Source organism: Stegodyphus dumicola, chromosome 7 (assembly GCF_044657685.1).
Source record: "Stegodyphus dumicola isolate Sdum_Otavi_A_Nest chromosome 7, ASM4465768v1".
In the NCBI taxonomy this organism is placed as follows: Eukaryota; Metazoa; Arthropoda; class Arachnida; order Araneae; family Eresidae; genus Stegodyphus; species Stegodyphus dumicola.
Window position 1 is genome coordinate 131,135,235 of NC_140774.1, and position 144,179 is coordinate 131,279,413.

General features: G+C 32.8%; 1 protein-coding gene across 5 annotated transcripts; it reads left to right on the forward strand.

Annotated features, from left to right (window-relative positions):
* Nucleotides 1-33,451: 33,451 nt before the first annotated feature.
* LOC118182709 (uncharacterized) lies at nt 33,452-117,984 on the forward strand. 5 transcript variants are annotated; one of them, XM_085820809.1, is made up of 9 exons: nt 33,452-33,641; nt 43,628-43,832; nt 61,017-61,138; nt 67,058-67,136; nt 79,178-79,295; nt 96,417-96,566; nt 100,660-100,793; nt 113,684-113,826; nt 117,238-117,984. In XM_085820809.1, exons 1-9 carry the CDS (start codon nt 33,529-33,531, stop codon nt 117,413-117,415), a joined length of 1,242 nt encoding a protein of 413 aa, XP_085676935.1. In that variant the 5' UTR covers nt 33,452-33,528; the 3' UTR covers nt 117,416-117,984. The 5 variants fall into 5 exon arrangements, with proteins under 5 accessions (XP_085676935.1, XP_035207989.2, XP_085676937.1 ...); XM_035352098.2 differs by having other exon boundaries at nt 33,453-33,641; nt 96,417-96,573; nt 100,652-100,793; XM_085820811.1 differs by having other exon boundaries at nt 33,505-33,641; nt 43,633-43,832; nt 96,417-96,573; nt 100,652-100,793.
* Nucleotides 117,985-144,179: the final 26,195 nt, after the last annotated feature.

Below are 144,179 nucleotides of genomic sequence, written 5' to 3' on the forward strand. Positions count from 1 at the left end.
TAGAGATTATTTTTTTTATAATGTCGCAACTGAATTGTAATGCAGTTTATTATAAACTACCCTAAGCTGGCTGGCAGGTTTTCATTGACACTGAGAAGTGCATCAGTTAACCTTTAAATGTAAATATAATAATAGTAATTACAATTCAGTCGCAAACCTCTACAATTAGTGTTTTTAAAGTTAAAATGAAAGAAATTATTCATACCATCACAATAATTCTCTACAGCCGGCTATTCGTTTTCTATGTTTTCGCACAGTTCGAAGAAAAAAGGAATATCAGGATGCCCAGAAAAAAAAAAAGAAAAGAAAAAAAAAAAAAGAACGAGTTTTCGTTTCACCAAATCATGTCTTTTTAGTGACAGAAATGCATACCAAGCTTTAGGCTATAATATTCAAAATGCTAACTTCAATTTTGCTTTAGCTTATAATAGACAGCATTTACGCGCGTTGTGTTCACAGAAAAAGTATAAATGGGCATTTTTGGTTACAATAAAATTGAAACTTAATCAAATCAGTGCAAAAACGCAAATTACATACTGTCATTTGTGAAACTTTTACATCCAATAAAGGTTTTGAATAATATGGTCTAAGTTTTAGAGTCATTAGTGTAGAAAACATGAAGAAACCATGATGCCATTGCCAAGATCCGAACTTCGGACCTTCCGGAGTGTTTCCTAGCCGGACGTGCCTTCAGTTCCTTCACGAAGCTTGCACGTAAGGATTAAATCCTTTATAAAATAGCCATCGTTTTGATGTTATAGAGTCACAGTGTAATGTGCTGTCCTTTCAATATATATAATGGCTTCTTACATTTTCGAAGACAGGCAAACGTCAGCAACCACAAAAACATCTCTGAGATACGGCGACGTGGTATTTAATTATTTACACAAAAGATGATGCGTAAAAGTATAGCGAGTGAAATTATGATTTGTATAGTAAAAGGATCACTTTTACTGCATTCCAAAGCGTTCATTCTTAACCACAGGCGGTAAGTAAAACTAGTAACTCTAAAAATGATTTTAGTAGAATGCGGCCGAAAGAATGCGTTAAGCGACCCCACAAGACATAAGGGAGACAGTATGAAAGGCGCCGTTCTTCATACCAGAATTTGTTAATGTTAAAAAGGATTGATATTTATTATATCTGTTAATTCATCTTGAGCATGTATTAAAATTTAATTGTTTCAAAATGATGAGACTTCGAATTCAAATCGAAAGGTGAGTTTCTTTGATAATCTTTCGTGTGTTAATTTAGTCCGCAAGTAGTTCTTAAAAAAATATTAATTGCATTTGATTTTTAATATCCATGACTAATACGTAATGAAAACGTCTCGGTGACAGCTGTGACTATATAAGACTTTTTGACATAAAACTGATAAAATTAACGACTCATTACTTGAAATTTATTGTGATAATTGCTGCCCATTTTACAAATAGTGCTATATTTTGCTTAAACTTAATTTTAAAAATGTTTTCATGAAATTTTCCTGGCGTGGAAGAAATTTGAGGTATAATTTCTGCAAGAATGCCCTATTTTTTTTTTTTTTTTTTTTTTTTTTTTTTTGAAATCTCTAAAAATAACAACTGTTTTGAATCTGTTCTTAAAATGACTGCCACAAATTTTCTACCGCTAAAAAGGGGTAACTTCTTGTAAGAAAGTTTACTGATTGATTTTTGGGATAAATTATAAAGTGCATAATAACAACAATTTATAGTAACATATATATATATATATATATATGTAATAAATAATTATTTTTGAAATTACGGATCATCATATTTTCTTCTATAGGAAAATCGCCAAGCTATGCCAAAGTGGTTGGACTAATATTTAAGTACTTAAAAAAATGAATGTAAAATAACCGTTATCGTACATAACACGAGCAAACAGAAAGCAAACAAATAACTTCTACAAAAAATTAGTCGCATTTATTTAAAAAGACAAGGAAATTTAAAGTAAGTTTTGTTATGTAGATATTTTGACATCAAGGGTATTCTTACTTAACGGAAACTAGTGACATGATATGAGCGATGGGCACTGGTAAAACTGATTGCGATTAGAATAAAGGATCCTTTTCGTCCTTGCGTCTGTTATAGAAAAGAGAGAATACTTTTTTCGTCTCTTAATGAGAAGAAGAGAGGTTTCAAACCTTGGAGACCGACAAACGGACGGATATTTTATTTAAGTCTTTTCTTACTGGTGTGTGTTGAAAGCCTGGAAGGAGGAAGTTAAAATTGATTTACGTTGCGGAAGGTTAAGCAGTGGCAACTTTATAAAACGAAAAAAAAAAGATTCGAGTGAAGACTGACGACATTTATTGTTCCTTGAACTATCATGCAAAGAGAGTATGCTGTGCATTGTTTCGTGGGTAAAGAGTAAACCCTCTGAGAAGGCATCCGTCCTAAGGACAAACCAAGCGGAGTAATGCCAGCTCAGAATAAAATTCGAGAGCACCTGGCCGACCAGATGTTTGTACCTTAGACTGAGGTGTAACTGTTTCTCTCAAGTACCGTAGGAGTCTTGCATGGTGATGCTGCATACAATTTGCTGATGTATGTTGCTTACAATAAAAATGCGTTGCTTACAATAAGATGTTTCGTGGGAGGGGCCGTTGTGTCAGATGTATTGTATCTCGGGAAATTTCCCGCAGCGAATGAAAGAGGAAATACTTATATCGTCTTTCTTGGGGTGTAGAAAAAAAAATGTGCGGCGCCTGAATTTAATTATTTCACTGATATGATTGGTTCCCAAAAGGTTTGAAGACTGGTGATTGACCAAATAGGTTCAAGTGAGGCGGGATTTCGAGAGGAAAGTGGTTATTTATTAATTAGGTTCAAATTTAAAAAGAGAAGATTTTGATGAAAACGGGTGAAGAGAGGTTTCAAGAAGATTTGAGGTTTGTTACAGTTTCGTGCCTAGGCTGGATCGAGATATGCAACAGGAAAAAATGTAGATAATGGATCGAGAGATCACTGGCTGAAAGATGTGCTCGGGGTGTGATTGAGGAAGAACGTATTTTAGGGAAGTTGTCTTGAAAAAAAAACGAAGCGGTAAGGATTCCTGCTGGGCTTAGATATAAAAGCTCTGTTTGCGATTGTGATGATTGTGTCAAGTGAAGACCAAGAGAAAAGGCTTCATGTTCTGCAGAGAAGAATTGGCTACAGACACCGAAAACGGCTCCTCTTATGAACTATGTCGAAATTTTGGAAGTCAGTATTTATATGAACTATATCTAACAGTTGAAAAACTGTGCTCCTATGAACTGTATGGAACCGTGTGAAAGTCTGGGTGCATAAAAGCAAAATCGGAATATAGGAATTTGTTTTGAAGCCGAAAACGTCGTAAGTCGTCGTCATCACCTCTTTCATAAATGCATGAATAATTAGTATGTAGATTATGTGTAAATCGGAAATGGAAAGTCAGGAGTTTATTTTTAATTTAGGAATAAGTATTTATGTGTAGGTTGATTGCAATTCATTATGTTAGTGGAATACTTAATGACTAGCATGAAACAAGGAAACTATGTAGCTAAGAATATGCGAATTTTAATATGTTTCTGTCCGCTGCAATAAAGTGAAGAAATTTAAAATTATCATTATGTAAATCGAACCTGTATATGTGTAATTGCGGGTATATTCGTTCATTAATATCAAATGTTCATCAAGAAAAGGATTAAAAATTTGCTATTTTATTATCAAAATGTGTGGCGTAATTATTAAAGAATTTCAAGGTTTCTTATTTTGTATTTTGCATATATATTTTACCCTACACAACAGTTAGCATCACTGTAAAAATTATGTATACTGAAATAAAATTGAATAAAATTAATATGAAATCAGATCCAAAGTGCCTTTAAATATTATTAGCCTTTCGCAAAACATTGCCCACTAGCGATGAAGTAGATGAAACTGTTGTTGAACATTGGAAAATCGATCAAGTTTCAAATCCTGGCGACTGGGTTGACTGCTTGGAAATTTTCATGATTTTTCTTATATAACTTGAATCTTGACCAGCATCCTTAAGATAAATCTCCACGTAGTCATTTCTACCCTTAGACAGATAGACAGTGATATAACTTAATAAGTTCAATCTTATCCGGATCTAAACTGTGAGTAGAGAAACTCGATACGAAAAATATAATATCTGATTTTGTAATTCTGTAATAAAAGTATAAATTGGATTATAATTTCAAATATATTTCTCATAATTACTCAGATATATCCTATATTATATTCTAAGTGTAACTTAATCCTGGCGATTTTGTAATATTTCTAATATAATATTTCTTCATCATCTAAAAATGAAAACAAATCTATGGAAAAAAACTTATTTAATATGCATTTCCATTGACTTTATTGATTTTCTAATTGAAAACTTACTTTGTGGATAAGTGTTTCCACGTTTTTGAGTGGTTATACACATTTAGTGACGTAACTTTACGTGACGTTAAATTATAGTCCATTCACCTTTAGAAATCCCACTGAAGTATTTGTTTTTCAGCCAACTTACCTCGTGCATAAACAGTTCTCAGAGTTAGTTGTCCGAAGAGAAATAAGAATTAAAATAACATTTCGCATTTAACGAATACATAATTGCTTAACAAAGTAACCATTTAAAAGCAATAAACACATTTCTTAAATATTTAAACTTTATTTTTTCATTTCTTGTTGTTATGAATTAAAATTTATTGAAATACATTACAATTATTAATAAAAGATGTTCTAACACCCATGTTTTATGTACTTGACAGAGAATCACTAGACGTTTTTCTACTATTAACGTAATTAAATTTGAGGCAACTTCTTTGAAAACCTTCGGGTGTTGACAAATACATTCAAATGAAATTGCAGAAATCTTTTGTTTCTTTAAAACCAATTATTTCAAATGCTATCTTGAAAATCAAATACAATCGTCAAATCTACGTGATTCATGCTTACGAATTCAATCAAGATGGCTTACGTTTACTTCTTTGAAGAATGTCCAAATGTTTGTTTCAATTACCATTTCAAGGAATAAATCTATTGTTATAATAGGCCCACTGACATTTAAAGGCAAAAATAATAAATGATGGAATACAATTTTGAATTTCCTCATAGAAATATAATTCTCCGATTTGTCGTTTGCACTGCACATTCACTGCGTTCCAGTAAATGTACATTCACTTGAGCAGAAAAATGGCTTTTATTTCATCTCTTAAACACAGACGAAAAATAACAAGAACTAGTATTCCAATTTCAAATATTTGTACATATAAATCAAAGGAAAAGCTTCTTCTTTTGTAACCACACATCTACTATCCATTTGAGAACTTGAGCGACCAATAGAGCATAACGTTCAAAGAGAATAAACTGAGCCGAGACAACATCTCGTTCAGCGTGGCGACTTCTATTTCATTTCACTTCATTTCGGAGATGAAACCACTTTACCAGAAACGAAACCGAAGGTAACGGAGTGATCCGTATATTTTCCTTTCCGCTACTTTTTGTTCTTTTACTCTATCTTTTTTTTTATTATTCATTCTTTTTATTTTTATAGTTTCTTCCGAATTTCATTCATCCTCCATTTCACTCTAATGATTTTGTTTTGAAGTTATTTTTCCGTATCATATCCTATTGTCGACGATCCATCATGCCGCTTGGGGGTTGAAGAAGAAAGCTCTGGATCAAACTGTCCATCATTATTTTGTCAAAGTTTTTCCCTTTTTTTATCCTTTGTTCTTGTAAGATTGATACTGTCCTTTTTTATTCTTTGTACATAAGTTGTGTTTTTCTTCTTTCAACTTTTTCTATCATTTTCTTACATCTTTTCAAAAAAAAAAAAAAAAAAGAAAGAAAGAAAGAACGAAAGAAAGAAGAAAGAAATACTTGAAAAGTTTCAGGTATTACCTGATGAAGATTATTTTGGATGGCATTCTTAATTTTTATTAATTATTTCTTCAATACATAATTTTGAAAATATAATGCTGATTTTTGTTGTTTGACTTCTGAATTAATTATTTCTTGTTTAATAGAATAATTCAGTGTAAAGAATAATACAAAATAATTTAACATACTGTGTGGATAAATTCTTTTCATCATATCCATAAACATCCTTATGTGGCCTTTATTTTCGCAGTCTGTAAACACATACTTCCAATTATAAAATTGTTTAAAATGATGCAGATATTCATGTTTTGACATTTTTCTATTTTTAAAAAATCAGTTTTTCAAAAACCCCTATCTCATATTTAGGAAAATTTTATACTCATCATAAAAATAAAACAGAAAATTTTGATCCCTTGTGCAAAAAAAAATTGATAGAAACCTTTAATTTTAAAGTTTGGACTTTTAACATCCCTTTCAGCTTTCCCTGAGGGATCGGTTAAAAAATAATTCGAGCCTAGATTTTTCCTTAGAATGCCGTTCAGTAATATTCTTTTGTAATTTATCAGTATGTGACATTCTTTAACTTCTTGTTTTGTTATTTATGATAAGCCCAAAGAATTTTCATGCAAATAAATTCTCCTAAAAATATGTTATTTATGTTCTCATGAAATATTATTGCTTTAGAACCATAACCTAATAATCAGAAAACAATTCCTTAAATTAGAAGTATTTTTCATTTTTAACTTATGCAAATAATGTTACGAGTTTTCTATATGCCAATATTGTGAAGACTGCCACTGCTTTCTGAAACACGAATTCTATAAATTTCTGTGAATAAGATTTTTGAAAACATTTATGTTGATCAAACTTTTCTCGACAATGTGCAATGCTCGTCAGCGGCAAGGCCACATATATACGGCCTAGAATACTTTTTGTGATATTTGTAAGAACGTACATATACGTTCATATTAAAATATGCAAAAGAAATTGAAGCAATTTATCAAAAGTACACAAATCCAGGTATAAAATACCAAGAGAGTTTTTACATTAAAATCAAAATCATAATTTGTTCTCGTTGTAATTTTGTTAAATTTGAGCTTTCTTAGCGAAAACCCTAGCCGCTCAAGATCAGAAACCTTGTTCTAAACTACTATTTAATTTTTTAGGTACGTACTAGTGCAAAATGTTCTTGCTTCAGTTTGTGTACGACCCCTTAAACATAATCTCAAATTTTAAAATTATGTGTGGCCAATTTTTACAATATGGCATTCTATATTATGTGTTTTAATTGTTTTTTTTTTTTTTTTTTTTTTTTTTTTGTTTTATTTGTTATCTAAAATGTGTCTTAAAAGAGTATAAACTTTTACGGAACAAAACTATACAGACCGGAGTAACGTATAAAGAGCTAAATTTTGTAAGTTTTTAGAAAACGATTTTTAAATTTAAAGAATTAAAATATAGATATTAGAGTCATTTAAAATATTTTTCTAATAGAAAGTATATGTCTGCGACCAACAGTTGCGTGAATAAATGTTGCATAAAAACTTTTGTGTATATGGCATATGTGTCAATCTTAGTACTACTAAATGAAGTTTTAATGCATGAACCCTTATTATTATTATTATTAAAGTTTTAATGCATTACCTTCTTATTAAACATTATAGAGTTTATAGAATACCTTATAAAATAGCACTGTTACAACATTAAACATTTTTAAGAATATTAAAGAATGTAAAATGTTTGCTCTTTGTGTCAAGGAATGAAATGATATCACAGAAAATCGTATTATAAGGTATTTTTCCCGCCTTCTTAGTATGCCTTCGTGTATTGGACTGTACGCTCAGCGCGCGTATTCCAGAGGTCCGCGGTTCGATTCCCGGCAAAGGCGTTGCTAATTTTTTATCTGTCTGGCTTCGAAAAAAATTTAATGTCTCTACAATATCACCATTCATATGTTAAATGATGAAATTGAAATTTATAACGATTTGCGTCAAAACATATTTCTAATGGAATTCAAGAAATTTTTGCAGTCTCTTTTTGCACATTTCGAAGATTTTCTAAATTAAGAAGACTCATTTCTTTGTTATTCCAGAATGTACACTTATATTGTAATTTTTTGTATCGTAAATTATAAAACTTGCTATCTTTAGGACGTCAATTCCCAGAAGTTGGTTTTCTAATCAGTATTAAAAATTTTCTAATGCATTAGTTAATCTGTGAATTGTTACCATTCTGAGTTTAAATGTCAATTTAAAAAACATGTTTGATTTTATTAGATAGCAGCACATTTTTCATTTGTGCCACAAAGAAAATATTTGGAAGTACTCGAATATCTTCTTTCCTAATTATGAGCTACTTTTTTTTCGTGATTCTGTGTTGATCTTGAATAAAAGTATTATTCACTATATATATTAGTCATCACATATACCAAAATATTATTCACTACAATAAAAAATATTATTCACCTGTTTGTGGTTTTGCTAAAGTCTAAAACTATGTTCGCATTTTCTATCTCGCTTGGTAAAGCACATTCACGCACAAATGCGCACTCTAAAAAGAGAATCAATTTTTTTAGCTTTATTTTCTAATTTTATTTACTTTTTGTTACCTCCTAGAACAGTTAAATTAATAATTCTCAGTGAGTAATAAAATAGCATTTTCAATGAGTAATAAAATAGATTATTTCTTATCTCCTTGGCACCTATCAATAAATCAAATGCAAAGTCATGCAATTTTACAATGTGAGTATCAGCTTTTTTGTCAGGAAAAGACGTGAAGGATCGTAAATTTTGAAGCAGCTTCAATAAAAGACTAACTGGTAGACGTGATAAAAAAAAAACATAAAAAAAGTCGCTAGCACTTACTTTTGTTTTTCATCGAAGAGCTAAAACTTTTCGATGCACAAATGAGCAACAATTAGTGAGTAAACGTCTGTAGCATCAATCACTAAAGTTAACCCTCGTTTTGCGTGAGAGCGAACTTTATGCATAAAAAGATTAAAACAAAGCAGTAAAACGAAACTAAGTAAGGTATGGGTTTTAAAAAAAAGAAACAATAAAAAATTCTATCGCAAAATGGCGTTTTCTTTCACTTAGGTTATACTGGTAATTACTGTCGACATATTATTCGTTTCAAGATACTGCGTCGTTCTTCTTTCAGAAGCTTTAAAGATGGACGGCCTAGCGCTAATGGCATCTCAAAGTGCCGAATATTAAAAGAGTAATTTATTGTTTAATGGAATCGTCTGTAATCTGTTTTCAATGGCAAAAAAATAAAATGGGTTTTTTTACTTTTTTCTCTCTACTAACTAGTCTTTGCTTTTATTTTCGCTCACTAAGATTTCTGTTACTGAAAGAATTTCAAAATATTAACTTTCGATTATCGTCTGAAATTGCATTTTAGCTCTTAATCAGGTAACGTGAGTTGAAATAAAATATATAAAATCATTTTTTTTTCTTTTGATATTCTATTTTGGATAAAAACGTTATTCTGTTTTATATTAAAATGTTAATATTTGCATTCAAATAAGTAAAATTTTTCTTAATCTCAAAATTTATGTTCATTGGTCCCGTAAATACGAAATTATGAAAGAGAATTAAGCTGAAATTTAAAGCTGAATTTTTAAAAATAATACTGAATTGTTTCCCTCATGATATGATGACGTAAGTAACGAAATTTGAATATCTAGTTATACCTGGCTGCATTTAGAAAATAAACTGTGTTTTTCACTCTCTTTGTAAGTGTTTAAAAGCACTGGTTCAGTTTTAACCTTGTCGCCCTTTAAAAAGGGGAGTATATAAGGTATTTCTCCCACTTTCCTAGCGTGCCTTCGTGGTGTAGTGGTTCTGCACGCTGGGCCGGTATTCCAGAGGTCCGTAGTTCGATTTCCAGCGAAGGCGTTTGCTATTTTTCATCTAGTCAGCTTCCAAAAATATACCTAATGTCTCTACAATGCAATAAACTAAAAAATCTTCATAAATCGGCTGATTAGCGGTTTCTTCAGCTACAGATTTTGAGTTGGATGGTTAGAGTTTACATCAGCTACTAGTTTTGAGTTGGATGCGGAGTTATCAAAAATGAAGAAGGGAAAAAACGAAATTTTTTTTTAAAGTGGAGGACTCCGTGTGTTTCATGGAGCTAATTGTTTTTGAGTTGGATGCTCAGAGTTTTTCTTCAGCTTCTTGAGTTGGATGCGGTGATACCGAAAATGAAGAAGTTTAAAAAGATGGATTTCTTTCAAAAAGAGAGGTTTTTCTTCAGGCATTTTTTCGGGTTTGGCTGGATTTGATTTATCATGGCATTGGTTTGAAATTAATAGATAATTAAGCAAAAAATTATAGAAAAAGCAGCCTTATCCTAAGACGAAGAAAGAACGTATTTTAGTAAAGATGTCTTGAAAAGACGAACTAGTAAAGATTTTTCTTGCTTTAATGTAAAGGTTCCTGTTTACGGTTGTGATGATTAGGTGATGCTGGTACAGACCTTCAAGTAAATACCAGAGGAAAAGGGTTCCTTTCCTACAGAGAAGTTGCTATAGACACCGAAAACCGTTCCTTTTATGAAGCATATCGAGCTGTGGAGAAGTCAGTGTTCGTATAACTATATCTAGCAGTGTAGAATACAGTGCTGGTGTGAACTGTATCAAACCATGCGAAAGTCAGGGTGTATACAAACAAAATCGGGCTATAGAAAATTACCTTGCAGAAAAGTCGTAATACTCTTCACCTCTTTCATGCATGCATGAATGATTATGAAAATTATGTGTAAATTGGAAATAGATAGTCAGGAGTTTATTTTAAACTTACGTCTTTACGGAAGTCTTTATGTGTATGATGATGATTGTAATTTTATGTGTTAATGGAATCCTTAATGACTAGTAAGAAACAAGGAAACTATGTAGTTAAGAATAGACGAATTTTAATAAAATGTTTCTGTCCATTGCAGTAAAGTAAGGAAATTTATATTTATTATTATCTTAATCGAACCTGGGTATGCGTAACGGCGGGTGCCTTTGTACCTTAGTATGTAATGTTCATTAACGAAACGATTAAAAACCGTTTATTTTATTATCACAATGTGTGGCATAATTATTAAGGAATGTTAAGCTTCTTATTTTGTAATATTGCATATATATTTATCTACTACACAACAGCGCCATCAATATACAGAAGTGGAACTTGCATAATTTAGAAACGCAAATTATAAAAGGACCCCCTCTAACTGTCATATGTTAAACTTTGTTGTTATACCAAGCAGGATTAACCATTAAGTAAAATAAGCATGTGCTTAGGGCATCAAGAAAAGTGGGAATTAGAAAAGATGCATAGGGACATAAAAACAAGGAAAATTTGTCATGGGCAATTTTGCATGGAATGCATGGTGCGGCCAATCTAAGACCGACAGAGAAAGAACAGAGATACTGTAAACGTATGTTGGAGACAACAAAATTCTTTTAATTTCTTAAGGCTTTTAATTTACCTCTAAAAGTCTTAATCCGGCTCTGTTCTTGTGAGTAAAGTAATTGTTAGTCATAATGATTGCATAATGTGATGTTCATTACAGCTGCTCCATCTAACCCTGATACAACCATTTATGAATATTTTAAGCAGTGATGAATCACGAAACAATCAATTAGTAATTCAGTAGTTATTGCAACATTAGAAGCTGAGAAGGATATTATAAGATAATTAACTAGCTTAAATGAACCCCAATGAGAGATGGTTATAGTGAATTCCTATAACCATCTCTTATGGATCTCTCATCTCTCACTTTCGGTGGTCTTTTTGTAAGGCATTTTTTGATGTTAGGCTTTTCATGTATTGGGCTCTCTGTTCTTCTAAATGAATAGCCAAATGTATTCTTTCAAATTCTTCTAAATGTAAAAATTTCTTCTAAATGTATTCTTTCAAAATATGGACTTTTATTGTCAACTATAAGTATTTTGTAGTAAACTGGGAAAACACCTTCCGTTATATAATTTTTCTGGTGCGTACTTACCTTAGAGTTTGATTGACAGTTCATCTTCCTACTTACTGCTTATGAAAAGTTAAATGTTATTCTTTCTGAATAAGAAACTAAAACATCAAGTGAAGGTTTAATGACGAGCTTGTTGGTTTGACTTTTTTTTTTTTTTTTTTTTTTTTTTTTTTTTTTTTTTTTGAATATGTATCTTCAAGTTAAAAAAACTAGTCGCTTAATGGCAGAGTCATTGAACTTCGCATCCGTTGTGTGAGAAGGTGGTTTACTGTAATCTGGAAGATAAGGCAGTATGACATAACTATTGTAAATTTTTTATTGCCTTTGCATCCCAACTGATTATTTAAAATTTGATCCTGAAATACAGCCTCTCAGAAATGACTATAAGCAACGACGATAGTTCAGCATTTAAAAGGGCTGTTAAAGACGATGATGAAAATGGTGCGGTTCTTATGCAAAAGTATTTTATAATGAAGAATAAATATCATAAACAGTATTATAAGTTATAAAGCAATATACAGTCAAAAGTCGTTAATCCGGACTCGTCGGGACTTCGGCGATTCCGGATTATCGATTTTTCCGGATTATAGATCATCAGTTTAAATCTCGTAAGATGGCATGCAGAAATTCTAAAATTAAAAATATGAAACCGTAATTTATGAAATAAAGAACAATTATGATCTAAAAGGTATCAAAATTTACAAAAAAAAAAAAAAAAAAAAAAGCGTAATATTTATTTGTTTACTTTATTAAACATTTCTTTCAATGTAAGTTGTTTAAATTGCTTCATTTTATGTGATAATACTTTCTCTTTAATTCTATAAATAAACAGACATAATTTCTTGTTCAGTTACAAAGTCCCGCTGTTCAAGTCCCGTTAATTGCTGTGCCGAGAATACCGACTAACTTGTCAATCGAAATTTTTTCGTTTTTCACTAACCTCTCTGCCACATTCTTCATGTCTTTATCCATTTTTTGCAGCAATTCCACTTTTTGTTTGTTGGACATCGAAACGTACTTTCGTTTTGTAGATCCTTTGGAAGTTCCAGCATCGGAAATTCTATTTGACATAATCGAAAGTTCAAGTTTACTTTTATAAAATTGCTCTTACAGTCTGCAAAAAATAATGAGCGGGATCCAGTTCGAAGATTAAGGAACAACGCAATCATTAACATTAACTAAAATAAATAATTAGATAATTTTAACTTACACCGTCCGTTATACATTAAACGCGCAGGCGAAAACGTATTCTGCACTTGCGCACACGCATATGCGCAGTAGTCAAAGTCTTACGCGCACTCCTAAAACGCCTGTGCGCATGTGCCAACGCCGCGCATGGGCAGAAAGTTTTTAGCTTTGAGGTCCGGATTATAGATCATTCCGGATTATGGATGTCCGAATTAACGACTTTTGACTGTAGTAGATATTTTATTCCCACTGCAAGAGTGAAAACGTAATCTCAGATACATCAACATATAAGGAACTCTGATTAAGGTAATTTAACTGATTTTGCCTTTTCATAATGAATTATTGTTGCAAGTAAACACAATGTGACAATTGCATGTGACAAGTATAATTAATTGAAATAAGGTTTTATACGTGAAATTGTTTAAAAATTAATACAGTACTTCTGCACTACACTGGCGTATACAGATTTCCGGTAAGTGATAATAATACGTTATGAAATGTCCTAAAAGGGGGTAACAGTTTGAATATTTTATTCTTCTTAAGTGCATGAATGCGAAAAAAATCGATTTTGGTTTCTTCCTCTGAAGATAAAAATAAAACAGTTTAATTTTTTAATTAACGATCTTATTTAAGAAACTGAACATTTTCTATTTTTAATTCGTTTTTTAAATATGCTCACAAACATGAAATTTATCTGAGCAAATCCCAAAAACTGAATTTAAATCGTTCAAATGCAATGATTGAAACTTCATGTTATTTCACGTAACATCAAATATAGTTAATATCATCATACAAACTTCATTTATGAGTCACATGAATATATCCCATTTATTTAAAAACATTTTCCTGTATGACATAGTACTGAAATTTAGTAGACTATTTATTTATGATAAAAGGACAGTAACGCATTCAAATATTTGAAAAAAAACTTTTAGATTTAAAAATAATAAGTAGTGAACAAACCCTTAATACAACATATTCCTACTTATAAACTCAACAAGGGAAAATAAATGCATTTTTGAACTAATGTTTTACAAACGTGAAGCTTGTCTATTTCCTTTTAAAAATTTATATACTTGCGGAAAAACAAGTAATTAAAGGCTGTACTAGGTTACTTAATTAGTAATTACTGTATAAGGGTTTAGAAACCTAATTAACGCTAAATATTTATTAATAATAATGGGGAAAATATTCACAAAATTAATTTGTTGTAGGTGTTATAAACTACATTAACTAAATATATTTTAAATAACAAGCAGTTAAATATACTATTAAAAATACCATCTTTCCTTGCGTATTTTTTCTGAAAATTTTAAAAGCATTGACGTAATTATCCCCTTCTTTAAAGTGACCACAGAACGAACTCCGGTAAATTTTAAAATGCATTCCTTCCCATAGGGATTGTTTCCGTGTTACGAAAAACGATAAATCTTCGCAAATAAACTGCGAAATGCCGAACCTTTTTCTTCTAACTAGCAAATTTTGTGCCAGTCTGTTGCAATAACCAACCGATCGCAGCGAAGTAAACCCGAACTGACATTCAGTCTATGATTCTGCCGAGTCAGCTACACATTTATCTTCTCTAATTATTTATTAGTCATTTGAGGCCTAAGGAGTAGCAGAACACTAAGAACGGGCGAAGACACTAAGAACGGGCGAAGACACTAAGAACGGGCGAATTTCAAGATAAAAGAAAGTAAGAAATGAAAATATCTTATTTGATATTTTAAATTTAATATTACTATGTATTCTTATTATAATATAAGTTTTTTTAAAGAAATAGCATACTTGTATTTTATCTATGACTAATTGTTACGCTCTTACTGTTAAATGCACCTATTGGAAATTAAATTCTTCGCATAAATTTCCCCTCTCGATTTTTGGATGATAAATTAATAAGCTAAAGGAGGAAAATACGCGAAGAAATCTGGTAAATTGTAAAATAATCATTGGTAATGGAGAATACTTTCTTTGTTTATAGATAGCTAAATTTTTAATTAACTGTATCATATTTTTAAAGGTAAATTAGAAATTTTATGCCACATTCAATAAAAAATTGTCTCAGGGTCTGTCCTCCTAAGAAATTGTCTGACCTCCTAGAAAAAACTAAGAAATCTAATAACTCGAGCAATAAAAATACGGAGGGGATTCATTAACTTAACTGCCCATCAAAATCAGAAGCAATAGTTGCTTCTTTCAAAAAAAAATCATGTTACTTAATATGTGGTTCTTAAATAAATTAAATACCTTTCATAATTAGCAAGTTCTTATTAAAAGAAGATAAAACGATGCACTTTCAAATTGTCAACATTTATTTCAATACAGAAGCAGAGGAAACGTCGCTGAATTATTTTTCTCAAACTCTGAGCCTCACATGAAAGAAGGTTTAGTTGCATAAAAGCGCTTTTTCCTTCGTGAATAACAAGATATGGCTGAGGATAGCTCGCCTGCTATCTTTTCGAAGCAGCTCCTGGAGAAACAGAGAGCGTCAAAAAAATAATAAATAAATAAAGTAGATCGTTGAATAGCATTAAAGGAAATAGAAACTACTTGGAACAACAGCACTTGTAAAGCCAGAGATAAAAGACTGGCTTTAGAAATGGAGCCATTCAAAGTATTTCTGCAGGTTTCTGCCACCAGATGTCGCGGATGACACAATAGTCATTCAGCTTCAGGTGGCAGCTTCATTTTGACTATCAACGCAATGGAATAATGCATGAGACCATTCACAAGTAAATCTGTTAGACACTGTTGCTGAAAAGAGCACTTAACGGCTTTCTGCTAAAGGTAACTTTCCCTGCTTCAATTCGTTCTTTACGCAGAAGAACTACTGAAATTTACTGGAATATTTACTCGAATTAAGAAAACTAAACTGCATTCTGACATTTGACAAATTTATACTTTTACATCTGACAATAAACCGAAAACTAAGTTTCGTTATACAATATAGAAATTTGTATTACAATAATACAGAATGTGCAGTTGTACTCACTGATCTCTGATGCCAAAATGAAATGAAGAAAGATTTCAGAAATAGTGCTATTTTGCCAAAATATACTTGAAGAAAATAACTTTTCTCTGTCGAAGTTGAAAGCAATTCATTATGTAACGCAAACTGCAAACAACTAAACAGTAATAAATTTCGTTTCGCAAAATAATCTCGGTAATTTTGACCACTCTGAAGAATTAACTTAAATAATATATCCGGTATTGGCATGTTCTGATAAAATTCTTTTCCCATATAAATTTCATCATAACATTGTTATAATGAAATTTCGCTACAGATTTAGAATAACGATTGTGATTTATTTCATTTTACCTCTTTTATTATCTCTCATGCACCTCCATCTTGACCGACCTTTTCAAAAGATTATAGTAAATAACACGCTTTTTTAAAAAAAATTTAAAGAAACAAAAAAAAATTAACTTTATATATTTATTATTATTATTAACAAGTCATTTTATCTTTAAAATTTTCGTTGTCCTAATACTAATTTTTGTGTTCCAATCTAAATGATGAATCAAGTTCTCCCTCGTGTCTTATAAATTCATAAATTATCTGCTAATACAGTTCTATAAGCTGTTGAAAAGATACTCATTTGATAAAACAACTCAGAAGAATTTGATGGATAATTCCTAACTTCCGAATAAATTTATAAAGTCATCAAATTTAAAGAACCAGGAAACATGAAAAATGTGCAATGCCATTGCCGGGATTCGAACTTCGGACCTCCCTATTGCCAGCCGGACGGGCATCCTCCAACTCGAAGCCGCACGGTAAGAAGGGAAAAATACCGTATATTCTCACCCACTTATAGAGCTACTGGGGAGGCGGGAACCCAGTCTCCATATACTTGTGTGGACGAGTTATCGTTCACCATATATTTTAGTTCGAGGTTAACTAGTAGAGTCATTAGTTTTTTCAGAGCAGGAAACATAATAAATTTCCGATGTCCTTGCATAGATTCAAACTCTGAAGTTGCCGAATACAGACGTTCTTCCAATTCCACTGCAAAGGCACGTGGTAAGGAGGGAGAAAATATTTAAAAAATTTCTTTTTAAGTCTTTCCAGCTTTTTTCTGGCTCTGAGAAATTGTACGCTGCCATAATAAGGAACACATCCCTATTCAAGTATTTTTTACATCAATAACTTGAATAACTTGAAATTTGAATTTTAAAAATATAACGCTGATTTTTGTTGTTTGACTTCTGAATTAGTATTTGTTCGGCGTGTTATTGTGTCTTAATCAATAACTTATTTTGTCAGTTGCTTTAACACATTGACTTCCAACTACGAGATACCTCGTAGGTTGTTGTTTACTTCCCCAAGGCGCCATCTGCGAGTTATCTCGTCGCTGTATTACTTGCCATATTTTTACGGCTACAAGAAAAATCTTAGTATAATAATGTAAATATGAACAGATAGATGGCCTCAGGAAAGAGAAGTTTATTCAAAATGAAAAAGTTTATACAAGTTTATTCAAGCAGAATACTATTTTTATGGTGTGCGATATTTTTTAAACAATCTTCCAAGCAAAGTGAACTGCCGTGCTGATTTCTCTTGGCAGATTGGACAGAAGTAATGTGCTTCGAGGCGTTTGTTAACTTCGGCTTAAACTCAGCATGGCTTTGTTGGATGCAGTTTTTTTCGATAGGTGGAGTACTCTGTAAATAATGAAACTCTTACGAACTAATTTTTTTTTAACTGGTTCAACCACTTCTCCAAGCAACGCGTCAATGAATGCTTCGCTAAACTTTATAAGTTTTATTTTAGAAGAAGTTACTTTTTGGAAAATTTTCGCGATTTTCTGTCCAAAAATTATTATTTCTATTTGGAATGGTTTCTTGGGAAGCATCGTGATTAACTTCAGGTCCGAGAGAATCATCTCATCTTCAGCTTCAGAGTCGACTTCATCATTACTGTCTTCAACTGAATTCTCAGAAAGTACGTAATCGCTACTGTTCTTACCATCCTCGCTGACAATTTTGTCAAATTCTGCATCACTTAGATTATTAACGTAGTACTTTTCCGTAAATGTTCTTTCCTATCCATATTGGGACATTTGTAATTTTATTATAAAGTAGCACACACAAGAAAGAAGCAAAATGTGATGCACTTGGCACTATATCTCTATTAGTACAATTTTTATATTTCACGGAAGGATTTCAAAAAATTTTTTGCAAACAATATCACAATCATAAAAATTTTGTACACCCATTAATTATTACGAATAATCATAAATCTTAAAATTTTACACCCTATGAATGTAGCGATGCGATGCGGATTAATAACAAACAGTAAATGGACTGTATTAAAATGCGATTTTATTTTCAATCCAAAAAAAAGTTGTGTTGCGAATTCAACTAACACAAACAGAACATCTACTCTCGACTCCAAAGCACGAGTTGTCATGTGATCGACTTAATTAATTTGAGTTTGCAATAGCAGCGTCATCTACTAAGTTAAATTTAATAATAACATACCGCGCTCCTTGAAGCACTCCAAGAGCTTCAAAGGAAAATACAAGATAACCTGAAAACTTGTAAGAAAATATTAGTGACAAAGTATAAAAAAATGCTGTAAATAATCAAATTTAACAGTGCAAAAAAGGCTAATGTACTAAAGAGTTCAAAGTTCATAGTATTTGGCAGGCAAAGGACAGAGCTTAACAACAGGTCTTTTAATTTCTCCATTGGCTATTCGAATATCCACAACTCGAACTTTGTTATCCGATCGTGGATATACACGAATTATTCTACCTAGTTTCCACTGAACTAATGGTATTAGTCAGTATTAAGTCGTTCACAGACATATTTTCGTGAGACACAGTCTGTGACATTTCGTTCACAGACATATTTCGTATTCCACTTATTTCGATGTTGTAACTGAGACAGATATTCTCGACTCCATTTTCTCCAGAAGTTTTGCAAAATTAGTTGTCTCAATTTCCATCGATCAACAATATTTTTCGATTCTTCTAAATTTTCTTCGGGCAATGATGTACTAATGAGGAAGTATCCAGGTGTAACAACACTAATGTCATTTGGATCATCAGATTGCGGAGACAAAGGCCTAGAATTCATACAGGCCTCAACATGTGTTACCAAAGTTATAAATTCGGGGTAAATCAAGATCGCTGCCCCATTGATCTTCAAAGATGATACTTCACAAATTTTCCACTCTTTAAACTTGATACTTCGTCAGGAAATTCAGAATGTTGTAATATTCTTATTATCGTACAACTCGCATTATTAAGTTCTTAACTGACAAGAAATCATGTTTTCTTGGAAGTCCGCATCAAACAATTGTTGACAAATCGTAAACAATAAGCAACGATACGGCATAGTTTTATCCGAGAGGAAAATTTGCAATCATCAATTTTAACTAAATTAGAAATAATGCATTTCCTTTCTTTCTTGGCTACTTCTTGACTGTCCAATTCCGTTTGTTCATCCAATACAGATTTCGGATTAAAATTATGTAACCAGGAAGGTCCATTGAACCATTGGTCGCATTCAATCAATTCATTAGGTTGTAATCCTCTAGTACCATAATCAACAGGATTATTTTTCCTTGAACGTGATTCTATTTTACCTCAGGAATGGCAGTTTGAATTTTTGACACTTGATTGCTACACAAAGAAGCCATCTCCGTGATTCATATGGAATCCAAAATAAAGTGATAGTAGAATCTGAATTACCAGCCGGAACATTCAAGCATTTCATCATTATCTTGAGTAGATTTGCCAGCAATACTGCAGAACTTAGTTCTAGTTGTGGCAAAGATTGCGCTTTAAGTGCTGCAACTCTTGTTTTTGCACATATCAATGATACCTTACTTTCTTCTTCAGAAAACGATTTAGCATAAATAACTGCACAATACGCCTTCTCAGATGAATCACAAAGGCATATAATTCTATCTTGCAATGATTATTAATTAAAATCATTCTAGGAATTTTAAATTGCGAAGCGAATTTAGCTCTCCCTGAAAACGAGTCCAAATGGTCGATCGTTGTGGATTAAGAATTTCATCCCAATCTAACTTATCAGTCCACAAGTCTTGAATAAATAATTTTGCAAAAATAATAACTGGCGCTAACCAGCCTAAAGGTCAAAGAGTCTGGCAACTTCTGACAGCACACTTCTTTTAGAGACAACTGAAATTACAGAAGGTAGAATGTTAAAATTAAATGTGTCACTTTGGGGATGCCAGTTTATTCCTAACACCCTTCTTGATTGTTGTTTGAAAATGTCCAACTAAAATGCATTTTCTCTGAGTTCTTGTGGTATTCCTTCTAACACATCAGGCATGTTAGATGACCATTTCCGAAGCATGAAGCCTCCTCTACGCATAAGATTACCTATATCATATATTAAATTTTTGCAGCAGTTCTTGACGCAGCACCTGTTAAAAGATCATCCACATAAAAAGTCAGATTTGATAACTTCCGAAGCCCTTGGAAAATCTCTTCTAAAGCTAACTGGTTCATCTAAAGCTAACTGGAGGAGCGTATGGGTTGATAAAAAGGGTGCAGGGGAAGTTCCATATGTCACCGTTAGGAGTCGATATTTTGAATTGGTTCATTCACATGATTTCTCCAAAGAATGTGCTGAAAATTCGTATCTTCTTGATGCACACGAATTTGTCTATACATTTTTTCTATATCCGCACAGATAGCAACAGCATATATTCTAAGTCGGATGAGAATGTCAAACAACTCTGGTTGAATTCTAGGACCTACGTGCAGCAGGTCATTAGGTGAATATCCACTAGATGTTTTTGCTGATGCGTCAAATACAACCCTTAATTTAGTGCTAGTGCTTGATGGTTTAAATACTGGGTTGGAAGGTATAGATAACAGACTATTGGAGGGACAGGTTCAAAATCAGGTATGACTTCTATATGTTGCAAATGCAAATATTCATCAAGAAACCCCTTATATAAGTTATACAGTTCGGGTTTTCTCACTAATCTATTTTCCAAAAGTAAAAACCTTCTCAAAGCTAAATACCTTGAATCTCCTAATTCTGATGGCAATTGCTTGAATGGTAATATTATTGTTGGAGATGACTGCTGCAGACAGACGATTACGTAACGGCTGGGCGAAGTCGACAGAAGGAGCGCCGCATTTGTTTGGACTATTTTTTATTATTCTTATTTTTTTCTTTAACTGCGAACTAAGCGGGGAAATTCCCTTTTCACTCAGTTATATGTATGCAGTTGTTAGAGTAATGTAATGTTTTTTCGATTGTGTGAGATATCCATATTAAAATCTTTATATTAATAATCCCTGCTGTGATTATTAAATTTGTAACCTGCACGTTTTAGCCCTGAGAGTTGCAACATAGTAAACCTGCCATCCGCTACTTTATATTTTTGATGAAATATGGATATAAAAGTTTTGAAGGTAAAGCGAAAGTTGCTGAGCACAGCATTTACGGTATGCTGCAACGATATAGCTCAGAAGATCGAAAACAAAAGTTTAAAAAATGACGAAGTCAGTACGTTGTTTAAACAGATTCAGGACAAATTCACACGTTTGGAAACAACTCAAGAAGTTTCGAATTTGTTGCTAAGTGATGATACCCTTCAAGACGAATATTCCGAAGATTTTCTGAAAGCAGAAGAATATCAAGACAAGTTCTGCTTGATTTGTTCGCTGTTAGGAAATGCAAAGAAGGGAACTTCGGTTTCGGTTACGGAAGGAACAACAACCGAGCAAAAAGGAAATTCAAGCTTCCTAAACTTGAATTGAGGAAATTTAGTAGAGAACCGATAGACTTTCTTGCTTTTTAGTTCCAGTTTGAAAAAATTCACAGAGATGATTCTATTGTGGATGACGACAAATTTCAATATCTGTTACAATGCGTGGTAGCAGATTCTAAAGCATCAAGACTGGTAACAAGTTTTCCGTCAACTAAAAAAAACTATTTAAAGGTGATTGCACAACTTAAAGAACGCTTCGGGAAAGATTAACTTTTGGTTCAGATTTATGTACGGGATCTATTTTCCATAGTAATGAAAAATGCTGCTGGTCGGATTAAAGGAGATTTAGCTGAACTTTATGATTTACTTGAGAGCAAGCTTATGACACTCGAAAGCCTCGGTTTAACTAAGGAAAAATTTGCAGAATTTTTGGAGCCACTCTTGAGTCCTGTTAACCCGAGACTGTTCTTCGTGCGTGGGAAAGAAGCCACTCGATGAAAGATACTGCATCACAGCAAGATAGTGCGCGTTCTTTGGATAAACTTTTGTGCTTTCTTCGAAACGAAGTGCAAAGTGATGAAATGATTAAACTCACTCGTACCGGGTTGGGAGCTTCCCGTTCTGCACATTCGCGTCCAAATGCTGATGATCCGGGGTGCTCTGCAGCTGCTGCCTTGGTAAATGTTCAAGACAATACAGGTAGGCGAAATTTACGTTGTATTTTTTGTGAGAAATCCCACAATTCTGCCGAATGTTTTTCTGCTCGCAAAATGTCTTTAGAAAATAAACGAAAACTTTTTGTGCTAAAGCGAGCCTGTTTTCGCTGCCTACGAGTTGGACATAGCTCACGGGCATGCAAAAATAAAGTAAAATGTTTAACTTGTGATAAATTTCACTATACCATTATGTGCTCAAATGGCGAACCTGTAAAGCCAAATGAAACTGACAGTACTGTTATTTCAAGTAATGTATTGTTTAATTATTCAACTGTTAATGAAAATGTGTATTTGCAAACACGTGTTTTAAAAATAGTATTCGAAGATAGACAAATTACAGTTCGTACGATTTTAGACAGTGTTTCTCAGAAATCTTATCTCTCAGAAAGGGTCATCGTGTTTTTACAACTGCGTCCTAAATCAAAACAAACCATTATACACGGTTTGTTTTGGGGGAGAGAGACAAGTCATCATTCCCATTTAGTGTTTGATGTTAATTTAAGAAATTTTGAGGGCACGTATGACCATAACTTTGAAGTACTTTCTCAAAACAAAATATGTGGATGTGTTCCAAAAGTAGTTGATCATAATACCCTGAAAGAATTAAAAGAAAGAAATATTATCTTGTCTGATTTGCAAGCTAAAGAATATGACAATGAGTTGCTTTTAGGAGCAGATGCCATTGGGGACATTAATACTGGCAGCTCTCTGAAACTAACTGTAGTTGAGACTAAATTCGGATACACTGTGAATGGTAACGTAAACAGCTTATCTAAAGAACCTACTGCAGCTACTATTCCAGCATTATTACGAAATAATTTGTGCAATATTGTAGTTTCGTTGCACTGTGCCAATCTTAGCGTAACCGAACTCTGGAATTTAGATGCCATTGGCATAACAGACCCAACTGAAGATGTTAAACGTAAACTTGCTCACTCTGACACCGTTAAACAATTTAAAGAGAATTTAAATGTTCTTCCTAATGGCCGATATGAATTGCCACTACCTTTAAATCTGAAATTCTGTTACCTAACAATAAGTCTATGACTTTTAAAAGGCATCAAAGAATGTGTCAACGAATAAATGAAAAAAATCAGTTAGATGACTATAAGGTAGTTTTTAATCAATGGGAAGACCTAAAAGTAATACAAAACGTTCCTGAAACTGAAATTGATAATTTGAGTTATTATTTGCCCCATAGACCTGTTATAAAGCCTACTAGCCAGACAATGAAGATAAGGCCAGTGTTCGACGCTTCAGCCCGAGAGAGAAATCAATCTTTCCTAAATGATTGTTTAAATAGAGGGCCGAACTTAATTGAACTCATACCTGGTATAATTGACAGGTTTAGATTGTATTCCGTTGGTTTATCATCAGACACTAAGAAGGCGTTTCTTCAGCTGAGTATTATCGCAGAACATAGAGATTATTTGAGGTTTTATCTTCCAACTCTTGAAGAACCTATGATTTACAGATACTGCAGAGTGGTGTTCGGCGTTTGTTCGTCTCCGTTCCAACTCTTAGCATCGATAGAGCATCTCTTGGATAATTTCCCTGACGAATTTGACGGTGTGACCCAAAAATTAAAGCATTCGTTTTATGTTGACAATTGTGTCACTGGGATTCACGATTGATATCGTGTAAATTAAATTAAATTTGTAACCTGCACGTTGCAGCCTTGACAGTTGCAACAATTATTACATATCTACCTGAGTTGTCTCTGTCATGAGTAGTTTTAAAATGTTCTTCACACCTTACTTCGGATTTCGAGAGAACAGTTTCTTCCGAAACTGTTTCGAGAGTCCGAATTTTCTTAATTGATTCATCAGTAGTTAACTCCAAATTATTTAATGATATGCAAGAGTTCACATAAGAATTAAGTAACGCTGTTCCTGAAATGATCCAATCTAATTTTGAACGAACAGCTGTTGGAAGTTCTTGGTTTCGTTTAATTGGTTCACCCAAAACAAGTGACATGAAAACACTGATCCTTAGAAGAATATACATTGGTGCAGATTCGTAAAATGTAGGATCTGCCAAAGTCAGATCATTGAAAGAATCCATAATATTTGATGGTAATGATATGTGTGGTAAATTTCTACAAATCTTGTCTATAACAAACGCAGAAGTTGTAAAGGAAGGTTCTGAACCAAAGTGAGGGGAGAAAGTAATCTCCAGTTCTCCGTTTGAGATGCGGTTGATCCTAGGCACGATATCTGTATCCTTGTCTTTTTTCTAACCAGACGAAATTTTGAAAGACAACTCTCAGTAACGAAGTTTGCCTGTGAGCCAGAATCCAACAAGGCTCGACATTGTACGAAATTACCTAGTGCGTCACGAACTTTAATTGCAACAGTGCGCAACAAAACTTTCTTATTTATAGTTCCACTATTCACAAAATTAGACTGTATCTGATTAAAATTGTTAGAAACATTATCTAGGATAGTATTTTCAGTCATATGTTGAGGAGTAAACACCCTTGCATGAACGGACAATGTATTTCCATTATTATCAGTAGCAGATAAAAATGTACTCGTATTTCGAGATTTCATGAAATTCAATAATGAATAATGATTATAATGACATGTTTTACATCTACTCAAGCTTTTACAAGCCTTAACATTATGCACATTAGATAACAATTAAACAAAGTTTATTAACCCTTAGCCTGTCGAGTGATTTTCTACGAATACCTTTACAAATGTCACTAATTTTGGACCGAGCTTCCCTTAAAAGGTCGGGAAAATAACCCTAAACCTCTGAAAAATGCCAGCTATTGCTATTGTTAGTTCTTTCCCCTCCCAGAACACTTGATCAAGAGTTCCGACTGTAAGTGAGATGGATTACTACCATAAATATTAGTACCCGTAGATGTGAGCTGTCAAGAAAGTTGCAAAAGACTCGTTTCTCCGTGATGACCGTCTGAATGCTGCAGGGTACACGTGCGAATACTATCTTAAGAGTTTTCTTTCCTCTTATTTTGAAACAACTTGGCTTTAAAATTTACCCGCTCTTTTCTAATTATTATTAATGTTTAATCTAAATTACCTAAAGCTCTGGGTCATTGATTATCATATGAATTTCAATGCAGATTGGTTAAACTGCTATAAATAAAACCCATATTAAAAATATCTGGTGCAATATTCATTCTTTCTGTGAGATTCCTGAAACATTTGGAAAGCAATATTCATAGTTCAATTGCATTTGATACTATTTCTGATTTTCTATGTTTTTGTCATAAATTAAAAATCTTTAAATATTTCAACATTTTTCTATGTTCTTCAGTTATATGCAGATAATATTTTTTAATAATTTCTTTTATTTATAGATAGATATTTTATACATATTTAGCATAATATTGCATTCGATAGCGGTCAAAATGGATATTTTCGTTGAAATATGCTGCCTGAAACTTTCCGCGATTCCAATACATCCTTTTTACTTAGTACAAGGAAGTAAAAAAGGAACAGCATGTTTCACTTAACGAAAGCCAAATTTGACGCATAAACTTTTAAACACAAAATATTTTAAGCATGTTATGGTTGGGGTCTCATAGATTTGAAAACCTGATAAATCGTATTTAATAAACATTATACTAATAAACGAACCAGCTTTATAAAACAAAAATAAAATGCTTATATCGGACATAACTAAATATCGATATAACGCATAATTACACTGATAAAGGGGAGTGTTATAATACTGAATTTATATACTAAACGGAATATGCATTAATTCTACACAGTCAAAAGTCGTTAATTCGGAAACCCATAATCCGGAATGATCTATAATCCGGACCTCAAAGCTAAAACCTTTCTGCGCATGCGCCGCGTTGACAAATGCGCATAGGCGTTTACGCGTGCGCTTAAAACCTTTACGACTGCGCATATGCTTGTGCGCAAGCACAGAATACGTTTTTGCGTGCGCGTTTTATGTATAACGGACGGTATAAGCTAAAATTATCTAATTATCTATTTCAGTTAATGTTGATGATTGCGTTGTTCCTTAATCTTCGAATTGGATCCGGCTTATTATTTTTTGCAGACTATAAGAGCAATTTTATAAAAGTAAACTTGAACTTTCGATTATGTTAAATAGAATTTCCGATGCTGGAGATCCCAAAGGATCTACAAAACGAAAGTATGTGTCGATATCCATCAAACAAAAAGTGGAATTGCTGCAAAAAATGGATAAAGACATGAAGAAGGTGACAGAGAAGTTAGTGAAAACTAAAAAATTTCGATTGACAAGTTAGTCGTTATTCTCGGCACAGCAATTACGGGACTTGAACAGCGGAACTTTGTAACTGAACAAGAAATTATGTCTGTTTATAAAATTAAAGAGAAAGTATTATCACATAAAACGAAGCAACTTAAACAACTTACATTGAAAGAAATGTTTAATAAAGTAAACAAATAAATATTAAGCTTTTTTTTGTAAATTTTGATACCCTTTAGATCATAATTGTTCTTTATTTCATAAATTACGGTTTCATATTTTTAATTTTAGAATTTCTGCATGCCATTTTACGAGATTTAAACTGGTGATCTATAATCCGGAAAAAACGATAATCCGGAATCGCCGAAGTCCCGACGAGTCCGGATTAACGACTTTTGACTGCATATAGAAAAATTTTAGCAAATTTCGCTGGGAATGTCAGGCAGCAAAATCCTTATTATATATATCCTTATTTTAAATTCATCGCATACCTCGTGTTTCGACTCTTACCTCAAAACACATATAATAATCCACAAATAACTTTATTTTTTATTTAAATTTAATAACTTTATTTCCCTATAGAAATTTCTCTGGATCTTATCAGTTATAGAATAACACAAGCAAAACAAGTTTCTCCTCACAAATATATGCGCTAGTAAGAAAATGCACTTTCGATAGCAGCTCATGTTTATGATGGTAATATTTTTGGTAATTTTAATATTTTATAAGAAATTTGTTGCTTAAATTCATTTTTTTCATTAAACAAAAAACCAAATAGAATGACACATTATTAAAAATGTTTTATTGTCATTCTGGAAACGAGAACATTGCTATAAAAGCATAGAAAAAAATATCTGATGTGTACACCACATGACTTCCTTGTACGGAAAATTAAATTATACGCATTTTCTTCTTGCATTTCGTTTAAACTTATTGGGTTGAATTAAATCTACTTCCCCGACAGCGCATAAACCACAATAGAATAAATGCATTCTTTAAAATTCACTCTATTTGTTTAATGCAGCGAAACTCTGGCGCTAGGTTCACTTAACAGTATTATATTTCGTTCATATTATAACTAAGAATGCGCAAAATTTATATCATTTAAGGAATTATCTAATCGTTGCCACATGTTCTATTCAAATACTATAATAAAGCTAGAACGATGTATAAAGGAAATTAGCAAACAAAACAAAAAAGAAACAGTTTTTCACAGACGATTTAGTATTTCTCATTCAATTAATTCAGTTCTCACTTCGCGATAAGGCAAAAGTAAATAAAAATTCAAAATATCTGTATTAAAAATTACTAATTCTTAAAAACTAAGTTATTAAAAATTAAGTAAATCTTTAACACACATTTCCTTGAAAAAGTTCTAGAAAGGATTAAGCATGATTTTATTCGCAATAATAAATGAAGGCGTTATCTTTGTTGTTGCGAAGCTACGTTTCTCTAAATTGGCAACAAATCTACTACTCTGCTGTTTCAAATGTAAACAAACAAGCAATGACCGCCATCAAAAAAATTATTAGACTCAGTGGCACTTAAACAACTTTAAAATTGTTGATAATTCTAAAAATATTACATACAGATTTACTAAAGGCATAAAAACCTTAACCGGAAGACAAGAACAACATAATTCAATTATTTTTAAAGCCAAAAAAAATGTACTATTTACTATCATATAAGAGTAAAGAAACTGAAATCACTGAGCCGGGTAACAGAGTGGATATATATATAAATATATTTATATACGTTTGGCGCGGCCGATTGCAACCAAAATATGAGGTTACTACATGTTATAGCACAACTACATGTTATAGTAGTCCTATATACAAAATTTCAACATTCTGAGTCTACTCGTTTTTTAGTAATGTACGTACGTACATACATTCGTACAGACGCCACGAAAAATTCTCTTCAGAATTCATTTTAAAGTAGTTTTATAATTTTTTGGGAGGAAAAAGAGTCTTTTATTCTGTCCTTACGTACAGATATTAAGCAAAAACATCGTTAAATTGCATTTGAAAGAGGTTAAAATGGATATTTTCTTTGAAATATGCTGCCTGCAACTTTTCGCGATTACAATACTTCCTTTTTACTTCGTACAAGGAAGTGAAAAGGAACAGCATATTTCATTTAACGGGAACCAAATTTGACGCATAAACTTTTAAGCACAAAATATTTTAAGCATTTTATGTAGTAATTGTTTGGTTTGTTTGATTGTGGCAAAACACTCGAGGTTATTTTACATAAAGGAAAGGATGCCTTCGTGGAGGACTTTCTAAGGGAAACCGGCTTGTACACACTTGACAGATGAGAAAAACACAGAAGCATCCTTTCACCGGGGCTCGAACCCCGGACAGAACTACCAGTGTTCCGTTGTGGGCTAGCTTGGGTAACGGAAAAAATCAAAATCTCATAATAGACGCAAAATGATGGCCTGTATAGTACGAAATTATTACCAATTCAATAGCATAAAGTGACTTTCGCGATATTGTATTTCATTTTATTTAGCTCTGATAAAATACACGAGGACTATTAATGTAATTGTAGTTGATCCTTATTCAAATGCCTGTGACTGGCTCAACACATGCGCGTTTTCGTGAATTTACCTATATGTTACACTGGTACATGATAGTTTTCCTTCGAAAGTCTTTCACGAAACATACTTTCTTTAGACAGTTCGCCCTTTGCGTGTTTTGTCATAATCTAGCAAACCAAACTAAACCTAATCTCAAGCGAGGACTAGTACTCAGAGGAGATATTCGTGAAGGATTTTTTAAATGAGATTGGGTTATTAGGCAGCAAAAATCCACGAAAACTGCCAGGATTCGCCGGGATTTAAACTCGCTTCAAACTGCCTATTTCTACTAGGTCGCTCCGGGCTTTTATTGAATCCGTATCAAAAATTTTTGCAAAGTAATCGCGAACACACAGTTATTGGATTTTAATTTGCTTTGTTTTTATGTGATTACGGCAAAGCCTCGAAAGTTATCTGCCTAAGAGAAGGGATGCCTTCGTGAAGGGCTTTCTAATGGACACTGGCTTATATACTCGTTACACTTGGCGAAAACCACTAAAACGCCTATGGAGCCAGCCAGTTTGCAGGATTCGAAACTCAGATCAGCGTTCAACGACTTTACCGCTCGGCCGCTGGTGGGCTAAAATTGTTTAATACCAACTGATTAGGAACTTAATAGTTAGTTAAGAAGTTAGGAACTTAATAACTTTAATTTGTAGTGCTGATATCAGCATTGATATTGAGAGGTTTATTTCTAACGAATTTTTTTATGTAATTAATTTAACTCGTTAGCTAATTGTTCCTCTGACTAATTTTTTGTGCGCAGTATATGTAACCCTTCCATACACTAACTGTTTTTTACTTAACTTACACTCCGTTAATTTTATGCGATTTTATACCGGTAGATTTCTTTCCAAAAAACGCGTACTTTTTTCCCTAGATTTTGAAACTATTTTGTATTTTAAATCTTAATAATAAAATTTTAAAAAACAAATATTTCTAGAAATTCTTTCAGCATATGAATTTATTCGATTTAATTGAACTTTTCGAGTAGAATATCTTCCTTTCGACATCCAAGAAATTTTTATATGTCAGTTCGCGTTTATAAGGAACACACAGCCTCATATACGAGTACAAAAATCAGGCATGCTAAAAGCACAGTTTTCACATTTCAAAATGCAAAAAGGAAAGATTTACCATTAAAAATACTCGCACTTGAAATACGAAAGCAAACAAATAGGTGTTTGCAACATTTTATATTTTTTCCTGTTCTTGACGAATCAGAAATTGTAGTCAATTTTTAATACATTGTATAATATATGGTTTATTAAAAAGTACGTTAAATGGTTTATTAAAATGGTTTATTAAAAGTATTAAATTACAATTGTTATTTTTCCTGTTTCTGTGTTGTATTTTATATGTGTTGGCTACGTGCTCAGTGATGATTACAAGATGTACACAAACATCGTTTATTCTACATTGCTCATCTACTATACTATATTACAGTTATAGTTAAAGATAATAATAGATACAGTTACAGTTACATATATAACATCTCCCTTTTTTTATAAAAAGTAATAATAGTAGTAAAATTAAACATATTCTTGTAAATAATAAGGTTTCTTAACAGTCCTACCAGATCGAGTGACGTAGTTATGTCCATTTGAAAAATTTGATGATACTATACCTCTTTCACTATTTGGTGACACAACACTTCTGTTAGATTTTGAAGGACTCCTACTATTTTCATGTATCTCGGGTTCATCTATAACTTCATTCTCATAGTTGTTTTGTATTGCAAACACTTCCTGATTAGTTCCTTTAAGAAGGTCTCTTCTGTTCCTTTCTACAATTCTTCCATCTGTTCTTATAATCCTATATGAACGTGGTCTTTCTGCTTCTTCTATAATTTTCCCTCTTTCATTTAGTTTTTTCCCTTTCTCTTTTATGTAAACATGATCTCCTGTTTTCAGTCGTTTTAATGGTCTTGCATTCCTATCATAATAACTTTTTTGTAAGGTTTGTCTCTTCAGTAAATGTTGTTTATGGTCTTCATATCGTTTAGCTTGGACAAAATTCTCTTTTATAGGCATCAATCCATTTACTTTTCTTCCAAACATCAATTCTGAAGGTGACTTAATTTCATCTGAAATAGGAGAGTTACGATATTCCAGTAAAACTAAATATGGATCTTTGTTGTCAACTACAGCTTTTTCTAACATTCGCTTGACAGTTTGAATATGTCTTTCAACCATTCCATTAGAATGTGGGTATTTTGGACTTGAAGTTCTGGTTTCAAAATTCCATCTTCTTGCAAAATCTTTATATTTCTTGCAAAATCTTTATATTTCCGTGGACCATTATCCGAATATACTATTTTCGGAATACCATGTCTTGCAAAAATTGATTGCAATTGCTTTATCACTGCTACACTTGAGAAATCTTCCAAATGTCCAATTTCAACATATTTACTAAAATAATCTATAACTATTAGATAATCCCTTCCTTGAAAGTAAAAGAGGTCTGTTCCCAATACTTCCCATGGACCATTAGGTATTTCTTTAGATATCATTTGTTCTTTAGTATTAGCTTTTTATAAACTTAAACGTGTTTGACAATTCAGTACCAAATCTTCAATTTCTTTCGACATTTCTGGCCAATAGAATATTTCTCTTGCTTTGATCTTGCATTTTACTACTCCTAAATGACCATAATGAATTCTGCTTGACATATCTTTTCGTAAACTTCTTGGCACAACAACACAGGAACTTTTAAATATTAATCCATTTGCTTCTGATAGTTCTTCTCTGAAGTTAAAATATGGTTTTGCCAGTTCTGGAACCATACATTTTTCATCTGGCCATCCAGTTTTAATTAATTTTCTTAAAACTTGTAGTTCTTCATCTTTTTCTGTTTCCAGTTGAAAAACTTCCATTTTACCATTAGACATTGGTATACATTCTACAACTAATCTAACATGAGCTTCTATTTCTCCTTCAAAGAAATCAGATCCTTTATCCAGTGAATGATCTTGATAATGCATCCGCTGTAAAAAGTTCTTTTCCTGGTTTATATTTTATCTCAAACTGATATGGCTGTAATCTTATACGCATTCTTTGTAGTCTTACAGGGCATTTATTTAATGGCTTTTTAAAAATTGATTCCAGTGGTTTATGATCACTTTCCACAGTAATATTTTTTCCAAATATATATTAGTGAAATTTCTCACATGCAAATACAATAGCTAAAGTTTCCTTTTCAATTCAATTTTTCGTGACGTCAGTCTGCGTGCTGAGTGTTTCGAATGTTTTGCTTGTACACAGAACGAAAGCTGATCTTAGAAGCGTAAAACTGTTTTGATGAAAATAAAGAATGGCTTATTAATAATTTTTGTCTTTATTCATAATGCACCCAGCCTAGGGTAGAAGCAGCCCGTAATTGAATGAACTGTTTTGAATATATTTTCTGTGTTCTCTGTAACAACCTCCAATCAAACCGACGAAAATGGCGGACCGACGAAAATACGATTTGTATTTTTATAGTTAGACCGCCTCATCCGCGACCATGAGCGCAAACACGCGTGCACCATTCGGACCGAATTATTCTCAAAATAGGGTGGAAGAATGAGGAATTTCTTTTCCTCCGGCATAGCTCTTTCTGGAGAAGGGAAGATCTTTCACTTCGCAGCAAGTAATACCGCCCCTTTTGGGTGAGTCTATGTGTTTTGGCAGAATACCAAACAGGGTTGCGCTTCAGACGGTCGAACTATCACATTTACATATTTGGCGCGAGTGTTCAGTTGGCGTAAAAATGACAACCCTCCAACCAATCACGGCAAAGTACATTTTCCCATACACATTTCGCGTTTGCCGTACTTGTGCAAACTCCTTTTATCTCCACCGGGTGCGGAACTGTGTATCGGAAATTTCAAGGCGGTTAGAATGGGAGGTCCAAGGAGGCTATTCTAACCTCCTTGGGAAATTCTAAGGATATGGTCATTTTAAAATTATTTTGCGACATTGCTACTGAACTGAATTTTATGGTTTAAATGTTGCTACTGAACTGAATTTTATGGTTTAAATGCAAACAACATGATATTTAATAAATAAAGGTAACACACAAAACGTTAAAAAAAGTCCCTTTGGACGTAATTTAAAATCTGAAACTTTTCAGATTTTTTTTTTTTTTTTTTTTTTTTTTTTAAATCGAGAACACAGACTCTTATTTTCAAGGAGGATGGTGAAGCGAAATGAAGTGAAGAACTTTAAAAGTCGTATATTGACTATTTGAGTTTTTGAACAGTTGGGAATTGTTTGTATTCTATTAGCTTTTGCTATGGATTTGAAACTTTTTTTAAGTTTGTTTCCAGAATCTGATGATTGCGTAATGGATTTGCACACAGCTGCTAGCGTTGGTAATGATGAGCGTATTAGGGATATAATCGAAAAGTATTTATTTCTCAATACATTTTTCTATATTAATTTGTAACAGACAGTTGTACATTAGTCAATTCTTAATTGTGTACCAATATATTTGACTTTGAATCAGATTAGCGATAATGTAAATATGTTTTTTTAATTTTGTAAATTTGTGCTTTCCTAACACGAAAGTAACTTTAAGAAAAACATGCAATTTATCCCTCCCTCCATCAAAGCTTTGATACCTACCAAATTCCTTAAAGTTACGTGAACAGAAATGGCGGCATGTTTTTTCAGCACAGTATTTAGGGTTACCATAAATAACAAGGTTATCATAATTTTTTATTTATTGCGCTCAAATGTCGCTAAAAAAGGACTGATTTTAGTATTGGTCCTTTTGGCGATTTTTTTATTTGGCGACAAACTTCGGTCGCCAAGGTAGACCCGGTTTTGAAGATCGGAAAAAAATGGCGGATTGTCAACAAAACCCGATCTAGACTAAATAACAATCCTAAAAAATAAGCTCTTAATCAGAATAAACAGTCTTTCTCTAATTTTCAGTATTTCTAGTACTGCTATGATAAATTCTTGAAACACTACTGTAAATGAATTTATGACAATTATTATGTTAAGAGTAATGAAATTTACAAAATGTTTTTATTTAATAAATTTTAAAAATTTACAAAATGTAATTAAAAATGTTGTTTTTTAATTACAAAATATAATGTATTAAACATTAATATTTTAAGTAGTTAGTTCATATTTATGTTTTATTATATTAGTACTTAGCTAATATTTTAAATTTACAAAAGGTTAATTTTTATGTTTATGAATAATGAAATTTACAAAAGGTTAATAAATGCATTTCAAACTAGTATATGTTACTTTAGTTTCTTAGATTCTGTTATTAAAAGAAAATAAAAAAATATTTCAAAGTGAAGGAAATCAAATTCAATTATAATGGGCAAGTTTTGTACCAGAAATATTTTTTATGATTAAATATTGTAAATGGTAAAAATATTAAGAAATGTGTATTTTTTAATCCCTCAATTTATTACAAGTAATTTATGATTATAATTTAAAAGCTAAAATTAAATTATCATAATGAGTAAATTTTGTACCAATGGTAATAATACAACAATCATCGTAAATGATGATTTCTGTGAAAAATTCGAACAGTCGTTGGAATCCACTAGTGGTGGAGTGATAGCCACTGAACAGTGGTAGTTCAGGCTGGCTATATGGGAGTTTTAGTAGTTTTCCGTAGATGTAATGGGAATCTGAGCCAGTTTCTCTTAAAAAGTACTTTATGAAGGCATCCTTCTACTGCTAGCCAGCATATGTATTTATTTTCTATTCATAATTCTCTCTTATTTTCTTATTTCTTAATTCTAAATCTTACTTCTGAAGAGAAGAAGTGTTGCATCTATAGGTCAAAAAATATGGTCAATATGTTTGCTAAATCCTGTCAGTTTTGGAAAGCATTTAAATAAACTAAATAATTTGTATGTGATGCAAACAAAAATGCATTACACTATTTCATGTACTAAATAATTAATCAGGGAACAAAGTATATTGTAACGTTCCTTTATTTTGTAACCAGAGTTATTTTATTCTTGGGATCTTTACTGTCAATTTCCTCGATCCGTTTTCTCACCAGAATCCAAATGAAGTTTTTATTTTGTAAAACAAACCGTGTTTTGCCTTTTGAGGCCACATTAATAGGTTGCTAGATAAGAAAAGATTTGTAGTCTTCAGCCTTGCATTATAATTGCTGATAGTTGAATTCCATGCCAGTTAAGTTTTTAACCAACTTTGCATTAAATTGATTTGTGCAGCCTTTGGGCTACAAATTTATTTGAATTTAAATTTTACATTTGAACTTAATTGTTATCATAAGTTATCTTGCCACAAGTGGTTGACCGAGTCGTAAGTACAAAGTGTGCCTTCTGTTCTGTACATCTAAACTTTATAATAGAATAAAAGTATATCTTAATTTAATAAGAATATATCTAAACTTTATGATAATAACATTTAAAGACATTGAAATCAGTATCTAAGTGCTTGCCATGTAGTCAAATTTTTATACATAAATTGTACTCTTACTTTTATTATAGAGTTTTTATTACAAAAAATTCAGATTTCTGTTGGATAAAATGTTTAAGTAATGTAGAAAATTTGCATAAAATTTAAAATAAAAAGTCGACTGTTATGTCAACATACTATTAATGAAACAGCTGTTAGGTTGTAAGATTTACAAAATTTGAGAACTCTAAATTATAAGCAATATATTCCATAATCTAAGCAACATTATATTTTTTATAGTCAGACAAATTATGAAAATGTTATAAAAGCAATAATGAAACCTGATTTGAACCTATGAATTCATGCAATTACACATCCCTATAGTTCTAATATGAGGTATACAAGTATTTTTAGACCATGGTAATTGTGATCTCCTTAGCAAAGGAAACATCAAGAGTTTACCTCATGCTACTGAAATGTGTTTGTTGGTTTTTTTTCCTTGGGGGGGGGGGCGTTTATAATAATATGCAGAGTTGACATATGAAAAAATGTCGACTCATGTGATGTAATATTAAAAGCACCAGTTTTAACTATCAAAAATTTGGCTTTTTAAAAAATATTTTAAATGTTGTGCTTTCCTAACACAAAAGTAACTTTAAGAAAAACACAAAATTTATCCCTCCTGCCATCAAAGCTCTGATACCTATCAAATTCGTTAAATGGCGGCATGTTTGAAGCTCAGTATTTAGGGTTACGAAGGTTATCATAATTTTTCATTTATCGCTCCAAAATGTCGCCAAACAAATTTCTCGCCAAAAAGGACTAATACTAAAGCTGTGCCAAATTTTTTTTAAAAGTTTAAATTAAAAAATAATTTTAAAGTGTTATTCCTTTTCTTTTCCCCTTAAATATTTTCGCATTAAAGAATTTGAAAACTGTTTAATAATCAGATTCAAGAAACGGTGAAAGTGCAGAATCTCCCACTGCTTGGTGCGCTTTTAAGAATGACATATACTCGCTATCCATGTACACATCGACCTAGTTTCACTTAAAAAAAATATCCCCGAATTGCACAAAATGGCGTTGCTCATTCCCTTGACTTTATCCATGTACACATTAACCTATTTTCACTTAAAAAGGTCGAAGGAAATTGACAAAAATACAATTATTCTTACTCTTGTAAAAAGTGCAAAACAAAAATAAGTGGGCTATTCTGCACTTTACCACAAGAAACTGGGATTTATTTCACATCTAATGGTAGTATACTTATTCTTAGTACTTTCTGGCCGGCATATTGCAGCAACTTATCTTCTTATAAATTTTTATTCTATATTTAGTCCTGAGAAAATTTAAAATGAAATGTTTCAGTTATTTTGTATATTTGTAATTCCTGAAATATCAAAAGTGTGTTTATGTAGAAAAGCTTACTTAATTTTTTGTAGAAGTATTATAATTTAGGAACATTAATGTGTAAGCATTTATTTCTTGGAAATCAAATAGCCTTTCTTTTATCAATATTAAATGTACTGTGTACCCAAAAGTGGGTAAAAGTTTACAATTGGGTGTCCCTTGTTTTTTGGCAATTCTTTTTTGAAGCCAAGATCGGCGCCAGGAAGGCACAATTTCAAGATGACCACTACACAAAACCAAAATATGAAGTCAAAGAATTGCACAAACTCTGTGTCCATGTACATATCAATCTGTTTTCACTTTAAAAAAAAATCCTAGAATTGCACAAACCAGGCATTGTGCACTTCCTTAAATTTGTCCATGTACAAATCAATCTATTTTCATTTAAATAAAATCAAAAAGTAAAACTATCATGGTAACCAGAAGTGAGGTTTCATCGCCAAAATTTTAAAAAAATTGTCGCTAATCGAAGGGGCACCCAATTCTATACTATAGCCCAAAAGTGTCCAGATACCTCTTCAGAGAAATGAATGTGGCTGTATTTGCCATCTGGGATGTCATCAAATGACGGCAAAGTGATGGTAGTTAAAGAAGGTTATACACAATAACAGAGCGATGAGTAAGTCAACACAGCTTAATGATTTTGAACATGAAATGATCATCGAATGGCAGTAGACCTGTTCATGAAAAATCAGCCTTGCTGCAAGCAGTTAAATCGGTTGATCTTTGGATTATGGTAACTTGGCGATTTGTTGGCTACCAACTCTGCTACAGCAACAATCTATTTTTTTTTCGCCACCATTTTGTCTTCACGAAATAAAGACATGTTTCTTTTCTTTTTATTTACTGAATACTTTTTGCAACAATCTACTAGTCGAATTACGCTTATGCTAGAAATTTTATATAACAAAACTGCTTAATCATGACAAATATTAACTGCAAAATTAGGAAAAAGTACACAATAGCAAACTCCTTGCGTGTTTTTCAGAATAGCACATACACATAAACCATTTACACGTCGACTTATTTTTACTTTAAAAAACATCCCAGAATTGCCCAAAAATGGCATTGCGCACACTCTTCACTATATCCATGTACACTGCTTTTTTCTCATAAATTAGAAAAATTTCACGAAAATGCATGAAAATTTTGTGAATCTTTAAATCCGGTAAAAAGGACATAGTACAACTTTAATATACACCCTAATTTCACCAAATGTGGCGATATGTGTTCTGCGCTGGTTTTTGGCGCGATTGCGTGTTCTATGGCAACCCTGTTGACGTTGAAAAATCTTTCGCTGGAGCTCGTTGGTTCGCCTCTGTGTCTGAGAAGATGGGAGGGAAAGATAAAATGGTAGTTGTTGAATTGAAGTTCAGCAAAAGGAAATATGATTGTGGCTGTCCTGTTGAGGGGTAGTGGGTATTTGGAAGTGTAGAAAGAGGGTCTGAGAGATTATTTTTAATGGCAGTGCATAATAGAAGTAGGGATTTGTGATTTTATTTATTTGTGAACCATAGTATAAATTTTCTGGATAGTGTGTCTGACTGTCATGTAAATACAATAGTGATTACGTGGCGGTATGAAATTTATATTTCTGCTATTCGAAAACGCATTAATTCATGGTAAGTGCATTTTATTTTATCCTTGTTCTTATTTTGTTAAATGTTATGTTCATTGGTTCTTTAGTATGAATTTCTTCCATTATTGTTGTTTTTTTTAAATTGTTTGAAATTTATTTTAGTTTATTTTGTTGTTTAGTGTCTAGACTGTACAATTTGTAGATGATTTTTAAAGTTGAAACAGAACGCTGTGTACATGGTATTATTTGAAATTTATTGTTGTTATGTTATTTTATTAAAGCGAGGAGTGCGTAGATCGTAGATTCCTTCCTTGCCTAAATTGTGCAATTCGTAGAATTTTTTTTAAGTTTAAACAGATGCTGTGTACATGGTATTCTTTGAAATTTATTGTTGTTATGTTAATTTATTAAAGCGAGGTGTGCATAGTTTGTAGATTCGTTCGTTGCCTACATTGTGCAATTCGTAGATGTTTTTTTAAGTTAAAACATGTCGCTGTGTACATGGATTCTTGTCAAATATTTTTAGTTAGAAACTTTACGTTTTTGCTATCTAAATTTTTTGTTTTTGTTTCAGATTTTTAGCTAAATTGTGTGTTCAAAACATAGTTTTTGCATGTGCGAAAACCGCGTTTTTGGAGACATTTTAGGCTAAAAGTTCAAAATGTAGACAAAAAATTTAGATAGTAATATGGCAGCGTGAAGTTTCTGACCAAAATATTTGGCGACTTGAGGGCACATATCAGAGTAGTTCCAAGGACATATATGAAATTACCTGATTGCAAAAAGTATATACCCTTTCCAAAGATGAACATTTCCACATATAAAATAAATAAAATATCCAAAAACTTTTACCTCTAAATTATCTATTATATTATAAACGTCACCAATGAATTCATACCGCAAACATTACAAATGGTTACAAATATTTTGTGTCAAATATTTAAATTACTTCCATGCACGTTTACTTCAACTGAAACGTATACCAAATTCCTACAAACATAAAATTCACAAAATAACTATCATTTAATTAAAATATCACTAAACCATGTACACGTCGACTTATTTTTACTTAAAAAAACATCCCAGAATTGCACAAAATTGGCATTGTGCACACTCTTCACTATATCCATGTACACTGCTTTTTTCTCATAAATTAGAAAAATTTCACGAAAATGCATGAAAATACTCAACGTATTCTACTCAAACGTATTCCAAAATACTACAAACATATAACTCACAAAATCACGATCATTAAATTAAAATATAATTAAATTAAAAAACACTACTTAAAATATAAATAAGCACATACATTAAATTAATAAAAATTAGATTACAATCCTAATTACTTTAAACTAAATCATTGCTAATAACAATTTTCCAATAATATATTAATTTATTTACTCCTTACATTTAGAACAATGCATAAAAATAATATCCTCAAATGATTAAAAATACTAACTTACCTAATCTTCAGAATCTTCATTACGTGGCACGCACACTTTCACTATTTCACACAACACACAATGAAGCTTAATACAAAATAATATAGTACTACAGTTTTCCAAATTCCCCCCCTTTTCCGATTAAAGAACTGTAATTCGTCCATTAATGTCACATGGCATATCTCATGATCTCTCGTTTCCCTCACACAAAATAATGCGTAATGGGAACTGAGTACTTCTCACATTATTACCAAAGTCCTAGGTAGTAACCTTTATCGCCTCCAAAATGTCGCCAAACTACCAGTTACCATATTCCAAAGATCAGCCGTTAAATCAATTGTAGGTGATATCATTATGAAACTCAAGACCTGCCAATGGCCGAATGGTAAAATCACTGAACACTGATAGTTTAACCTGGGCTTAAGTCCAAGTGAATGGGCTGACTGCATGTAGTTTTCATGGTTTTCCCCATGTGTAATGTGGATACGAGCCAGTTTCTCTTAAAATGTCCTCCTCAACAAAGGCCTCCCTCTGTATAAGCAGAAAGCCCTTGAATTGCTTTACCGCAATCAATTAACTGAACATAACCAGTATAAAACTTAAGACATCTAGGATGTAAAATGGTATAAAATATAGCAAGGTATATAATTTTAATGATCCCAGATTTTGAACATGGTAATGAAGAAATGTCTTATTTCCTTAGTGGTAGTGATTACTGAGTTTCAAACTGCCACTGATGTCATCGTTAGCACAAAACTGTTCATCAGGAGTTGAGAAATAGAGATATTTGACAGTTATAAGACCCAACATCAGCAGGAAGGTTGGTATCAATGTCAACTCAGTATAGAAGGCTTCATGAAGGTCTGTACACAAAGCAACCAGCCATGTGCCTGTCACTCACGTCAACTCATAGAAGGAAATCTTTTATATGGGTGCCTCAACATGTCCACTGGACAGCTGATCAATGGAGGGCTATTCTCTTTACAGATGAGTCCAGGTTGAGCCTTCAAAGAGATAGTAAGTGTTGGTTTGGAGAGAACCTGGAATCTGTTATCATCCATCAATTATCCATGAAAGAGATGCTTACGGAGGAAGCAGTGTCTGTGTTTTAGGTGGTGTTACTTTGGGAGGACGCACAGACCTCTTTGTTTTTCCACATGGAATCATGAATGCCCAGGCCTGCCCTTGTGCCGAGGCAACATGTGATGATTTCTTTCTAAAGGACAACAATGCTAGATCATGCAGGACTCGCATCGTGGATGATTATCTTCAGCAAATAATTCAGTGCATCAAGTGGCCAAGTTGATCACTGGACTCAAATCCTATCGAGCATGTTTGGGATGCTTTAGGAAGACTTATAGCTATTCTCAGTCCTCCTCTTCAGTCTCTTGCTATGCTTGCAACAGTTTTGCAGGTTCTGACTAGCTATGGAACTGATAGCCTGTATAATTTGACAGCATCACACATCACTGTATATGTTGTATTGCATTTAAGAGATCATTTGGGTAAAGTGCAGGGTAAAAGTATATTTAAGGCTACCCCTTGGCGACACATGGATACCAAGTTTGTGCAATTCTTTGACCTTACTACAAACCTTCCTACAAACAGGACGCCTTATAATGGTTACTAAGTAAACCTTCATTTACACTCCAGTCAAGTAATGCTCTTTTCTCCTTTCTTTCCAAATCGTATAGAAACTTCAAATTAATCTTACCACATTCGGCCATTTTACCATCTAAACCACGAAACAAGCAATATACTTCCTAACCAACACACACACAACCACAAGCCCTTACGAATTTACTGCAATGATTACACCATAATAGGGTTATTTTGGCTTGCGTAGCGCCGATTTTTGGCGCAAAAATTGCACAAACTCGATATCTATGTATACATCAACCTATTTTCACTTAAAAAAATATCCCACAATTGCATAAAAATGGCATTTCACACTCAATTGACTTTATCCATGTACACATTGACCTGTTTTCTTTAATAAAAAAAAATCAGAGAATTGCACAAACTAGGCTTTGTGCACTCCCTTGAGTTTGTCCATGTACACATCGAACTATATGCACTTCAAAAATCAAAGAAGCAGCCGACAAAAAAATATATAATCTCAATAAATTACATTTTAACTCAAACACTGAAATAACATGAAAAAGGAAATTCATCTTTGCACTACACAAAAGAAATATCCACTTGCCTTATTTATGAATTCACACCTCTTCAGTCAAAGAAAATTCCTTAACAGCATCCAAAAACTTCCTAAAATTATCTGAACTAGAATCTGTATACTGGCGTCATTACATAAATTCATAAAATAAGAGTAAAAAATATCCTTCATAACGACGTTCGACCAAATGCATTTCCTTCCTACAAACAGGACGCCTTATAATGGTTACTAAGTAAACCTTCATTTACACTCCAGTCAAGTAATGCTCTTTTCTCCTTTCTTTCCAAATCGTATAGAAACTTCAAATTAATCTTACCACATTCGGCCATTTTACCATCTAAACCACGAAACAAGCAATATACTTCCTAACCAACACACACACAACCACAAGCCCTTACGAATTTACTGCAATGATTACACCATAATAGGGTTTCCATAACATTCAACTACTCAGGTTACCATAAATGAAACAACAATGCATAAAAATAATATCCTCAAATGATTAAAAATACTAACTTACCTAATCTTCAGAATCTTCATTACGCGGCACGCACACTTTCACTATTTCACACAACACACAATGAAACAGCAACTTTGCGATAATACAAAGGTTACCCTAAAGTCAACTCTAACCAAGTGCAGAAATGCCTACTTATATGGCGCGTATCGCTGTGTACATGGACAAAGTCAAGATAGTGCACAATGCCAAGTTCGTGCAATTCTCTGATTTTTTTTAAGTGAAAAAAGATCGATGTGTACATGGATACCGAGTTTGTGCAATTCTTTCACTTGTTATTTTCAAGTTGGCGATTTTGAGAAGCGTGCGAAGCAGTGGGTGATTCTGCACTTTCCCCGATCATTCTCCATATTGAAAGTAATTTTCCTATACCAAACTGACACATTTGATTTTGTTCATTTTATATATATGCTAATTTCTGTAACACCATAATTGTATGGTAGTTTTTATACCTTACCATGTATTGTATACTGAGGGTCAGTTTCGTTGACTACATGTAACTTTCTGAGTAATTGCCATTTATGTGATTTTTTTCTTATGAATGATAACCAGCCTATTTTGGGAAAAGCTTTGGTTCTAAGATCGTCCTCTTTTTAGTGACCTTAATATGAGGAAAATGATACATCTTAGAACTGAAAAATACAGTAGTTAATGTTTTTTTTGGGGGGGGGCATATATGATGCTGTCTTAATATTAACCCATTTTTTATTCGTCATTACTTTATTCCTCTAATTTTAGTGTAAATAACTAAACACAAAAAAATAATCATTAAAATTGTAATTTTACAGACTGTAAAGATATTTTAGAGAAATTCTTTGTTGTTTACCATATTTTTTTTTTTTATTTTTTTATTATTTTTTTTTCCAGTACAGATAATAAGTCTCTTATAAATCAAAAAAATAAAGAAGTGTGGACTCCACTTATGTATGCTGCTTCCTGTGCCAATTTGAAAGTGATTTTGTTGCTTCTAGAAGAAGGAGCATCAACTGATGTGCAGAACATTCAAGGCCAGACTGCACTTATCCTTGCTTCAAAGTGTGGAAGTACTGATGCTGTCAGTTTATTAATAAATGTAAATAACCATTTTAATTCTTAATATATAATATATATGGTGTTATAGATGAAGCTAATATAAAAGTAGCTCTAAATCATTGTTTAGAGCTACTTTTATATTTTTATTTTATGTTTCTTTGTACATCACATGTCTTACTAATGATTAAGTACACTTGTAGGCAGTGAAATCATCTTACCAGGAAGGAGGCTTTAGCCAAAGTGAAATTTAATAGATACAGAAAAAAGTATATTAAAGATATGCATGATCTTAAAAACAGTGCAGCAAAGCAGTTAGTGAACTGCGTATGGTTTTTAGTCCTCTTCACTGGCGTGATGCACTACCCCATGCTGCTCATAAGTTAGTTTGACATTATACCTGATTAGTGTTTGGTAATCTGATTAGGGTAGGTATTTTTGGTTTGATGATTTGAAGCTCGGTTAAGCTCGAGCTCGATTGTTTTTTCGGGCTTTCGAGCATTTGAAGTTGACATACTTGCATTATCAAAAGACTTATAGTGGACTTATAATTAAAATAATATTTTTTAGAAAATTAAACATTTTTTTATACATTTTTATTAATGAAAAAATATTTTTAAAACACCAGTACATGTAGTGATTTATCTAATAGCTCAACCTAATTTTGGTGCAAAAATTGTTGGCCACAGAAAATGCCCTCTCAGAATCAATCAACGTTGGTTTTATACTGTAAATAGCTTCAAGTAACCGCTTTAAATTTACAGTCAATTCACCATTACTTTTTCACAAAGTAAATTCTTGACTTAATTTTTTAAAGCGGTCACCTTCTGGTAGTTTGCTGGTTGGAGCTTCTAATAGTACTCTAAGTTGTTCTTCAAGAGAAGCACCAACTTTGGTAGTTGTTTCTGCTACACTGCTTGATTTTTCATTTGCTGAATTTAGTGATGAATCTGGTGACGGAAATAAACTCTTCATCAGAGCAGTTGCTAGTTCTATAGAAGCTTTTGATGGCGTTTTATTTAAGTTGTTTAGTGAATTCATTAAATCTATGATGTTCCTTTGTTGATCCTGCTATTGATGTAAAAAACAATATTTTCAGAAAGAGAACTACCGTGTTTGATGGCATATAAGACGGACCCTTATTTAGAACGCTACACACAAGGAAAAAAAGTTTCAATAGTCCGTGCGATAGCGCAGTACCACAGTAACTTAAAATGTGGTTTCTTTTCAAGTTTCGTAAAAGCCAAATAAACAATCATTGTATGCAATTACCAAACATATTTTTATTAAGGAAAATTAACAAACGGCAAGCTATTTTGAACATGATATGTAAATTTCAATAATGAATAAATGAATGATCGGCAAGCAATCAAACATAATACAAAATAAAACAGAAACAACGAAAAACACAGATTCAAGGAAAACGTTGCCTATCATGAAATTAGACTTTAATCACATTCAATACCATAAAAATCTTTTTCACTATCATCATCATCGAACACGAGAGTATCGTCATCCCCACTGTTTCCATCATCGCTAGTATCACCTTCTTCGAATAATGCGTCGTCTTCTGTTCCATCAAGAGCATTACTGATTCTGCACTTCTTAAAGGAATTAGCAATTACTTCAGCCTTTATGTCCTCCCAAGGTCATTTTACTCACTCGCACACTTGTGAAATAGAGGGCCGCTTCATTCTACCTGAGGGCGTGATGTTGCTCTCCTATCTACTTGTTCCATTGTTCTCGCACTTTTTCTTTAAATGGCTTATTCACCGATACATGTAAAGGCTGCATTTGGCTAGTCAGCCCACCAGAAATGACAGCTATCTGGGTTTTTATTCTCTCGCTTTATTCTTTATGGTTTCAGTTCTATGGGCACTAAACTGATCCAAAACCAAAAGAGAGGGTTTTCTTAAGAGTCCACCAGGTCGCCTCGCCAATACGTTCTGTAACCACAGTTTCATTCCAGCTTCGTCCATCCAGCCTTTCGGATGAACATGAACAATTACACCCGTTGGAAGTTTTTCTTTTGAATATGAAAAACGGCGGTAGTTTTGTGCCATCAGCACAACACGTTAAAACTACCGTATATCGGGTTTTTTCATGACCTACGGTTTTTATGGTTATTGATTAAGACTCTTTAATATTCACAGTCTTGTTGGAGGGTACATCAAATGTGAGTGGAATTTCATCCATATTTCCTATGACCGAGCTCAAAAGAAGTTTTCTTGCGTGTATTTATAACAAACCTATGAAATGCTAGTATTTTTTCTTCATAATCTGCTGGCATTTTCTGTGCAGTAATTGTTTTTGTGTGCATTGATAAGCCTTGCCTTTTCATGAACCTGTAGCACCAGTCCTCAGCCCCTGAAAAGTTCCGATTCCCATGTTTTTCTACAAATCCTTTGGCCTCATTGATTATCATTTTGGTTGAAACACTTATCCCAGATTTCCTCTTATCTATCACCCACGTTTTTACGGCATTTTCAAGTTCAGGCCGAGATGGAGCTGGGCATCGAAGGTTATGTTTTAGTTTTTTATCAGTCTTCAGTTGATCTTCCTGCAGTCGCCAAGTACATATCATTTTTTCGGTAGGTGGTGGACCGAAATGCCTTGCTGCTGCTCTGTTTGCATGCACTTTGGCGTAGTTTAACACTCCTAGTTTATACTGAATTGTATAGCTTAATCTCTTGTTTCCTGTAGTCATATTTTCCGGGGTATTTTTTTTAAACAAATAATTTTAAGCACCGATACCGACATGTTTATACAGAGTAGCACCAATACCGACACGTGTGTCGGCTTAGTCAAAGAAAGTCTATGTAAAGAAGGAAAGGCTCCATAGACGTAATGTGACCATCGAACCTGTTCGAACTTCGATATCAGCTTCGAGCTTTGGCGCGTTTTGACGACATATTTCACGCAAAATAACTATGGCAGATGTAGAAAAAGTTATGTGTGTCTAGACCTTTATCCAGGGTAAAAATAGCATTCAGTATTAAAAGTTAACCTGTGTCCTTCACGTATAAGGCGCACGTAACTTTTTTGAGTCCAAATTTAGGAAAAAAATTGTGTCTTATATGCTGTCAAATATGGTACTTATTTCAGATTCTTGTTCAGTTAACTTCTGTCACATAAAGTTGAGAGAAATATATGCTGCTTGTAAAGTGGCTTGTTTTTCATCCATAGCGTTAAGTGCCACTTCAATTTGTTTTAACGCCAAGACCATGATAAACCATCTACTGCAGCTTTTTTTGCAACAATTTCTTCAATTGATGTTTTGATTATGAAATTATCCAAAGTTTTTGTTTTTTTAGCTGTCGTTTCTGCCTCTGCTTTGTCAACCGTCAGTGTTATGAATACTGCTTAGGTAACGACACATTGTTGACGTATTTCCATTTAAAATGGAAATTTTTTTATTGCATTCATTGCAGCATGCGTAATTTTGGTCTGCCTTGACGAAATGACTTCAAACGGTTGATCTTTTGTTTTTCAGCATGATTACTATTCTAGAAAAAAAAATAGAAAATACTATTCTAGAATATGTGTGTATTCGCGCCTGTAACTCCAATAATATTAACCATTTTTACCAAAATCTTGCTAAAATTTCGACTAAATTTGTGTTGAGATATTAGTAATCACATTCTTATTGGTTAAAAGGAAGTATAGCTTTCTGTCACGTCCAATGCATTAGCTTTCTGTCAGGTCCGAAGTATTCCGAAACTTAATCCCATTCTATTTGTTTATGATTTGTTAAAACAGGGATCTGCTTGTATCTTGACTTGTGTTGAATGGAAAGAGTGTGACAGCGTGCTTTTACTCTGCGTCAGATAAAAGAATGTCTGGAACAACAAAAGGATGATAAGAAGAATTGAGATGGTAGAATTTCACTTAGCTGCCATCAGTTGGCAAAGAAAGGTGTAATGAATGAAAATAGACAAGCAATGTGAAAAAAAAGTTAGATCAGTAAGGTAGTAAGTACTTCAAATAATTAACAAAATGTTAGGTAAAAATATCCAAAGGATATTTGTGTTTTTCTCTAGGAAAAGGTGGTCATTGCAAAGAATTGATATAGGTGTTTGGTTATAATACTACAGAAAGGAAAAAAATCTGTTGCAAGTTTTTTGATATAATTTTGTTTAGTATCAATTTGAACATCTCTGTGAGTATATGAATTTGGGATGAACCAGGGTGCGTTAATAATTTCACGAAGGGTTTTATTTTGAATAACTTGGATCTTTTTTATGTGGGTTTTAGCGGCTTGTCCCCATACCAGACTGGAGTAAAGTAAAGTAGGTCTAAGAATGGACTTGTATAAAACAAGTTTATTGTTCATAGTCAGATTGCAGTGTCTGCTGAGGAGAGGACGCATAGTAGCTATTGAATTTCCTGACAGTTTCATGTAAATGTTGCCGAAAAGTGAGTTTTTTGTCAAGTGTGATTCGAGATACTTCACTTGATCTGTCCGCTGTATATTGTCGTCAAAGAAGATGGGATTAGGCGGAAGGAAGTTTGCTGCTTGTATCTATGTATTTCTACTCTATTTCTACTCATGTCTCTGTCTGTATTTCTTTGCATATTACTCTGTAATAAATGTTTATTTTGCAAAACACGGCACTTTTAACGTTCAACAATTTGTAATTTTTTTTTTTTTTTACTGATACTAAGAAAATCATTATTTAATATTACATACATGTTACTACTTAAAATTAAAAGTATATTGTTTCTGTCGGTAAAGATTAAAATTCCTTGCATTTCTATGTACTGTACTGTATATACTGTAGGCGGCAACAAATTCATCTCTTTACCAAAACGAGTTTTAACACTGTTCAGGTAAAAGTACTGGTAAAAGTAAAAGCATTATTTTACTATATATATTTATAATCCTTTTATTGTTTAACTGTACTTATCCATAATACAATTACAAAAGTTTTAGTTTTTATTTACTTAAAAAAGAGCAGTTTTATGACACCAATAAAATATCTTTTAGGATTCTTAAAAAATATGTTGACAAATAAATTTAAAATAAAATGCAGAACAAAAAACATTTTGTATGTACAGAGCTCAAAAGCCCGTCAGGCTTTGATATGAGTATTGAGTACTTGAAAATTACCAAAAGTTATCGGGCATCAAGCTCGAGCCTAAGCTCGTTCCAAACTCTATGCCTGATGTTATCCTGTGACAGATCCATGCATGTTGTATAGCATATAAGACTGGTTTGAGGAACTCTTATGCCTGCCTGCTAGGGGACAACTTTGAGGAGCAGACAGGCCATGAAAGTATCTGCATATGATGAAGGCAATCTTGGAAAGTCCACGATGAATGTGACTGGATGTTATGCTGAAATAACACTCTAGGACTCCCAGCAAGAAATGTGAATGTGAGTGGCCATACTATCTGAACACATGGCTAAGCTGTCAGTGTGGCATAGACCACTAGAGCATTTCTGCTGTTTTAGAATATAGCACCCTAAACCATTATTCCTACTGTTTGGAATCTGTGCCACTCAATAGCCTGGTTGGTATGGTACTGCTTGCTAGACTTCAACGTGTGATAAGGATAGTCATCTGACTCCAAAACAAAGTGTGACTCATTACTGAACATCATCAAATGGTATCCTATAGTACCTAATACTACTGTGAACTGGTACCATTAAAACAAAGCCGCCAACATTCTGATAAAACACCTAAAGGATATATCGTGAAAGTGTATTGTAATGGTTTGCATGCCCATTTAACCCTTTAAAGAGCACCAGTATATAAAATGTACTGGTTGTTTGTCAACTTTTTAACCTCCTAAAAATGCTAATTTTTCTACATCAAAAGCTGTAATTGTAAGTTTCTAGTCTTTCCCTTTGATTCAAAATGGCAGCACTACCCTAAAAATGCTCAATATTTTGCAGTTGTGAAATTAATTCGTTCCAAAGTATCATGTTTGAAGATTCATAAATTCTATTGGAAAGGGAGAAAAAATTCAAAATCTGCAAATATATGACATATACATGCTGAATATTATGTATATACTGCATTTCAGTCTGAACAAATAATTAAAAGGAAATTACTTATACAATTTTAAGACCAGTATATAAAATATACTGGCATCCATACTGCATTTAAATCACATTAATAGATGGCAGCAGCAAGCTTCTCCTTCTGTACTCTTTGAGATAACAGAATTTCTTTATATTATAATTGTTTATGATGTAATAATTTGTTTATTATTAATTTCAAGTTGTTAAAATTCAATATTATGTTGAGGGGGGGATATGGGGAATTTACTGACCCTGTGCTTAGAATGACTAAAATTATTTATCTTCTTTTTATTCTTTGCTTACTCCAGTCGAGTTATTTATTTGTCTCTGTTTAGCTAAAATTTTAATTTCATTGCTTCAACCTTTTCCCAGATAAAGACTCGCTGATTTCAAAATTGTCGCCTAGCGTCAAAACGTTACACATTTTTAGGGGTTAAATGGGGAATGTTAGCCCCGAAAGACACCCATCCCTTCGTGTTTTCCAAAATCCTAAAATGCAGTGAAAACGATAAGAGGTGATTGATACTAATTTGTCATGCGGTCTTCACAAAAAGGCTGTAATAAAATCATACAAAAGGAAAGCTCACTTACAAACATGGGAAATAGAAATGCACTTTAGGTCTGTCTCGTAGTAGAATGGAAAAACTACTGATTTGAAAGCATGCTTTTATGCTTTAGGGTATTGTCTGTGTTAATTTCAGATGAGAAACTAAGGAACACAAGAGAAATTTTTCCCTTGGGTTAGAATACAAGTATGGGGTTTTCAAAATAATCTTCACAGTTCATTAAAAGAAGGAAAATATTTCCAAGTCCAGTTTTAGATGCAAAACATTTATTTTTGGAAGGGAAAAAAGGGACATATTTGAGGTTTTTTTAGTTTTGATTGAAATAAAGGCTTTGAGGTGTGTCAAATAATAAAATCGTGTAACAGCTTTACTTCCTGAACAAAATGATATACGAGGGCTATCCAGAAAGTAGATTACGTTTTGGAATAAAAAAATAAACAAAGTATAGGAAACAAATTTTATTATATACAGATGAAAGCCACACTCAAATACTACTTTTCTACATAGTCACCATACAAATTAAGGCATTTATCGTAGCGATGTACGAGCTTGGAAATTCCTTCGTCGAAAAATTCGGCCGCCTGCGCCTTCAACCACTTCGTTACCTCTTCTTGCAGCTGTGCGTCGTCATCAAAACGCTGCATAGCCAGCCACTTCTTCATTGCTGGGAATAGGTGGAAGTCGCTCGGTGCCAGGTCGGGACTGTACGGCGGATGAGGAAACAACTCCCACTTAAAAGATTCAAGAACTTTACGAGTGACATTTGCCGTGTGGGGCCGGGCGTTGTCGTGAATCAACAAGATCTTAGAGCTCAACATTCCTCTGCGCTTGTTTTGAATTGCTCTTCTGAGTTTTTGGAGAGTTTGGCAATACCTTTGAGAGTTTATTGTAGTGCCTCTTTCCAGGAAGTCCACCAAAATTACACCTTTTCTGTCCCAAAAAACAGTCGCCATCATCTTCCTTGCCGACATTGTTTGCATGCATTTCTTGGGTTTTTGGGGAGAACTTGTGTGCCCCCACTGCATTGATTGCAATTTCGTTTCACAGTTCACATGTTTCACCCATGTTTCGTCACCAGTAACGATGCGATCGAGTAAAGAGTCACCATCCTTATGGTAAGCGTCCAAAAAGTTCAACGCTGCAGCCATTCGCTGATTTTTGTGGTCCTCTGTCAAGATTTTTGGAATCCATCTTGCACAAAACTTGTGGTAACCAAGCTTTTCGCTGATGATTTCGTGCAACAAACTTCGTGAAATTTGTGAAAAACTCAAAGAAAGTTCCGTTATTGTGAAATTTCGATTTTCACGGACTTTAGCATCGACTTTTTCGAGAAGTTCGGCGGTCACTATGCTGGGTCTCCCACTTCGATCTTCGTCGTGAACATTGGTTCGGCCATTTTGAAATCTTATGACCCACTGACGCACTCCACCTTCAGTGATAATGTTGTCCCCATACACTTCACGAAGCTGCCGATAGATTTCTATCGGTTTACAGTTTTTTGCAGTCAGAAACCTTATTACTGAGCGCACCTCGCAGCTCGCGGGATTTTCAATTAACGCAGACATTTCAAACCGTTACAGTATCTGAACGGAGCACAGCACGAACCTCTCACTAGCACGGCTAGATGCAGACTGAGCTGCGCAATGCTCTGACCCCAAGATGGCCGCGCTAGCCCCGCCCCTAGCGGACACAGACGGAAATGTAATCTACTTCCTGGATGGCCCTCGTAGTACAACCTATATTTACAAAAAATTAAAAAGGGGCGCAATACTCAAAAATGTGTCGGAGGCAATTCTAGCTATCATAGCATGAAGTATGTTCTTTTTATATATTATTTAAAACATACAATATTAATAACATAAAAATATAATAATATATCATTTTTTAAGTTTTTTATTTTTTGCTTGAGTTACATCTCCTTATAACATTATACTAGTTCAGTTTACAGCATGATACAGTTTATGTATGGAATGTTATATTTGCTAATTTTTTTTTTTCAGAATGTTGAATTTAAATCACTTTCAAAAGCTTTTACTCATATTTTACACAAGTATGTTCAGCTGGACGGCATCGTCATAATGCATAAAGACATAAATTTTATTTTTAAATTTCTAGCAAAATTTTAAAAACAAGCACCCATCTCTATAGATGCACATCAAAAGTATGCAAAAATAGATGAAAAAACAAAAATTAACAATTGGCAACTACCTGGGGGGGGATGTCTTAGAGGAGCACCTGTATAAAATAGTATATACCTGCCTTCAAAATTCAAGATTTCATTCTAGATTTTTTTTAAGTCTCAACTTTTATATTGTGGTCCATAAGTTAGAATTCATGTAAAATTTTACCACAATTTAAATTATTTTGTATACCACCCCTTAAAGGGGGTTAAGAAGCTGCTACCCCTGCCAAAATAATTTATCAAGCATTATGGCAATCTAGTATGAAGATCGTCTTAGGTGAATTCTTCACCACCATGTTTACAAATTAGTTTTGGGCCTTCTATACCAGTGGTCTGCTTGGTTCTTCTTGAATTGGTCTGTTACATGTGCTTTCCTCACCTGTCCACTAACAATTCTGTCAGATGCAGTGGCGTAAATAAGGGTATGCAAGGAATGCCGTCGCATAGGAGCCCGAAGGCTTAGGGGGCCCTTAAATGTCCTGCTAAACTACATTTACATGTTTAAACTTAAAAGACGGATTCCATTACATGTATAAAGAAACTTTAATTAATTTTCCCTTGATGAGTTCGGAATTAGAGTTTCAATAAAAAAAGATTAATTATTATTTTTATATTTTTATCTTGTAATTTTTCCCATTATGCTTTTCATTTTTATGTTTAGAATTTGTACTACTATAAATTCTTATTTTAATTTTGATATGTTTTGATTTTATGTTAAACCCCTTTTACACAATTGTTAATATTAATATAGTTGAGGAATAGCCTTGATTTGACCCCAATTTACTTTTAACTTTAGAATCTTTAAATATATGTAGATATTAGAATTCATTTTCTTTTAAGTTTTTAAGGGCCCCCTACCTATATGGTGCAGTAATGCAATTCTCTGTATGAGCAGATAGAAGGCCCTTGGAAGCACCTGAAATAGCTAAATTCAAGTGTTTGCAAAAGTTAAAATTCCAGCATTCGACTATGAAATAATAACTTCATGACCTATCGCAGTTTAGGGATAGCAGTGAGAGGAAAATAGGAAAAGTTTCTTTCTATTCCTTAGTCTCAAACTTGAACATTATTAAAGGCGACCCCCTAAAGGAAAGGTTTCTCCTTTTACAATCCCAAATCAAAAAGCGGTGGAAGTGGAAATTAATTGTAACTATTTATTATAAAGTACTTATTTTATATATTAATTTGTTTCTGTATAATTCGCATTATGATCGAATAATCAGTAGACATATTTTCTAAGTATAAATCAAAGAAGTAACTAGGCAGGATTCTGGTACTTTGGAATGAACTTTGCAAGCTAAGAGAAATTGTGGTATATTATTTGCAGTTCGTAATTTTCATAATATGTCATTCCAGTAGCGTTTAATTTTGTTCATATATTGAATATCTTACTAGCTTTTCCATTAAATGCAATTCCAAAAATCAGTCCTAATATTCAATTTGAAATTGAATTTATTAATGTGAATGATTCTTAGAATTTAATATAGCATGTATTTCGTTGGTTCGCTATAAACGGGGCATAACTTTTCAAATTGTTGCCACCAAATAACCTCACCCTGTATTATTTTTAAAGAAATTAAATAAGGAAGAATCTGCATGTTTGAATGTATAGTTCTCATAATGTAAAAAATGATGGCACTTGCAACATGTGCAGTCGCACCAAGAGGCAAGGTAAGGGACAGAAACATTTTGGATTTAGAAGCACGATTGACATTACAAAATGGCAAAGTTAAAGGCGGATCGATTTTTTTCCCCTGTTTTTACATTAATAACCCGGAGGGGAGAATCATTCGTAAGTATCAATTGATAACTCCAGAATAAATGCTTTTCTTTCTTAACACAAAATCATTAAAGTAAGTCGAGCAGTTGTGGCATGAAAAGACTTTGCCCCACCCCCATGTTGAAATGCCGTTCTAAGGAAACGCTAAGAATTTATGACACCACATTTGGAAAGGAGAGATTTCCCGTTCGGCTTAGAGATCTTTGAATGAATTCAAGGTCCGAAAAAAAGGGGGGAAGTTTTACGACAGGCTATGAACACACAGATGCTCAAACATTAAGCGGCCAAATATTTCAGTTAATTTCCGGTGTAAATTTAATGAAATTTTTTCATTAAATTTATCGAAATTCATTACTTTTTCACTCATGGGGGTAGGAAATGGGAATGGATGAATATTTTTACTTGAAATAATGAGTAAATAAATATTTATCTAATTTTTCATACCAAAATTTTCAAAATATGCGCACATTGCAGACAAAATGCAGGTTAGGAATTCTCTCAAATTCCTAATCGAGAATTAAATCTGAAAGCACAGAACTCGTTTGATGATTTACTTGATTTGTTTTAGAAAAGAGCAGAGCTGTAGTGTTTCTTAACCTGTAAATTACCCATCTACCAAAAATTCACACTTATCCGTAAAAGATAATTCTGAAGACATTAAATTTGTTTTGAAAGTAATATATTAATCTCTCTTCGTTTGAAAAAAATATCATAAATTACAATTTTTTTTAACAACGTGAAACATTTAAGCGTATAATTGAGTAATGCGCAATAATTTGTACGTTATTTAAATGGAATTGAATTGAATTATTATATAATAAGAAAGCACTCGAGGACTATTTGCCTAAGGGGAAGAACGCCTTCATGGAGTACTTTCTAATCGTTATTTGAAATGAAATTTTACAGTTTACTTTACTTTTGCTTTTAATTTACTTTCCACAGCATTCAGTACGTGAAATCATCAATAATAATATAATAATGAAAATAAAAATGGCATCACACAACTAAAAGTATATACTACTTCGTAAATTTCGATAAATTAATTACTGAAAATATTAAACATATCAATGGCAGCATTGCCCTAATACTTTTAAGTTGCATTTCAACATCTGAAAGAACGCAAATTACATTGCTATTTTCACTACACAAACGAATGGAACATTTCAGAAAAGAATGCTCCCCTGTTATTGTAATATTTCAATAATTTTTGCAAATTAAAAAAATTAATTAACACATTTTAATAGTAAGTGATGTTAACACATTTTAATAGTAAGTGATGCGATTTTCACTCATAAAATCCCTTTGTACATTATTTTCTTTCATTTCGGCATCACTGCATAACTTTTCTAAGACATAAATAGCTTCCGTTAATATATGTTCCCATACATTATATTTATTTTCTATATTTTTGTCATTAATAAATTAATGATTAAGATAAAAAAAATTGGTACTGCTAAATTTATAAGCAATGTAAAGACTGGAAATCTGAAGTCATTCATTTCTGAGACATAAATAGCTTTCTAAGACGCAAATAAAACATAACAATAATCATAAATATTAATGCTTCTAAAATAAATCCGCTTTTCCTAACTGATATTTGCTTTCTGATCCACCTGGGGTACAACAAACCTATTTTCATAAATGAAGTTTTGCGCATTTCTCTACGAAGTACGCAAAACTTGTTTCATACAATTTTATTTTTACTAATTATGAAGAAACTTTTTACTTGTTTCCTAAACAAATATTTATGTGTACTACTTTTAGAATAAATGCGACAGAGTGTGAGTACTCGTCTTCAAATATACGTTAGTGTCAATAAGCTTAACTCTAAATTATTAAACATTTCTGGGACCTTGAAACTTGGAAGGGAATCGTCATATTTTGCTACAGTGGGTATTTAAATTTAGATTAATTTTAATATTTCCATTTTGTATTACACAATCATTTTCAAAGCTCTTTGGATACATATCAATAAAATTTGTTTTATTATGTTTATGATTTCATCATAAACTTGCAAAGAATTTCCTAAAAATATTCGAATATCCATAATTTTTACTGTTAAATATTTAATAATTATACATTAACTGAAATGCATTTATAGTACAGAGGAAATGTAGAAAGATATTGCAGGTGATGTATTATGTATCATTGGAATATGACAATAATAACAGTACAATTTGACTGAAGGGAAAAAGAGGAAAAAAAAAAAAAAAGACAGATGTTTCAGCGTTTTAAAAGGGAAATGGACATCTTTACAGTAAAGTCTTGGATGAAAGTTTTACTATGACTCAACTTGGGAAGATACTGGAAATTTATAGTGGAGGCGGGGTCCCTTTCTTCGTTAAACAGCTGCATTGAAGTGTGAAACGCTACCCCCTCAAGTATACTTGTAAATTGGCTGATGACTCAGAACAGTAAACTGAACTTAAACTTGCTCTTATTCTAATCCCATTTCTCTAGTCTATGGCGAGAACAAACAGAAGTTTTTCTTTAAAATTAAATTTCAAAGTGATCTCAAATATAATTCTTCATTATACAGGTAAGTTATTGATTTGTAATATCTAAATTAATCATAAACTAAATTCTTATAATTTAAAACTTGCTAAAACTTCAATTCAGCTAAACTTTTAATCCATTTATCTGAAAAATCCAAAATTATCACCATTAACAATGCAAATGTCTACTAATATCAATAACGTATTGTTATATTAACATGAAATATTTTTATGATAAATATAAAATATAAATATTATCTATGTTTCCATACGTTAAGAAACATCATAACAGGCCAAAATTAAAAACAAAATTTTTTAAACATGTTGTTTGCTATAGTGCAGGATCGATCAACCCTTCAATCGGCTCGACAATCGAAAATCAATCAACTTGAATGGAGCTCATCAACATCTAAAAAGCATTTCTATTAATATGCAAGATATGAGAAACAAGTTTGAAGACATTATGAAAGAAGCTGAGTTTATTGCAAATAAATGGGGCATAGAAATTAAATTTGAAAAATGAAAGAGAAATAAAGAACCTAAAACACTCATTGTTAACAAATACGGAAATTATTAATAATGTTTCAAAAATACAGAAAACATATAAAGAAGACTTGCATTGGAAGTACAACTTTTATTATTTATAAATACTTTCAGAACAGAAATCCAAAATTTGAAATCCTTTAAGGATTTAGCTAAATTAGCAATGGTAAAATATTATGACATGACAAGCGGTTATTCGGGAGTGTACAATTTACTTAGATTGTATTTATCATTACCTGTAACCACAACCATGAGTGAGAGGTCATTTTCACTAGTGAAACTAATAAAAACATATTTAAAAAACATATATAAGAAACAGCATGACACAAGATCGGTTGTTAAAGCTTTCACTATTGAGCGTTGAAGCTGAGATGGCTGAGAAAATAGATGTCCAATTATTGATAAATAATTTTGTGGAAATGAAGGTTAGGAGATGCAAATTTTAAAAGAAGGATTTTTTTTCTTTATGATGAATTTTGGCCACCAATGTTATCATTACACTTATTGAGAGAGGAAAAAATTAGAGAAGAGCAGTATGGACTGAGGAAAATGAAAAGGAAACAGTAAAAAACTTTATCTTATCTTTCTTTTAGCATTTTTTATAAAAATCATGTATTCAAGTAGTTTAGTGTACAAAAAGGTTTTTTAAAAAGACAGAAAAAAACTTTACCATACATATTTTCTACAAAAATTGTATGTTCAAATAGTTTTCGTTATGAAGTTTAAGATAAATATTTTTGTATTTAACAAATGTATCATTTACATTATAAAAGTTCTTATTTATTACTTGTATATTATTGCATAAATCATGTTCGAAAGGTAGGGTACGAACTGCGCCAAATTTGATATCACAGAATACCGTACATTAATGTAATAGCCTTTCTGTACATTTATCAATTATCTTGTCTGTCAGTTTATAATATAACTAATTATTTATAAGTTTGCTAACTGAAGCGAAAAAAATTTACATAGGCGCAGATTTTATATAAAAATTTAAAACGTTAGTATGTAAAACTTCTTGAATTTTTTATAAAAGTCTCCGCAAATCGAGGCTTTCTACCTTTTCTTAGTGCTATACGTCAACATGTTCCTTTTTTTATATAGACTTATTCATTTATTATCAGTATGCATCTGAGTGAAAGGAGAGAAAAATCTGTCTCTCGCACTCACACAAAAAGTCTTAAGTAACTGAATTAAAATCATCTGAAGTCAAATACCCAGACTAAAGCAAATTTTCATTTCACCAGTTTGTCAAGGGAAATTATTTTCCTTTTTATTCTTTCTTCATGTTACGTACCTTTCAACTGGTTCCCTAAGAACATGCTTTTATTTTTTTACAGTTAATCCAGATGTGATAAAAATCATCATAAAAACATTGGCTTATGGAATCTTTTTTTTTTTTTTTTTTAAGCACATTAAATTTATTGGGAAAGGGGCCCAGGAAAATTTTTTGCATAGGGGCCCAAGAGTTCTAGTTACACGACTGGTCAGATGGTATCACTTGAACAACTTATATTGCAAATTGACCACTCTGGGGTTTCCATTCTTCTTTTGTACAGATAATTACGCCGTGTGTTACTGTGTACCATCACATTATATATAGGTGTCTTCCTGTGGCTGAGCAATAAATTGTCTCAACACAGGTAGTTTGACCTGGGTTTGAATCCTGATGAATAGGCTGGCCGAGTGGGCGTTTTCATGGTTTTCCCCATATGTAATGCGGGTACGAGTAAGTTTTCTATAGAAACTCCTCCACAAAGGTGGATAGCCTTTGTGTCATTGCCATAATCAAATCAGAGACACTAAAACTACATTAAATATAGATAATTTGCTTACCAACACACAGCCTAGCTATTTGCAGTTTCACATTCATGGTACTATTTTGTTGATCATGAGTGCATATATAGCTGCTGGATGTACATAAAGTGCATGCAGTAGATGTTTCATTCTAGATCCAATTTCCAGTGGCGTAGCTAGGGTGGGGCAAGGGGGGACATTTGTCCCCGGGCGCAGCATTCCATTAAAAAATCCAAAATTTTTTAATGGAATGTTTTCCCATTTGGCACGCATAAAGGGGCGCAAATTCTTCAGTTGTCCCCGGATGCTGGAATCGTAGCTACGCCACTGCCAATTTCTGATAATAAAGTGGACATGCCATATGATTTCTTTTGTATTGTTTTGTGAATGTATTCTAGTTTTCCTTTGAATCTTCCATAAAGGGATCTGTTTTTAATAAATATCAGTTAGTTTTATAGAGTGAGCATTTAAGCCTTTCAGAAAACAAAAAAAAAAAAAAAAAAATGCAAAAGTCTTTTTGTGCTTTATGATCACTGGTAATCAAATGCTGCATTAATACATATATTCAGGTTTTGTACTAATTAATACAGCAATAACTGTTGTACATGTGATTCTGAACAAACACACTTCATTGATATCTGGTGCTGAACTGTGGTTAATATCCTCTAATATTATATGGTTGCTGGTTCTATTCCACTGAAAAATCACAAAAAAATTGTTAATAAAACAATGCACTATATCACAAGGAAATATTTATATGGTAACTCATGCCACTGAAAAGTATTTATGTATAACTCAGTCATGCATGTAGCACAAGTATGTTTTACATTTAATTATATTTGCATTTTCAAAATTAAACAATCATTTTTCTGATTATTATTTCTGTTTGCATCAAGTACATCTGTTTTTGTCATAATGGAATAGAACTATGGAGTTTCCTGGCTGATTAGCATTTCTTCAGAAGTATGATTTTTTTGCCCACTAATGCAGAATTCAAAAATTTGCATTTTATAAAGTTTTTAAATGGCCAAATTTTGTGAAAAATGCAATGTAAAAAATTGCAAGAAAATTAAATACAGATTGTGCACCTATTTAAAGATGGCTATATACGGTTTGCAACAGCTATTTGCTTTCTTTGTTATTGGACAAAGGAATATACGTCAGTGAAAAAATAAGTGGCACTGGATGAATCTTTGAAATAGGTGTAAAAATACTCAAACAAACGTTTCTCTCTAAGGTCACCAACAATTACATCATTTTTCAATAGGGATGGTGATAATCAAAAAGTACCATTCTTTTTCCCTATTTCCTTTTTTACATGATTTTATTAGCTTTGATTTCCATTCTAAAATTTGTGTAAGTAATAATAAGCATAAAGCTAGCAGTCCTGCCACGTTATTTTAAAAGATATTGTAGAATGTTACTTTATTTCAAATTTAAACATGTTTCTGTGTACTTTTTAAATTCCTATTTGATTATATTTTTAACTTATTTAATTGCTTTACTAGCAAAGCTTGGAAAAATTGGAGTTAAAACAACATGCCAAATAACGATTATTGGAGGTGTTAAAGCAGCAAGAATCAGCATAAATATTCATAAATTTGCTGCACTAGTTTCGAAGGCTGTATATTTAAACCTTTGAAACTAGTCCTGCAAACTTATGAATATTACGTTGATTGTCATACGTTAACTTCACGCTCATTGGTTGTTTTAATTTAAAGCATTATTCAGTTCACTAGAGAATCCGAGGCTTAGTAGCATATACCTAAGCAGTGTTAGATTTCAGACAAAATACTTTACCTAATCTTAGGAAAAATCTTTTTTTTCCCCCCTTAGGGTGGAGCTTCAGTTAATGATAAGGATAATAGTGGTCGGTCTTCTCTCTTTCATGCTGCTGCATTTGGACATAGAAGTGTTGTTCAACTTCTAATTGAGAAAGGAGCTATTGCTGATATGGTGTAATAATCTTTTCTGTTTTATCATTTAATTTACTATTTCTTAAATGAATTTTTGTTTCATGCTTTTTTGTTTCACTAAATTCTAAGTTATATTTAAACACAATGAATTTAAAAACTGAGAATACATTAACATTTTATTAGATAAATAATGCTTTTAAAAGTAAGATAAGCACCAAAAGATGGTAATTATTTTTTATTTTAACAGAAAATTTCATTTATAATAGTTGCACGAGAAACTAAAACTAAAAGTCTCCAAATTAAAAAAAAAAAAAAAAAAAAGTATATTAAATTAAAAGTTGATAGTTTGTTTCATTCAGAAAGTTGAGATAACAGAAACTTTTCATTTATTTTGATTCTGTAAAAAGAAATATTAGTCATTAGTTGCATGAACTTAAGTCTTTATAAATAAATAAACCTTTAAACATTGAGACTATAAAATTTTGTGTCTATTATTTTATATCTAAAAATATTTTGACCCATTCATCATCAGGACATGATTCTAGAAACAGGTGTTATTGGCAGCTTCCTTAGGTTAAAATAAAATTTGTTTATCACTTGAAGTTTTATTATTGTATTTTGTTTTCTGGTACCTATAAATTTCATGTAATTGACATAATAATGTATTTATTAGTTGATCTTCAAACAAGCAATTAGATGCTAAGATAAATGCTTTTATCCATGTATAATTTTTTCTGCTTTACAAGTGGAAAATTTTGGGAAAAAACAATAGTAACATTTTACAGAAACAGAAAAAACTGTGTTCTGAGGGTGCTGGTTAGAATGTATACTAAAGACAACTTTACAACAACAACCAATTTTATTTTGTTGGACTGTAATATCACTACAAATCTAAATCAAAATAATGAATTCCTGATGATAAGGGATCAAAACATGTATACTTCGCTAGGAATCCAAATTTTAATTAACTGAAATTGCAGAGAAATAATGTGCTGTACATAACATAAGTTGCGCAGAAACAATGCGCTGTACATAACTTTTATTGTCGCGTAGGAGGCAACAAAAACTGATATTGTAAACTTTTGGGTTAAGAGAAGATGACAGATAAAAATACACAGTATTTATAAAATTAATTAAATCTGTTTTAATTTCCTTCCATAGATGTGTTTTTGACAGTTTATTTAATTGTACAGCTAATATTGTGATACAATGTAAAACATCCATCAATACTATTAACCTAGCTTCAGAGATTATAAAATAATAATATTCTTATTATACAAAAATACACGTATACCTTTTAGGACAGAAAAACCCTCTGAAAATCCTAGTGATAATAATTTTGGGGATAACTTGCTGCATAATCAGACAGCTGACTAAACTTATTTACATTCCATGAACCATTCTTTTCTTTCTAACAGTTTCTCATCTGCAACACCTATTGATATGCATACTTCAAATTCTATTTTAGTACCTAAAATTTTAAGCCATTAACTGCATCAAAATGTCTTTCAGATCATACTGAACTTTAAACTGTTGGCAAAGAAAAATGTAAATGCAGCAGTCCCCCCCCTAAAAAAAGGAAGCAAAATTTTGCAGTTATTTTCAAAAAACACTTGAGAACTCAAATCAGTAGGTAACTGTGGGAAATGATGTTGTAAAACATAAGGTAACTTTAAATAAATTTTAAAAAATATATACTTTTTACTTCACTAATAAAATTGTTTGAAAATGAGTGTATTATTGTATGTATCTATGTATTGTGTATGTATGCATTAATATTTTAAATTATTTGAAATCATGTTGGTTTTTTTTTTACTCCATGGTAATTTTCGGGAGTTCTGTAATGGGATTGCAATCACTTCTAATATTTTTAAAATTAATGTAGCAGTAAGAGCATCTAAGAGTTGTAAAGTATTTTAATATAAATTTTGTTGTGAGAAACAGGTCTGCAGATATTTTTAAAAGTGCTTCCATAATTTTGCCAGCTACCATATTTCATGATGATAACTGTAAATTTTAAGATTTTCAGATATCATGAGTAAAACTTTCTTATTAATGTAATATGTCAAGAAATGCTAAATGGAGATGATACTTAGGATGTTTTGAAAATAAGTTTCGTCATTTTGTTTTCACATGGAAACTTTATTGCCCTCCCCCAAATACAACATCAAAAAAAAAAAAAAAAAAAAAAAAAAAAAAATACAACATGATATCATGTTGTATTTTTGGGGGGGGGAGTATAATATACCTTGCACAATTTTTTAACATAGTTGCCACCAATATTGAGACATTTGTCATAGCACACAATCAGTTTGAAGAAACCACTGTGGGTAAAACTCAGTGCCCTGCAATGCAAGGAATTAATGCACAACCGGCTCCACCACAGCATTGTTTGAAAGTGATTTCCTGAGAGTGAAGCTTTCAATGCAGGTAACAGATGAAAGTCCATTGGGGCAAATGATAGAATGTCTCCCATCCAATGCAACAAATCTTATCTTGTGTGAGCTTCGCTGTGTCTGATTTTGCATTGTCGTCCAAGAACACAACACTTTCACTCAAGAACCCTGGTCTCTTTCATCGAGTGGCAGATCTAAGTTTGGTGAGGGTGTCGCAGTACCATGCCACATTGATGGTCTGTTCATGGAGGAAATCAAGGAAAATCACATCTTTTGTGTTCCAAAACATTATGGCTGTAACCTTTGCTTACAGCAAATAATTGCTGTGGAGGCTGATGCTTTGAATTTTTTAATCACTAGTGAAACGGGATGATTCCATGTCATTGAGGTGGCCTTGGTTTCTGGAATAAAGTGGGGTACCTATATCTCATCACCTGTGATGATCCTGAAAGGGAACTCATTTCTCTCTCATGTATACCTTATCAAGTGATCAAGGCTGATTTCTGTTCTTGCACTCTTGTGATCTGGGCTCAGGTTTCTCGGCATCCATCTTGCAGACACTTTTTGGTAACCTAGCAAATCATGGAGCATGTGATGATCCTGAGCACGTCCAATATGTAGTGTGGACACTACATCTGATGCCATTATGTACCTGTTTGCTAGCACCATGTTCTGTGCTCTAGTTAATGTTGCTTTCATTTGTGGATATTGAGGGACATCCACTTTGACTTTCATCCTGTGCACTCTGCCTTCCTTCACTAAATGTACAGCTCTAGCAACCAACCATTTCATAAGACATGACTCCTTCACCATACACAGTGGTCTGTAGGCATTCATGGATGATGGACACACTGGTTCCATGTGCCCATTCATACTTTATAACAGCGTGCACTTCTATTGGCAACCATTTTGTCAGCACATGTCTGTCTGCCATCGTGATTTGTACTTGAATAAACTTGGACATACTGGTTCTGCTGCTACTCTCTCTTCTTTAATGCTCTCTGCATGCATCGTTCTTTTTCGACTGATGCTTCTTCTGTCGCTCAACCAGTAATTGGTGTAGTTTCTTATGCCAATTATTTATTTCACTTGTACAAAATAACATTTAAGAAAGCCAACCAGAAAATAATTTCATGTATTTATCATAAAAATAATTTTGATATACCATAAAAACTATACTATTAAAATTAAAAAATTTTGTTTGGCCAAATTAACATCTAAATGACTAAAATTCTGAAACACTGATAATTCTTTTGGTGCTTTATTCTGGATGACTGGCAAAGGCTTTCATGGATTATTAAATGGTATGTATCCACTGAAAAATATTGCAGACATTGTAACAAAACATAATATTTCAAAACTTGGAATAAAAATGTAAAAATTAAACAGCCTGGTGTAAATTTCCTCTGTTCAAAATAAAAAATATTGACTGTGTTTGGAAAATAAATTGCTATTTTAAGTATATTTTAACTACTGCAAAAACAAGAAACTGATCTGTGTCAGAGTGCATAAGCGCTATCTGCTTATGAGAAGGCAGATCTTCAAAGATAATTTTTTTAAGAAAACTTTCCCATATATGTTATACAAGAAGAAATCTCTGAAAATTTTATATAGACATCCTGTTCTGCTGCCAGAACGAAAACCTGAGACAGACTATAGAGATTTTGTGACTTTTAATAGATTAGTCCTCACAAAAGCAAGAAAGAGAGTGATTGTTTATAGGGCTGATTAAAGGGTGTAGAAAACACTAGAATATGGATTACCTTGTATTTGATAATTCTGTAAATGAGTTATAGGGCAGATCTTCCACGGTTTGAGAGAAATAATTGAATTTAATTGCTTTTTAAGAAAAAATGTTGAACATAATTTCTGCATCTTTAAAAAAGTATTTGGCTTTTATGCTGCACTTTCTCATGGTGTTAATTTGCTCTGGCATTTGGAAATTCAGTATGATCAGTAATTCAAATTTGAAATCGCCTTCCACCCATGGATACATTCATCTTAACTCTCCAACCAGCAAAGAGTTTCAATAAGAAACCCTAAAATTGCCATGAGAAGAGGTACTTATTTTAATGATAAAAGTGCCCCTGCTACTTTGTACCTAGATTTATGTACCTTTAATATGTTGCCTTAATTTTTTTGGGCATATTTCAAGATTCTCATATATATACTTTCTTACAGACAATACAAAAAGTATTCTAGGCTACATTTAGTATTCTAGGCTACAATCTAGGGCATACATATATAGGGGACCATGCTGGTCAGAAGGTTAATGGAATGTTTTGAAATAAAGAAATTTGCTTCATCTAACAAATTAGCATTGGATTTTTTTTCCTGTGGAAAACATTCATTTTGCTGCATATTTAAAAAAAAAGTTTTGAAAAATTTCATTCATGTTCCCCGCCACTGTTATCCTAGGGAACCGGGTGTGGTGACCCTGCATGCCCAGGGTATAGCAGTGATTTTAGAGAAATTTATCAGCCTGCTGTCTCAGATTAGGGGCCCCAGAGTGGTAGGCTAACCATTGACCACTGTTCTTTTGGGAACTTTGACTGGTGTGCCCCCATGCATGATGTGGGCGGTTCTCAGTTGGGATTCAGTCCATGAAGTACTGAACAGGAGCACATTTAACAAACATATTATTACCGCACCCTCACCGAAATGCTTCAAAAACGTATTCATGAAGCAAAGCAGTATGTTGCTAAGGTATGTAATTTTGTGGTAACACCTAAAGTCTCCAAAAAGTATTTATATGGCAATTTAGATATGTGCGTAATACATCTGTGTGTGGAATGACAAGTTTATGCAATTTTCTGATGTGATTTTAGGCGAAAATAAATCGCTGTATACCTGGGAAGGTCAACAGGGCAAAAATAGAAACCAGTTATATGCATAGTACATGTCTTTTTGGTCAGTGTTCAATGCCGAAGGTTCACTGATCATGAAATTGTGTAATTTTGTGATATTTTTTAAGCAAAAACAGATCATTCTGTGCATTGGAAGAACAACAATGCAGTAAAGAATGATTTCTCCAAGGGAAAAAAAAAGGGGTAAATATTTTGTTACTGTTGTTTCCTTTAATTTCATTGATTGACTGCTCTTACGTGGAATCTTTAATGTGCTGCCAGTTTGAAAATGGCTGCTGCCTTTATGAATTACCTTGACAAAAAATTAGTTGTCACCAAGTTTAGGATGTGGATAGTCAGTAAGTACCAATTATTATTTTTTTTTTTTAATTGAAGCAAAAATATTTATCTGAATAAGAGTTTTAGTAAATTAGATGATTGAGGTACTACTTCAAGAATTTTCAAAATCTTCATGACTCACTGAAATGCAGTGTGCTTTTTCCTTTTGTTTATGCATTAATATTAAGCTGCTTTCCAACTATTGCTTGTCTCCCCCCCCCTTTTTTTTTTCTTTTTTATAGTTGCAAGCACAGTGGCATTACAGAAGACTGTATAGATAAATGATTATTTTATTTTATTCAGAATGTGACATAAGTTATTTACAGTTACTACATTTTTTTTTTTTTAAATTGTTAAGAAATATATTTTGCTTGCTTCAGTGATGACGAAGGACTGACACCGTTAATGCTGTCATCTGCTGCTGGTCACAGAATGATTGTTGAAGATTTATTACAACATGTAAGCTTCTCTTTTTATAACTTGGAAGTTATAAATTTTTTTTAAATAGTTGTATGTCTCTCATTGCTAAATTCTTTAAATTATTAAGATGTCTTAGACATATGTCAGTTCAGTTAAAGTATATGAAACTTTAAATGATTTTTAGAAAATTAATGAAAAATATTTTTTTTTTTAAATCAGCTAATCTTTTAATCAGCCTATTTAACCCTTATTCTTTGCAATGAAGTGCAAGATTAATTTTGATAATGAAGTATGCTATAATGTTTGAAAAACTTTCTTTGAATTCAGTTGTCTTTTTTAATATACATTATTTACAGTAATTTATATTTATAGAATAAACGCATACAAGACCCATGGATCATTAATTATAATTGATGTAAAACATAGTAAATGATTCAGCTACATTTAAATATTCTGTATTAATTAAATATGGTAAGTAATTTATTTTAATAATTATTTACATAATAAACCAGTTTACTACCCTAAATTCAGTTCATTTAGTTTGCATTATATACATACAGTGGGCTCTTGATTATCTGGGTTAACGTTAGGGTAGATTACTGAAAAACACAGATAATCAAAACATCAATTTTCATGCATGTTGTATGCATTTATTTCTTAAAAAAATTGGTAATGCTACTTTGTTTTTGAGAACATTTAAATAAAATAAGTAATAAATTAAATTTGACTTTCAATGCATACTTTTTTAATACTATTTTATTATTGTATTGTAATCCCCTTTGCTTGAGGAAATCCAAGAAAGTTTCAACAGAATTCATTGCTGTTTCAGGACTGATGTAATTACCAGTTTCTTCTCTTGTATTTTCAGTTTCACTTTCTGCCTATTCTGTTCTGGTGACGTTTGAAACAATATCCACATCATTCAAACTTTGAAAGCCCAGCTCAGTCGATTCGCCATCAAACCATTCCTTGATGATTTTTCTCCTTCAGCATTTTCAAAGAATTTTATATTTGCAGTTTCTTTGGCATACAACTACAGTTATTGCCTTGAGTTCTTCACAATTAGATGAATCTTCAATTTCTGTTTGAGGAAGGATCTTTCACCATAATCGAAGTTCTGCATTTTTTTACACATTTGCCTGAGTAGTCACTGCCACACACAGATAATTTGCAATTGAGAATATACTGTATTTATATTAGCAGATTGTGCTTTTGATAGGTTACTAGTAATTCTAAACAAATATCCTATTAACAGTCTCATGATTAAAATTACTGAATACTTATAGTTCTTAGGCTGTATTCCACTACCTGAACAGACTAATTGTTAAAAATATTTTTAATGTGAATTAATTAGAAAAATTATTATATGATCCATATAACCTTTTAGAAAATCTTCTATGATGGTATTCTTTTTCTGTCAATCATAGCCTGAGGGCTTTAGTTCTGTACTTATTTCTTTAAATTAAAACTAAAAAACAAATTTCAGTCTTAAAACTTTTGATTACAGTCCAACATTCTGAAAAGTTCCCATAAAAAAAAATTTCAAAAAACTAGTTTTTATAAAATTTAAAAAAATGCATAAATTTTAAAAACTTGCAATCTGATGATTATATTCTAATTCAGTTTAACATCTGCTTTAACACATGAAATTACATTTTGCAAGTGATTGAAAACACCATCAACTGAAGCATGTAACATATCTGGACAGATGTAGAAATTTTTTAATGAATTTTAACTGTGCTAAAAAGTTTGGTAATTGTGCTATAAGCATGATATATCTTTTGCAAGTAGCATTCCGCATTAACTGAACATTTGTTCCAGCATACTTTTACACAGGTTTTTGAAAGAAAAAGAATCCACAGTAATGGGCATAGTGAAACTAAAAATGAGCTTCATCGGTTCAGAAAATGCTGAGCAGTCATTGTGGATCTGTTAATACTTTTGTCAAAGCCCACCTTATGAATTTTGATGTTACAGCTAGCTGTGTTATTGATAAAAGCTAGTGAAATGATTGCAACTTGTTGGATGTGAGTATTCATGCATCATGAAAAATATATAATACTTATGTTTTTGATGAGCTAAGTTGCACATTCAATTTTTCATATGTATATCCCCTTTATGGACTGTCTGTTGTCTTACATTGTTTCAAAGCTGCAATGGAAGTATACGATTCTGGTAAACATGTTGTTCTACTGGAGGAGTAAACACACAAACTTGCTGATTCTTTGAAATATTGCACTAGGATAGCTGTCTAGCAGGATTATTAGACCTTTACATTTCTTCATTCTATTTTGTGATTAAAATGCTTCTAAAAATTCAGCAGATAATTTGTGGCTGAGATAAAACAGTTTTACCAGTAGCACTTCATTTATCAATGTCAGAGTGAAAAACGTATACGTGCACAAGTGACAGGAAAACTGAGCTGCTAGATCATGTACTGTAATAACTTACTTAATCTTCCATTATTGGTGGTTCTTGTGTTCTATTGGCCCAAACAAAGACACTTTCCTTTAACTAAACCTATTTAATGAAGAGAAGACTATGTACAAATATTATATACAGATTACAGGATATCTAGTTTATGCCGCTCTCATCTACTCTCATCAAACTCTCAACTCTCTCTGGTGAAAACATTTAATTAGCTACACATATGGGTGGCGCAGCACCCTCTATCTCTTTTTCTACATCACTCCCCACCTGTACTCTCTAATAAGCATACACAAACTTACTTACATAACAATATTAACATTAATTAATAATGGATTATTACTAAATAATACAACGTATATAAATGAATAATATAAAAAATAATCCATACTAGTATATATCAAAACCATAAATGAACATAATAATTAATATTAATATAATAAACTCAAATAATATTAAAAGTTCTAAATTAAATTTCGAAAGGATCGATCCAGATCGATCCTTTCGAACCAGTAGCTACTGGATCGAACATGTCCATCTCTTCCTATAATCTCGTTTTCAGTTACACCCATGTCCCAAACTAGTTTGGATTGTTTTGGTCCTTCTACCAACACAATGTCTCCAATCGTAAGGTTCCACTCAGTTTTAGGATTAGCAAAGTTATGTGCATTTCTCAGATGGAGTAAATATTGCTCATTCCACTTGATCCATGTTAATTTTAAGAGCCTAAATTGGTAAAGCTTCCTCCTAGTTAAAGTCTCTTTGTCTGACACCTTGTTAAAAATTTCCAAGAAATGCTCTTGAAAATTAAATGTATCATGTCCTGGCAATAAAAACTCTGAAGGTGTGAGCGGACGAGGTTCACCCAGCTTGTTGCTCTTGTATGTTAAAGGTCTATTATTTAACACACACTCGAGTTCAGTTAATATTGTAGAGAGCTCTTCGAAAGTCAGTAATGCTCTAAGATTTTCTTCAGAGATTCCTTGATGCTCTTCTCATCAGACATTCCCAGAACCCTCCCCACCATGGGAAATGCTCAGGAATGAATTTCCATGTTATTTTTTTCAGTAGTCATGAAATCTCTTACACCTGCCTCTGATCTGATTCTTTTAAATCTTTTAATTATTTCACGTGTGCTGTGGAAATTCTGGGCATTATCTGAATAAATCACTTTGCAGCTCCCTCTTCTTGCTAAAAAACGTTGTAATGAAAATATGAAACTTTTTGCTTACGTATCTGAAACCACTTCAATGTGTACAGCACGAGTAACGGCGCATGTAAATAAGGTTATGTACACCTTTTGTGGATATCTGTTTTTTCTCTAATAGTAACCGCTCCCATTAAGTCGAAACCTACAACTGTGAAAGGATTCTTTTGGACTACACGATATATTGGTAACTGACCCGTTAACTGTTTGACGGGCTTCACTGCGAACTTTTTATACACCAGGCAAGCGTTAATAACTTTCTTTACTACTTGTCTTTCTTTAGGTATCCAAAATTTATTCCTGACTTTGGACAATGTTGCCATGACTCCTGAATAAAATACTTTTATGTGTTCACTAAATATCACTAGTTCGTTGAACTTCGACTTCGACAGAATAATGGGATGTTTTTCATCATCTATTAATTCTGCTTGTTCCAAACGACCTCTGACACACAAAATACCTCTGCTGTCCAGATATGGTGCTAAACTGTAAAGCTTCGAATCTGGTGTTATTAGATTATTCCTCTCTAGTTGTTGAATATCTGAAAAATAATTCTCTCTCTGGACTTGTTTTGTCCAGTACTCCTCAGTTTCTTGGATCATCCAGTACTCCTCAGTTTCTTGAATCTCCAATACAGTAAGAGGACCTTCTTCATAGGTACGTTTTCTTAGCTTGGCAACAAACTACTTTACCCAAGCTGTAACTCTCAACAATTTTTCCAGACTGCTGAATTTGGTAATGTTTAATGCAGTTTCTTCTTCTGGAACAGTCACCTGAACATAATTTCTTAAACGTTCCAAATTTTGAGTATCAGTTTCTGCTTTAAACTTCTGCCCAGGCCATAGATCTCCAGAATTTTTCAACCATGATGGACCATGCCACCAGTTATTTATTATCTTTCACCAATGTATTTGCTGTTTCACTGAGTTAACTTATCTGCTGGGTTTTCTGACCCTGGACCATATTTCTACTTATCAGGCAGTCTTGTATTTCTGCCACTCTATTCGACACAAACTGATTCCACTCACACACTGACCCTTTTATCCACCACAAGCAAATTTCTGAGTCCGTTCACAAAACTAACCTACCTACCAAGTCCTGAAACATTTTCAATAAATATTTCCCTAACCTAGCTGTAACTACAGCCTCCATCAATTCCAACCTAGGGAGGGACAACTTTTTTAACGAAGCTATCCTACTCTTCGATATTGTAAACATCATACATTCCTCTCCTCTCTCATTTTTATATCAAAAATATGTCATCGTTCCATATGCCACTACTGACGCATCACTGAAAATATGAAATTCAACCAAATGACCTTTACCTAGAACTTCTGCAAAATAGTACCTCTCTATTTTCAACACGTTTAATTCCTCAATTTCAGTGCACCACTCTATCCATTTGCACCATAACTCCTTTGGCAACTCTGAATCCCACTCCAAGCCTCTCTATCATATTTCCTGCATCAGTCTCTTAATTCGCACCACAAATGGAGAAATAAATCCGACTGGGTCAAACACCTTAACTGCTGTACTTAACACCGATCTTTTACTATTTCTCAATGATTCTAAACTACTCAACAATGATGTAATGTCTACTCTCAAACCATCCTTTTCTAAGTTGCACACCAAGCCTAACACTTTCAACTTACTATCTCTCTCAAACCTACTTCCTTCACACAACCCTTTCTGAAGCCACAAGTCATACAACTCCTTAGGATTAGTGTTTAGCTTTCTCAAATTGAAACTTGCATCTTTCAAAATAGATACCGCCTCTGATGAAAGACTGAAAGCTGATTCTATACTTTCCCCTCCATAACACAAATCATCTGCATTCAGTGAGGTATTTAACATCTTGACATAGTTTTTCTTTGTTTCTGCATATTTCTTTAAATGATGTTTGATCGTTGCACTCAATAAAAATGGTGAACAATTACATCCAAATGCTCTGTTCATTTGCATAATTTTAAAGTCCTCACTGTCATTATCAGGATACCACAGAAATTTTAAATATTGCCTATCTTCCCTTTCTATACCTATCATCAAAAACGCCTTTTGTATGTCACTCTCGTATCCTCACATTCTTGAATAATGTTGTTTTGTGTCTGAAATTTAATTATTTCCATAAATTGTTCCCTCACAAAGCTGTTACTTTTTAACTCTCGCTGAACCCTTTCAAACTGCCTTTTCAATAAACCAGGATTATTTTTCAAATGCTCTGGACTCCTATTCCTCTGGACAATCGAGCCTCATACCTTCAGTCTACATATTTCAAATCCTCTTCAAATTGTTTAATTATTTGTTCATCGCCGCCAGAACTCCTTTCCGACGTGACCGACACGCATTCAGAAATTCTTAGATTTTCAATCTCCCAAAGCTGATGAACCTGTTCTGATATTTTAATTCCTCTTCTGAATCGATGTGTAGATGTGTATAAACAAACCCGTGGAGTCTGACCCTGAACTTAGCTTCTTACTCTCTCCCCCCACTCTACCACTCAATGTCCAACCGAATATACTTTCATGCAATACTAAATAGTCTGTTAAACGACGTGTTTTCCCCATTAAAATGCAGTTCAAATAATTATTCCCAATTAAAATCTGTACCTCTGCTACTTCACTTTCACAGTTGTCAGATAAGTCAAATCCTTCTTAGTGAAGCTTGTTTATAATTTCTGCAGATGGCCTGGGTAATGCATTGGAACATAGGATTTTTACTTCGAGTGCTTCGATGATTAGAGTGAACCCACTCTTATTTTTTAAAGAAAGTCTTTTCCTTTTAAACTCTTGTACTGGCGTATTCGAAAATGCAAATGTATGAATTCTTAATCTTTCTCTGCCAATAATTGGCAAACTTGCTTTTCTGGAAATAGACTGACAAACATAAGATCTTTCGTAAGCTGAGTTGCATAACAACCTAACCTTAAATGTGGAATTATTTCCGAGTAGTTGCCTCTCAATGTTTGATAATAAATCACGTCATTAAGAATTTGCTTACTCAGTGTTTTGAGGAATAGTGAACTAACATTTGTCTCTTTTGCTGTGCTCGCTGTATTTTTATGGATTTATTTTCTTGCCCATCTGCATCACACAGGCTCTCTAAATGTGACACAGATTTGCAAATATTACATTTAACCTATTTTGCCTTACAAAATGGTTTTTTGTGACCCTTTTGTAAACAGCGCTTGCACTTAAATTGATCGTATAACGCTTTGTGTTTCTCTGAAATACTTAAGTCGCAGTCTTTTAAGAGGTGAGATTTTAGACAAAAGTCGCACATATAATTTACAACTGATGTATTAAGCTTCGCCGCTGATACCATTTTCTTTTTAATTAGAGCTATACTCTTACGGTAGTTGTCGGTATTTCTTTTGCTTGATTTCGAAGGTGTTTGTTGTTTAAAACCCAGAGTTAATGACTTTTCGCACGTTTCTACTTCTCTCTTTAGAAATAACAATAAATCTGACACTGTTGACTTTGTGCCGACCTTTTGCTCCCTACTGACTGTAACACTAAATCTTGTGGTATACACTTATATAAAATAAGAAATAATAGATTGCCATAAGAATTAAAATTAATATCTAATGTCTCTAAACTTCTTGTTTGAATCGTTATTTCATCATATAGTTTTCTTAAACTGGATGCATCACTTGAACGACGTACTGGCTCCAAAGCTAGGATAACGTTCGTATGCATGCTAACTAATATTTCTTTTTTCTCAAATCTGTCAGTCAAGATTTCAATGGCCTTTTTATAGTTTTCTCCTGTGAATGGCAATCCGCTTATAGCTTTTGCATCTGAACCGGTGAGTAAAGATCTTAAATAGTTAAATTTCTCAACATCTTGAAGCGTATTGTTTTCGTGAATGGCAGTTTTATACTGAGCTCAAAATTCAGTAAATTGACATAAATCGCTGCTGAAAGTTTCTAAAGTAATGCGAGGTAATTTAGTGATATAATTAATTTTGATTTCCAAAACTTGTGAAGTTGTTCCGGTTTTACCCACATTTTAAATATATCTATTGACTTTCGATTTACATCTAATGATGGATTCGCTGTATTCTAAAAAATGTTCTACATCTGTCTCTAATTCCTGAACAGTGCTTTGAGCATAAATAACTTCATCATATTTTAACAAGCTAGTTTCTCTCTCGATTAACACTGAAAGCGATTCCTGCAACACTTCTAGGTTCGGATTCTCGCTTTGCAATTCATCTTCCAGTTTCCTTATTAATTTTGTTACACTTGTACGAACTGGACCTCAATTTTTGTATTTCTCTCAACGGTTTCCTCAAAACTCATTTTCAAAGATAATTTGCATGCAGATAGAAATGAAATGACTTACCTTTCGGCCTGATGCTACCAAAAATTCTTGTATATAATAACTTATTTAATCTTCCATTATCGGTGGTTCTTGTGTTCTATTGGCCCAAACAAAGACATTTTCCTTTAACTAAATCTATTTAATGAAGAGAAGAATGTGTACAAATATTATATACAGATTACAGGATATCTAGTTTATGCCGCTCTCATCCACTCTCATCAAACTCTCTCTGGTGAAAACTTTTAATTAACTACACATACAGGCAGCGCAGCGCCCTCTGTCTCTTTTTCTACATGTACCATGTATTTTGTGTGACTTTGATTTACATATTTATTGTGATTTGAATGCATGAAGCATCATTTATCAATAAAATGATTGAACTAAAGGATTTTTCTCAACCAAAAGAAATTTTCTTTATTAAATTCCAGAATAAAATCCTATAAAAATGAGAGTGTTACTGAATTAACTAGCATTACCTAACTTAAATATGAATAAGATGCCATTGCTTTTAAGATGGGATATTGTTTCAGTTAAAGCAGTATTTTAAGTTTTGTGGATAAAGTTGATGTTTTTTTCTCGTGTGTGCACACACACTGGAGAGTTGAAATGATATGCATATATCTTATGAAACATCAAATTTGTGCAAATAAAAAGATTGCATTAAAATTTACTAACTAGATCTTGTTTCTAATTCTGTACTCTTCCCATTGAAGAATTTTTTAGTTGTGAATTTGCAATGTGAGCACCAGATGAGAGAAGTTAGTTGAACAGCATTGTAATGTGGTTACTCAAATAATTACTTTTTTAATGTGAAAAATATGTGATCCGCATGTTAATTTGATTTTGATTTGCCATTTATTTCATTCATAAATCAAATTGTCTTGCATTTTACTGTTGAATTCTAATAATCTCAACACCTTGGCACCTGGTTTATGTTATTAAAATTCATACAGTTCTTTATTTTGTGTACATTTTTTCCTTTCTAATTTTTATGCTAAGTATGTGTTATTTGTATATCAATAACTGCTAAAATATATTCACACATTAAGAATTATTTAATGCAAAATTAATATTCTTTACATAAGATTCCAAAAAAACTTCCCCACAGGGTCCACTCTCAGGACATTTATATTAGAACTATGCACTCACAACACCCATTCTGTGTGCACATTACTCATCTTAGGATCACATCACTGTTTCTGCTTTCACATTAACAGTTCTTAGTAAAACCATTATATGGTGTAATGTTCATTTATTCTTAAGAAGAGTGTAGAACTTTTCAGAAAACTTTAGAGCCTTTAAAGCAGAATTTAGTGTACTGTCTATCAGTTTTTCATGAATATTTCGAAAACAATGAAGAAATTTATCAAAATGAATGGTGATTTTCTGGTTGAAAAAAAAAAAAGAAAAGAAAAGAAAAGAAAAATCAAAAACAGTATCAGTACTTTCTAAAACTGTTAAATGGCGCCTTATTAATTATCTCTTTAGCACAGTGTAGAACTTTCTAGGACAGTTAATAAGTTTTCAGTAATTTCAGTGTGACAAATAGTTTATGAATAGTGCCTTCAATTATTGTTCTATAAATGAATAATGTCTTAAGGATGTTAATTGACATGTGTGCTATAAGAGTGCCAAATTGAATGAAGATTAAAATTGCATACCTATGAAAGTAAATGGCGTAATGCCAGTTTATTTAATTCTGTTGGATGATTACAGCTTCACTGTTTCGTCAGCTGGAACTTAAGCTGATCATGTTTCACTTTTTCTTTCCTGCCCTTATTTCCATTCTTCAAGTTGGTTTTTGCCTGCATTGACAAAGCAGTGACAGTTATCAACTGTGGCAGAATAGCTATCTAGAGATATACAGAGGGAAGATTTTGAATTCTTTGTTGCAACATTGTCTGGTCATCAGGGCTGTGGAGTCGGAATCGGAGTCAGGTAGATTTTTGGGTAAAAGAAGTCGGAGTCGCTAAAAAACACGTCAACTCCAACTCCAGTTTTTGTTGAACAGTTTGAATTTGAAATGAAATTAAAATGAATTGAAAAAAAATAATGACAAACTGAGTTAATATATTTATTTATGAACCATATACATTAATAAATAGTTATTTTCTATTTTATTGGCATATTACTAAATAAATATAAGGGAGCAGGATGGATGTGATATTTTCCATTATTGAATAAACTGATTCATTTAGTTACTAATATCATTGGTGAATTTAGGTAAGCGGCAAGAACTCCCAAAATTGATGTCATTCTTAGGGAGTAGCACAATTCTTAGGGAGTACATATTTGATGATACAGTGGCTGTTAGGATTAAGAACTTTTTCTGAAGATGTAAAATCCTAATATTTGACTAACAAGGAGATGATCTTGCAGAACTGGAAACCCTTCTTTCAACGCCGTATATAGCCACAAAATAGCTACAGTCTGAAGAATTAACAGGAAACGAGAATGTTAGAAGATGTAGATAACCCTAATGTTTCACTAACAGAAAGACTGTGGAATGATCTTGCAGAACTGGAAGCTCTTCTTTCTATACTGTATATAGCCACCAAAAAGCTACAATCTGAAGAATTAACAAAAGGCAAGACTGAAAGAATGGGATGTTTGTTCTTTCTGAAATGGAGGGTTTATTGCAGAAGGAATCATTTCTTCAATGAAGAAAAGAGAAACTAGTTTGCTAGACAATAAGATCGTGCTCGGTTCAATATATGTAGATCCAAAACGCCGAATTTTGTTGAATGACAAACAAATTAAAAAGGCAAAGAAAGCCATCTATGAACTTTCATTAAGAATGAAATTATTCTCAGAACAACTGGAGTATTCAAATCAGGACAGTCAAACTGCAGATATTGCAACTGAGTCTCTATCATCCTCTTCCACTGATGAATTAGATTTTGAGAAATATTTGGATAATATTGAAAAGGCTTAAGGCAAAGCGGATGAAAATAAATAACCAAGAGCCTTTAGATATAAAAATGAAAAAATACAAACAAGATTTTATACATGGCCTTTGAAGAAATAGATAAATATGATTGCTCTTGCAAGACACCTCTTTTAGAACTTATAAAAATCTATCCTGAAAAGTTAAAGGAAGTAGTCCTAATAGTAACAGCTCTTCTTTCTACTCAAGTCAGTGTAGAAAGACTTCTCAGTTCTGAAGTTTATCAAATCAATCTATGGTCCTATAACAAAGAAGATCTTGCCAAAGTTTTACTGTTTCTTAGAAATGACTAATGCCAGTTCTTGCATTTCATAATAAATATTAATTAATGTAAAAATTTTGCTATGCATCAATTTTTTCTGTAGCATCTGATACTTCTTTTATATTAAAAAATAAGCTGTACCTATGTGTATTTGTTTACATATATATGAAGGAGTCAAAGTCGGAGTCATTAAAATTCCAGGAGTCGGAGTCGGTAATTTTCCCTACCGACTTCACAGCCCTGCTGGTCATAATTGTTATTGCTTCACTAATTTTATGGCTATTTTTTATGGATGGTATTAACTTTATTCCATTGTATTTTAGAGTTTGGTTGCAAATTAATTCAAACCATTCTTGTAAATAAGAAAAAAAAAATTTAAAAAAAAGTGCAGAGAGAGAAGAATTAGCCATTAGAGAGAATTAACTATATTAATATAGTTCTAAGTAAGGGGTTGCAACAATCTTCAATATTGAATAAAGATAAGGAAAAAAGGTTATGCTTAATGAAACCCTTTATAATGTTATTCGATTTAAACTGTTATTGAAATGTTGTTGTCAATAAACAGTATTCCAGGCAGCATTGTTTATATTGCTTTGGAAATAAACACTGTCACTTGGATTTGTTGGATCTATCTTTAATCTAAATCAGTATTAAAATGAAATATATAATGCAGTTTTTTTAGTGAGATAATAATCTGAAATCCATATAATCAGAAAAAAAGTGATGAAAATGTTACATCTTTCTATAATTTTTGGGTATAGTTTTTAATTTTGTACTTAATAGTTTAGAAGATTTGCTGCCTCTAAGTCTGTATAATAGTAGTTTTGCTTATATAATTTTACTTGTTTTTCCTCCAATTTTTAAATTTTATATCAGTCTTACCTCAATTTCTTCACTGTTTTCCCCTCCCTTTAGGGTGTGAATCCAGCCATTCAGTCAAAATATGGAGAAACTGCGAGATCTTTAGCCATTAAAAATGGACATTCTGATATTAAAAAAATAATTGATACTCATTTATGTCCAAGACAAATGTGTGAGTATATATTATTTGCTTCTTACGCTTAATCTGTGGTTGCATTTTCTTTTCTTTAACTAATTACTTTTTCCCTATTCTGTTAAATAATTTTGTAAATAAAACTGGTATTGTAATGATTTTCTACCACAATACACCTAAAATTTTGGGAAGATGAAACCGTCGAATACATCAGATTATTTTACAGAATAAAGCTTTGTTAATAGAGCTAGAGGATATTGTTTGGTCCTTGAAAACTTATTTAGAAGCTAGTTAGTTATCTCTTCCCTCAAAGCACATATTTCCAAAATAACATAAATGTTATTTTGAATGTATAATGAGGATAAATCTATATTCTGTGCATTTAAATTTATATATTAGATAACCAGATACCAAAGTATGATTCCATCACCTCAAAGCATGCATTTCTTCTGTTCAAGAGTCCATTGTCATGAAACTGTATAGAAACTCAGCTAATTGTATTAAAGATGCTGTGTTATCTTTGATATTAAATGTGTTAATAATTCATTTTTTGGAGCTCTTGAGTGCAGTCATTTTCATGCTGTGTTGGTTTTCAAGATTGCTGCTGAGAACAAGTATACTTTATTTTATTTTATTGATTTGTGTACTTTATTTTTAACTTGTAGTTTAAAGTGAAAAACACAAATAGTTTGCAAGTAAGAATGCATAAAACAAACGTACGTCAGAAAATCAGCATTTCATTCAATTTCTAGCACTCAGTATCTTTCACTGAATTGGAGACTTCATGCACTACCAAGCATTTTATGTCTGTTCTGCTCATTCTTCATCTTTCCAATAGAGTGAGCAATCTGGGATTGTTAAGATATGAATATGGTGAAAATAATTTATCAAACATTCTCTCCAATGACAGGTCTGAATTCTGCTTTTGCATGACTTTTGTCTAGTATTTGTATAATCAGATTGCATTTTCAGCCCTTAGATGTAAGTAAATAACTGTTCATTCCACTTGAGCTGCAAACATTTATGAATGTAAAGTTTTGTAAAATAGTAAGTGATCTTTATATTCAGCTGTTGGTATAATCTTTTTTAAGCATACTCACATTTTTCTAGCCTACTAACCTGCTTGTTTCCACAGGAAGATTCATAAAGATAGGTTTCATCTGATTTATATGAGTATCTACTTTAATAAGTTATAAAATTTACAAAATTTGAGGACTTTATGGTAGCCCTCGCTTTTTTAGTTTAAGTCATATTCTGAAGTTCAGCATCTTTTGAAGAAAACCATATTGGATCTTAAAACTTCTTCCTGTAATTTCATTAGAATTCCAAAATTGCTCATCACTTATGATCTTTTGTAAAGTAAGAGAGCATTTTCTTCAGTCATAAATTGAATGATTTAATATTAGTAAAAGTGATTTGAGTAAATGGGGGTGGTTTTTATTGCAACACAAATCAACTGAAATGTTTGATTTTGTAAGTTTTCAATTTTTCCATAGATCCATTAGAAGCAGTTGTTAAAATCTGAAAGTAGTAAGCAACAATAGGCAAAGTAATGGTTTTAAATGTATAATGAAGGGTTAAACAGGCATACTTCCACAACAACCAACAGAATAATTTAGTTCGCAAGTAGCATGGCAACGGCGTTGCAAAATCATCGCAGATGTCATTGCAAAAACATTGCAATATGTCTATGTCGTCTGTAAGATGCCCAGATTGCAAAGATGTCTTTATTACATATTTGCAGATGAGTTTTTTATCGCTTAGACGTTGCTATTGCGTCTTTCGCAGGTTATATTTTGGTTGTGAAAGCATCGTATCACGACGTCTTACAGATGCCTACATGTTCACAAAATTCCACCTTTTTGCAATAGTTATGAAAATGTCGTTATTTTGTCCTTGTGTTACATTTTGATTTATGCAGAAAAATAAGCTTTATAATTAATATATTTTTTTTCTTTTTTAAAATTTTGTATTCCTTGTATTTATCTAAAGTTGAAATATTTTATCATTTCCTGAAAACCAGAAGATAATATAATTTTTTCTCTTTAGAATAAATCAGATAATCAGACATAAATAAAAGTAAAGATATATATGTGGGTTAAAAAAAAGAGCATTTCTGATTATAACAGCATTATCACATTTATTTCTGTTAAATCTCAGAGACATTGAAAATTCCCCCCCCAACTTGATAAATTCAGTATTTTACCTGAACTCAAGTATAAATTTATTTGTGTTTTATAGTAAAAAAATATAACCATTAACTTCTATATCTCCAAGATATGCAAATGAAACACTGTATAAAGTAGTTAATAAATGTGATCAAAAGTATTTCATACAAAAATATATTTAAATCTAACAACCAAAAAAAAAACTTCCCATATTCATATCTAAAATGAAATAATAACCTAACAAACAACATACATGACAACACTATTTAAGAAAAACATGAACTAGCAGTGTTTGAAAGTATAAATAAGCAGAATGAAGGTAACAGAACTAAAATTTCCAATTAATAAAAAAATTATTAGTGTCTGATGTTTTTAACATTATTTCTTTCGATCATATGTTAATGTATTTACTTATTTTTAGTTTCTACATTTTAGAATAGTGGTAGATTACAATGATTATTTCATGCACTTAATATAATCAATAACTTTTCCTTTTGTTACTGTATAGAAATAATTTAAATAATATAGTATACGATAGTAAACTAAGCACGTTAAAGTAAGCTCTTCGTTAAATAGCACACAATGAAACTTTTTGTTTTTATTTATTATGAATTTCTTTGTTATCACAAGCACATAAAAAGCAAGCAAAGAAAATAGAATATACTTAAATTTAATAAAAAATAAAACCTAATTTCCAACAGTCATTTAGTGGGATAATCTAATAAACATACATAATGGCAATATTTAAAAAAACGCGAATTACACAGTGTTTGGAAGAATAGATACCAAACGAAAAGTAATAAAACTGCAGTTTGCAATCAATAAAAAATATTTAGTATTTTTTATTATTACACAATTAAATATCACGTACTTATAGAATACAATATTTCATAGTAATGCTAATGTTTCCTTAACACTATTTTTTCGATCATACATTTTATACACTTTAAAATCATTAACCTTTTCTGCATACTATACAGAAGACAACATAATATAGAATGTGCATTATTATTAATTTTAATGCATTCCTTGTATTTTTCAAATATGTTTTTACATATATCTAATTCATCTTCAACAGTCATATTAAGTACCAGTCCACTAATTTCTTTCTATTTTGAAGTTCATGAACATACCATAACAGCTTGAATTGTTGTTGCTTCTGCATCGATTGCATTTTCAACAAAATCAGAAAATGCCTTAATGTTGTATTTTGTTTTTGGTTTTATATGAATTAATTCTGAGCACCAACACAATAATCGATTAATATGAATGATATACGATATAGCACTTAGGATGCCATAACTGAATCGCCAATCTGTGTATCCAAATATTGCACCGCTGGGGTCACTGAAGATTGGAGAAAACCACCATATAATTTTAATCACTGGTAACACATAAAACACCAAAACAGAACATTATTTCACTGTATATGGACGATTTTAGCATGCTGCATCTGATATTTTCTTTAAACGGTGCACCCAAAATTCAAAATTTTCGTGTGGTTTTGTAAAACAGGTATTCACAAACAAAATAAGCAGAAATTTGGCATTACCACGGTGATTTCTCCTCAATTCAAAATTAACTGCCATCACTATATTCTTGTGCATCATTCTCTTTCTGTATTGAAGCTCTCCAGTATTTAATTCTGATGGTCAATTGCAAAACCGGGACAAAAACACTCCTGAAAATAAAATGAAGTCCGAAATTTATTGCTCATTTAACTAAGGTATTCAAATTTGGCACCTAGCCTACGATTGCATTAAACCTTCAACAGTTCTGATAATTCAATAGAATTTTTTTTAAATGGCTTAAAAGAATTATTTCAACTGAAACAAACAATGTTCTGTGAACAAACAATGTTCACAAGGTTATATTTACAAAAAATATTTATCAGGCTCACTAAAACATTTGTAATGTCAATATCGCCAAATACCGAGTGTACCGTGTACTAGGATTAAACCAAACATTTTTTAATGCATTTAGATGGACGACAATGTGAAAACATAAAAAAACAGTTCATCAGAATTTTTATAGGTAATGAATTCCGTATTTTTGTTTACAGTTTCTTTAATTTTGATGTCAACATAATTTATCGTATCCATTAAATTTGTCATTTTCCGTCAAAAGTGTTAATATTTCTTTCTCCTTTTCCATTAATTTTTCTGTTCTGCTTCTCCTGACTGTTGGTGAGTTTTCCGTCATATATATTGGACATGGCTGTCGAATTGCCTTATTTTTATCCGGAATACATCTTCACACATAATCATATCTTCGTGAAAACTTTACTTCTTGCACTGTATGCGGTAAAATGTTTCATATTATATCACCATAATTCAAGTAAATTCATCCTTACTTCAAAAATAATAAAGTCATATTTCAGTAGTGAAATAATTGCTAATATGTGATTTGCGTTGATTTCAGAAATATGATTTTTTTAAATATATAAAATTCACAACTGAATAACTTACTTTATAGATTAGTTTCATTTTTAAATATTTTGCTATAATATTTATAAATAAATATTTTAAGTATTAATTATTTAAAAAAAATTTTAACAATAATTTAGCACATATTTTTAGTACTAATTAAATTTAATATATTAAAAGTATTTATATTAAATTTATATTTCATTAGATGAATCTACCTTAGATTAATATATTTAGATGAAATAAAGTAATGAAACATGTCTAAATTAATCTTATGTGGACTTCAGAAAGGGCAGATTTAGTCTCTTTTCATTCTAAAAGTAACGCTGATGAACTATGAAAAAGATGCTAAAACAACCACGTCTAAACGCGGTCATATCATGACATTTCAGCGACGTCGGCAAATTTCCAAGATGCAACGGCAAATATTTTGCATCTTCGCAACATTGTAAATATGTGATGTCGTAAAAGTTACCACGACCACTTTGCGACCTCTCAGACCAGTTTGCAAAGTCGTGTGCTACTTGTGTTGTGTATCTTTAATTTTTCAGTTTTTCTCAATGATATAATTAACATTGTAGAGACATTAAGTATTTTTTGAAAGCAGGAGAGATAAAAAATGAGCGATGTCCTCACCGGTACTTAAACTACAGACCTCTCGAATACGCTTCGAGCATGCTGACCACTACACCACGAAGGCATACTAAGAAGGCCGAAGAAATACCATACATACTTACTCTTTTAAAGGGCGACTAGGGATTAAGGGACCCAATCTCAAATCCTTGTGGTGGAGAATCATCATCCACCACCTTTTTTAGTTCAGGCACCAATGTAGAGACATTAGTTTTTTTTTTTTTTTTTTTTTTTTTTTTAAAGCAGGAGAATGAAAAATTAGCAGTGCCTTTGCCTGACTCAAACCATGGACCTCTTGAATACGCATTGAGCATGCTGACCACTACACCACGAAGGCGAAAGAAGTACCTTATAACCTTATATTTTCATTTGAATTTATCATAAACGTCACTCTTAAGTAAGAAAATTTATTGGTATTAATCATCTTTACATTAAAGTAAAATAAATCAAATTCAGTATTCTGAAGCCTTAAGAAAAAGGACTACAGTACTGTTCTGAAGTTCACTGCTATGTTATTTTTGAGCCAGTTAGAAAAACTGTCAAGTGCTTTTCTCAATTTGGAGTTTAGTGATTGTGAACTTTGATTAAGATCATTGATATATAAGGCAAATTAAAAGCAATTAAACACAAAATTGCTGAAAAAATATTACTTTATAGTTTCAAAATATTTTTAATTAGTTGCCATTTTGATTGCATAAGGAATATTGTTTGCTTCTTTGTTTGCTCGAATGTTTTAAAAGTTTTCTTTAGTTATTTTGTTTTATATGTGTGTATGAATATATCTGTGTCTAAGGAACATCTGCTAATTACATTCAAATGTAAATGCATCTGAAGGCCAATGCCAATGATTAAGTATTTTGGAGTGCCTATGGTTCTAAACCATGTACCTCCACATAATAAAAATATCTAAGTAGTTAGCAGAAATAAGAAAATTGTATAAATAGTTAGTGTGATGCAAGCTAGGGAAAGCCACATTAGCTCGAAAGAGTTTAGGTATAGGAAAAAAATCATAATCTGAAGGTTTTTTTTTTTTTTTTTTTTTTTTTTTTTTTTTTTTTTTTTTTTTTAGTCCAAAGGGATCTTGTGCCTGTGTTACTACTGTTTTCGATTTGCGATTTTTTGTCGAATCACTGAATGTCCGTTTCACTTTTCAAACTGTTCATTTTATACATGTGCTAATTTCTATGCTACCATAATTGTCTGGTAATTTAATTTTATGTTATTTGATACCTTACTATGTGTTGTATATTGTGGGTAAGTTTCATAAAGTTCTACATGTAACTTTTTCAGTAATCATGATTTTTGTGATTTTTCCTTAATTTATGATAACCAGTGTATTATCCCCCTGTAATTTCATTTGAGGAATCTGCTTAAATGTATATATGTTTCTTACATTGTGATAAAACAACAGTACCTAAAGCCGTCAAATTGTAAATGACATTAATCCTGCTGTAAAAATAGGCATCTGCAAGCCCAAATTTGAAATTTGGAATTTGTTTCTTATCGATTTCATATTTTATAAAACTTTAACAAATTTTTAATTAACAAACTCAAGGATTTCAAAGCGTGCAATGGCAGCATCGTACAGAAAAAACATTCTTATCTCCAGAGCGTGAGACTGTGTATCGGAAATTCTAAAGATATGCACAATTTAAAATTATTTCACAATATTGCTTTTGAACTGGGTTTTATGATTAAGTGCAAAGAACATTATAGTTAATAATTAAGGTAATGTTAATAAATAAAGGTAAAAATGTTTAAAAAATGCCCTTTTGGACGTAATTTAAAATCTGAAAACTTTCAGTTTTTTTTTTTTTTAAATTTTATGACATAAATAAAGCACAAAAGCAAAAAGCAGAGAGGAAAGATTACAGAGATTAAGAGGCTTATTGCCATATGGCACTAAATCAGAATGTAGTAAAATTTGTGAAAATGCAAGGAAATATCCAAGGTAGAAATTAATTCTGTGGGCATGATGTGATTTTTAAATAAACAGATAGATAACAAAGCAAAGAAGGCCACTTTTCAGTTGAACTTGAGTAGAAGATAGCAATTTGGCATAGTCACTGAGGAATAGCAATTTTAGAAGAGAGAGATGTCCGTCTTTCAGGCCACAGGGGCGGGAACTGAAGAGACGAGACCGTGTCTACGCCTTTTAGCAGGAGGATAGATGCCATAGTCTCGGCCCATGATGGCTCTTGGTCATTTTTGCGAACATGGAATACTAGGATCGCACTCGGATATCAATCTGTTCAATTTTGAGGAACAAATTTTGACTAAGTTTTTTAACAACAACATCAATTGGTTTAATGTTAAGGTGAGTGAGTGAATCAAATCAGTACGGACATACCAGGCTGCACTATGGACTAACCGTAAGGTTTTGCTTTGAAAGGCTTGTAATTTTTTTTATACGAGTCTTTGCAGTGGTACCCCAAATGGTACATGCATACATAAAAATTGGTCAAGTAATTGAAATATATAGAAGAGCTATGTTTCTGATAGAAAGATGGCTCTTTCATAGGGGGTGAAGTTGGGATCAGATGCTCTTCGCTTTATTGAGAGTATTCTCAATGTGAAGATGACAGAGTAAGTTTGAATCAAGTATCACTCCTAGATACTTAAATGAGTTTGACCAGGGAATATTAATCGTCAAAGAATTTTAAATTAATGGAAGGGTATGTGAGTTGGGAGCATGTGAATATCATGGCAGTACATTTAGTGATGCTAATTTTGGTTTTCCAAACAATGATCCAGTGCTCAAGCCTTGAGAGATAGCTCTGAATGTTGTGAACCAGTTTATCTAAGTGTTTGTGCTTGGAGAGGATGGTCATGTCATCTGCATAGATGTATCTAAAGAATACATGTTTTTAAGATAGAGCCTCCATACTGTACTTTATACAGAGTGGTTCTGAACTTGTTTGATCTATGTATCCCTTTCACCATTGCTAGATCATTCTACCACTTCTTTATAAAACTCAGAAAATAATTATATACACTTAGATTTTGATCAGTTTTATAAATTGAACAACAAAAAGTGTAGAAAATATTCATACCAAAATGTTTGTACCAGAACCCTGCTTTTTGCTACCATGCTTTTTGGTGGAAGTGTGGCAAGTGATGATCTGTTAGTCATCAACTGCCATACTTGCTGTGTGTATGTTTTTGCCATTTATAAACTATTCTTATAATTAGAAATTGTTTACAATTAAAAAACTGTCCAAAATGCCTGGCAAGTGCATAATGGAAAAATATCAACTAGACTAGTACAACTAGTAGTTTTTTTTTTTTTTTTTTTTTTTTTTATTTATTAGTTATTCTCCTGAAACTATGAAATTCCACTGTAGTTGAAAACCTATGCTTTACAGCCTCTTTGTTTTAGGAATGAGCAAATCCATTTCAGCATTTTGCAGTCAACTTCGATGTGTTTAAGTTTATGAATTATGTTTTGCCTCTAAGCAGATCATTTAAAAATCAATAAATTTTGCAGTCATCACCTGACTCAAGTGGGTTACTTGATCAGCTGTTGTTCTATTTCTACAAAAAATTTTCATGTTTTCCACAAAATAGATCACTAAATTCTGTAAACTGGTTTGATCCAATTACAGCTACATGTTTCATTAACTTAGCTGGTATACTGATAAAAGTGACTGTTCTGTAGTTATGGATATTCCCATTGTCTTTAACTTCCTTCAAAATAGGATTAATAATAGCCCCTTTTTATATATGTGGTTATAATTCCTATCTGCCAGATATAATTAAAAATCTTTAAAAAGTTATATTTGTCTTAGTTCGAAGATATTTAAGGAACTTAACATGCATTTTGTCTAACCTGGAGGGCTTTTTTTTTTTTTTTTTTGAATTTTTTTAGATTTAAAAATAATTTTTACTCCCTAAAAAGTAATTTAAAGTTATCCTTCATTCCAAATGGATCCAGTTTTGAAGCGTGACGTATTTATTTGTATTCATCATCAGGTTTATATATGTACAGTACAAAGTCCGAAATTCAGATATCCATTATCCGAAATGATCTAAAATCCGGACCTCAAAACAACCAACAAAATTTTTCTCGTAGGCTTTACGCATGTGCATTTGATTTTCCCCTCCGCACATAATGAAACATCTGGAGAGTCCTGATTCTTAATTTCACTTCGACACTAAATAAACTACCTTGTAACTGAAGAAACAATCAATTTAGCATAAATTTGTGCGATCAGTAATTTGGCTCCATTGCTGCATATTTGCGTGGCACACATCTGAAACCGAAACATTCCACAGATACATTGGTGATCTGACTCCAAACTGGCGAATCATTATTTATTATACTTTCCTTTCATTACCGCATGTTTATCAAAACATGACAACTTAGTAATGACTCATGTAGCGATACCTAAATGATTTTTTTTTTATGTTAGTATTTGAATAATAAAGGAAGTGTGGTAACCTTTTATATTGACATTACGCTTGGTGATGATTATAAATTTCAGTTGCTCTAAAAATGTTGGCGAGGAAAAATTTACCAAAAATTTTTTTGCATATGCTAAAAATAGATTTTGTTGATAATACTCATAGACCCAAAGATTACATTTAGGGTTATTTGAATTAAGAATAACTGATTTGTTATTCGCATAAACCCAGAACCAGGGCCAGGACTCGTATGGCTGCACCGAGTCTCAAAATTTAGGACCGACAGGGACTGCATCAGGCGGTAGGATATCTAGCGCAGGCCCTCAATAAGGATTAAGTATATGTGGGAATTTGTTTATCTGATAAGCCTTAAGCATGTGCAAGAAATATACATAAGTATAATAAATAACTAAACTAATACAATTCAGGCCTTAATTGTCTCAGTGTGCGATAGAAGCAAGATAAAATTTAATGGAACAGTTGTGGTTTGTCGCCAAGCTCATGATGCAAAGATTGCTACATTTGATGATGACAGCCGCTAATTTTAAAGGTTTTTGGATATTGCAAAACAAAAGGTGAAATTTTCCAGTTAACGGATTTTGTAAACAAATGGGAAGAAACTGTAATAAATGATGATATAAAAGGTGTGGTGTGGTGTATTTAATTATGGCAAAGCACACTAGGGCTATCTGCCTAAGGGGAGGGACGCCTTCGTGGAGGACTTTTTAAGGGAAACTGGCTCGTATACACGTTACACATGGGGAAAACCACGAAAACACCCATGCAGCCAGCCCGTTCGCGGGAATCGAACCTCGGACCGAACTACCAGTGTTCAGCGTCTTTACCGCTCAGCCGCTGGTGGGCGATGATATAAAAGAAGTTTTTCATTGTGATGACAATGTTTCTCAATCATCAATCAATTAATGAATGGTGAAATCTGTAGTATGGTTCTAGATCCAGAAAATACCGCTACCGATAGTGAAGAAAGTGACAGAGAAGTTACTGAAAACGAGAAAATTTTGATTGAAAATTTAGTCAGAATTCTTGAAATAGCAGTTACAGGACTTCAACAATGTAACTGAACTGTAACTGATTATCTCTGTCTACGGAATTAAAGAGAAAGTATTAGCACAAAAAATGAAACAACTTGCATTGAAAGAAATGTTCAATAAAATTAACAAAAAAGTATTAAGCTTTTTTTTTTTTTTTTTTTTTTTTTTTTTGTAAATTTTGATACCCTTTAGATCATAAATACTTATTTATTTCAAAAATCGTGATTTCATATTTTTAATTTTTATAATTTCTACATGCCATCTTACTAGATTTAAACTGATGATCTGTTATCTGGAAAAATCCCAAATCTGGAATCACCGAGGTCCCGACGAGTCCGAATTTTGGACTTTGTACTGTATTCTTAGCTTTAAATTACGTATATTAAACATGACTTTTCAAAAGAATTTGCTTTGTTCAGACCCAAGGAAAGGGCTCTTTACCAAAATGAATGAGTCCCTCTTATTGAAACTTTTTAATGCAGCCTATTTTTACTGCTAAATAACTGTAGATTATAAAACTACATGTACGTCTTATAAATCTAGCAGGTTTTTATAAATTTACAGTGCTCTGATACATTTACAAAAGATCTAGTACTTCTTTCCTTTAGCATAATAATTGTAAAAATTACAAAGACAGTTAGACACATAATTTTGTGTCTTTTCTTTTTAACCTTGAATGCTGTAGAAGATGCTAATAATCCAATTAAGATTTAACTCCCCACAAAATGCTTTAAATAAAGTACATTTGCTCTTTTAAACATTCCACCTATCAAAAGAAGTAAATCTCAATTTAGATTGACTATAATTTCATCAATAAGAAATTAAAGTAATCATGAAATATTTTATTAAATCTCAAGTATTTGCAAATAACACCAGATAAAAAGACAAATCAAGCTGTTAGTGCTCAAATTTTAGATATAGAAAATGTGTATTTAACATGAAAAATGAAAGTTTATCAGGGAAAAAATATGTAAATGAGTGAAATTCTAGAAAGAAGTGTTTTGAAATAATTGTCAATCTGTGTTGAGTTCTTAACCAAGTTTTCAAACTGCTAAATTTCAGAACTCATATATATATATATATAATTTCAGACAGATTTTGCATTATAATGTTACTTCCTTTGAATTTTCCAAGTCTAACAATTCAAAAAAAAAAAAAAAAAAAAAAAAAAAACTATGATTTTGATAGCGAATGAATGGCATTTACTAAGAAATATAGAAGTATTGTGAAAATTCAAGAAGTATTCATGTTTTCATGGAATAATGTTTTTGAAAAGTAAAAGTACTGTGTAAAAGAACAAATGTTTCCCAATCTAATAATATTAATCAAAGCTTATATTGCACCTTTCTCGCTCATCAGAAGCAACTGTAAGAATATAAGTAATGAATATGAATAAAATAAAAAAAATTAGTTACAGATTTTTTTTGAAGGATTCCTTTTGACAAAAGAAAAATTGAACCTGTGATTTTATTATTTCTTAAGTTTTAGAAAAATCTGCTTAGTTTAGCAAAATTTTATAAAAATAATGACTTAATACACTGACTACCAATAAGTATTTGGACATGCAAATGACGATATCTGCAGTCCTAAGGTACGTCACAGACTTCGCCGGTATATATCGTGTAGGAAACAGCATCGGCTTTAGTCACATGCAAGATGACTCGCAGTTCGGAGCTCCCTGATTTCGAGAAAGGTATAATTATTGAGTATCACAAATGTGACCGATCCTTAAGGGACATATCTAGCGATCTGAAGTACCCAAAATCGACAGTGGCCTATGTGATTAAGAAGTGGAAGGTGAGCAGTGACTGTCGGAATGTGCCCCGAGTCGGCAGACCAACGAAACTGGGAGATAAAGACCGACAAGTGCTGTCCAGAGAAGTTCGTAAGAACCGCACCCAACCGATGGCCCTCATCCGCGAGGAGTTTCAACAGACATCCGGGAGTATTGTTTCAATGAATACAATCCGTAAGGAAGCACATCTGCTTGGTTTTCATGGTCGTGCTGCTGCCCATAAGCCTTTGATCACAAAGTCCAACCGCGCTGCTCGGTTAATGTGGTGCAAAACACATCGAAATTGGACCGTAGATCAGTGGAAATGGGTTCTTTGGAGTGACGAATCAAGGTTCACCCTTTACCGTTCAGATGGCAAGTCTGGGTCTGGCGTCTACCTGGAGAATGTCTCCTGTCAGAATGCATTGTGCCAACAGTCAAGTTCGGTTGGAGGTGGAATTATGGTCTGGGGGTGTTTCTTCTGGTATGGGCTGGGACCCTTGGTCCCCATTCATGGTAAACTCAACTCCGAAGCCTACTGCACTATTTTGGATGACAATGTGCTTCCTACGTTGTGGCAGTTTTACGGGTTGGACCCCTGTTACTTTCAGGACGACAATGCCAGTTGTCATGTTTCGACGTTAACCAAGGCTTGGTATGGTGCCAATGGAGTTCATCGAATGGACTGGCCTGCCCAGAGTCCAGACCTGAACCCTATCGAGAACCTCTGGGACGAGTTGCACCGCCGAATTCAGGGGTGCACTACCCGTGCAAAATCGGTGAAGGAACTTCTATGTTTTCTCCAAGCCGAGTGGAACAAAATACCACAGCTGTCATACAAAGACTTGTGGAAAGTATGCCCCGGAGGGTCCATGCTGTAATTACTTCTCGTGGAGGCTCTACCAACTATTGATTTTGAATAAAGTTAGTTTTTCTTTTCTATCACAGGTGTCCAAATACTTATTGGTAGTCAGTGTACTCCAAGTGCTCTTTTTGCATGTGAGAATATATGAAACATCTGTATGTAAGTTGCTTATGAAATAAATTTAAGTATTTATTTCTAATGGAAAATGTGAATTATTAAAAATTTAAGCTTTGAAACTAACTATGATGAGGCGAGTCTTGACCTTTTTGCCTTTTCATTTAGCAATTTTACATTGCATTCATCTATGGCAGTATAATAATAATGTTGTAAAATGCTCTAGGGAGAGTAAAGCAAATTTAAATTGTATTAGTTTTCTCGTGTATATATATATATGTGTAAGAAAAATAAAAAATATGTTAAAGATTAAATTAGCAGAGAAAATTAATTTCCTTTCTCTATTCTAAAAATAGCAACATCTATTTGCACTGCGTCATTTCCAGAAAAATCTGTGTCATATGACTCTTACGTAATTCTGGTTATGTAAACTGAACTAAAACTCAAGCAGCCAATAATAATTTTACAGCAATATTAGCTATCCAATCAAAATGCTTTGAAAACCAAAACTAACTCAGTCTGACTTTAGATTTCATCCTGAACATTACACACTTGCTTTCCACGTTTTGCCTTAGGTGGACTGCAGTCTGTCTGCTGCTTCTTTCTTGCTACAAAATTATCAAAAATGTAAGCCCTTTGGAACAGGCATATTTAATGTGCCGACTTGTGTTTAACCGCTACATGTTGCTGAAAATAAAATTGAAGATTTAATCTTCATTCGCTTTCAAATTCTGCTCGTCATTATGGATCAGCATTCTACGACAGAAGTTAGTACAAAATATTTTGTTGGTTTGTCACTCTGAGTATGTCGGTTACTTAAAGAGGACTATGTATATGTTATAAATCAGGTAGCATAGTAAATGCTATAATGTTTTATCATTTGTACTTTTCTCGGTAATTTGCAAGTAGAAAGTTCTAAATAACTTTTTCAAACAGCTTCCCTTCCCCGATAATCACTAATCAGAAAAATAAAAATCTGAAATTAATCCTGCAATTTTTGTTGACTTTGAATTTTTTAATTAAATTTCAAATGTGTATGGTATATAGCTTGTATATTTTAAAATGGTGTTCTTACAATGTATGTTGTTATGCAAGCTGTTTAATTAAGTTGTAATAAATTGAAGTATCATACACAGTTTATAAATATGTTTTATTTGAATCTGATTGATGAATTTATTCCTCCACAATTTTTGCTTTATGTTTGAGAATAAGTTATTACTTTCCCGGTGTTTAAGAAATAAATTAAGGCTCTACTCTTCTATGCGCCCTAATACAGTCAAAAGTCGTTAATTCGGACACCCATAATCCGGATCCCAAAGCTAAAAACTTTCTGCACATGCGCATAGGCATTTACACGTGCGCGTAAGACCTTTACGACTGCGCATATGCGTGTGCGCAAGTGCAGAATACGTTTTTGCGTGTTCATTTTATGTATAACGAATGGTATAAGCTAAAATTATCTAATTATATATTTCAGTTAATGTTGATGATTGCATTGTTTCTTAATCTTCGAATTGGATCCTGCTTATTATTTTTTGCAGACCGTAAGAGCAATTTTATAAAAGTAAACTTGAATTTTCGATTATGTCAAATAGAATTTCCAATGCTGGAGCTCCCAAAGGATCTACAAAACTAAAGTATGTTTCGATGTTCATCAAACAAAAAGTGGAATTGCTGCAAAAAATGGATAAATTCATGAAGAAGGTGACAGAGAGGTTAGTGAAAACGAAAAAATTTCGATTGACAAGTTAGTCGGTATTCTCGGCACAGCAATTACGGGACTCGAACAGCGGAACTTTGTAACTGAACAAGAATTATGTCTGTTTATAGAATTAAAGAGAAAGTATTATCACATAAAATGAAGCAACTTAAACAACTTACATTGAAAAAAATGTTTAATAAAGTAAACAAATAAATATTAAGCTTTTTTTTTTTTTTTTTTTTTTTGTAAATTTTAATATCCTTTGGATCATAATTGTTCTTTATTTCATAAATTACGGTTTCATATTTTTAATTTTACAATTTCTGCCTGCCATCTTACAAGATTTAAACTGATGATCTATAATCCGGAATCGCCGAAGTCCCGACAAATCCGGATTAACGACTTTTGACTGTATCACCAAATGCGGCAATATGTATTCTGTGCTGGCTTTTGGTGCGATTACGTGTTGTATGGCAACCCTGTTGACGTTGAAAAATCTTTTGCTGGAGTGGTGTAATTGCTCGTTGGTTCATGACATGCATGTTTTGAAATGGCCTATGTTGCAATGATAGACGTGGTGGCAAGATTTCAGTCGCATATTTTAGATTGTGTAGAACGTAAATCTAGTATTAAAAGGTACGATGTTGGAGTTGTTAATGAGTCTTTTGTTCACGAGTGTGTTTATGAGGATTGAAATGTATTTTTGGAATTTCTGCGGGACTTTTAAAACGAAGTCTGAAATATGGAGCTGCTATGAGAACTCGGACAAAGAAGGGCGTTTCTGATAGTTCTTGTGTGGATTTGCAGTTAAATAGTTGCTGGTAAAGTATGTGGCTGTCAGCAGAGTTTAAGATTAGGATTGTGGTTTTGATGTAGTAAGTTAACTTTGGAGGAAGTTTTTATCGTTACTTTTGAAATTTTGGATCTCGGAAAGACATGTGATATAGCAAAATCATGGCACTTTTGTTCAGAGACGTTGTGTGACCGTCGAAATGTTATTCAGGAATGTATTATGGTAAGTGCATTTTATTTTAATTTTTATTTTGTAGAATGTTATCTTCATTGTTTTTTTATTATGAATTTCAGTTGTTGTTGTTTGAATTGCTTGTAATTTAGTGTAGTTTATTTGGTTGATTTGTGCGTAGTGTCTAGATTATGCAATTTGTAGATGTTTTTTGAAGTTAATACATATCACTGTGTATATGGATTCTTGTCAAATATTTTTGGTAAGAAACTTAACATTTTTGCTATCTAAATTTTTTGTTTCGGATTTTTAGCTTAAATTGTGTCTTCAAAATGTAGTTTTTGCATGTGCGAAAAGTGCGTTTTTGGAGACTTTTTAGGCTTAAAATTCGAAATGTAGACAAAAAATTTAGGTAGTAATATGGCAGCGGGGAGGTTTGGTGAGAAATTTGATGACTTGAGGGTGCATATAAGAGGAGTTCCTAAATTAACAATAGCTTTTTCAAAATATAATCATATTTTTATTATTGGCAAAATTATTTTTTTTTCCCTTATTCTATGTCAAGAGACCTCTTTGTTTATTTTTTGGAATAGAAAATCTTTTCATTAGAAATCTTTAAGATAATTCATAAAAAAAGGTATTTCAATTGGTATGCACCTCTTATCTCAGTTATGTCTCAAAAACGAAGAACTGCAAATCAGGTTTTGGGTGTGAAAATAAAGAGTTATATTTTAGTTAGAAATACAATTTTAAGCAGCATATGAAAAGATAGAAAATTTGTAGTTATCATCTAAAGATTTATTAAACATTTAGAATGTATTATTTATATGTCAGTCATCCTGAGTTGATTAACTAGTAATAGTTAATCAACTCAAGTAAAATTAGTAGTAATATTAGTATAAAATGTCATTTATAAAGAACATTTTCAATTTATTTTTTACATAATAATTTCATACAATAATTAATAATTTAACACAATAATGCCATCTGTTTAATGTTTTTGTTTTGCCAAACCCATGTTTAAATTTTAATTTGCAGTTATATTTCCTTTGCTGTAGGTGTAATAAAGCCTGAGCTTCCATCAGTTTCAGATTTACGTACTTTCTTAAATGAAATTCAGCTCTCAAAATATTATCATGTTTTTGAAATGCATGACATTGATTTGGATACGTTCTTGACATTGACAGAGGAAGATTTGATGGAAATTGGTATACAGTGAGTGTATCATATTTGTATTAGTAATAGTTGTTGTATTTTACAATTATACAGTGTAATTCAGAAAGAATCACCCGAATTCAAATTTTTATAATTTTAAATATTAATGGAATACAATGATTAATGTAAATAGAATGTAAAGGAAATTATCTAAATTTTAGTGTAAACAATAGGGGGCAATACTTTGGTGTTTAAAAAGTTCAGTAATTGTAATTTGCATGATGTCAATCAAATTCAATGAACTGATTGATTTGGTGTTTTTAATCACAGAGCCTTTAATTCTTCAAGTATTACCCTCTGCTAATTCTTCCTTTGAATAAATGTAAAAAAATTAGATGCTTGTGCTGCAAGCTGAGACAGACTTAAAAATTTATTTCTACTTCTTTAGAAACAGTCACCATTGACACATGGCAGTGTGTTTAGCTAGAATTTCGATATCCCCTTAACCCTTTGTGGCTCAGTGTTTCACTACATGGAACACCCAAATTGAATCGCTTCTGAAATCTTTAAATTCAACCATAAATAGATAAAAATGCCTTTATAATATACTTTGAACTTTTCTTTTTAAACAGTAGATAGCAGCATATCAAAAGGAGACACAGAATTTTCATTTATTATGTGTTATTAAAATCCACTTTTTTCAAGTAATTTTCTCTATTTTTTTAATGATATAAAAAAGTTTATTTGGAAAAAAAAATTAGGCATAATTTTGCTGTCCAAATTATTTGTTCTTTATTTTTTTTAATCTTTCATACAAAAACCATATGCAGAATCATTGAATAAAATCAGGTGTTCCATTAGGGGAACACTGCACCTTTAGCGATCTCATGCTGTTACTAATCAGAACATCTGTGCTTAGGAGAGAATATCCGTTGTTTTGGGGGGAATGAATTCAAACAAAGCAATATTGAGGGGTGAGGTGTGTTTCGTGTTATGAAAGCCCTAATATTGGCATCTCGAATTTTTGGGGAGTAGTTTTTTAGGCGGAAATTTTATTAGTAGCTTGATTCATCTTTACTTAGACCTGCGCGAATTTTTTGCTGTTGTATTTTAATATCATTCCCGTTTATTTTCAATAATTGTGTAGATATTTTTTGTGTATGTTTATATTATAGGCTTATTTTTCTTTATTGTTAATATTAATCGTAGTTATTTTTTTTTATTATTAATTTTCCATAAATGGCACGGAGAGGTCTAACTCTTTCCGAAAATTTGTAAATATTTTTGTATATAGGACTTGTGTATATAGATATTTATCTCATTTATCCGTATATATTCAAGAATATCGTGTATATCCAGGAAACCATGTATACAGCCATAATACAGAGTTTTTTCATTCTTATACAAACGCTTCTACTCATTTTCATGCTTCACTGCAATGCTTGCTTAGTCGCACTTTTAAAAGCTCTGGCGGCGCAGTGTTCCACCTCATGGAACACCCACAGAATTAAAGCGGTAAGTGCGATTTTTACAAAATTTTACCTGTGTACTCCTTTAGGACTGAATAGACTGCATACAACTTTTTTTGTTGAAATTCCGACGTTAACGTATAGTGCGCCGCAAAGGGTTAACAGTACATTTGTAATTAAAGAAAGTTGTATAAACATTTATGTATAAAAAAAAAAATTAAATCTTTCTTTTACTTGTTTGTGTATGACTTATAATTCTATCTTGTTAATTTTTAAAGTTTAAAAAATTCAAAAGTCTGATAATTCTTTCTGATTTATCTTATGCATTAAATGAACCTTGATTTTTGGTGTGTATGTAATTTAGATATGAAGATGTAGATACTTATGATCATGACCAGTCTAATATTTCTTTATTTCCATTGTCAAACACATTTTTAAACGGATACACATAAATTGGGGCAGTAAACATGCTCATTCTTGAATAAATTTTACATTTTTATTATCTGAAGAAAGAAAGTATAGTAGCTAAGAACTAGCAGGTTGGCAGAACGGAAACAAGAGAAGGAATTTGATGTAATCAAGATAAAATCTTAATTTAGAATGATTTAGTTTTGACATATTCATTTGAAAAAGTTACTATCGGTATTAATCTGTTATATAGCAAAGAAGAACCATATCAGTGATATTATTCATGATAGGACCTTGAGAAGATTAAAAGCTGGCCACAAACCGTCAAGTGTTACAGATCCTCAGATATTCAAAAAGTTTTTGAAAATATTTACAAACTGAGAGAAATGAGTATATATTCATGTTTGTAAGTTTAAGAGTATGGCAAATAAAAAGAGAAGTATTTATTCAAATTCAGATGTTTTACTTCTGATCAATTTTTGTGGTCTTGAATTTTATTTCTCAAAGTTCCAGGTTCTTGATACAAGCTGGCTTAGTCTCACATTAATTAAGAATGTCTTATCATTTTACGCATGGTCTGGACAAGACTCGGTATATTCCTTTGAGAGCTTGATGTTGCAGCAAAAAGACCCAGTGCTCCTAGACTGATTGCTTCTTAAAGGATGATTGAAGTTATTTAATTCTTATAAATGCTTAGGAAATCATTTTTTTACTTTCAGAATAAACTTATATTTGTCTTTGATATCATCTGCATTTTCAATTACCACAATTTACTCACTCTTCCTTTCTCAAGCTCTTTCTCCCGCTCCCCCCCCCTTTTTTTTTTTTTTGTCTCATCAAGCCTGCTGGTAAGGTCTTGGGATAGCAATATGAAAATGTACAGATGGCAGTAGTATCGCATAATGTAAAGTAATAAAATGTATAAATGGGTACTGCATTAGCAGAGCTTTCGTTTGAATTCAAGTTATTGATTTGAAAAGGTTTCTAACGTGATTATGGTCGCACAACGGGAATTAACAGGAGCTAAATGCTTGCAACATTCCATTTCGAGAATCATTAGGGAATTCAATATTCCGAGGCCCATAGCGTCAGGAGTTTGCAGAGAATACCTAATTTCAGGCATAACCTCCCTGTCATGGACAACACAGTGGCCAACCACCTGCATTTAATGACCTGGACTGGTGATGTGTGCATAGAATTATCAGTGTTAACAGACAAGCAGCATGCATAAAATAACCATAGAATTCAATGTGGGACATATGAGGGACGTGCCTGGTAGGACAGTGCATTGAAATTTGGCTTTAATGGGTTATGGCAGCAGAAGACCAAGTCGAGTGCCTTTACTAACAGAACAACATCACCTGCAGTGCTTCTCATGGGCTTGTGACCAAATTAGTTGGACCCTAGACAACTGGTAAACCGTAGCTTGGTCAGATGAGTTAAAATTTCAGTTGCTAAGAGCTGATAGTAGAGTTCGAGTGTGGTGCAGACCCTGCAAAACCACAGGTTCAAGTTGTCAACAAGGCGCTATACAAGCTGGTGGGGCTCCATAGTAGTGTGGGCTATTTTTTCATGGCATGGCCTGGGTGCTCTGGTCCAACTGAACCAATCATTGACTGGAAATGGCTATGTTCACATGGAGACCACTTCCAGCCATTCATGGACTTAATGTACCCAAGCTGTGATGAAATTTTTATGGATGACAATGCATCATGTCACCAGGCTAGAACTGTTTGCCACAACTGTAGCAGCAACATGGCTCAATATTTCTGCAGGGGACTTCCAACAACTTGTTGAGTCCATGCCACGTCAACTTACTGCACTTTGCCAGGAAAAATTAGGTCTGACACGATATCAAGAGGTATCAATGACTTTTGTATTTATATAAAGTATAAAGTATATATATATACTTTTTTAACCATGTTTATGTACCTATATGTGTAATCCTACCCTAAATGATCTCATTAGCCAAAATTTCATCTATTAAACTACTTCATACACAACATAGGCAAATTTATTCATTATATGTGTCGAATGAAATTGGACAGGACTAAAGGAATCTGACCTAATGAATGGAGAGATTTGGTAACTTGGTACTAATAAGATTTGACTATATGAAAGTTTTATATTTTATTGCTTTAAACTTCTAAATTTGTTCATTTTTTGTAAAATAAATCTTTATAAATCTATGATAAATATTTAAATTAGTTTTGTGTCTCTTATAAATATTACTGTAATTTTTATAATTCAAATTATTAAAGCCTTTTAGGTCCACGCAGAAAAATGAGCTTAGCCATAGCTGAGTGGTATGAAAATCAATTGGTGAGTGGAAAAACTCAAGGAAATTCATATATTAAAAAGTTAGTTACAGAAAACCAGCATTTAAATCATGAAGTTCGTAAAGTAAGTATTTTAAAATAAAATTCTTTTTTCCATTGTAAACCTAGTTTAAATAACATTTGAGATATTATTAAATCTTTGTTCATTTAACACATATAACTTTGAATTCAACAGAATTAATTTGGAAGTTTGTATTTTACAACTTTTTCTTTATTGTTTTACCTAATCCATTTGCCTTTACATAATGCTTTTAATTTTGCAGGTAAAATAATGTAAATAATATTTGTTCCAACTAAACCAGAAATATTTTGTAATAATTTTAGATTAGATTAATTTCTTACACAAAATGTAGTAGATTATTTTACTAAGGAGAAAGATGCTTTCGTAAAAGATTTGTTAAGGGAATTGTCATTTATTTTATGTAAGGGCAAAACCTTACCTTTCAGGTATCCATTACTAGCAACTGAAACTAGGATAGACCGTTAGTGCCTTGCAGCTTTGACTCTTCAGCTGGTGGTAAGCTCATCACACCACAGTTATGTAAAAAAGCTGATTGGCAGATGTAAAAAAAGAACCATGAGATTAAAATCTTGTATAATCTGTTGGTTGTTGCATACATACAGCTTCGCAATGGATTGAATGCACACAAAATCTATGATAACTGAATAAATTTATTTTCGCAAAAGAAACAGTTTATAGTTTTGGAACTTTTCACAAAAGCATTCGTATAGCTCTTTTCAGTATGACAGAGCACAGTCAATAGTAGTTGGGAACATTAGCCTTTTCCGGATGGGTATCACATATACGCATTCCCTAGGAACATCTCTCACAACCAGACGTCCCACCACTGAAAAATGCACATTAGGCATGGGTGATGCATATATGCATTTGAAGCTGAAACATTTTTCAAAGGCCACTAGATGGCATGCAGTATCCAATACTTTTGTTCTTAATATAGTTTTAGGATATTTACCTTCAGTTTGATCACATTTTGTGTAACTTTGGTGTCAGCTGTTGCGGGGAAGGGAGGGGGAAGTGTAGTGTAAACAAACAGAGCTCAGGTTCTTTAACTCGCCCTGTGATACAAACCATTTGCGTCTCTGGTATCCCTTTGAATCTTTTTTTTATGATTTGTTCCCTACTATGTAGGGTCTTTTATGGTTACTATGGAGGGTTCTATTATTATTATTTGCATTGCTTTTATAGCTTATACTTTGCATATGTTGCTTTTGATTTCGGAAAACCTTCACTTAAGTTTATTATGGTGAGCAAGCTTTTTTTATCAAAGGAATGATATACTTATATTGCAAATGACTCAATTAATAACATGGATGAGAGTGATGATTCATTTTCTAAAGAGTTAGAGAGCAATATTTCTAGTAGTTCTTGTACAGACATTTTGTCAGGAACTGAAATCACTGAGAGTCCGCTTTCCACTTCTGATAAAAGATTTTGTTACTTCTTATAATAGTCTTTCTTGAACATTTTTATTAATTTCAAAGTTTGTTGATGTATTTTGTTGATTAAAATTTTGGAGTAATTTGAATAGTGCTTCTGAAAATTATTTCTCAACGTAAGCAATTTTTGTATGTATTTTCACGTGAAGTAAAAGAAAAATATTATTAAATGCTAGTTTCAACATATATGAGAGCTTGAATAATAATCTAAAATACTATAAAAAATTCTGACATTAGGAATTAAACCTTTTTTTTTGTGTGTGTGGTTTTTTTTTTTCATCTAAAGTTAGGCTTAGTGAAACAAAACCCTGTCCCATGGAATGATTCCTTTCATGTCATCATTACAAAGACATGCCATCTTGAAAGGCTTAAACACAATACAATGCAAAGATCATCTAAAGAGTGAAGCTTGGACAGATTAATATTTCGAACTCAACTCTTAACTAAAAACTGAGAACTGCATAGAGACATTAGGTATTTTTTCGAAGCAGGCAAGGTGAAAAATTAGCAACACCCTCGCCAGGAATCGAACCGCGGACCTCTTCAATACGCGCCCAGTGTGCAGACCACCACACCACGAAGGCATGAAGAAGGCGGGAGAAATACATTATATACTCCTCCCTTTTTAAGGTCAACTGGGTTTTCAAGGAACCCAATCGCCATATCATGTATATAGAGAATCATCATCCAACATCCTTTTAGTTCGGGCACCACTGTAGAATCATTAGGTATTTTTTGGAAACAGGATTGATGAAAAATTAACAATGCCTTTTTGTCAGGAATCGAACCACGGACCTCTGGAATACCAACCCAGGATGCAGAACCACTACACCATGAAGGCATGCTAGGAAGGCCGGAGAAATACCTTATAACTGATGCTCTCTCCTGTCTTATATAAAGCAGGGGTTCTCAAATTCATTTTTCAGGGGTATCGGTGGTATGCAAGAGAAAAATAGATGATACGCAAAGAAGCAAGCATTTTTAACTATTGAATTCAAAAATTAAAACCCCAACATCCTGATTGAGTTTTTTCTCTAACACTCGTAAATTTATGCGATCTGAACTTTGTTCAAGAATTGTGATGGTAGTAGTACTCTGTTGTGCTGGTACTAAAGGCTTTCAGTTTTTGTTTAGATGGTATGTGTCATTTAAAAGGTTGAGAACTGCTGTTATATAATATTTCTCCAGCAGCTAAGAAATTTCCAGTACCTTTGGTTCGTTGAAACTCCTGGAAGGCATATACAGTTGCAGTTACTTATAAGGGTGGATACATAAGCATTTAGGTCAGTTACATTTATACAGAGACCAAACCACATTGTCGCCATGTTTGGTGACTTTTAGCGATTTCTCTCCAAATTTGGCAATAAAAATTAGCCACCAAAACCATTGCCACCCTGGCGATACCTCACCAATTAAGCAAGATAGACATTTACCTCAATGTTAAATAGACTTGCCCCTGTAATCTAATTTTTCTTGCAAAGCTTCGATGTCTTAAAGGCCATTCATTTTAATTTGTAAAATTGTCCTCTTCTCAAGGACTGCATGTCGTGAGCAGTGCAAACACTCTATAGGAAGCCATACTTACAGCTAAAGCAAATCAATGTAATACTAAACCACTAATTTCAGAAAATAACGAATCAAATACTAACTCAATAAATTAGTGCATAAACTTAGAAATTTAGAAACAAATAAGAGTATGGTCTTATATTATTTACATTATATATGCAATGGGCACTACATACTATGGCCGTAGTTGAACTAGTCTGCCCTAATGAATGACTTTAGTAGGCTTAGAATTTGGTGACTTATGGATCTGAACTATGATGCCATTCAGCCTGTTTAGGACTGTGTAAGGACCGTCTCAAGGTGACTGTAGTTTAGGAGAGAGTACTTTCCGTCGAATCGGATTCTTCAACCACACCTTGTCACCTTTGTTAAATAGATGTCCTCTAGTGTTGTAAAAGTCTTCATTTTCTCTGTCTCATATAAAATTGTGCATCACTTCAAACCATGCCTGGAGATTTTTTATATACTCCTCAGGTGATGAAGATACATCCGGAGGGAGACACCAAACAAGAGATCTCAAGGCTGGTGAAAGTCATAACCGAAGAACATGTGAGATGGAGAATAGCTGGTAGTCTTGTGGACAGCACTGCAGCAGGCCAGTAAGAACAGAGATAATGTGGGGTCCCAGGCCTGTTGGTTTCTGGAATCCATTAATGAGTGTTTATTAAGGATGGCTTACATGTCATTTGAGTGGATGTAAAGGTGTCATTTGGGTTTTGTCTATGCCAAATAATGTACAAAACTCTGTAATTATAGATGAGATAAAATTCTTTTCGTGACTGGAATGTAATTGAAGAGTCACTCCAAACCTGGAAATCCAATGTTGCATTATTACCTGTACTACCATAGCCTCTTGATCAGAGATAGGATATGATTCAGACCACTTTGTAAAGTAATTAATGACAATGAGGAGGTATTTGTTTCCATCAACAGATCCTGGCAGATGTCCCAGGATGTTGAAAGCTACGTATTCAAAAGGTACTATTACATGGAAATGTTGTAGCTTCTCTTAACTCCATTTCTTTGGGGCTTTCTGTCTTCCGCCAAGTATCCCAATATTGGCACCACTTTTGCACATCAGCCCTTTCTCCTGTAAAAGCACTTTTGAACTCTGTACAGAGTCTTCATTATTCTGAAGTGGCTTCCTGTTGGACTGCCATGTAGTTCTTTAAGGACATCCATGATCTTAAAAGTATCAGTTGCCATCAGAATGCCTTCATATTGCCTGATTTGAAATTCCGGTACAAAACACCATTTCGAATATGGAGCGAGTCTCGGAGAACCCAATATTATTTTGTTATAGGACTACAGATCGAAATCCCTGCCACATAGGTTTCTTATTTGAAGGTTTCATTAAGTCAGTTATGGGTTTCATGTGGCCATTTTTCAACTGGCCTTTCCTGATTTTTTCGTCACTCCATAGGTCTGGGTCAGATGATGCTCCATAGATCTGGGCAGATGGTCTTGACGTACTACCAGATTAAAAGCAGCTCGTATTTTGCTTTGACCATGGAACAATATCAGCAACTTTCTGGATAGGGCCTTCAAGACAGCATGTCACCGTTTCCATGCAATGATCCTTTCTGATGACAGATAGTGATGTCATATTTCTGGAGTCTCTGTAGTCATCTAGGTATTTGACCTTCAGAATTCTTGATATTCAACACTCTGAACAGTGCAGGTTTATGGAACTGTCAAGAAGACCAGTATTTAAACATAATTTATTAGCTAAATTTGTATAACTATTTGTTGTAGTTTCTCTTTTCGTAATCTGAGATTCATTAAGATATTGTTAAAGGAAGTAAGAAAGCAAAATATCTTAAATTATAAGCTAATATGTACAAAAAATATCATGACCGGTTAAAGCTGGTCATGCCGCTCAAGAGTTTTAAGAGCCAGATCAATAAAACATAGTCTCTGTGGAGCAGGAATTTTCTGCTATAGAGGTAATGGTAGAAATGCTCTGGAGCTTTAACTATGATGAGCAAATTATACTTGATGGCACAGTAATTCCTTTCCGGTTTAGATAGACACTTACTCCAGTATACTATGACACGCTGTTGACAATTTATTTTTTGGGACAAAACAGCATGGGCACTCTAATTGCTTGTAACCATGTCAAGAATAAATGGTTTGTGGAGTTGAGAATGTGTCAGGATTGTCTCAGATGTTAAAGCTTTCTTCAATTTGATAAATGTGTAGACCCCCCCCCCTTTTTTTTTTTTTTTTTTTTGTTTTGTTTACAAGAACTTTTGCTTACTCTCTCTCAGTTTGTGAAGGGGTCTTGTGATGGAATAAGGTCCTTCACAAATCTCCTATGGTAGGTGCAAAGGCCCAGGAAACTTCTCAGCTGATGAACATTATCTGCGCATCTCCAATGTTTAACTGCCAGCACTTTTTCTGGATCCGTACACACACCTTCGACAGAGAGGGCCTGTCCGAGATAAGTCACCTCCTATCTGAACAGTTGACATTTGGCAGGACTTTAGATTGGCTTCTTTCGGTTGCACGTTTCTTATATTTTCTAAATGCTCTTCAAAACTTTTCCCAGTGATTATGCCAGATAGGTTTCATAAGAAAGACCTTTCAGCAGGGTGTCAATGAGGCATTCGAATGTTGCTGGCACATTGCATAATCCAGATGGCATCAGCTTAAACTGCCAGAGTCCTTGTCTGATAGTAAATGCTATCTTTTCTTGGTCATCAGGATGTATCTGTACCTGCAAATATCTACCCTTTAAATCAAGAGTAAAAAACCACATGCTTCTAGAATGAGTGTCCAAAATGTCATTAAGTCTGGTAAGAGGGTAGCTCTCTTTCTTCATGATGTTGCTGAGCCTGCGATAGCCAAAATCTATTTGAACTGTCCTTCTTTGTTACCGAGACAATGGCAGAGGCCCATTGACTTGCAGAAGGCTCAATGAGGTCACTTTCTTGCATGCCCTGTAAAGGTTTTCATACCTCTTCCTTTTTAGCAATCGGTAGGATGAGATGAACGGGAGGAAACATTTTGAAATTCTCAAATGACACGTTCTGCAATACTCCTGTGTTCATTGCTTAGTTGTGCATTGTGAAATAACTCTGTTAGGCTCTCTGAAGGCACAGACTCTGGAGGACCACTGGCTCACTTAATGCAGGTTACCAGAGTACATGTTACAATTATTTCATTTTTCTTAATGATTTTTGCCTTGTCTCTTACATTGGAAACTCTCAAGGGCCATTCCCACTGGGGCTTATCTGAGCTAACAGACACAGCTCATGTAGCTGATCCATCTCCAAAACTAGTTTCTCCCCATAGGGCAGCATGTTGAAAAATCTGAACTGCAGGCATAGAGGAGCTAGTCGACACATGAAACTGACTCCATTAGCTCAGATAAACCCCAGTGTGAATGGCTCTTCACCGGGATGATGGTCTTCAATAGATTAATGAGTGTTGATGCTGCTAATGCTCCTTTTAAGCTGGTACAGTTCTTAGGATATTCCATTAAGCCATACCTGAAATTTTTGTTTTCAACTCTGGATCCAGGAAGTAAAAATTGTGTTCTTGCTGATACTGTGATATAGTCTTGAATTATTATTTGATGGACAGATTAAACTTTTTTATCTTTAATTCCAAACAGGGTTATGTCCTCAGAGGCAGAATATTTTCCATTATTTTTAAAGTCTAAGGAAAAATTGTATTCCCTTTGAAAGTCTAATTCAAATATACAGAGTTGTGTAATTTCAGCTGTGTCGGTAGTCAGCTCTTCTTCGATGTTTTGTTTTCCATCAATGTCGATTTTATCACCGGACATCGTATGGAGGGTAACACAAGGCAGCATTCAAATGAGTTTACATTCCAATTGTTGAGATCTCTTCAGGTGATGGAAACTTTGGCTTCTTTATTGACGTTCGTACTCCAAGAAACTCCATTGATACATTCCACAATGAGAAGTCCATTACTGTTGCAATCCTTGCAGAAACCTGAAATGCTTTAAAATAAGGCATTTCAACGTCTAGTAATCTTCGCCCCGTGATATAGATACTAGTTAGTTTTCCTCCTATTTGCTGGATCTTAGCTGCCATTTCATGAGGTGTTGCGCAGTTCCTTCATATGTGGCCTTCACTACCACAGTTCCAACACTTTAGGGTCAGTTTGCTGCCACTTTCGTTCTGTGTGAAGACATTACTTGCTTAAATCATCTAAATGAGTAGCCAATTGATCCATTGGCAGCTGGACATAAGCAGTACCGATTTTGGGACAGTGATTTTGTTTTCTGTTATGGCAGTAATTTCTCTTCTTTTTCTCTTGACATTGTCCAATTTTTTCTTGATGTGATGCGATAGCCCCTTCCATCATTTGTCAAACAGCTTTCATCTCTTTAATAGATTTGATAGCCTCTTCCATCTTTTTTTTGGCCCTCTATTATGTCTTTATTAAATGCAGCAAGGGTTGTCACCAGTTTTCTTAGTTTCTTCTCCATCTTGTCATAGCTTCTTCTCTGTCTTGTCAGTGGCATTCAGCCTGTGTTATTTCTAATTCAACTAACTAAATCAAGGTAAAACAATAGATGCTTACATTGTTCTCAGCGGGTACATGCCAGGGCCAAGGGTTGATCCTCTTTTTCATCTGCAATTGCTTCAAGAGACATTAATTTAATGATGAATACATCTTTACACAAAACAGATTTAATACGACGAAAAAACTACATAATATTAACAGATGCATGAAATGACTAAAGAGGTTTTAAAATTCTGTCACTGCGCAGCATGCAAGTTGTCCCTTTGGAGCTTTCGAATGATCTACCCGTGCGTTCATAGTTCATAATGACATCACAAGGCAACATCAGATCACAACACCAGTTGACTTGCAGTATCCTCTGCCCGTAAGGAGAATTGCTGCAACTGTCCTTATTACATTCCAGTTCCACTGGATAGAATAGTTGAACTGGTCTTTTAATCATATAGCCATTGGGCAAATGGACAGCACAGCCTCTTACCTTGCCATCTCTTCCTGTAAAGATCTCCATTATGATACCCATCTTCCACTTCAACCTTATAATTTTATGTTCATGCAACTAATGCAACAGTTCCTTTTTTCAAATAGGTGTCAGTTTCTGCCATTTTGGAATGATGAGCAGATTTTAAATTCGTTGGTCTGATCCCCGTAAAACTGTAATGGTATTGTAATTGAATAACTGTAATTGATGCTCACTGTAGTTGTAACCGTAACTCAGCTCTCATATGCCTTCCAGTAATTTTGAGAAGCAGAAAGTACTAGAAATATCTCGGCGGCTGGGTAATAACTATATAAGACCATAGAGAGTATCTGCTGTCATTTGTTAGTTATTGTTAATTCAGCGGGATTTCAGAGTGCTGAGATATATCTGGGTTAGCTTCGCTTTTTAGATGCGGTTGTTTTGTGCTTAATGTTTTTAGTATTTTGAAATCTGGAACAGCTCTCATTGCAGTCATTCTCCAAGTAGCTAAATTACAGTTTCGGCTCTTGTAATATAAGTATTTAATTTTTTATATACAATCAAAAGTCTTTAATCCGGATGTCCATAATCCGGAATGATCTATAATCCAGACCTCAAAGCTGCATGCATAAACGTGTAATGTGTTTATGCATGCGCATAATATGTTTATGCATGCGCGTTTAATGTATAATGGACGGTATAAGCTAAAATTATCGAATTGTCTCTTTCAGTTAATGTTGCAGATTGTGTTGTTCCTTCATCTTCAAATTGGATCCGCCTTATTATTTTTTGCAGACTGTTAGAGCAATTTTATAAAATTAAGCATGAACTTTTGATTATGTCGAAAAGAATTTCCGATTCTAGAGCTGTCAAAGGATCTACAAGCGAAAGCATGTTTCGATGTCCATCAAACAAAAAGTGAAATTGCTCCAAAAAATGGATAAAGGCATATCCTTTGTTTCTCTAACCATTCCGAAATCTGTTTATCAATTTCACGCTGCTCGTCGGGGGGGGGGGACGTCACATTGCGCAATGACCTGGAAGTCATCCATCAGCACTATCCTTTTCTTCAGGGCAGATGTTTTTATTTTATTCGGCTTATTTTTTACTAAATGTAATATTTCATCTCGATGTACTCCGTCTTTGATATGATTTAAATCAAATTCCTCGTCATTATAAATATCACAAATACACATCAAATAGTTTTCTGGTTGCAATTTTCTAATTTCGACTATGCATTATATATGCTTTATGCATGCGTGCATTGAAAGAAATGTTTAATAAAGTAAACAAATAAATATTAAACTTCTTTTTGTAAATTTTGATATCCCTTAGATCATAACTGCTCCTTATTTCATAACTTACGGTTTCATATTTTTAATTTTATAATTTCTGCATGCCATCTTACCAGATTTAAATTGATGATCTATAATCCAGAAAAACCGATAATCCGGAATCGCCGAAGTCCATACGAGTCCGGATTAAAGACTTTTGACTGTATATATATTTTTTTAATTTTTATATATATTTATTTAACTCTTTTGTTATAAAAAATCTTTGTTCCATCGAATCAACTTCTTGACATATGCAAATATTTGTACTCATCCAGTGTAATATATTGTTACATACAGTTATTTAACTTTTGTAATATAAGTGTTCATTCCAGTATAGTAAATATGCCAATTTAACACATGAAATAATATTGCATAATGTCATTTATATATATCTGCAATGTAAAAAATCTTTCTTCCACACTGATTGTCATCACTTAAATGTAGCACATTTGACTTATTTATGCACCAAATGTAGTACTCATTTAATGCACTGCCAAATGCATATATGTGTATACATACAATATAATTTCCCTTGTATATAGTATTGAAATATGTTATATGAATGTTTATATGTAATACTGTGCTATTCAAAATATCTTGTAACAAAAGAAAGTAACATGCACTGAACAACAGGCCTTGTATGCCGAGTGTAACTGATTTCTGCAGAAATGACATTCAATTCCGTATGACATGTACTAGGACAAATGTCATCTTCGTGGTGTATAGTAGTTTGAAATGTAACTGCTGATTATATTCTGTGATAATATAAAGAGTTGTACAACTATTTTTGCGGAGAAGTTCCAGAACTCCGAAGTGTTTCCTTTGATAAAATAAATTTTATCAGCCTATCATTGGACTGGTATGCATTCAATCTATTATGAATCTGTATGCAGTCAATAAATACCTTTTTACGTGATAAAATATTTAGGTTGTTAATTTATCCAGATGTGTATGATGTGCTTAAACCAATCAGTCTGTGATTAGTTTTTCAGTCATCAGTTCCTTTTCTTATCTTTAAAAATTGTTCCATTTTACTTATTTTCCTTTAAAAAAATGTTTATGTTTCCGCAGTAATGGGATGGTAGCTTTCTTCAGTCGGTTGTTATTCCTAACTTTAAAAAAATGCATGATTTTCATTTCCCATGAATCTACTCCATGACTAGATGACATTTCATAAATATTGATGTTTGATTAATGTTATCAACTGACTAAGCAGAAAAATGAGCAACATTTTCATCTCAAAAAAATTTTACAGTTTATTCGATGCATTTGTTTATCCCCTGAGTGGCAGGACATTTTTGCCCAGTATTAACTTGTTATTTAAAATATTTCTTATATTCTTTAATGATCTAAATATTATTCCGATAAATAGAAAATTATAAAAACAAGCAATAAAATAAGTACTTATACAAATATAGCTAATTTTTTTTTAACCAGTTGTTCGTGAGTAAAAAAAAAAAAAAAAAAAATGCCATTCAAAGGGTAAATTTCTGATAGAGGTATTTCTAAGCAAATCTATCAATGTTATTACTTTTTTTCATTCTTAGCCTCTCTTAATATACTGGTACTTTTTTATTGAAGATTCTGCATTTAATGTGGCAAATATTTTGAATAATAAGGGTATTATTTATTTGTTTCATTTTATGTATTACTCTCACTTTAAAATTCATATTATAGCTTTTCTACCCTTGGCTTTTTGTAGCTCACTTATGATACTTACTTTCAGCACTCTTACTTAAAGATTTTTCTTACTTATTTTTGTTTTAATGCCTTTGTTACTTAAACTGAAAAAACAGTTGAAGTTGAGAATTCCGATTTCATTTCCTTGTTTTTAATATTGCATGCTATGATGCAGCTAAAGCTCTTCACACTACGTAAAGCAAGCTCAAACACTTTGTGAAGAATAAAAAGCAGTTATTTACAGACACATCTACGGAATATTAAAAAAAGTGTAGCTGCTGATTTAATTTTTTAAATATTAATCTTAAACATGTATTTCTTATTATAAAGTTTCTCAGAATGAGGTAGAAAATGTTATGAAAACAATTTCAGTACTTAGAATTAAAATTAAAATACATTAAATGATTATCATACAAGGAAATGTTCAACTGCTATATATTCATCATACTTTCATATGTTTAATACAAAACAGTTTGTGCATTCATATGTAAAATTTTAAGAATATTTGTCATGTCTTTGTCTGATAAGTTCATCTGCAAAGCTAATATTAAACAATACGAAGGTTATACTGAAAGTAATGTAAAAGTCACATTTAATTTTTTATTAACCAGAGGTCAGATTTTTATTGATGCAAATACTTAATAGTATTTAACAAAAAGTTTTATAAATAAAGAACATTTCCCCCCTCCTCTACCTAAGAACATGTGAAAAGTTAAATTTTGCGTTTCTAAAACTGTTACCATAAAATTCTCTGCTTTTCTTGAAAAACTTTAAAATTGGAAATCCATGTCTAGGATCAATATTTAAGGAAATAAAGCTTGTAATTATCTTTTTTTTAAAAAACACCCTACATATTTTGAATACTAGGCCGCATGTATGAAACAGGTTTTGATTTTTAGAAAAGCTTATTAAAGAATAAACAATTGTATCACTAGTTTTGTGTTTAGGCCAGTATAGTATGTTTGGGATCCTTTAATATTACACTTTTTTATTAATATTGGTTAATCTTCCTCTCAAAATTTCTGCTCATTCTTAATTTTTATTTTTTGGTCAAAAGTACAATTACTGAATCATAATGTTACTATCAAATACTAGAACTAACAGTAAATTTGATATATTTGGAGCTTAAAAGTGAGAATATATTTTTGAGGCTATGTTTAAAACTTCACTGGCAAAGTTCATATTTTTGTTGCATTCTGTCTCCACCTAAAGTTATGAAAATTGATGCAGTTGTGGACATTTATTATCACTATACACAAAATGAGCTTTTGGGGGGGGGGAGAACTGTACCAGTATTTTAATATTTTTATCATTATTATTATTTTCTTGATATGTCAAAAATTATACATTGAGCTTTGTAATGTTATAAATGTAAATGAAGTACTTATTAGGAATTGAGTTTTCTCGTTTTAAGAATTCGATAACAGAGGAGATTATTTGTTCATCCTAATAAGATTTAGTATGTGTAAAGTAGCTTGAAAATTCCCTGTGTTTTTACAATGTTATATATACAGAATACATGATTCACGTTGTTTATAGATATATAAACTTTTAAATATTTAATAAGTCTTTTCAAAATATACAAAGGAACCTCTCCATCAGCTTCCAAAAGTGAATTACATTTTTAAGAACCTGAATGAACACTAATGTTGAACAATACTGTTTTCATGTTTTGTATAGTAACCATTTCCTCAGAAGGTCAAAATCATATGGAAACATGTACAATTTTTATTATGTACTCGAAATGGAATCATTTTAGTTCTAATCTCTAAGCCAAATGCATGCTTGACTATGTGATATAGTGGCCTGAGAATATATCGATGCCACTTTAAGATTAACAGTGGTCATTTTATGGGAGTTTTTGTTATATTATGTTATTTTTTTAAATATCTTATAATAAGTTATTTTATGAAGTGAAAGTTATTTTATTTTTATGAAATAAAAGTTATTTTCTATTAGTTGAAGTCACTTTTAAGTCAAGAATCGAACCTTAGAATAGCAGCTGAGCAAAATCTAAATCAAAGGCTCCATGTGCTAAAGAATTTCACAGATAATGTTCAGCAAAATATCGGTTACTCTGTTCTTCTTCAAGAAAAACTGAAGTAAGCTTTGTTAACAGCATGTAGATTATATTCTTGTTTTTTATACATATTATAGTTTAAAGTACATTTATAATGTGTACAATATGTTGGAAGAAGAAAAGTTATATCCATTTCTCAATATATTATTTGAATGGAGGAAAGTATATTTTGCCCCATGACATTTTGGGTGAAGAATTATATATTATATACTATAACATATTATAATATTGAAAATTTTGTTGAAACTTAAATTTAACTACTCTTAAAAAGAAAATATATATTTGAAGGCTGTTAGACTGAGAAAAATAAAAAATAATAATGATCTGCTTTTTAAATAGAAAAAGTTGACTATTTTATGAAAAATTTACTACTAAATTTATATACAATTTGCAAATAATGAACCTATGAACCATCTAATCATTAGATACAAATTAGCTTTATCATGAAAGCAGCCTTTTCTTAGTTGTTTATTAGTTTGAATTATCATAAAGACATCATATAACAGATGAATAAACATAATGAATTTCATAGGCTCAAACTATTAAATTCGATAAAAGTAATAAAATAATTAAATATGATACAATAGTATGGTATACAGACGTTGGAAACTAATTTTTGGGTTACGTTAATGCTGGCACAATGAACACAATTTATTTCAGAATAATATTCATTATATGAGTTGTTTATTATGTGGGGGTAGTTAGTTTCCTGTAGATTACTTTGGGAATAATTTTTAGTATCTTCCCAAGCCCAGGTCAGAACTTTAAAATATGTTTAAAAAAGTTGCATGATATAAAAAAAAAAAACTTTACTAATGTTGGAAATGCTAGGAATGTATTAATTTATTAGTAAGAATTACATAATATATGGATGCTATGTTAAATATATGCAGTATTCACAAAAGTCATTACTGGGCCTTTATTTTCACAACCCTTGGTTGTAGACATACTTCCAATTAAAAAATGCTTTAAATGATGCAAAAATTCATGTTTTGACATTTTTAAATTAAAAAAAAAAGTTTTGTTAAAAATTACAAAATCTAACTTTTTACGTGTTCCTCCAGACCTTCTGCTTTTAGAAAATTCTATACTCATTGTAAAAAATAAAACACAAAATGTTTGACTCCGGTATAATAAAAATTGATTGAGATAGTTAATTTCAAATTTTGCAGTATTTGATATCGGTTTGAATTTGCATTGGGAGGTCAATTAATGAATAAATACAGATAGTTCAAGATTGTTTCTACTTGAATGCCATTTGATGATATTCCTTTGTGAATTACTATTGTCTTTTTAAATAATTTTTTGACATTTGGTATGCGAAAAGAATTTTGGCCTAAGTAATTTGTAAGTTTTAGAAATTAAAAAATATATTGTTAATATTCTCCTGAAGTTTTGTGACTTTAAAATCATAATATGATAAGCGTGCAAAAATTAATTAAATGATAAATGTTTTTCATTTTTAGTTACTGCAAATAATATTCAAGTTGGCCACATGCTAATAATGAACTCTCCTACTGTTTTCTAGAACACATGCAAGAAAGATTCTGTGAATAAGATCTCCTTTTTGAAAATAAAATTACATTGATCAATATTTTTCACAATAATCTGCTCATCATATAATCTCTTAACTTCAAAAACCTTTTCTTAGTGATATTTTATTTATAGTTACATATAAAATTTAACATTTTAATCTTCAGTTTATGTACAGCCCATGAATATGATTCCTGATTTGAATATCAAATATATTGGTCAATTTTTATCATACAGAAATAAAACTGTTTTATTTTATATTTTACAATGATTATAAAATTTTCCCAAATATAAGTCTAGGGATTGAAGAAATATAAGAAATTAGGTTTTGTAATTTTTAGAAAATTGATTTCTTTAAATTTAAAATTACCTAAGCGTGAATCTTTGAGCCATTTAAAACGTTTCTGTAATTGTAAGTATGTGTTGAGAACCATGGTTACAGAATCTGAAGACTTAGTATTTATCTTTAGACTTGCACTGCTCTCTTCTTACCACTATAAATATGTGGATGAAGAAGGCCTTTTGGACAAAAAATCATTGGATAATGTACTTGTCCATGCACCGGTAACTTTACTGACTGAATCTGGCACCTCTAAATTTTGCTCCCAGCATGCAGAGCTTTCGTTGCGTACCTGCCGGGATATGTAAATTAACAGGGATGATAGTACCCATCCAGACGAGCAGTAATTATCATAGAACATAGGATCATATTCCACTGTGAGAAGCAGAAAAGAGGAAAGTAGAAACGCATCAAAGAAGAACAAGGAGATTATCTCCCAAGACTATCAAGAATTAACCATATGCAAATTTGCACTGAGAAGAAGAAACATTTTACTGTTAGTTGGTTCTGGAGAAAGCCAATCCTACCAAACGGTGTCCTTGATAACATTGTCCAAAACTTTTCGTGAATGCTGTGGCAGAGTACTCGTAAGAGGAATTGGGAGATATTCACCTCACATTAGGGTGAACCAAAGGGAATGGACACGAAGATTGTATGAACAGCAATTTCCAACTCATCGGATTCTAAGTCATCCAACCTTTTTTTTTTTTGGATGTGGTGGACCTGTGGCTTGGCCTCCTCGTTCACCAGACCTCTACCCACTGGACCTTTTTCTTCTGGGAGGACATGAAATCTTTACTGTACAAGATGCCTGTGGACTCGGCTGAAGATCTTGTGGTGAGAATCATTGTTGCCGCTGACAAAATTAACACGACACCAGGAATCTTTGACAGGATGTGCTAGTCATTCCTCCGCTGATGTCAACTGTGCAGTGACACGCGTGGTTGGCATTTTGAGCATTTTTTGTGAGTTTTTCACTGAACAATAAATCTTATTACTCAACTTTTGGTCTCGTTCATTCGCTTTCCCAACATTCCTGTAATTTCAGATTGGAATTATAATATTCGTCTTTTCTGCCTCTCAGAGTGGAATGCGAAACTATGTTCTATGGTAATTATTGCTCGTCTGAATGGATACTATCACTCTGTATATATGCTATCTTCATCACATAAAAATTGGAATTTAATTATTTTAATTTTCTGTCTCGAATGAGGAAATAGAATTGCCTTCTCCCCACCTTCTTTTGCTCAGTGTAGATCTGTTCTCTGAGTATGTTCCTTAAAGTTTGAAACAGTTCTTGAAATTAATATACATTCCGAGAACTGTTTCATGGCAGCCACAGCCCCTTTTGAATGTGACCAAAGAGAGGATGAACATTGATTGGTATTGAACATCATGTCTGTAAGGTGACAAATATATTAATCACTTCTTATACATGTTATACAATTTTTATATTGTACCAGTTTCTCACATTTCCCCCAGTGTACTGTTGACTGAATAATGCAAATCAGATTTTATTACGTCCAGTATAGATTCTTAATTATTGTTTATATATTTCAGACAAACTCATGCCAGCTTCAAAAAGCTCCTATGTACAAGCCAGGAAATGGCTTCCAACAGCCACAGATCAAAGTTTAAAAATGAGGCAATTTTCCTCTTAATTAACGACATGGAAAAATTAATTGATGCTCATCACCAGACTGTGCTTTCCTTGAAACGACATTTGGAAATTATATAGTGCATACTTGCATTTAATATGTTAGAAATTCATGTTAAGCCTTCAAACAGATAAAATGAGACTTGAGGTGAAAGTGAATTTTGTGATCAGATGCTATATACTCAAGTGAATTTTGCAGTTACTTTTAGAATCATTTAAAAGCAAATAAAAACACTGCATTTAGTGTTTATAAACTTGTGCAATATATGTCTGTGAATTCTAGTTTTAGATATGCATAATACATTTTTAAATATATAGATTTATACCAAAGTTTTAAGAACTGAAGTTTGAAGGAAAAAAATATCATTGGGAAATGAATCTCATTAGTCAAATTTGAAACTTTAATTTTTCCAATGGTAGCATATAACTTTGTGAATGTGTGCAGTCTAATTTCATGAATTAGCTTTATTTGTAAACCAAAGATGTGTATCCAAATGCATGTGTGTATTGTTTTTAGAATTGTGATTGATGTATGTGCTGTAGAAAATATTTTATACCAAATCAAGTTTTGAATATAATACATTTTTATTTTCTTTTCTGTTACATTTATATTTTAATAAATTATTTAAAAAAAAAAAAAAAAGAATGTAGCTTTTTTAATGTACTAGGTTGCATCAAGTATCAGGGTTCGTACGGTCCTTAAGAGTCCTTGAAAGTCCTTAGGTTTTTTGGAATCAATTTTTGGTCCTTAAAAGGCTTTAATTTTGGCCAAAATCAACAGAAGGTCCTTAATTTTAATCATCTGAAATTTCTGTCTGTTTTTACGACTGCCATTTTGAGTGTGAATTAATATTTTGGAGGAATATTTTTGCCGATTCGCTGACAATATATGACAAATATGCTTAAATATGGTTATCTTTTGAATGGGTTCATGGGTTATAATTTGTTCCTATTTCTAATATAAATAGTGGGATACTCGAGTTTCTGAGCATGAAGTGAAACATAAGCATTTCGAAATTATTTCATTTTTTATAATGAAGAGCGCTCTTAAAGAACTTTTCGCTTTTGGGGATGTGAATTTTTTTATTAAACGGTTCTAAATTTGGCGACTTTTAAACATTTTGGCGATTTTAAGATCAGTTTCTATAGAAAATTTTGATTTCCGAGATCTGGGAATTTTTCAACAATTTTTTTGAGAACATTGTAACCTTGATAAATTTCATTTAAATAATGGTAATATTTTGGAATTATATATAAGAAATAACATTAAAATAAAGCATTTGTATTTTTTGCTGTCATATTATAAAGTTCCATTTTGGCCACTTATTATACAATATTTTTTAATGTGAAAAATAAGCAAGGTATAATGCTGTAAAGCACCTTTTACGAAATATTTCTTAGCAAAAGCAAAATAGCTATGTAAATTAATTAAAAATCTATTTTAAATTTTTTATGGTAAGTTTTTCCCATGTAATTGTCTGAGAATTTTCAGAATATGCATCAGTTTTCTCCAGAGCTTAATTTGCGACCAGGCCCACAGGAGCCCTGCTCCGGTGGTACTTAGATTTGCGGTTTAATCATAATTCTACCCAGAGCCCTACACTTCTTTTATGTACCTGAGCAAAATTTCAGTAGAAATTACATCTTGAAAATTTTATTTTTAGTAATAAAATTATATTAAAAATTGCTTATTAAATTTTAATTTATCTCTTCATATTTTCTTAAATTTTAACTTGCACTATTTAATTATTTTAAGCATTAATTAGTGAATTATTTTAATAATTATTTAATTTTTTAATTATTAATGATTTTATTAGTCATTTATTTTTGTTCCTCTTTCCTGACGGTGTTCCACAGGGCTCCGGCACATCTAATTTTAAAAAATTAAGCCCTAGTTTTTTTATAAAATTAATTTTGCCCTTTTTCCCTGCATTTTTTTTTTGGGGGGGGGGCAAAATATTTCTGACTTTATGCTGTTACGGAATTGGTAAGGTTAATTTTTTTCTTTAGGATTTTAGACATTGCAGCTTGGAAAATTTAGAAAGATATGAAGGCAAGATTTATAGACCGACGATTACAAAAGATTCCAGAAAAATGTGACAAAATGAAAAATGTGTCGATGGTATTAACACATAATTTCTTACTTTTTAGAGAACGTCTGGAAGAACAGTGAAAACATTATAGTTGAAAGTTTTACTTCTGATACTAGAATCTTCTTAACATTTTTATCTTCCTTTATTTTCTCTACTTCTCATTAGACACAAGCATGGAGAATATCAGAAATGCTTCTAATCTTATCATATAGACAGGCATTATAGAAAGAAATGTTTTTTACTGATAAAGAAATTGAAAACTGACAATTTAAAAGATTCATCTAATGTGTCTTAATGCATCATACACACGGCTGGCACTGGGCATTTTCCCACCTGATGTAGTCTCTTTGGATCTTAAATTCTGCTTCCAGTGCCTGTTTTAAATGCTAAAAGATTTGCCATTTCTGGATTTTGTTGCTCGGTGTGTCAATAAATTCTGAAAATTATGCCACATCAGCTCTGTAACCGGAACTTATCATCTATATTTCATATTTCTTCTGAATGTTCATATTACTAAAGAAATAAAATTAGCAGCTTTTTCTATACATTCTAAATTCATTTATTTTATTTAGAATATTAGAAATCTTTAATTAAATCCAAAAATTCTAAAATGAAAAGGAAACGGGGAAGAAAGAAACTGAATACGTAAAGAGAAAGAAAATTATTCTTCAAAGATATGTACAGTTATTATTATGTGACTTAACAATTGTTTACAATTTCAGCCTTTACTCTAATTTCCCATTTCTATTTCCTCACCAGAATGCAAATCACTTAGACAGATTTTAAACTGAGGTTTTTGGAGTGTAAGACAAGAGTGTTTCTGACCTCCACTTGCTCCCTGCCAGCTCTGATAATTTGCAGTTATTTGTCTTTGCATTACCGCTAGTGACATTTGAGTTCGTTATGACGATAGAGTTACTGAGCCAGTTTAAAATGAAATTAAGTTGTATAGTCTTTGACCGCTAGTTGATATTTTTAGTTTGAATTTGACTCTTCTTGTTTAATTACATCACTATGAGCTGCAGTTGATTTTGTTAGCATAAAAACATGTCTCTATGTTCTAAGTTCTTTTTAAATAAGAAGCTTATTTAAACCTTTGTCTGACTGTGTAGTTACTTTCAGACACAGCGATAATTTGCTTCACAACTGCCAGGGTTTTTGGACTATTTAACTTTTACCAGATCAAATAAACCCTCATGGAGAGGTTGACAGGTTAGGAGATAAAACACGCAGAAACTAGTGAGGACATTCTTTTGCATAGTGAGACAAATTTCTAATTGTTAGTAAAGATGGTTAAAGAGAAGGAAATCGATATAAATTACCCAAAATGTCTAGGAAGGCTTCATATTAAAAAGACACATAACTATTTTGTTGAGTGCTGTTGCTACGAAACATAAATGTTTTCGTAGCTTTTAATGTGTATCTATCCTAATATCGTTTTAGAATCAATGTCATAAACTATAGATATTTTAAAATGTGAAATTTCATTAGATTGTGATTTTACTAGGGCTTATTTGTTAAAAAATAAATAAAATTTAATTACTTGTAACTAACTCTTTACCCTTAAAAATTATCTCTGCATATTAAAGCGAGTTATTGCCTTTCATTAACCCTTACCGTGATCACAACATAAAACACAAAAGTGTAAAAATTTATGAAAAACTTATTCTTTGCATCTAGTGACACTTAAAATACTGAAAAATAACTTATCACCTCTGATGCTGTATTGGTATGAATCATGCTGATTATGATCTCATTTTAGCCTATGCCCCTTGACATAAAATCTGTTACTATTTATTAAATCTCTAGTCTAAGTATGTGACAAAATGAGACATTAATAATAAACATAAAGCTAACTATTTGTTAAACATAAATAAAATGCCACTTATCTTCTTTCAAATATGTCCAATTATTATAAGTGTAAAATATTTAATGCTACTTGATAAATTTCATAAAGTTAATTTTATTCTCAAACGTATTAATTATAATGTTAATTAAGCTATGCTTAATAATAATGCATCTTACTTACCGATCTATATTTTATTTTTAGGATGGCGTTACAAAATTGAAGTTCAGGCATAGATAATGTTTTTAATTGAATTTATTCAGTTCCCAGGTTGTTCATAGGTCTTAATTTTTTTCATTAATGGTCCTTGAAAGTACTTAATTTCCGTGTGCAGAAATGTGTACGAACTCTGAGTATTGTGACTTTTTTTCTTTTACATTTTAGAAACACAGTAATAAAATAGAAGGATTTTTAGTGTATTAAAATACACTGAAAACTGTTCTGACTTATTAAATTTTTTTAAGCACATTTAGCTCATGTACAGAACTGGAAAAGGGTGAGGGACTTGCCTTAGGTGAATGACTACTAGAGGCCTTCAAATTATATATGAAAACTCAAAAATTTCTTTTGAAAAATTATGATAGTTAATTTTTAACTTGAAGCATATTGATCTGATTTAAAAGTGTTATTTTGAACGATATAATTTTATTAACACTATTTAATTTAAACATATTACATTCATGAATACATCTTTTATTCTTTGTGCTTATATGGCTAGCATCTTTATTTCTGTTAATCTTAAGTAACTCTATTCTCAATCAGGGTGACTATTCTCAGTTTACATTTAATGCAGTGCAGTATCTATATGATCAGCAGCAAGATTATTTTTAAATATAAACCAACTGATGATTATTATTTTCTTACTGCATCGTTGATACATGTTTTTATCCCATAGTTTTCATTACTTTTAAACAACTCATTAATTAGTAATATTAATTTAGTTTAAAAAAACGCTGAGGTTTCATATTATTGTACATGCCTCTACTATCTTCCTTTAATCTGGGCTCTTTTTTTTCCCACCAAAAGAAGCTTTCCAAGAACACAAAGTTTGTATTAACAGCTACGCAATTTCCTAATTTTTCTTGCAACAGATCGAACCATTAGAAAAGCATCGAAAGGCTAAACAAGGATGTTGAAAATGAAATGTACTGTATTATCAGTCTTTTACATAAATATTGCCATTGAATGAAACACATTGTTCAAGATATTATCTTGCTGTTTCCATATGCAATTTGCACTGCAATTGTACAGTTGGTTTATTACATTTATTTCTGAAGCAGTAACATATATTGCTGAATGGATTAAAGAATTGACACTGCAGTCTTACTCATTGTCAAGACTGTAATGTACATATATAATGTAAGACATGGCTTCCCTTTGTTTAATTTTTTTTAGTGAGGAAAACAATAATATAAATTGATTATTTTCAAAGAAAATAAAGAAGGTTCAGAATTTTGAAATTGTTGTGGAAGATTTAAAACAAGCCTTTATGACTTATTCTAATGTAATTGATACTATAAAAGAACTGTTAAACTCTATATAAAGCTATTGATTTAAAGATTTTAAAAGCTAAAACTGAAATATCAAAATCAATTAAACTAGGAGCATCGGGCTTATTTATTGATGCAAATAAGCATTAGTTGCAAATACCTACCATATTTGCGAAATTTAATCCCTTGAGCAACAAGGCAGGATGAAAGTAAAGAGAAGACACATTTTTTAAATCTTAATTCAAAATTCTATTTATATTGTATACAAATGAAGAGACCAATGACTTTTAAATCAGAGTTAGTTGGCTTATAAAATTCTGCTCAAACTTGAATAAGTTTTTCTTACAACAGAAATTCATTTGACTGATAAAAGGTATACCAACATTAAAGACTGATTTATTGATCAATCTCGTATAGTAAAGCATGCAGGGCTATCTGGTTAGGAGGGATGATTTCTTGGAGAATATTCTGTGTACATTTTTCATGTTTTCTGCTTCGACAAACCTAATGACTCCACAAATGGCACCTGAACTAAAAGGTAGGTGATAATTTATCACTTCCAGGATTTGTCAATAGAGGAAGAGTATACAAGGTGTTTTCACCTTGCTCACTATGTCCCTTCGTGGCATAATTGAAAAGCACATCTGGCTAGCAGCCGAAAGGTGCAGAGCTCGAATCTCAGCGAGGGCATTGTACAATTTTCATGTTTCCTGCTTTGACAAATGTAAATTCTTTATTCTGTGTGTCATGCTATTTAGCTCTTATTTTATTATGAACAAGAAGGTTGGAATAAAAGGAGATGCCCCCTCAGTCAAAGTGAAGTAAAAAAAAAAAAAAAAAAAAATGAAGAAAGCATGCCCTTAATATTCAGAACTTAAAATAGTTAATACACATGTGCTTCTTTAGCCAATGAAGCAGAAAGTAGCCACATCCTCTTTAGCTGCTACCACTGAAAAATTCAATTCATAATTTCATGTGTTCATTATGTATGCTTGCGTGATTTACCACTGTGGCTACCATAACAAAGAGCTGGCATATTCTACCATTTCTAAATATGACTAGTTTCACAAAAGTGTACTCCCAGCACCAACACAGCATAAATTATCCAAAAATTTAAAAAAAAAAAAAAAAAATCTGAAAGCTTTTGGATTTTACATTATGTTCAAAGGGGCATTTTTAAAATCTTTTGTGTGTTATATTTATTTATTAAATGTACCTTGCACTTAAACCATAAAATTTCAATGGCATTATTCCAAAATAATTTTAAAATAAACATATCTTTAGAATTTCTGATACACAGTCTCGCACGCTGTAGATAAAAATGTTGTTTTTCGTATAGTTTTGCCATTGTTTACTTTGAAATCGTTGAATTTGTTAATCTAAAATTCGTTGAAGTGTTACAAAATATGAAATCGATAATAAAAGAAATTCCAGGTTAGGGCTTCCAGATGCCCATATTCGGTGGAAGATTATGTTATTCAAAATTTGATGGCTCTGGGTACCATTATTTTATCACAATGTGAGAAACGTGCATACATTTATACAGATTCTTCATTAATTTCTTTAAATATAATACAGGGCGATAATATTTGGTAGCAATAATTTGAAAAGTGAAATAACACCTATCATGAATCGACGCAAAATGGAGAAATGAAATTAATAGTCCTGGGCTAATGCCCTTTTGGCTAAACGAAATTGCACTATTTTTCATTGCAATACTTGAAAAGTTATACATTATATTTAATTTTGAAAGCTATAAATACCATCAAGGTACTTCAGCTCACCTCCATATGGATGACTGAGGTCATAGTCAGTGGCATAGCTAGGGAGGGACAAGAGGGGACATCTGTCCCCGGGCACAGCATCCAGGGGCCGCCAAATTGATGATACACATTTCAGAATGAAATGTTTTCCATTCTTGGAGCACAGAAAGGGGTGCAAAATATTTAGGTGTCCTTAGGTGCTGAAAACCTTAGCTACACCTCTAGTCATAGTTCAAGTTCCTGGACTAGAAAGTCCAATCCTGTGTGTATTAGGTTAAGGAACAGGACCGTATCTTCTCTGTGGATAGCAGAGTTGGTCAAAATACTTGAGGAGAAACATAAACATTTTCCCTGTTAGAATTGGTTGTTGTTTGTCAGGAGTATCAATGTGAGATATGTTGCAGTCAACATATGGCAACCCCCAAACTACACTGCTACAGTGGAGAAGGGAGTATTCGAAGTGATGGAGGAGTAGACAGCTGGTCATATGTGATAACAGAAGTATCAGGCCTCCATAGAATTACAAGTATAGGAATTGAACATGCCTTTCTGAGACCTTTTTTAAATTCCTACTATTAGCTCACACTCTCACTATATCTTGTTCAAATTTTCAGTTGTTAATAAAATACTTTTTATTCATCCACTCTAGTTCAAATATATTCTTTTTAAAACTTGTAATGGATGACACTTGATGTTAATACATTTTTTCCACATATTAAAGTCAATTCCTACTTATTTATTACTTTTTATTGGAACTAAAGATATGCTGTTTTTATTAATTATAGTATAAGACTTACAAATAATGACCGTTTATTAGGAATTCTCACATGCTGTAAAAATTAATTTTATAACAACTTATAAATAATAGTACATGACTGTGATAAATAATATTGTGATATTTAACAAAAATAAGTGCCAACAGTAAGACAGAGTTCTAAATATTTTTAAAGTGTATGGAATTAAAGAATTGTAGTTTTATAGAGTTGGATGAAGCGGATGTAATGTCCCATTATGTAGCGAAAATTCTCCCCATAATTCTGTGTTAACGTGATAATAATATACAGTACAAAGTCTGTAATCCGGGCGTCCATTATCCGGAATTATTTACAAACTAATCACTCTCAATTTTCCAGATCATTTTATTCGCTTAATAGCCTCTTTTCTCAGCAACAGAACATTCAGAATCAAAATCGGTACTGCTTACTCAACCACCAGAGTAATTAAAGCTGGTGTGCCACAGGGGTCGTCACTTTCGCCGTACCTTTTTAATATTTATACACAATACATCCCTAAAGACCCTTCTGTTCATCTTGCACTCTTTGCCGATGACCCCGCCATACATACTAAGCCTGCACAGCAATCGCCGTAAGAAAGCAATTCCAAAACTATCTCATAAAACTGGAAAAATGGCTCACCCTTTGGAGGATTATAATTAACATTGATAAAACCAAGGCAATAATTTTCCGTAAGGGAAACTTGAACTACTATCCTCCAGCCCCCTGAAATATTTGATGAAGAAATAGACTAGATTAATGAAACCAAATACCTTGGAGCCACGCTTGATCAAAAACTTACCTTCAAAACCCCCTTCCGCTCCGTAGTACAAAAATTTAAAATCACCACAGCTACTATGCAACCTCATCTTTGTAGAAGAAGCAACTTATCTACTACAAACAAATTCATTTTATATCGCTCCATACTTCGTCCAGCCCTCCTTTATGCAGCTCCGATTTGGGGACATGCAGCTAAAACCAATATTAAACAATTGCAAATTCTGCAGAATAAAATTCTACGAGAAATTATCAATTCTCATTGGCATATTACAAACATCTACATTCACAGAGATCTTCAAATTGAACTTATTCAAGAGTATATTAAACGATTAACGGTCAACTTCTTTTATTCAGTACAAACCCACAGTAATAGCTTTATTAGCACTCTCGGACACTCCCCGCATCCCGGTGAGAAACATCGTGACATCCTACCCACATAAGAATTACAACCTTAATTGACTCATTCACGCTTAACTGACTCTGCGGTCTGCCACCCGCTGCTATATCTTATAACGACACTGAACTCTCCCCCCCCCTTTTTCGCTGCCGCTAGTGCGGACCTGACTTTCTTTTTCCGCCTCCCACACCTCCTACCACACTACTCCTCTTACTCCTCCTTCCAGATTCTTATTAGAAGTCGAGTAAAAAGATGTTTCTACATCTTGACATTCGAGAATAAAATACGATCTGTGTGTGTGTTATTATAATGGCTAAAGAGTTAGATAGACTTAAGAAGCAACGTACCTACCATAGAGGACAGGTAACGAAATTAATATCAAAAATAGAAAATCGTATGTCTGAACCACATGTAGAATTAGATGAATTAGAAAGCCTTTTAGTTCAGTTACAAATCAAAGACGAACAGCTCAAATCTATTGATAATAAAATCCAAGATCTTCTAGATGATGCAGAAATGCAATCGGAAATACAGAGTATTTATGAATGTAATGAAGTAATTATATTTAACTCGATAAAACTAAAAAATAAAATAAAATCGCTGGAATCCTCATCTGTACAGGAACCCGCATATGTGGAACCCATAACAAAATAAAGTTCACACATAAAATAAATACAAACGCGAAGTTACCTAAACTGAAAATTCATACGTATTACAAGGACATCTGATTATTTAAATTTCTGGAATCCGAAAATTCTATTGACAAAAATCCTTCCCTTTCAGTTGTCAAAAAATTTTCTTATTTGTTTAGTTGCCTTGGAGGTGATGCTCTTTCCTGTATTAAAGGTTTCGCTATTACCTCAGACAACTATAAGTCGGCTCTTAAATTAATCCAAGATACCTTTAGCCAGAAAGATGTGTTAATCAATGCCCATATGTCTACGCTTTTAAAGAACATTTCTAATTTACAGAAACCTGTAATGTTGTGAATTGAGAAACCTGTATTTTAAGTGCCAAACCCAATTTCGTTCTCTTGAGAGTTTAGGTATAAAATCAGAAAATTATAGCGTAATGCTTTGCCCTGTTTTTTCGAAACTTTTTCCCAGTGACCTTGTTTTGGAATTCAGCGAAAATCAAATCTCGAGCACTAATCATAATTTCAAGGAGTTGATGGATTTTTTACATCGCTCCATTACTGCAAAGGAGAGAACATTTCATATACACTCTGCTTCTTCGCACGAAACACGTAGCCAGTATAAACAATCTAACCACAGAAATTTTGGAGCTCCTAATCGCAATAAATTTCGTTAATGGATTGCTGACTAGTGCTACATCAGATACTTGTATATTTTGCAGTTTGCAGCACATGAGCCATTTCTGTGAAAATTTGAACTGTCAAAAAAGAGAGAGAAGCTTTGAGAGAAAAAGAATGTTTATTGTGTTGTAACATAAATTGCTGTGTTACCCTCAAAGGGACAAACTGCTTCTTTTGCAACGGTAAACACGCCCGCGCAATATGCTTTAAATTAGAAAATTCTAAGAAACAAAGGATTGAACATAGTTCGGAAATAAAATCTAATGAAACAGTTGCTAACTTTATCGAATTATATGCTGAATGACAGAAGAGGAATTTTGTTCAATGTGTAAAAGTAGAAATTGTTGGAAATGAGTCGTCAGATTTTATTTTTTGTTTATTTGATAATGGATCTAAGCGCCCATTTGTAAAGAAAGAAGTTTCTGAAAGGTTGGGATTAAAGGTTGTTGGTTCAGAAAAAAAATGAATATTTATAGCTTTGGCGCAAAGACTCCGAAAAGGCAGATTTGCCGAAGGGTAGAATTGAGATTGAGAAATATTTTGAATGGAAATGAAGTGCTTATTGAAACATTAGAAATTGATGAAATATCGAAAGCTGCAATAAATGTTCCAGATCGAGGTACTTGTGCAGAAATGAAATCCAGAGGATTTTCCTTAACATTTGATTTTAACGAGTTATCTAGCAAGTGTGAAATTTCATTGTTGATAGGAGCAGATTATTACTGAAATTTGATAAAGAGATTTAAGCGGTTGAACATGTCATTAGTAGCTATAGAAACTGCCTTTGGATGGTCACCCCCAAGGAAAATATGATGATGTAAATAATTCCATGTCGATTAACTTCGTTCTCAGTGAAAGAGATTTGGTCTCCACTGAGCTAAGGCGATTTTGGGAATTGGAGAGTTTGGGCATTAGAAACAGATATTTCCGGTGTCGAAGAAAGGGAAATTCTGAAGAAGTTTAACGAATCGATTCACTTTATAAATGGCAGGTACTGTGTGAAGTTCCCGTGGATAGCAGGTATGCGGGAGAAATTGGGAAGTAATAGGGAGGTTGCATTGAAACGTTTTAATAGTTTAGTTCAGGGGTCCAAGAGAGATCTGTCGTTGTATAAGCAATATCGGGAGGTTGCTGATAGTTATCTTAAAGAAGGAATAGTTGAAATATCTTCTGATTTGCTAGGGGATGAATTATCATTTTACTTATCCCACCACGCTGTTATTCGAGAAGACAATGTCAGCAGCAGGCTGCGAATTGTATTTGATGGTGCAGCTCATGGAGAAGGAGAACTTTCACTAAATGACTGTCTCCACACTGGTGTGAATTTGTATCCTAATTTATTTGAACTGCTATTAAAATTTAGACAAAATTCTATAGCTTATACATAGGGCATACAGCAAGCCTTCAAATTCAAATCGTGCCAGAAGATCGTCGGTATACTAAATTTTTCTGGATTAAGGATCTAAGTTCAAGCAAATTTATTGTACTGAATTTTACTCGTGTTTTGTTTGGACTTACATCAAGTCCTTACCTGCTCGCAGCTACACTGAAATTTCATTTTGAAAATTATCGAAATTTGTATCCAGAAACCTGTGAATTGCTACTAAATTCCTTTTGGGTTGACGATTTTGTTGCTGAAGGTGACGAAGTAGAGACAGCTCTGAAAATCATTCTCAAAAGTACTGAAATTCTTAAGAATGCTGGAATGGTGTTAAGGAAATGGCAGACTAATTCTGTCGAACTTCGCAACCTATGGAAGAGAGATGGTATAGAAACTATTGATATCGAAGAAGCCATCACTGGATAAAGTACGCCGTAGAAAGTTCTAGGAATGTCCTGGAATACAGACAAGGACTTGATGTTTTTCGACATAAAAAAAATTGACGAATATTCTTTCCAACAGATTCAGTACAAAGCGCTTCGTCTTGAAATATTGGGTTGTATCTTTGACCCAGTTGGATTCATCGGACATTTCATAGTTCGACTTAAGCTATTACTTCAAGAGCTAAGGACAGCTGGCGGGGACTGGCATGATGAACTCCCCTCTTCACTCGTCTACAAGTGGCAGTTGTGGTGCAGCGAAGTTGAACATTTGAATGACGTCGCAGTTCCTAGATATCATCTTTCTGAATTACAATTACGTGATTTTGTTTCATTTGATATTTATTCTTTTTCAGATGCATCTATGGTGGCAAACGGTACAGTGCTATATTTGAGAGCACTCACTCGAGATAATAGAGTTACCACTAGTTTTATATGCTCTAAGAATAGAGTCGCCCGCCCCTATCAACTCTTTCACACTTCCACGTTTGAAATAGCTAGCATGTTTATTATCTTCTAGGCTCTCTAAACAAGTAAGTAAATGTTTGAAATTTGATGTAAATTGCTACTTCTGGACTGATTCCAAAATATGTCTGTTTTGGGTAAAGGGTAAGGCCTGTAAATACAAACCCTTTGTGAAGAACAGAGTAGAAGAAATTCAAAATTTGACCGATCCTAACAAATGGTATCATTGCCCTGGAAAGGAAAATCCCGCGGATATCCTTTCTAGAAATATTTCAGCCTCGAACTTAGCTGGAGATGCTTTGTGGTGGCGTGGACCAACTTGGTTGAGTAAACCTAATGAGTTTGGCATGATAAGATTAAAATTGAGAATCTCACTGAGGATTTAGTATTGAGGAAGGAATTTGAAACTATAACACAAAATAAATGTTCAGTGGAGAATTCTGAATTTATTTTAGATTTGAATAACTATAGTAACCTAAGGTACTGAAAATTACGTTATTAATTAAAAGATTCTTTGGTAAACTTAGAAAAGAACATGTAAAAATGGGACCTTACACTGCAGTTGAACTCTTGAAGGCGGAACAGGACTGGATAAAGTATGAACAAGGACTTGTGTATACTCTTCTGAATTAGAATGCCTTAAATGTGGTACCCAAATTCCTAAGCAATCTTCGCTTTTCTAGATGAAAACTGTATTTTGGGCGTAAGAAGTAGGCTTTAGCAAAGCGGTTTTGCCATTGATGAAATCCATCCAATTATATTATCTCAACAATCGAAATTCACTAAGTTATTAATTTTAAGGGAACATAACAAAATTTACCATGATGGCGTATCTGCGACTCTTTCTAAAATTAGAAATAGCTTTTGGATTCCAAAGGGTAGACAAGTTTTAAAGAAAGTTTTACAAAATTGTCTCATTTGCAGCAGATATTCCGTAAACCCTGCTAAACAGATAACAGCTCAATTGCCAAAGTATCGAGTATTGGAAAATCCTCCATTTACTGTATCTGGAGTTGATTTTACAGGTCCAGTCTTTCTTCGTTCCAGAAAAGACACTCAACAAAGATCATACATAGCCTTATTCACGTGTGGAGTTACTAAAGCACTTCATATCGAATTAATTACTGATATGTCGACGAAAAGTTTTATTTTGTCCTTAAACATATAGTTTCACGCGTTCAGCTCATTCTGGAAAGTATTAGCTTTTCCCACAAGTGCTATGCAAAATAATATGTTTGGGCATTCAAAACCGTAAAAAACAACCTCATATTTAGCGTAGGTATAATGAAACACTCAATCGATTTCGAGGGCAGCTAAAGCTCCCTCCTCATCAGGAGAAAGAAATACATAGAAAGAAGAAAATAGGAATCACAGAAACACGTGGTGCTTATCAACACTGCACGTGGTTATAACTAGATTTTTAATCAGAGTTGCACTGGCCGCCTACTTTTACTGAGCCAGGCTGTCTGATCAAGCATAAAGAAATATTAGCGAAGTTAAAATAGGGAGCGAGGGGCAAATGCACATTACGCTCAAAATCTGAACTTCAAATAATGGAAAGCAACCACTGAACGGATTTTTATATAAAAATAATGGAAAGCAACCACTGAACGGATTTTTATATAAAAATAATGGAAAGCAACCACTGAACGGATTTTTATATAAAAATAATGGAAAGCAACCACTGAACGGATTTTTATATAAAAATAATGGAAAGCAACCACTGAACGGATTTTTATATAAAAATAATGGAAAGCAACCACTGAACGGATTTTTATATAAAAATAATGGAAAGCAACCACTGAACGGATTTTTATATAAAAATAATGGAAAGCAACCACTGAACGGATTTTTATATAAAAATAATGGAAAGCAACCACTGAACGGATTTTTATATAAAAATAATGGAAAGCAACCACTGAACGGATTTTTATATAAAAATCCGTTCAGTGGTTGCTTTCCATTATTTGAAGTTCAGATTTTGAGCGTAATGTGCATTTGCCCCTCGCTCCCTATTTTAACTTCGCTAATATTTCTTTATGCTTGATCAGACAGCCTGGCTCAGTAAAAGTAGGCGGCCAGTGCAACTCTGATTAAAAATCTAGTTATAACCACGTGCAGTGTTGATAAGCACCACGTGTTTCTGTGATTCCTATTTTCTTCTTTCTATGTATTTCTTTCTCCTGATGAGGAGGGACCTTTAGCTGCCCTCGAAATCGATTGAGTGTTTCATTATACCTACGCTAAATATAAGGTTGTTTTTTACGGTTTTGATTGTCACATTAGCGTGTTTCTCTTCTAGTCCATGTTTGGGCATATCACGTCGTTTGCTCACATGTCCACGGATTGAGAATAAAAAAATAAGATATTACTTAGCCCATTTGGATAATAATAATTTCATCAAAGACAGCACGTGAACAAAAACACACACTTTATTTCCACTGCCGGTCGAGCACATGGTTATCAGTACATCAGGTTACAGTTGAATTGCAGTTAAAAAAACACAAGAGAAAAATTAGGAACATAGGCAATCAAATAAACAATAACAAAAATTACAAAAAACACTTTAAAAAGTCAGTTTGCAATATCTACGATCAACCAGTATTTTTCCTTTCTAATTAATCATTATTTTATAATTTATTATAATTATTTCCCACAATTTCATACTAGCAGGCAAGCCATATTCAAAACTGTGAATAGATTGCTTCCTGCGTAGTGCAGCCATCTGGTGGTGAGATAGTTAAGTGAATGTTGCTATAACAGACGTTTTTTGGCAAGAAAGGGGAATTGTAAGGTCATCATTTCTGATAATGCTGAGAGTTTTAAGAGCACAGACAACATTTTGAAAGGTTTCGCCCAAATTTTGGTTGATACGGACTTAAAACATTTTGTTGCTCTACATGAAATAACGTGGCAGTTTATTGTCCCTCATGCCCCATGGTGGGGTGGGTTCTATGAGAGCCTTATGAGAAGCATAAAGGACCCATTAAAGAAAAGCATTGAGGAAAGTCTTTGGAAAGGCTTGTCTTAGCTTCGAGGAAATGACGACCATTCTAGCGGAAATCGAGTTGGTATTAAATCATAGAACACTTACGTACGTAAGCAATAAATTAAATGAACCCAAACCTCTTACTCCGGCCCATTTTCTGTTTCCTGGCCAAGAGAATGTTAGCTGTCCTATACATTTTGTTGAAATATTCGGCAGTCAACCTTCTACAAAGGAAACTTTGATTCGTCGAAAATTATATCAAACGAAACGTTTACATCAACTATGAAATAGAAAAATAATTATTTGATGGAATTGAGAAATGCACATAATCTTGTAAATTCATCGCCAAGAAAGGATCTTAAAAGAGGAGATGTAGTTTTGCTTGAGGAGGCCGCTAAATCAAAATTTCTCTGGCCACTGGGTATTGTCGAAAAGGGTTTTACTGGCCGTGACGAACACATACGTTCATGTGTTATTCGAACTGACTAGGAACAATATAAAAGACCAATCTAGTTAATTTATCCACTTGAAATAACCTGATATTTCTCCTTTAATATTGTCTTATGCATAACAACTGTCATTAAGTACAGTGTATGCTCATGTAGTACTATTTGCATTATGATAATTGTATTTGTGTTATACTTATTAATTTGTATTGTGTTTGATCTCTTGTTAATTCTTAATGCACTCTTAACAAAGTACAAGTGAGGTGTGTTTAATATTTTTGTATTTGTTCTGCGACGCTAACACATCGTCTGTGAAAATCGTCTGCGAGACTATCTGCGTAGTCGCAAAGTGTTACCATGGTTACCAGTTTTTTTCTTTACCTTTGTTATTCTTAAAAATAAAAAGAAAAATGGTTGTTCTAAAAGACTGAAGTTGTATTTAATTGCTTATTCGGACTACATTTTTTATATACTCTCTTGCGCTGGCTCCAGTTTTCGTTTGTTAATGCCTTTTGGTTCATCATATCGTTTCTTTCCTTCCGGCTCCAACAATCTGGATTCTTTCCTTTTTGTTCATGGCAATACCATTTTAGATGTTGAGGGCCCCTCACCTGTGTTTGGTGCATCCTGTAAAATATCTTTAAAAATAGGTATATCATTCCTGTCATAGTACTTTTTGACTTGATCCACGCTGGCAGTAATATTGCCTGCTCTTTCTTCTTTTAAGTATGGAACCGAACCACAAATGCGCTCAATAATATATGAACCTTCAAAACGAGTATAAAATTTAGACATTTTCTGTTGTGGGGGGGGGGCAAGACAATGAATATTTCAATTTAAGAACTTTATCCCTGGCTTTAAAATCAAAATCTCTTCTTTTTCTATCATAACAAACTTTCTGTTTTGCTCTTGCGATATCTGAATTCTTTAGTGCCTCGTTGATTATTTTTAATAGCATTTATTTAAATTATGCTTTTCTTTTTCTCCCCAAAAATAATTCACAAGGAGTTTTTTCAGTGCTATCGTGTTTGGCTGTTCTAATGGCAAAAACCAACTCATTGACACAGTCATCTCACCGTCGGTGATAAGTTTTCAAATAGCTAGGGTTTTACATAGCTAGCTCTGTTTTTACATAGCTTAAGAAGATTTTTACAATGTTCCCATTTATGTGTCCGGCAATATTTGACTGTGGTCTGTAAGGGGCCATCTTTAGGAGGCGGATGCCAAGCCCTGCACACAGCTCTTCGAATATCTGGCTAATAAATTGAGAGCCGTTATTTGATATTACCCGAAGTGCATCATATTTTAAAATGTATTTATTTAAAAATGCATCAGATACAATTTTCACTGAGGCTGTTTTAAGGGAAACTATTTCCACCCACTCCGAGAAATTATCGATAATGAATAGAAATATCTATTTTTATTACTTTCACTTTTTGGGTAAAGGCCTAATAAATCTATCCCAGTTATTTCATTTGGAAAAGTATTTTATGTACTATTTAGATACCCTGCCGGGCTGTAATTAACATCGTTAACTAATTGGCACACATAGCAGGACCTAACGAATTCCGTTACTATTTTTTGAAGTTGCGGAAAAAATTCTACCTCGGGCACTCTTTGCCCCATTTTTTCAAATGCCAAGATGACCGTGAATAGGTGCATCATGTAATCCTTGCAATATGCTAAGCTGCATGATGACCTGGAATGACTGGCCTTACTTCGCTATTCTCATTTGTTGTTTTAGTATAACATAAGAGTTTGCCGAATATTTCGTAATTTTCGGCTTTATTCCCGATGGCCACTATATCCGATGATCGAAATTTTCCGTGTCTTGTAAGTATGCATAAATATATGCCTATACTCTGGATCAGTTCGTAATTCAGAAATAATAGTTTCACGGAAATATAACATTTTTAAAGTTAATATGGAATATTTTATTTCTTTTCCTTCTTCGTCTAGTTTTATTCGGGATAAAGCATCGTCTACAATGTTCTCCTTACCAGGCGCGTGTTTGATTATTAAATTGAATTTTTGAAATTTTAATGCACGTTTGATCAATCGTGGCGATAAATTTTTTCAGGAATATAATCGCCCCACCGCAGCATGATCTGACTACACGATTATCGGTGCCTTACGAAAATAGAATTAATGCACCGCTAAAAGTACGGCCGATGTTTCTCTCTCCGTGAGCATCTAATTTCGCTATGTTTGATTAAGGGTTTTGGAAAAATAGGTCACAGGCTGATGATTCTGCATCAAAACAGGACCTACAGCATAGTCCGATGCGTCTGCTGAAATTTCGAAATTTTCGTCCTCCCCCCAAGAATTTTAAAACCGGCGCTTGATTTAGCGCAGTTTTCAGTTTCTCAAATGCTGTGTTAGCCTCAGCTGTCCAAGAAAACCTGGCTTTTTTTTCGCTTCATTTGTAACAGCGGATCTGCTATCTGCAGAAAATCTTTTATAAACTTATTTATAATAAGAACACATGCCTAAAAATAAGGTGACATTTTTCTCTGTATTTGGCGGCGGGTAATTCTTTATAGTTATAATTTTTTAGTCTTGCGTTTGCATTCTCGATTCAGAAATTTTATAGCGTAGGTACATAAGCTTTTCTGCCGCGAATTTACACTTACTATCATTTACTTTTAAGCGTGCGTCTCTTAATAATGTAAAAACTTCGTTTAAATCTTTTATCTGCTGCTCAGTATTTTCGCTAATCACAATAATATCGTCGAGGTATATGAAGGCTGATTTTCCGAGGACAGGTCTTGGTATAATGTTCATAGTTCGTTAGAAAGTTGCCTGGGCTACCCGCAAGCCGAAAGTCATTCTAAGAAAAGCATAAGTGCCTGATTTCGTGATGAATGTTGTTTTAGACACATTCTTGGGTTTCATCGCTATCTGAATATACCCTGAGGTGAGGTCTATCGTGCTGATATATTTAGTTGATTTAATATTACGTATGATTTCTTCAGTGATGGGTAGGTGATAAGCGGAGTAGTTCGATAAACTATTTAATTTTCTATAATCGATAGCCAGTCGATTTAAAATTTGAGAGAGGCAGTCGTTCTTTTTACGGCAAAGCACTACCGGGCTGGCATATGGGCTGCTGATAGATGTTATTCTATTTTTGAGCATATGATGAATGTTGGTCCTCTGTAATCTTTACTTTAACGCGATCATAACGGTAGGGCCTGGTTTTCACGAGTTCCTCACTTCACGGGTACCGAGATATTTTCAACGACGATGATTTTAAACTGCGAAGTTTTTCAATAGCTTTGTTTTGAATGACAATGTTTTGCACTATGACGTTTTAGCACTGCGATGTTTTCTCCTTGCTTTGTTTTTTCCCACGATGTTTTGTACGATGACGTTTACGTCTTGCTTTGTTTTCTCTGCGACGTTTACGTGATGTTTTAGTACGAGATGTTTTTGCCGCCATGTGTTCGCCTGTAACCGTTTAGAGAAGAGTAGAAATGATCCTTCATTTGCTACTCCTCATTCAAGATCGAGAACACATAATTAGATGATAGGAAAATGTCTAGAATATTAGAAAAATATACTGTGAAGTAAACAACCCTGCATCATACGGTGGAATAAGAAAACTTTCAAAAATTAATGACATTCCTTTGAAAAACGCTAAAGAATGGTTAATGACACGAGTCGCGTATACACTGCATAACCCAATAAGATGCAAATTTAAGAGAAGGAAATCATTATCTTTGGTAAACTGGTGAACTGCTTAAATGTGATTTAGTCGACTTCTCAAAATTTTCAAGGTACAATAACGGTGCAAAATATTTGTTTAAGGCAATCTCAAATTATGGTTACGCAATCCCACTAAAAATGTAGATGGACTTGTTAAGCTTTTAAAAAATTAGTTTTAAACAACTAAAGACGATAGTAAACTTACCAACGGACTAAGGTATTTCGATAATTAAAAATCACAAGCGTTATTTAAACAGAATTAAATCATTATTCTTCACACAGCGAGCATAAAGCTAGTGTTGCAGAAAGATTCAATCGTACTCTTAAAGATAAATTACATCGCATATCTACACATAAAACATATAAGTATTTGGATGTCTTAAAATCTATATTAAAAAGTTAATGAAAGTGCACATTGCATTACGGGCTTTGCTCCCATTACAGTCACATCTAAGCTGAAAACTGTGATTTTTAAAACGTTATAATATTTTCAAGTACAGCCAAAATATAAATTCATTATTGGTGATCAAGTAAGAATTTCGAAAGCAAAGAAAACATTTCATCGTGGATATTTACCTAGTGGGGACTGATGAAATATTTATCACAGTTTAACGCTATCCATCAAATCCTCCTACTTATACACTGCCCTCCAAAAGTTAAGGAACAGCATGTTTTTCAAAGATCACCATTACAAAAAATGTCAGTAACATTTAAATTAATAATTTATATGTATGATAGTAACGAAGTTTAAGAAAATATATGCAAAAACAATAGCTACCACCTTTATTTTATAGAAATGAATACTTTATATAGGAGTTGAAGGAAAAATGAAAAAATTCGGAGTTTTGTTCACGAGTGTTGATTTTCGACTGTTATTACAGTTTCGTGCACAATATCCAGCAGAGTCATTAATGTCCAGGAGAAGTCGTTTGCCCGATTCGTTGAAGTGGCGAGCGGTCGGATGGATGGAAATGGGGATGCTATAAGCTAATGCACCTAGAGACTCTATATCTCTCGTAGTGTGGTCCACGGAATATGGAATCAGTTTCAATCCGTGGATTCTGTGTCTAGAAGACATGTTCCATGCTGACCTAGAGTTACAGCACCTGCGGGAAACCGTTATTTAGCTCTTTTGGCCCTAAGGAAGAGTAACATTACTGTACCTCAGCTCATGACAGAACATTTAGTGGCAACAAGAGCAAACATCTCAGCTACTACAGTGCGTAGACGGCTGCACAATACAGGTCTGTATGCAAAACGACCAGTTGCTTGCGTCCCCTTGACCCGAGGACACAGAGATGCCCGTTTATGTTGGGCAGAGAACACGTCTCCTGGACCGGTCAACAACGGGCGTCTGTACTTTTCACAGACGAGTCCAAGTTCACATTGGAGAGTGATTCAGGTCCTCAGCTGATATGGAGGAAAAAACGCACACGATCCAACCAATCCCACATTGTGGAAAGACACAGTTACAGAGGTGATGGAATAATGCTTTTGTTTGGAATCTCTACTTTGTGGTCACACTGACCTGCATGTGTTCCATGGAGGAACTTTGACCGGTGTGAGATATCGAGATGAGATCCTTGATGAATACGTCCGCCCATATTCCGCGGCTATTGGTCCTGGATTTCTTCTGACGAACGACAATGCGCGACCGCACCGAGCTTGGGTTGCTGAAGAATATCTTGAGGGTCAAGGTATGGAGCGTATGGAATAGCCAGCTCAAATCCCAGACCTGAGATCGGTAGAGCATCTTTGGGATTACCTTGGGAAATAGGTTGCTGCTTAAAGTCCTCCTCCAAGATCGTTTGATGAGCTTGAACAAGTATTACTCTGTGTCTTTTCGTTGCTTCCCATTTCACTGACCGACAACTTAATTGACGACATGGAACGTCACTGCCACCAATGTATTGCAGCAAGGGGTGGACTTATTAGAACCCATTTTTGTAATGTTACCACCCCGTTTTTCCTCAAAAAACTGTGATATACTGTTTCTCCAAGACTTGATTTCTCTGCCAAGAGTGCAATTTTTTGTTGTAAGTCATGTTTGTGTTGAACTTCAGAAATATACTATGTCGCATTCATTAAAGATCTGTTTAGTGAACATGTCCTCTAAATTTCTGGTTTCTATGTTGCTTCATTTTCAAATTAAAGAAAAAAATGCTGTTCCTTAACTTTTGGAGCACAGTGTATACTGAAAGATTTGAAAAAAGAAATTTTAAAAAGAATGTTCTGTGAAGGAGAACTACAAAAAATGAACAAATGATCAAGTAATTTTTGACAAACAGACCAGTTTCTTAAAACCAGAGGAAGAGTATAAATAATGAATTTTATGTAAAGTGGAAAGGTTTGATTATCGGTTAATTCTTGGGTAAAAATATCATGAATGAAATAATATAATTTTTATGTCACATTACCAAGCAATTCCAGCGTAAATTATTTCCCGTAAAACATACAATCTTGATATCGCACCAGACTTTGCATTTTTCTTAATTTGAATGATAATAATAACCTTGTAAGACATTCTGAAATATTCATAGCCCGCGACTGGTTTAATGTAGGTGATCATAACTGCAAATGCTCAGTATCTTTAAAAAAGGAGGAAAATATAGTAACGATATGTATGTATATTGACATATTTTTAATATATGAATAAAAAGCTAGTCTAGGGGACATCTTGTTAAAAGTAAATGAGGAAATTGAAGAAGTGATTAATATGAAAAAAAAAATGTAAGATTTGCTCCATATGTCAGAAGTGACTGGATTATAGTCGAAGTGAAAGAATTTCAAACCCATATTAAACAAAATCAAGCCCCAAAAATACTCTACATACTGCATTTGCCGAATAAAGTTATAATTATAAACAAAATTTTAAGTTTAGACCTACAATTCAGAAATAAGTCAGAAATAAGTACAGAAATAAGCCAGTCGGCAACTTAGGTTTTAAAAATGAATTTATTAATTCATTAGTTTTTAAAGTTTTTTTTAGTTTGAAGGGGGGGGTTTCTGGTTCTCTCATTTTCTGTTAATATGCCTGCTTCCAGTATTGCTCACCATATTTAGAGAGACGCAACCATTCAGTTAGCGCGCGGAAGACTGTAATTACGTCAATTTTTAGCTTTTCTTATTAAGGCAAGTTATACTCTATATTATTTAAGGTAAAAGAAATCATGAAAGTATCTAGAAAAAACACTCAGGGGCAGAATATAGAAAAAAGAAAAAGATAGGGCCGAACAGAGAAAACAAATTGCAGCTAAAATGAAAAAAATGGCTTCACGGAAAAGACAAACCGTCAGACCCTGCCGCAGCTTCCAATGGTGCCGAGATTCTAAAGCATATTTATATTTCTTGCAATTTATATGACCAAGATGAAAACTTTCCATCTATCATTCTCAAACAGACTACATTACAGCAACTGAGAGAACAACCTTCTTCATTGACTTCAAGCGAACATCTAGAGGACATGAAATAAGGAAATAAAGTATTTTCTCATTTAGATGCGTGTGGGCAGCAGAAAGAAGACTTAAAAAAATTTGATTTGTCGAACCCAGGTAGTTGGCCAATCACAGAGAAAATGAATGATTCAGCAACGATCTTTCATAAGTAGTCAAGCTGTATTATTAGCAGAAAAACATCCAGAAAACGTAGACCTTAGGTCCACTGAACGTGATGCAAGACATTTGACATCTTCATTGTGGCACCGAATAATAGAAAATAATGAAAAGATTAAAAGATCCTGGCTTATATATTCTAAAACTAAAAATGCAATTTCTGTACACCCTGTGAGATTTACCAGAAACATGCCACTGCAGCTACATCAGCATTATGTACTGCGGGATTCATTTATTGGAAAAAAACTGATCAGAAAAGTTAACTGATCACGAAACATCTGAAATCCACAGAGAATACATGATAAAGTGAAAATTTCGATTACAACAAGTGAAATCGTGTCGAGTTCATCAATCGTGAAATTAAGCGACTAATTCACACAGAGAAAGAAAAATGGAGAGAGACCTTACAGATAATTATGGATGCTGTACTGTATCTTTCAAAAAACTGTCTTTCTTTCCGTGGGTTTGATGAAACACCTAGCAGTCTGCTGACAAAGTGTCCTCGGCCTAGTCAAGGCGATTTTTTGAATTTAATGATTCTACTAGCCGACCATAACTCAATTCTTAATTACCAGTTAGAGCACCTAATAAAGGGACAAGTATCATATTTAACAAAGATAATTCAAAATGAAATTACCGATATAATGGTGAAAACAGTTCGCAATAGCATTTTAAATGATATTAAAGAAGCCAAATATTATATAATAATGTTCGATTGCATTCCAGATGTGTTGCATACAGAACAAATCTCATCGAGACCCCTCAACCTTCTGAGGAGACGCACGCGTTTTTATCGCTCCGCTTATTGCCTGCTTATCTTGCGGAAATATTGTGCTAAAGCATACAAATTTCGCATTATCGTTAAGAGGAAGATCTAAGGATTACAAAGATACCAGATTTGTGATAGAGAGATTGATAGAAAATGATTTATGAATTTTCAGATTGTTCAAAACTCTGAAATGGCAAAAGTATTGTAATTACGCAAGCTACAACTTTCCACCGTTCTCTATGAGCCGCCGCTCATTGGATCTTCAAGTAACTTTTACCATCGGATGTGTAAGCTTTCCAGGAGCATTTTAAGACCAAGCTCAAGTCGTTCTATTAATTAGGGAATTTAATATTATTAAATTTGCGATTTTACACACGGTGTGGAATGCGATTGTGAACTCTGACCTTGAGCAAAAGGCCGTTGCACTCGTCTTCCCTTCCCCAACGGAATTCGCTAAGGAGTGACCGCAAAGAATGCTTCAAAAATAGAGAAGTGGGCGTTTTCATACACAGTGTTTATAGTAGAACTAATTAGTGTACCAAGAGAGGGCTAGCATTTTTGATCTCTGCTCGTCGAGACGGATCCAAGTTTCTTTATCTGATGATATTCTGACTAGTGGTTCGCAAATTACGACTTTTTTTTTTAAAGCTTAATTATTCATCTTAGTGTGTTACATCAGTTCTCACAGCGTAGTGTGTATCATGGTGAGTGTGTTGACATCAGTTCTTACAGTGTAGTGCTCATTAGTGCGTTATTGTGATCTGTTCTAATTGTGTTGTGCCTTCGCTTTTGGATTACCTAATTCAACAGATGAAATACATAGAAGATAAACGACCAAGGATTTCCCAGCTGAAAAGAGCAATTCACATAGCAGTGTGACGTAGCAGTACGAATCAGAAACTTCGGTTTTCTCAGCTGAAACCAACAATTAACGTAGTAGTGTGGGCTAATTTGTGATACAATGATAGTGTTGTGCGAATACAGTGTTCTACAGCGTGTGTGTGTAGTACTTAGCACTATTAGTGCTTAATAAATATTATTGTGTTTACTTCATAGAGAACAAAGGAAGCGCAGAAGAAGCCCTGCAATCAAGGTAGGATTGTTTTAATTATCCGGTAAACAAAATATCCGATAATCCTACGAGCAATAATTAAGATTGCATTACATTTACACAATAGCAGTCACCTAAATAGCATCAGGGTAATAATAGCTGTTTAAAACTTATGATTTTGTGCGTTCAATTAGGAGCTGGTAAATTAGCTGCGTATTCATTCCTTAATCCTGTATACCACCCTCCTAAATATTAGCAGTTTTGCAAGGATTCGTTTCAGTGATCGTATCTTGTATATTTTTCTGTTTTATACATTTAACTATACTTATATTTGTGAGTGTTTATATATCAGTAAGTGCTAGTATCTGGTGTATTATATTTCTAGCTGTGCGTTATATAACTATGGCTTACAATAATTTAACTAATTAAGTATTTATGCTGATATTTTGTGTTATATACTTCTAGCTAATAATAATAATTTAATTGATTTAGTTTTTATACAGAGAATAGTTTCAGCGCTTATATTCTGTGTGATATCATGTTCTATACCTTTATTATGCGGCCCATAGACTTATTCATTAATCTTTACTAATTAAGCAGTGTACAGCGCTACTGCTACTTTATTAATTGAGCAGTGTGTTACCTGTCATATTTGATTGAGCAGAGTATTTGTCATATTTAATTCAGTCATATTTGATTCAGTGATCGTATCTTGTATATTTTCCTGTTTTATACATTTTACCATACTTATGTGAGTGTTTATATATCAGTAAGTGCTAGTATCTTGTGTAATGTGAGTGTTTATATATCAGTAAGTGTTATAATGTGTGTTTATATATCAGTAAGTATTATAATGTTATAATGTGAGTGTTTATATATCAGTAAGTGCTAGTATCTTGTGTAATGTATTTCTAGCTTACAAAAATTTAATTAATCAAGTTTTCCCCTAATGTGTTGTATAATTATATAATTCTGGCTTACAATAATTTAGTTAATTAAGTATTTATGCAGATATTTTGTGTTATATACTTCTAGCTAATAATAATAATTTGATTGAATTAATTTTTATACAGAGAATAGTTTCAGTGCTTGTATTCTGTGTGATATCATGTTCTATACCTTTATTATACGGCCCATAGACTTTTAATTGATCTTTACTAATTAAGAAGTGTACAGCTCTACTGCTACTGTTTTAATTGAGCAGTGTGTTACCTGTCATATTTGATTGAGCAGAGTATTACTTGCATTACTTGTCACTTTCCCAGATTGAGCAGAGTATTCCCACTTTCCTGATCGAGCAGTGTAAGACCAGTGCTTATGTATACTTATACAACTTACATGCAACTTATCTAGCGGCATTTCTACACTGGTAAATACACCAAAATACCCCTTGATTGCTATACTCAACTTCATCATCACCCATATTCCTTTCAGCACAAACCAGCACTATGCCTGATGCAGAAGCGTCAGTGCGCCTTTGCAAATTCGACGCAGCAACAATCGTATTAACTGAAAGTCTTAATTACGA

Excerpts from the sequence above, each read along its gene's own strand:
- LOC118182709 (XM_035352098.2), top strand. The coding sequence starts at position 33,529 with ATGGATTTGAAACTTTTTTTAAGTTTGTTTCCAGAATCTGATGATTGC. Across the intron at positions 33,642-43,627 it reads ATTAGGGATATAATCGAAAA|TACAGATAATAAGTCTCTTA; the intron begins GTATTTATTTCT and ends TTTTTTTTCCAG. Across the intron at positions 43,833-61,016 it reads CTGTCAGTTTATTAATAAAT|GGTGGAGCTTCAGTTAATGA; the intron begins GTAAATAACCAT and ends TTCCCCCCTTAG.